The following is a 144179-nucleotide window of genomic DNA, read 5'->3' as shown; positions in this document are numbered from 1 at the left end:
TATAGAAAGAAGGAACCATTTGTCCGGAGAGTTTGGTGCTCAGCAGGCCGGGCAGGAGAGAAAAAAGAACTTAAATGAATAAAAGAGGGAGTTAAAGAGCGCTTATGGGATTGGTCAACCTACAAATAATGCAGAGTGGTATAAAATTAAATGTATTCATTTTCGAAGTGGAAAGACCTGGACTTGAACCTTAGTCCTATAAGGTTTTTGTTGTTGTTGTTGTCGTTTTTTGGTGAAGAGGGTTAGTAGGGTTAGTAGCTTTATTGAGATATAACTCATGTACTATACAATTCATCCATTAAAAGTGTGCAATTCACAAATATTTGACCATAGCCATGATCAATTTTGCATTTCAAAAATTGAGATACAACCCACATAACATAAAACTCATGATTTAGAAGTGTACGAACCAGTGGTTTTTAGTATTTTCACAACACTGTTGTGGAACCCTTGCCACTATCCAATTCCAGACAACTTTTTTCATCAGCCAGAAGAAGCCTATATCCATTATCGCTCCCTATTTCCCTAGTCCCAGACGACTGCTAATTTATTTTCTGTCTCTATGGATTTTTCATTTTGGACATTTTCTATAAATGGACTCATATAATATGTAGACTTTTGTGTCTGTCATCTTTCACTATATATGATGTTTCCAAGGTACATCCTATTGTACAAAGTATCAGTACATCATTATTTCTTCTCCTTCTCCTATTCTTTCTTCTTTTCGTAGTACTGGGGATTGAACTCAGGGCCTCACACATGCTAGGCAAGCACTGTACCACCGAAAATTTTATTCTGAGACAAGGTCTTGCTACGTTGCCCAGGTTGGCCTCGAACTTGCAATACTCCTGCCTTAGCCTCCTGTGCACCTGGGATTACGATGTGTGCCATGGTACCATCATTTCTTTTTTTCTTTCTTCTTTTGGCAGTGCTGGGGATTGAATCCAGGGCCTTGTACATGCTAGGCAAGCACTCTACCAACTGAGCTATAGTCCCAGCCCCCCATCATTTCTTTTTATGGCTGAATAATATTGCATTGTATGGCTATACCACAGTTGTTTATCCACTCATCAGTTGATGGACATGTGGATGCTTTTCACTTTTTGACTTACATGAATAATGCTGCTATGAACATTCATGTACAGGTTTTTTGTGTGGTCATATGTTCTCATTTTCTCTGGGCATATATTTAAGGGTAGAATTGTTTGGTCAGACCCTATGCTTAACTTTTTGAGGAATTGCTAAATTGTTTCCCAAAGAGGTTGCATCATTTTACATTCTCACCAGCAATGGGTAAAGATTCTTCTTTTTTCACATCATTAGCAACATTTACTACTTCCATTAAAATAATTATAGCCATCCTACTGTGTATGAAATGGTATCTTATTGTGGCTTTGGTTTGCATTTTCCTAATGATATTGAACATCATTTCATGTGTTTGTGAGCCACTTGTGTATTTTTTTTTTTTTTGTAGATATCTTTATATCTTTATTCAAGTACTTCACCCAACTTTTTTTTTTTTTTTTCCCCAGAGCTGGGGATTGAACCCAGGGTCTTGCATATGCTAGGCAAGCACTCTTCCTATGAGCTTCATCACCATCCCCTTTTGGTCACTTTTGCACTAGGCTATTTGGGGTCTTTTAGTTGTAAGAGTTCTTAATATATTCTGTATACAAGACCCTTATCAGATATAAGATTTGAAAATATTTTCTGATATTCTGAGGGTTTCCTTTTTCCTTCTCTCATCCTCCTCCCCCCCCCTTCTTCCTTTTTTTTCTCTCTTCCTCTCTCTCCACCGCACCCCTCCCCCCAACTCCCTCCTGGGAATGAGAACCCAGAGTGTTGTGTAGGCAAAGCACATGATCCGCCACTAAGCTATGTTCCCAGCCATACTATTCACTGTCTTAATAGTGTTCTTTGAAGCACAAGTTAAAGTACAAGTTAAAAAAATAAAACTTTTTTTTTTGGCGGTACTGGGGAATCAAACCCAGGGCCTTGTGCTTGTAAGGCAAGCACTCTACCAACTGAGCTATCTCCCCAGCCCCTCCAAAATTTTTTTTGATGAAGTTCACTTTAGCAAATTTTTTTCTTTGGTTGCTTTTGCTTTAGGTGTCATATGTAAGAAACTAGATGATCATGAAGGTTTATATCGATGTTTTCTTTAAAGTCTTATGGTTTAGCTTTTACATTTAAATTTTTGATACCATTCTAATTTTTGTATATGGTGTGAGGTAGGGGCTCATCTTTATTCTTTTGTATGTAGATATTTAGCTGTCCTGGTACCATTTATTGAAGATACTATTCTTTTTCCATTGAATTGTCTTGCGTTCTTGTCTAAAAGCAATTGACCATAAGTATATTCCTACCATTCTTAGCTCTGTAATTTAAGCTTTAGTTTTCTCATATGTACAATGATGACAACAATATCTAGGACCGACACCAGCAGGCACAGGAGGCCCATCTAGGGGATTTGAGACTTCTAGGTGCTTGTGCGAGGTATCGATTTCAAAGAATAAAAAATTAACTTTTAGGTCAAAAAAATGTCTTCATATACAATATTAGGACAATCTTAATATTTTTATGCCAATGCAGTTGTGGAATAGAATTTTTAGTATTTTTAATGGAGGAAGGGACCCTTAAAGACATCAGTCCCTAGGGCCCACAAAAGTCCTATTGTGGCCTTGATAACATCTATCTCATAGGGTTATGGTGAGGATTCAATGTGGTAATCTTATCAGATACCATGTGCTTTGCTGGCCCATAGTAGGTCAAGAGAAAATGGTTGCTAAATAACAGGAGAGAGTTTTTCCACTCCATTAGTGCCTTTTGCAGGCTGGTAATTATTGACTGTTCAAACACAAGAAGGAAGCACTTAGTGAGATCAAGGGAAGGTCAGTACTAAGGAGTTGCCCCTCAGCCCCGATTTCCTGCTCTGACACCTCAGAGGGCTCTAAGGATGCCTCTGGCCTCACTAGGCAGAGTGAGAGAGTTGCTGAGGTGGAAAAGAGGAATGTGATGAAGGAATCCTCTATCTCAGTGACTGGTGGTTTGGTGAAGGTATCTAGCTGTGACTCTCTGACTATGGTAGACAGAGACCTGGTGTCCTCCTTAGTGGAGAAGGCAGCGAACATGCAGTGTGACTTAAATGACTCTGATAACCAAGTCCTTTTTGGTTTTTGTTTTTTAAAATTAAGGTAAAGCAGGGTTGTTGATGTGGCTCAGTGGTAGAGCACTTGCCTAGCTTGTGGAAGGCCCTGGGTTTGATTTCCAGCCCTGAAAAAAAAAAATTAGGTAAAATTCACACAACATAAAGTTAACCATTTTGAGCCATATAAATTCTGTGGCATTTAGTATTTGTATATTATTAGACCATCACCTCTATCTAGTTCTAAAACATTTATATCACCTTAAAAAGATGCCCTCTACCCATTAAACAGTTACTCTCCATTCTTCGCTTACCCCAGTCCCTGGAAAATGCTGATCTGTTTTCTTTATGGATTTACCTATCCTGAATATTTCATATACACAGACTCATACAACATAGGACCGTTTGTGTTTGGATTCTTTTACTCAGCATGTTTTGAGGTCATTCATGCTGTAGTGTGTATCAGTACTTCATTCCTTTTTATAGTTAAATACTATTCCATTGTATAAATAAGGCCATATTTAGTTGTTGGAATTTGGGTTGTTTCATCTTTTGGTGATTGTGAATAGTGCCACTATGAACATTTGTGTGCAAAGTTTTATTGTACACCTGTTTTCAATTCTTTGGGGTATATGACTAGAAGTAGAATTGCTGAGTCATATGGTAATTCTGTTTAACTTTTTGAGGACCAACATTTTATATTCCCACCAACAGTGTATGAGGTTTCTAATTTTTCCACATCCTCATCAACACTTATCTTTGTCTTTTATGGTTAAACCATCTGAGGGATTCAAAGTGGTTTCTCATTAAAATTTAGGTTTTCTTCCTTTTTTTTTTTTTTTTTAGTACTGGGGATTGAACCCAGCTGCGGTTTTGATTTTTATTTCTCTAGTGATTAATGACATTAAGCTTCTTTTCATATGCTCTTTGCCATTTATTTTTCTTTTGACTAGAATTAAGTTCTGTCTGTAGGCCCGGTTGGATAGAACTGTGTCAAACAGAGGAGTTTCATAGATGTATTTGTGGCATAGTCTGAGATTCCTTTTTTTAAAAAAAGCAAGTCATGGCAAGTTTTATTTAAAGAAAAAATTCACATGCTTTACATTTTACTTTCAGACTGCTTCTAAGGCTATCAGAATCATTTACATCAATGATAGCCAGGGTGTCTACTTTGTTGTATTTTTTACACACTGTGTTCAAATTCAATATTACTGCCACTGTAGTGATGGACACCAGTTTCAGTCAACATGGAGTAGCAATTTCTTTTGGATTTCCTCAAAGGTGGGCAATTTTTAAGGACGACTGATTTCTCTTCCAGAGCCAGGGTCTTCCAGAGACCTCCCCACTCTTCCTGGTGAAAACTGAATTATGAATCATCTGCCACCCCAAACTCCTTCACATCAGGGAAGGTAAACAATAAGAAATCTATCAGGACAAATGCAAAGAGCTCCTGATGACACAATTGTTACCCCTTGGGAACAGTAAGGCCAGTGGGAAAGTCCCAAAAGCTAAGGCAAGGCCTGGAATGAGGTCAGGTAGAGACCTTGTCTGATCACCTTAAGAGCCTGCCTGTACCTCAGCAGGCACTTTATATTTTTCACTAGTAGTTTAAGTCGAGAGTTGATCAGCTCCAGCAACTTTTTCATCTCCTTTGCAGACACTGTTTTCCTGCCTTAGGTGTGTGGGCACCCCCAACCACTAGCAGATGCCTAGATAACTAGGGAGTGAGATTCTTTTGAGCTAGGCCTAGCAAATTATCTCACAGGTCCTTTAAGACAACACTGCTGTGTGGGAGCTCCTTAAGGACTGTGGGGAAGCAGCTAGATTTACATGTTAAATATGCAGACTAAGTGCAACACGTGTCCCTGGTGGCACTTCTCTACCTGGCCTCATTCCGGGTCTTACCTTAGCTTTTGGGCCTTTCCCCCTGGGTCATACTCTTCCTGCAGGGTAATAATTGTGTCATTCAGAGCTCCTCACATTTGTCTTGACAGATTCTTTATTGTTCATTTATCTGGGGCTTGCGCACCATAGCCTCTGTCCACTTTGGTCACACTGAATTCTTCTCTTCACCTCCTACTCATTCCCAGTTATCTTAGATTCCTTGCCCTGCATGGTTGCCTAGGCTCTCTCTAGGTCCTGGGTTGATGTGGTTGGCAAACTTTCCATTCTGCAGGTTGTTCCTGTTCTGTTACAGTGAGAAAGGACAGAGGACTAGCTGGTTAGCCTCCCTGAGGTGAAGGGTTTGGGATGGCAGATGATTCATAATTCAGTTCTCACCCGGAATGGTGGGGAGGTCTCTGGAGGACTCTGGCAAAAGGAGATGATGCCATGCCAACCACTGTGGTAGGAGCACAATGGTGGTAACAACTTGCGTGTCATTTGTAAGATAACTAACCCCTGGTATGGTATGGGTTCAGGGGTTCCTCCTTTTGGCAAGGTGACTCTCACTTTCTCCAATCTCCTTCTTACTCACTCACTGACTAACTCACAGTATGCATTTGCTGAGTGCTGACTGCAAGGCACCAGGCTAGGCTCAAAGACTGAACAGCCCAGCATTTGAGGATCTCATAGCCTAGGAGCTAGGCAACCAAACACAGCAATGTAGTTTGAAGTGTGTTGTGATTGAGGTATTTATGAAAGACATCAGGAGCTCAACTGAAGGAGAAATGATTCTGCCTTGAGAGAAAGAATGGGAGCATAGGCTGTAGGGACAAGGCAACATTTGAGCAGATATGGACGGAAGAGTGCGTGACATGGAGGAGAAAAGATTTCTACATTAGGGACTCAGGTTCTTCCATGGACTCAGAGCAATAGCGATTTTGGGGGAAGCTCAGAAGCCTACTGCTTTCATTTTCATTTGTCTCCTGTACTACGTTGGAAATGCCTTAATGTTGAGAGACCCTGTCTTCTGAGAAGTGAACTGGTTCTAGACTGTCTGTTTTCTTCACATGAAAATTCACAGCTGACCAATGTGATAAACTCCCTCATGCTGTGTGTTATTGGGAATGGATAAGTTAATTAATTTATTAAAGAATTTGCTAGCATTTATTTAGACTTACTATATGCAAGGCAAAGGAAAGATCATAGAGCAGCATTTAAGAAGACAGGCCTAAAATCAGAATGACCTTGGTTTGAATTTTATTCATTAACTGGGAAGTCTCATTCAAAGTACTTAATCCCTTACTTTTTTCCTCTATAAATTAGAGATACTAATGCTCTATGGTATAGTGGAGATTAAGTGAGAGTGCATGTATGAATTTTGAACATGGTGCCTGTTATAGTAAATATTAATTACCTGGTGGCATATAAAGTACCTTTAGCACAGATATATAATATAGATAAATGTATACATGTAAAATATATATGTATGATATTGATACATAAATATATAAAGTACATTTTATACATTTATATATAAACATAGTACACCTATGTACATAGTAAAGTATTTTATATTTATCTATCTTTCATTTATCCCTGTTTCTAGGGATTTTAAAATGGGAAGAAAGAGCACTTAAATTATCAAGGAATAATGGTTTCCCCCAAGGCTATTATTAGCATTTTCAACAGGGACCTTCTAGAGACATTAATGAAAGGACAGTTATTCCCAGGGATATTTAATTTCTTTGAGAAAGTAGAATCAATGAATGGAAGGATTCAGTATAAAGCAGAAACTTTTATGAGAGCATCTTGAAGGTAGTAAGTTACTCATTCTGGGAAATGACCAAGTGCGGGCTGACTGGCTATTGGTGGAGGGTATTCCTGGACCCTTTAGGAAGTTGTGGAGGGGATGCAGGGCCCCAGGGAGCAATTTGCAAATGAAATGTCTTTTCCACTCATGTTCCCAGAAGCCCTTGTTCTCTTCCTGTTAGGGTGGCTCCCTCCTTTGGTATACCTGGAACCCTGTAAGGTATTATAGTGCCAGAGGTGGCTGCTAAGGCAAGTGCCTCCTGCAGGTGACCTGACACCTTATCTCCCCTGCCCCCATCTGTCTCCCGCCTTTTCTGGCTGACCTCTTAAAGCAGAAATAACCCAAGGCGAAACATTAACTGTGAAGCCATAAAACCACGTGAAGCTCAGGCGGCTCCCAGTGGCCTGGACTCTGGGTACCCTGTTATCGGGAAATGCCTCACCACCCTATGGGTGGGGAGGGCAGAGTGGCTAGGACCCAGCATTCCAGGCTTCCACCATAATAGAGCAGTGGACAGAGGATGCCTCTGTAAACTTAGACTTCCAGGAAGCTGTTTGAATCTGATCTTTGGGGTTGTGGAAAGAACCCACAGCATGACTTTTTAGTTTGACCGGAGATATATCCCTACTTATGCAATCAGGAACTCTCCTAGCTTGATGTGGGCTCTGATGTACACATACCTATACGCAGAGATTTCAGAGACACCTACACAGTACTGAAAAACATGTCTGACCTTCATGTATTTTGGAGTGCACCATTCACACACAGTGTTTTATTTATTCCTAGAATTTGTATAGTGCCTGCAGTGCAAATACATCTTTGTTAAACTGATGAGTGAATGATGAAGGAGGACATATTTATGGCCACCCATGTAGTCATTCACATGTACACATTTGCAGGAGAGTACCTGCAAATACACATGCATGTTCACATTATATCTACACAACACACACACACACACACACACACACTCAAACCAAACATGATGGCATAAATGCATTTGTTCATACATACCTGCACCTAATAGTCATGTGCCTATGAATAAGTATGTAAATGCATTGATTCCTGCATGATCCTACTAAATGGCCTCAGTGGTGGCTATGATGAGATAATATGGTTTCTTGAATGCTGTACAGGGGGAAAGCAATATATCTACTGGGAAGACCACATCTCATTGTGTGTTGGGATGCTTGCTAAAATTCATATGTTGAATTCACAACACTCACTATGTTAGAACATAACTGCATTTGAAAATGGGGCCTTTAAAGAGATAATTAAGGTTAAGTGAGATATGTGGATGGGACTGAATCTAATCTGACTGATGTCCTTATAGGAAGATTAGAAGATTAGGGATTCAGAAAGACAGAATGATATCAAGGATACAATCACACAGAGGAAAGATCATATGAGGACAAGTGAGGAGGTGGCCAAGGAGAGAGGATGGAGACTCCAATCCTGACAACGCCTTGATCTTGGACTTCTAGCCTCCAGAGCTATGCAAAAATAAATCTGTTGTTTAAAGTACGCAGCCTGTGGTATTTTGTCGAGGTCGTCCTAGTAAACTAATACATACGCCAGAGCTTTCTTCTTTCTTTTCTCCTCACTAAGTAAGTTGTTGCAAAGGGAGAAGAGGGAAGGGTCTGAGGGGAGCTCTTCAGAGCACATAGGGCCAAGGGCAGCATTTCCTGGCTCCTTGCAAGATCTTTGAGAAAATGCATTGTGAGCTCACTGGAAATGGTCCTGGTTTGTTGTTCCCAAGAAGGGAGATCAGTGGAGTAGAGGAAGGGAATTGAGGGGGAGGGAGGAGGGACAGGAATAGGGAGGATCTGTGGAATGAAACTGACCAAATTATGCTATATACATATATGAATATACCACAGTGAATTCCACATTTGTGTATATCAAAAAAAGCACCAATGAAAAAAATAAATAAACAGAAGTAAGACCAGTAAAGTAGAGTAAGGGGAACAGGAGTAGGGAAAGAGGAAGTACTGGAGACTAAAATGGAACAAATTATATTTCATGCATGCATGATTATGTCAAAATGAATCCCACCATTATGTATAACTATAATATATTAATAAAATATTTTTTTAAAAGAATGATGCTAATAGGGAGAGAAAAATAGCCTTAGATTCTAAAAGGGCGAAGCCTCAAGAGACTGGAGCCAGTGTAAAGATATATATGAATTGTGTGTGTGTGTGTGTATGTGTGTGTGTGTGTGCATGTGTGTATGTGAGTGCATGTGTGTTTGCTTTCATATGTTTGCGTGGAGGCAGACCTAAGTTGCAGTTTCTTAAAAGGAGGGTGAGGTTATGATTTCACCACATGCTGCACACTCTGGTACCCTGGAATGGAAGGGAAGAACTCTGGAATACGTTTCAGGTTCTACTGTCAACTTGCCAATCCAGCTTTAAGCAAATGGCTTCACCTCCATGGGCTCTGGATTCTTGTTTGTTAAGCTGTCAGCCTGTCTCACAGGGATTCTAGGAGAATCCAAAGAGCTAAGAAAGCAACAGGTGCTTTGAAGAGTTAAGAACATTTCCTAGTATCCAGGGTTTATTTATTTATTTTTTTCAGTTTAGTGAAAAGCATTTCAAATGTTCAGGTATCCTCAGCAATAAACCTGTGTCAGGCCCAGGTCCTGAGGACAAAAGATTGAACACAGAATGGTTTCAGATCCCAAGGAGAGCCAAACAGAAGACATGGACAGGAGATGGTCTCTCTCCTAAGAAGTCCAGCTACATAATGGGATACAGTCCAGTATACTAAGGTGATCAGAGGAAGTTGTGATTACAAGGTGTTGGGGAGTCAGAGAGGATTTCATGGAGGAAGTGAGGATGGTAGAATCTAATGGGGGGAAGGGGAAGTTCTGGGGAGTGGGGAATGTAGCACTCTTTGTGGGAGGGTGGCTGGATGGCACGTGGACCCTGGAGACGGGAGAGGAACGATGCCTCACCAGAGTTGCACGTGGTTAAGATTAATAAAAGAACAAACAAGAGTAACCAGGTTAATTTTTGAATCCTTTCTGGAACTCACCCAACCCAATGGTTAATCTGTTTGACCCCTTTAGGAATTGTTTGGACCCCATCCCAAGTGTACGCAACACAACCTGAGAATCCATAGCAGTCCAGAGCAGAGTGAGGGAGGACCTGGGAGGTCACCCTGACCAAGACTGACCTGTTCCAGAGGCAACATGGAGACCAGGAAAGGACAAATAGAGTGACCGAGGTACCACAGAGAGTTAGTTGGCAAAGCAAGAACTTGAACTCAGATATCTGGAGACCAGAATCTCGGACCTTTTCTAGATCATCATCTGGGTTTGGAAAATGGATTGAGTTTGGGGGACTTTTACCTGGTGTTGTAAAGGTTAAAATTTGAGTCCTTTCTTGTTAATGTAGTTATGAGTATTGTCTATTGTTTTGGGGTACAGAGCTGAGGTTTGTATTTATGCTAGGTTTCTGCAAGTAACCAAGTAGGCAGTTCCTTGACCCAGGTGTTTCAGGGGTTATAAGAAAGCCCTTTGGGGCTGGGGAGATAGCTCAGCTGGTAGAGTGCTTGCCTTGCAAGCACAAGGCCCTGAGTTCGATCCCCAGTACCGCAAAAAAAAAAAAAAAGAAAAAGAAAACCCTTTGTATTCCCACCTGGCTAATGGATAGCTATGATCCCAGAAGACTTTCATACTTAGAGTTATAGGCCTTGTCTTTATCCTAAAGCTGTTCTGACCTGGAAGGAGAAGCATTCATAGTAAACCGTGAATTAGTTGATGAAAATTCAGTGTAAATGGGGTGAGTAGATCCTTTCCCGAGAGCCAGTTTTAAAAGGGAAAGAAAACCTGAAGTTATTTAATCCTACAAAAAGATAAGAGTGCCCAGGGAGACACAACCTTTACGATCTGGTGTGGGGGTTTGAAGCTTAGTTTTAAAATCTGGCAGAGTTCTTTCTTTTTCTTTTTTTCTGAAAAGTACTGGGGATTGAGCTCAGGGCTTTGCACATGCTAGGCACGTGCTCTACCACTGAGAACACACCCAACTCCCCCTTTATTTCCTTGTGAAGAAAGCAGTAGGAAGCAGGGCATCTAACTCAGTGGTAACTTGCCTAGCAGGTGCGAGGTCTTATTTGTCTAACAAATGCCAATGCTGCTGGTCCAGGCACCACACTTTGAGAACAACTACACTAGAGAGTTTACATTAGTTTTCTAGGGTTATGATAACAAAATCCCACAAACTGGGTGTTTCAAACAATAGAAAATTATTGTCTCCCAGTTCTGGAAGCTACCTTCTGAGGGCTGTGAGGGAAGGCTCTGTTCTCTAGGCTTGGTATTCTCCCTGTGTATCTCCATACCCAAATTTCTTCTTTTTATAAAGACACCATCCAGACTGGGTGTCCTCATTTTAACTACCCTAATGACCTTATTTTAACATGGTTACCACTGTAAAGACTGTAGGTCCAAATGTCACATTCTGAGCAACTGGGGGTTAGAATTTCAATGTATTATTTTTTATGAGGTGTACAGTGGGAGACACAACCCAGTGTATAACAGAGACTGCTATGCACTTGGTGACTTGGGACTAGGGGCACCTTCTTTGTGCCCGTGTACAAGATGACCTTGCTTCTCTTGCTTGTGAACTTTGGATGAATGTTGGTCTTGATGAAAGTTTCTAGAACCAGGAGGCAGGAGTCTTAGCTTTCATTCCCGGTCTGTTGACACCGTTCAGGGGACCTTGGACAAATCATTTGTCTCAAGGCCTTAGTATCTCCCTGGTGTTTGGTTAGCTCTGACAATCTGGGATTCCCATGGGGCAAGACAAGTTTAGCTTTCGGTTAGTTCTTGGCATCCATGCTGCCTTGTACACCCTAAATTTGTGTCGATGAGACTAAGGCTGATCTTTTGCTGAATCAGTCTTGGGTCCTTGTTGGACGCATTGATACTTTTCTGTGCTTGCTTTATCAATTTTCATTCATGCATCCATTCATTCAACAAATAATTACCGAGCACTTGTGTAGCAGGCATTGTGCTCAACAGGATGGGATCTCAAATCTGAGCAGTCTGTTGGAGACATAAACATGTAAGCAAACAAACAGAATCACATTTGATGAGAGGTTTAGCTGCTGTTAATTTTTTTGAGAGGTTGAGAGAACTCTAGCACTTTATGTTCTTTTGTTATTTTTGTATAGTTTTGCAGTCTGGGGGATTGAACCAAGGGGTTCTCTACCACTGAGCCACAAATGAATTCCAAGTAGAAGAAATAGCTTGTACTATTCCTATTGCTGGTGAGTAGGAACGAATAATCAGGTATGGCTGATGCTCTGAGGCACGTGGATGACTAGTGTGAGAGATGAGGTTGAAAATGTCACTTCAGACTTTACTATGAGGTTACACGCCAGGGCAAAGATTTTAGATGTCATTCTGAGATAAAATGAATCATGAGGGTTTTCACACCAGGGAATTATATGTTCATGTGTTAATTTTGAGAGTATCTGGCAGCAGGTGAAGGGACTGGAATCAGGGAAAGAGTTAGAGGGTCAGCCAGATGTGCATGCACATCGGCTCATGTGACCGAGGATACAGTTTGAACCAAGGCAGAAGTCAAGACCGGTAGAGAAGAGAGGACAAATTCAAGAAGATGTTTACCAGACTTTTATCTTGGGCAGATATTTGGTTGTGCAGCAGCTGATCAGGGAAGAGGAGGGAGTTTACTTAGAGAAAATAATATGTCTTGATTTGAACATATTATATTCATGGGGTCTGGGAGTCAGCTTGTGAATTATAGATCTGAGTTCCAGTGAGGGAAGGGGTCATCTGATGACATCCTTCTTCCTTATCTCTGTTCCAGCCATTCTGCCCTTCTGTCCCTTCAATTCATGACCACCGTAGGCCCCCTGTTGCCACTCTTCTTGCTTTTTGCATGACTGGTTCTTCTTATTCTTCAGGTCTCAGCAATGTGAAGGGAAGGACCTTCCTTAATCCAGGCCAACCACAGAACCTGGCACAAAGTAGCTGCTCAGTGAATGTCTGTCAAATCAATAAATGAACAGTGTCTAAGATTGAGGAGTCAATCTGGAGGAAATGAGGTACATTTTCACTAGAGGGATCTGAAGAGAATCAGAGGACAGAGCAGTTCACTCCACAGTTGGAGGGAGGCACTCTTGTGATTTTTCTTGATTGTAGTGTTATTAATAATATATTGTAAGAGTCAGAGTGTCTGGGCTCAAATTCTCCCCTTACTAGCTATGTGACCCTGGGTAAATGCTTCAGTTTCCTTATCTATAAAGAGGGCCAATAATAGTGTCTACCACTCTGTGTTGCTGTGAGAATTAAATGAGATGATGCCTGCAGAGATTGGCACAGAATAAGTGTTCAATAAATATTAGCTATTATTATTAATTAAATATTACTTTATTGAAAACCCATGCAAAGGGCTTTCAGTGCAAGTCCTTGAGTAATCTTTACAATAAACAATCTGGTAAAATAGGAATTTTATTTTCCTAAAACTCACATTTCATAGCTAAGGAAACAGAGACTTAGAATAAAGTCATAGAATCATACATGTACCCAATGGGAGGTGGAAGCACTAGGAATTAAGCACACATTTGCCAGACTTTAATGCCTATGCTCTTAGGATTCCACCACACTGCACCTACTCCATGCCTTGGAGTCCTAGCAAGATAAAGAAAACTGATGTCAGAGGCTGGTAAGAACCCAGGGGTCCTGCCTCCTAGCATCTAATTTAGCTTCCCTGAGTCTGCAGAGGGACTTCCTAAAAGGGCAGTAGAAATGGTATCTCAAGATGAAGAGCACCCAAGGTTAAATCTCTGTATCTCTGACTGGGAAGATGGAGCGGGGGATCTGGGAGACCTTATGACCTTATAAGAACTTGGTGATCCACACCAACCTATAGACCAGAATTTTTATAACCAGTCATCACATTTTTTCTCTGATATCTACAACCTTTGAGTGGGATAAGAGACTTCAATTAGAACACAAATTATCCCTGTGGACAATTAATCTTTAATTATCTTCCCAGGAGGTAACCTTGGTTGATACTACGATAAGTAAGAGGAAATGACTTTTGACTTAATTGGTTGACAGTGAAGTCTTCTATGGAAACGGTATTTTGTACATACAGAGATACACTTGCACACTCCCTCTCAGCTGCAAACACGTGCCTCCCATGGCACCTGGCTACGTACTCTTGGGGAACATAATGACCTTACAAGGAATTGGCTACATGTGCAAGGGCTCTTGTCTACCCAACTAGGCCCACACAGAAAAACAAACAAACAAAAACCCAACCACACACACAGAAAAACAACAAAAAATTAAAAAACAAAAGCTGCCAGACCCCCAGGTGACTCTTAAGTTTGGAAAGACAGAGACTAAGCAAAAAGCAATAATAGTTTCCATTCATGGAATGCTCACCAAATGCTCAGAATTGTGTTAAGCACTTTACATACAACTGTCTCACTCTTCATAACAACCCTATGAAACACAGATACTAGCACCCCTATTGTTTCCCACAGCAAGCATGGTAAAACCCTGGTGGCCCAAGGACATGTATAAGTAGGAGTTTGGAAGTCTTTTGCTGGAGTTTGCTCAAGGTCACACAACTGGTAAATCACAGAAGCAGACATTGAGTGCAGCATGTTCTGATCCTAAACACTAATATCTTTTCCATCTGCATTTTGTTAAGATAAAACATTATTCAATGATACTTTTAAAAGCCAGGTAAGGATCAGCATGATAGATACAGGGAACAGAGGAGTTTTGCAGCAGAAGATTGGACTCAACTTGAATACAGCATGGGTAAGTGGGAACTTATAGCCAACAAACAGGGTAGGGTTCAATGGAAGGAAAATTACTAAGAAGAAATGTCAGGGCTAAAGTGGGTACTGGCTAATCTAATCTAATGGATTATTTTTTTTGGGGTGCTGGGGATCGAACCCAGGGCCTTGTGCTTACAAGGCAAGCACTCTACCGACTGAGCTATCTCCCCAGCCCCCTAATGGATTCTTGTTGAAAATAGGCCTGATGATCAGACATTATCTAGGAAGTGATGGAGGATAAGGAACCTGATCACAGCAGAAAATGATCAGATATAGCAAGGGTGAGGAATTCTTGTTAAACTGACTTAGCAGAATTCTTTGCTAAAACTGGATTTTATAAGGAAGTACACAGATGGACTTAGAAAAGATCTCTGGAACCTGAATAAAGTTTATGCACGTGAAGAATCTTTGTCAATTTCCATGGCAGAGACAGAGGGATGAAACATGAATTTATTTTTTACTGAACAGCAGCATGAGACATCTTCTATAATTATCATCCTAATCTTAGAAGAAGAAGCTATTTTAAAAATATTGTGGTAAAATAAACACAAATAAAAATTTAAATATTTTTTATATTAAATTTTTTTTTTTTTTAAACAGGACTCCAATAGGATATATTGGGAGTTCGGTACTGAATCTTCCTGAGACAATAGGTATTTTCCTCTGCAAAATTGCAGCTCAGTGCCTTGATGGAGAAAAGACAATCTGCACTTTAAAATGTAAACGTTGTGCTGTCTCCAACATGCTACAATATCTACAAATCTTCTGACCCATTGGGAGACAAGTGACATTCTTCTCTCCATCCCAGACAGCTGGGAGGCCCAGGTTTGATCAACTGCTGATTTTACTCCTTTATACAGAGAGTTATTGAGCGAATCACTTACATTCAGGATAAAATATGGTATATAATAACTATGGGGTTAATTCATGCATTATAACAGTAAATTTCTTCCAACTTTACTGATACACAAAGTAATGAATGATAAATACTATTATGATGGTTTGTTTTTTGGTTTTTAGTATTTTTTTCTCCTTTGTCTTTTTTTATTTTTTCTTTTTAGTTATACATGACAGTAGAACATATTTCGATATGGATACATTGAGTATAACTTATTCTAATTAGGATCCTATTCTTGTGGTTGTACATGATGTGGAGTTACCCTGGTTGTGTATTCAAATACATGGATAGGAAAGTTATGTCTGATTAATTCTACTCTCCATCCTCTTCCCCTCCTTGCTCCCTTCCCTTCTTTTCCCTTTGTCTAATCCAATGAACCTCTATTCTTCCCTTCCCACCCTCCCTTGTTGAGGGTTACCATCCACATATCAGAGAAAACATTTGGCCTTTGGTTTTTTGGGATTGGCTTATTTTACTCAGCATGATAGTCTTTAGTTCCATCCATTTACCAGCAAATGCCATAATTTCTTTCTTCTTTAAGGCTGTGTAATATTCCATTATGCATATATACCACATTTTCTTTAACCATTCATCTGTTGAAGGACACCTAGGCTGGTTCCATAGTTTAGCTATTGTGAGTTGAGCTTCTGTAAATATTGGGGTGGCTGTGTCACTGTAGTATGCTGATTTTAAGTCCTTTGGGTATAGACTGAGTAGTGAGCTAACTGAATTAAATGGTGGTTCCATTCCAAGTTTTCTGAGGAATCTTCATACTGCTTTTTATAATGGTTGTACCAATTTGCAATTATTTATTCTTTTTTTTTTCATTTATTATTAGTGCATTATAGTTATATATAGTGGAGTTCATTTTCACATAATCATGCAAACATGTAATATAATTTGCTCTATTTCAGCCCCTAGTTCTTCCCCTTTTCATTCCCTCCTCACTACCCCTGCTCTCCTTCCTTTTCTCTACTGGTCTTCCTTCCATTTATTTATAGTTTCTGTTTGTGTGTTTGGTTTTTGTTTGTTACTGGGGGATTCAACCCAGAGGTACTTTACCACTGAGCCATATCCCAAGTTCATTTTATTTTTTTATTTTGAGTCAGGGTCTCACTAAGTTACTTAGGGCATCACTAAATTGCCTAGGCTGGCTTTGAACTTGTGATTCACCTGGCTTAGCCTCCTGAGTCACCAGGATTACAGGAGTGTGCCACCTTGCACAGCTATTTTTAGTTTTTTAAATAAGTGCCTTCACCCAAACGTTTTAATTTACAAATAGACCTGACTAGATCTTTGTTGTTGTGTTTTTGTGGTGCTGGGGATTGAACCCATGCATACTAAGCAACTGTTCTATCATTGAGCTATATCCTCAGCTCTAGCCCAAACCATTTTAAGTATATTGATCAGTAGCATTAAGTACATTCACAATGTTGTGCAGCTATCACTACTATTTCCAGAATGTTTTCATGATCCCAAAGAGAAACTCAGTGTCCATGAAACAATTCAACTCCACATTACTTGCCTTTTTTCTGGCACCTATCAACTATGACTCTACTTTCTATCTCTGTGAATTTGCCTGTCTTAGATTATTCACATAATGTTGAGTGTTTTCAAGATTCAACTGCATTGTGGCATGTATCAGAATCAGGAAGAACAGACTTAAGATAAAAAGTGGGAAAGCCATCTCTTTTATCAAGCAAAGAGTTCACACAGAAAATACCCCAAAGTGGCTCTCTAATCAGAAAATCAAACAGGTTCAGTGCAGGTTTTGACATAGCCTAGATGAGAATTCTTGATTTTTTAAGTTTTTTTTTTAATTAAAATTTTTAAAATAATTCTTGAAAAGGTTAGAAATAGGAATTCAGGAGATTTGTGGAAGATGTTCACAAATAAGAAGGACAGCCAAGATTTTCCCTAGTCCTTGACTCAGAGTCCTTACCTCAGACAACCTTAATCAGATGCTGTTCATTGCTCTAACCCTGATAGGCTTCTTTTAGGAGTTGGGAGGCTCTGGTCAAGAATTTGTCTTATCTCAGATTGCCTCAAGGCTCCAAAAGAGGTCAACAGGATGTAATGGAAACAACCTCAGAAAGGGAGAGCTTTAGGCTGATTCTCTTGTTCCTCACTGTGAGATTTTTATAAGACACTTCCTGTCTTTGAACCCTGCTTTCTGCATCTACAGAGAACACAACCACAGAGTGTTGTTGGGAGGATCAAGGTAAAGACAGAGATGTGAAAGGCGCTTTCTCTGTACACATGGAATTTACTGTGTTTCTGCAGGGTCTGAGTCTTCCGATTAAGTAGTAGAGACTTTTACTCCTACCTTCTGGCAGAATTCCACTCATCATTCATTCTCTGAGGGTAACCAAACTCAGGCACCAGGTTCCAAATTTTCCAATAAACTCTATAAGATGGTAAGTTACCCCTCTTACGTTAGACTTGTTTGTAGATTGGAGAAGTGGGTTCCAGAGAGGAGGCTGTGAGATCCTTTCTCCAAACTACCCAAGAGTCTGAGAAGGTGGTTCAAGTAAGAGAGAAGCAGAGATGCTTGAACTAAGGAAGGATTGAGCTTTAATGTCCTCATCCGTAATGGGTGATAATGTCTTCATCATTTTTTATTTGTATGTACAAGAGAATTAAAGAGATAATGAAAATGCAGTGCCCCATTGTAGAAAAAGGCACCAAGTTAAGTGTTTCGGGCTTGTTGATTAACTAAGCAAACGGAATAGGAGGTTGGGGGAGAAATGGTCCATCATGTCAGCTGGAGGTACTCTTCTGGAAGTTTTTCTGGGAAAGGAAATATAGTTGTCTTGCCCTCACCATCCCCAACAGTGTCTGAAACATAGAAGATTCTCAATAAAAACATGTCAAATCAAAGAATGAACTAAGGGCTGGGGATTTAGCTCAGTGCTTGCCTCACAGAATTATAGTAAAGGCAAGTTTTTTTTTTTTTCCTGATACTTTTCCCTGTGCCTGTGATGTCCCCTTATCTTTCCCACCTCTGCTTTTCCAGGAAAACATTCTGAGGATACCCTTAAAGAGAAACAGTAGCGAGCAATAGAAAGAGTCCTTGATCAGTTATTAGAAGACCAGATACTATGGTTTAGGTTTTCAATGTCCCCTAAATGCCCGCAGACAAAAGGCTCTGTCGGTAGCCTGTAGCGTTGTTGGGAGACAGTGGAAACTTTAGGAGGTGGGGTCTAGTGGAAGGAAGTTGGATCACTGGGGACATGCCCTTGAAAGAGACACTGGGATCCCAAATCCCTTTCCCCTCTCTCTTTTTGCTTCCCACCTGCTGTGAGATGAACAGTTTTCTTCTGCCCTGTGCTTCTGTCATGAGGTACTGCCTCTCCACAGGTCCTAAAGCAATAGGGCAAGTGACTCTGGACTGAAACCTATGAAACATGATGCAAGATAAATTTTTTCTCATTGTAAGTTGTTTATCTTAGGTATTTTGTCACAGCAATGGAAAACTCACTAACACAACAGGGTTGGTTTTACCCTGGCTTCGACATTTGATAATCATGGCCCTGTCCCTTCTCTCTGGACTCACACTTCTCATTATTAATGTGGATAAACTCTAAGTTTTGATTTTGTTCTGATTTTCCAGATTTTAGGCAACACGTGGACTAAGGTGACAATGTTACCTTAGTAACAAAGGTATTTGCATTTAAACAGGGCAGTTTTAGGTAACAGGAAAGAAGAGCTAATGGTGAAACTCTAGGTATCCTCAGTGACTGGATGAGATATATATATGTCATTACAAACTCTAGGAAAGTACAGACACATGAGTTCTAAACTCAGTCATTGAAACTTGACAGCTATTAAATTCAGCCCTGACTCATGTTCAAGGAAGTAGCAGAGGATGCTGTGGAGCAATTCCTGGGAACAGGACCTCTTGCCAGATTGTCTGAATCCATGGAGTAGCTGTTATGAAGAGGCTTGAATTCCTGGACATTCCCTGGGACCACTTGGGATGAGTATGCCTTCTGTATAAAAGGAAAGGGTTTCAGGGAAGAGTTGGTCATTGGAGAGACTGGAAGATTGAAGTATTGTCCTGAGTCTACCATTTGTTAATTGTGTGACTTGAGTAAGTCTCTTCTCTGGGCACAAGTTTCCCCATCTGTTATGTAAGGGAGTTGAATCTTATGGCCTCTCTGCACACTTTGGCCACTTGAACCTTCCAGTTGCTCAGATATGTCATAATTTCTCTCTGTACTGGACATTTGTTTAACTGGGACACTCTGTCACCCGACTTACCAGACTCACTCCTTCATGACATGTCCTTCAGGGTCCAGGTTACCTACTTAGGAGAGAATACTGAGTAGAATACAATATGGTGGGAATTATGAAAAATTGGAGAATGAAAAAGTACTTGAAGCTATTCAAGTACTTTTAAAAGTTTATTTTTTTTATTGTGGAAAATATGTATAACAAAAAATTACCATCTCAACTATTTTTATAGTTTAGTCAACGTATTATAACTCATTCAAAATATTATGCAAATATCACCATCATCTGTTTCCATAACTATTTTTTTTTAAATTTCGAAATGACATTTTATTTTGTTAACCATGTGTAATTTGAGGTGGGAGGTTGTCCCATCCTTTTCCAGTCACTGTTGAATGATAAAACAAAGGCCAGAAGCTGAGGTTTAGATAAAACTGTATTATGCCAGCATGATTCTTAACACGAGCTTTTCCAAAAAGCTCTTCTAGCAAATGAATTCTTTCATCATCCAGAAAATGTCATGTAAACACTCTATAACTATTTTTTATCTTGTAAAACTGAAGCTCTGTACCCATTAAGCACTAACTCCCTTTTTCCCCATCTCCTCAGCCTATGGCAACCACCATCCTCTGTTTCTATGATTTTGACCACTCTAACTACTTCATTTAAGTGGAATCAAAGAGTATTTTTCTTATTGTGACCAGCTTATTTCACTTAGCATAATGTCTTTAAGGTGTTATAAAGTATGTCAGAATTTCTTTTCTTTTTAAGGCCAAATAGTGTTCCATTGTATGCATATACCACATTTTGCATACCCATTCATCTGTTGATGTACACTTGGGTTGCCTCTACATTTTAGCTATTGTGAATATTATTGTTAAGAACGCAGGGTACATACGTCTTTGAGATCCTACTTTCAGTCCTTTCAAGTGTATACCCATGTCTTAGTCTATTTTCTGTTGCTATAACTGAGTGCCACAGACTGAGTAATTTGTAAAGAATAAAGGTTTATTTGGCTCACAGTTCTGGAGGTTGAGAAATTCAAGGCTAGGCAATTGTGTCTGGTGAGATCCTTCTTGTGGATGAGGACTCTCTATAGTGTTTAGGCAGTGCAGCATATTGCATGGAAAGATAGAATGTCTAAGCTCAGGTTTCTCCTCCTCTTACAAATCCACAGTCCATTGAATTAGGGTTTCATACTTGCAGCTTCATTTAACCTTAATTACTTCCCAAAGGTTCCACCTCCAAATAACATATTTGGATTAAGTTTCTACCTTCCTAATACCTCACCATGGAGAGATTAAATTTCAACATGAATTTTTGTGGGTACACCAAAATTTTGATTTGTTGCATCAAATGATCATTTTATTTTAGTTTTTTGGGGGACCACCATACTGTTTTTGACAGTGACTGCACAATTTTATATTCCCCCAAATGTGCATAGGTGTTGCAATTTCTCTACATCTTTGTTATTTTCTGCTATTTTGATAATAGCAATCCTAACAGGTGTGATATCTCATCATATTTTTTATTTCCATTTGTCTAAGTGATTCATGCATCTTTTCATGTGATTATTGGCTATTTGTATTGTTATTTCAAGGCAAAGGACTTGAAATGTATATTCCAGTTCTTTTATTTTGGTATCGGGGATTGAACTCAGGGGCACTTGACCACTGAGTCACATCCTCAGACCTATTTTGTATTTTATTTAGAGACAGGGTCTCACTGAGTTGCTTAGTGTCTTGCTGTTGCTGAGGCTGGCTTTGAACTTGCAGTCCTCCTGCCTCAGCCTCCCAAGTGGTTGGGATTATAGGCATGTGCCACCACCCCCAACTCAAGTTCTTTGCCCCATTTTTTAGTTGGATTTTTTTTGTTGTTGTTTTCATGAAATTCAGTTTGTCTGATTTTTCTTTTGTTGCCTGTGCCTTTGGTGTACCATTCAAGAAATTAGTGCCAAATCCAATGTTGTGAAATTTTACTCTATATTTTCTTCTAAGAAGTCAATAGTTTTAGGTTCTACATTTAGGTTTTTTATGAATTTTAAGTTAAATCTATCTTGGCTATAATATAGAATTCTGTTAATATGCCACTGAATTCAGTTTTCTAGTATTTTGTTGAAGATTTTTGCTTCATTGTTTGTAAGGATATTGGTTGATAGTGCAAGTATTTTCAAAGTCTGGATATTGTTAAAAAAAAAAAGTTTATGGCTAAATGTGTTCCAGGCATCATGAATTAATAACCTCTGACAGACAAACATTTAAATCTCATTCCACAGGCTCCGCTGACCCTCTAATTTCCCCCTTTCATAACTTTCACCATTTTAATGATAATTTTTGTCTATTGTTCATCTTTCTCACTTGGCTACAAACTCTATTAGGATAGGTATCTAACTGTCTTATCCTTGACTCTTCCTAGCCCTTGCATGGAACTAGCACATAGTAGGTGCTCAATAAATATCTGTTAAATCAGTAAATAAGAGAATGCTTAATAAGTAATTATTGAGTGAATTAATCTAAGGGCCCTCTAATGATGCTTTTTGGTTCCATTGTATTTCATCTCTGGCTCTGAAAAAATTGGAGCACTGAACCAGGAATTCCAATTTCACAACTGATGATTTAACCTCTTTAGAAGTCACATTACCTAATGTGTTTGACTTGGTGTTATGATGCAATTTTTAAAAACAATGACCTTCAGTGGGGTTTAGGTTGGGAAAGGTACTCAGCAACAGGAGTCATCAGATCTCTTTTTCATCCAGGGGTCCATGGAAATACTTGCACCATCTCATACTTATATATCCTTTTTCTTTTTGTGGTGCTAGGGATCAAACCCAGGGCCTATCACATGCCAGGCAAGCACTCTATCACTGAGCCACATTCTCTTACACTAGGGTATTCTTAGTTTTCAAGACTCTTCAATTCTGTGATCATCATCTCCTCCCCATCATCCTTCTCCCCTTCCCCTCCTTTCTTTTTCCCTCCCCCTCCCCCACCTCCTCCTCCTCCTTTTCTTTTTGGCACTGGGGATTGAACCAGGGACACTTTACCACTGAGGTAAATTCCAAGCCCTATTAATTTTTTATTTTGAGACACGGTCTCTATGAGTAGCTGAGGATCTCACTAAATTGCTGAGACTGGCCTTAGATTTGCAATCCTCTTGCCTCAGCCTCCCAAGGTGCTGGAATTGCTGTGTGCACCACTGTGCCCTGTCCATGATCTTCTTTTTGTGAGGTAGAGCTGGAATAAAAAATTATCTTCATTTTATAACTGAGAAAAACAAAACTTCAGAGAAGTTAGAGCTAGAGAGAGTTCAAAATCTATAGAACCTTCCCTAAGAAAGGTGCCTTATTACTTATTTCTCCCATAGCTGTGACAGATATTGTGATCATTAATATACTTCTTTCCCATGAACTAAAACTCTGCCTCTGAATCGTACTTAACAGAATGTTCTAGTTAGCTACTACCAATTAAAGTTGACACTTGTGAAAACTATTTGCCATATATGGATGATGATCCCTGCTTCTGCTATTGGACAGTTTTATATTTTAAAAAAGGTTAATTTATTTTTCAGGAAGGTCTGAACTTCATCAATAACCAATACTAGGGCTGGGGATATAGCTCAGTTGGTAGAGTGCTTGCCTCAAAAGCAAGCACAAGGCCCTGGGTTCAATCCCCAGCACCACACACACAAAAAAAGAATAACCAATACAACTTTATTTCTGTCACATGTGCACATCATTGTTAATTATATTCATCTTCCTATAGTCCCTCATTTAACTTACCTTTCATGCTTTTTGATCTTGGCTATCCCAGTCTTGCCTTAAGTATGTTAGGAAGAAGGGAGGCTTCTAGAACTTCAAGGGAGCCCGCAGAACAACTGCCTGCTGTTTAGCTTTTAGCTTGGCTTCTGCTGACCACTCCCCATTCAGTGTCCTCGGACCCAGGCAAGGCAGAGTGTGACTGAAGTGCATCTCAGTGCTGTGCTGGGTCTCACCACAAGGGGGGCTGTAGTTTCCTTTGCTTTTAGTTTTTATCTTGAAAATTTTTAAATTTGTATATTGTCACTCAACAAATAGAACTGTGACTAACATGTGACTCTACAATTTAAATATCCTGTTTTCAAGTTCCATCAGGGTTTTAGGCAGTTACAACTAATTCTGTTTCCTTGCTGTGCTTTTGTGATAATCGGCAGTGTGTTACACTAGAAAGGATGGGGACTCTAAACCCTGACATTAAACCCATATATATGAACTTTCCAGAACTTTTTCCCATACCCTGGATTCCTTATGTGTTTTATGAAAAAGAAAAAAATGGAGGTAAATCATCTGGTCTTTCCTTTTTTCTAAACTCTAGGAGCTTTAGATTTCTCTTTCTTTTTAGCTTGTATCCTGTTTTTTATGACTACGGTTTGGAATATGCAAGGTTCTATCATATGTGCAGGGGGACATGAAAGATAGGGCTTGGACTTCAGTCATTCCTACAGGCTTTTGGAGGGCATTCTATCAAAAGAGTATAACACTCCTCTACCCACTAGCGGGATCTGTCACTCCTTCTATAAAACTGCCCAATAGCCCTGGGGTGAGCTGGTTTCCTAGTTGTCTCTAAGTTCTCGTCTCTCTGACTTTGCTTATCTGTCTCTTATCCTGTCTCAACCTGTGGAAAACCTTCCTACCATTCAAGGACCAGCGCCCAGGTTTTCCCTCTAAGAAGTCTCCCTGGAGCTTCCCACACCCATCGATCCCTCTCTTTGTCTATTTTTTTTTTTTTTTTTTGCCCTTTGCGTGTTCTGATGTTATCATATACTCTCTTTATATAATACTTATTTGTGTGTGTGATTTTGGGTTTGGGTCTCTTTGTTCTTTCATAATTCAACTGTACGGCTTTAGCTAATGTTCTGCTGGCCAACCTTTCTTTCTCCCGCTCCAGAGGTAACAATTAGCTTTAAAGTTGCCATGCATCATTCCTGTGGTTATGTTATGCCTTTATTCCTACATGTGTACGTACACATAAACTTTCTCTCTTTGTTTCTATCTTTCTATAAAACACACAAAGGCTTAGTTTTTGGTACTTTAAAAATCCTCTAGTGAGCAGAAGCAGAAGTTGTAAAATTCTTTTGCAGCTTGTTTGCCATTTTTTTACTCAACATTATGGTTTTATTTATCCATTTAACCTATTATGGCTATATGATATTCCCTTCTAAGAATAAGTTATTTGACACATAGTTATGTTATTCCTTGTCCTTTTTTGTTATTACAAACCAGGACTGCAATAAATATTATTATATCTTTCCTTTTGTGCATATATAAAAGTTTCTTTAGGATAGGTACCCAGAAGTCGAAGTGCTTATGGCTGTTTGAATGTTTCTGTCTTTATTAAGTATGGCCAAAGTTTGTCCAAAGTATTTGTACTAATTTATACTGCCACCAGTAATTCACATTAGAATTAGAATTCACATTTCATCAAATTCTCTGCAATACCTGCAGTTTTCGATCTTTAAAATATATTGGTAAATCTGATAGATATAAAATGGAAACTTTAACATATGTATTTCCCTTATTACTATTAAGGGGGATTTCCTTTTTACATGATTGCTGACCATTTAGTCCTTTTTGAATTTCCAGTTCATGTCATTTGACATGTCCCCCATAGTTGGGTCATTTTTTTCTTCTTGAATTATAAGAACTCTTTATACAATCTTGAATAATTTTTGGACACATGCTTATTTACTTTCTGGTTGACTATTTTGTGTTTATGCTTATCTATGCAAATAGATTATGGAGTCCAAGTCTTCAGGGAAAACATGTTTTTTTCATTCAGTAAACTTTGAGTACCTACTGTATATATACCATGCTAGGCAGAGGGGAACAATGGTAAATACTACTCTTTTTCGTAAACTTCATAGTCAATGCAAAGAACAGGCAATGGCGTATGGTGGATGCCATGAGAGGTACACCTACATTACATTTTGGGAGGGGAAGAAGTTTTCCAAGAAGTGATATTTAATCTGAGATTCTGGGGATGAGATAAATGGAAAATCAAATCTGTCTTTTTTATTTTAATCTTCCAGCAATACTTTTTCTGCACAGTTTTTCCTGACTATTGAGCATTACTGAGAGTGTGTGGAAATGAAATGGAATTTCAGGTAGTGGAGAGATTTGGGGCAGAGTGTCTTACAGTATCTCCCAAGTTTTACTCATCTGAATAATCTACAGGAATTTACTTTCCTCTGTATATCACTTGGGACTTCATGTATTTTTTTTTTTTTAAGATTTGGCATAGAACAAAAAGATCATTAAATCTAATCTTTCACCCAGTACAGGAATGCCCTGTATAAAATTATACATAGATGGTTACCTGCTTCTGTTCTTCAGTCCCCTGAGGCTGGGAAATTCATTCCTTCATAAGGCATTCCATTGTATTTGTAGATTAACTCTGGCTGCTAGAAATCTCTTTCTTCCTCAGGTTCTATGCCTGTCTGCCCACTAGAAACATTATAGAAATGTTAGCTCTATCTGATCACCTTTAAAATATCTAGACAACAACTTAGTATCTTTTTTTTTTTTTTTTTCTTGGTGGTGCTGGGAATTGAACCCAGGGCCTTGTGCTTGTAAGGCAAGCACTCTACCAACTGAGCTATTTCCCCAACTTAGTATCTTTCAAACTGCTTTTTTTCCAAGAGAAATATTCCTGGGCCACTCAACCTCCACTTTCATCCTGAGGTATTCATGAATCAATCATGGTTTCCAACTTGAGTAGTCTTTGTTACTGACGATTGGGGTAGGAGAGACTTGGTGTCTTCTCTAGAGGAGTTTGGGAAGAAAAGGGAGCTCTAGGGGTCTATCTATCATCTACCTATCTATCATCTTTTTCTCTATCATCTCCACATGTGGGAATGTAACTCTCTTGGTTATGGTTCTTAACTTTCATTGAATGCTAAAATCACCTGGGAGTTTCTCTTTTAATAAGCTGTAAGGAAATGGTAGTTTATTAATTCATACTTTATTACAAACCACAGATCCTTCACTAAAGTTTAAAAAGTTATTTTTAATTTACATACAGTAAATTGCACTGCTTTTTAGTGTTTAGTTCTGAGTTTTGACAAATGCAGAGTCATGAAACCACCACCACAATCAACATACAGAAAGTCTCCCTCTTTTCCCAAATCCCCTCATGCTGCCATTTAGAGTACCCTTCCACCCTCCCACCCTCCCACCACCCAGCCTCTGGCAACCTCTGCTCTGTTCTCCAATGCTAGAGTTTTATGTTTTTTTGAATGTCATATAAATGAAATAGTACAATGGTTAACCTTTTAACTCTGATTTTTTTTTTACTTATCATAATGCATGAGATCCATCTGTGTTATTGCATGTATCTGCAATCTGTTACTTTTTATTGATAAATAATAATCCATTTTATGAATGCACTACTCTTTTTAAAATTCTATTCTCCAGTTGAGCAACATTGAACTGCCAAACAGTTCTTCAGTGTGACCGTATCATTTTATATTCTCACCAGCAACGCATGAGATTTGCTTCACATCCTCTCCAACACTCCAACACTTGGTTCTGTCAATATATATATTTTTTATCATTCTAAAGTTTTGTAGCTGTGACTCATTATGGTTTGGTTTTGCATCTTTTTACTGACTAGAGATGTTGAACATTTTTTCATGTGTATAAGTATTATCCACATAACTTCTTTGGTGAAATATATATTTAAATCCTTCACTTTCTTTTTTTTTTAATTGACTTGTTTATTGTTTTCTTGAATTTAGAGAGTTATATAGTCTGTAAATAATTTTGTCAGATAATGTGATTTTCTCCTAAGTTCTGTCTCATCTTCTCATGCTCATAACAGTGTCTTTAGAGAGCAAAAATCTAAATTTTAATCAATTCTATCATTTTTTGTTTTGCAGATCATACTTTTGGTGTCATATCTATGAAGTCTTTGCCTAACATAAGATCACAAAATTTTTCTCTTATATTTTCTTTTAAAGGTTGTGTAGTTTTAAATTTTTTATTTAGTTTTATGATCCATTTAGAACTATTTTTTGTGTAAGTTATGTGGTAAAAGTAGAAATCCATTGTTTTGCATATGAATGGCCAAATGTTCCAGCACCATTTATTGAAAATACTGTTCTTTTTCCAATGAATTGTCTTTGCATCTTTGTGTTGTATATACATAATAGAATATTATACAAAAATAAAAAGCATGAAATCCTGTCATTTATGACAATGTGGATAGACTTGAGGACATTTTGTTAAGTGAAGTAAATCAGGCACAGAAAGACAAACACTGCACGTATGATTTCACTCAAAGTATACTTTTTAAAAGTTGATCTTATAGAAGTTGAAAGTAGAGCAGTGGTTACCACAGACTGGGGAGAATAGAAGGGTGGGGTTGGGAGAGGTTGGTCTACAGGTACAATTGTTTTGATAGGAGGCATATATTCTAGTGTTCTATGGCACAGGAAGGTGAATACAAGGAGTATTAATGCAATGTAAATCTCAAAATAGCTTCAAAAGAGGAATTTGAATGTACTCATAAGGAAGTGATAGAAGTTTAAGACAACAGATATGCTAATTATCCTGAGTTTACCACTCCCCAATGTATACATGAATCAAAACATCACATGGTACCTCATAAATATGAACAAATGTGTGACTCAAAAAATTAAAAATCCAAAAAAATTTAAAAATCAAAAAAATCATGTGGATACTGATAATATCAAGTGCTACTGAGGAGGAGGAGCAACAAGGAACTCTTATGCCTTGCTGGTGGGAATGCAAAATGGAGCAACCACTTTGGAGACACTTTAACAGTTTCTGACAAAACTAAACATAATCTTAACATAAGATCCAGCAATTGTGTTCCTAGATAGTTACCTAAACAAGTTGAAAAACCTGATATGAATATCTATAGCAACTTGATTCATAATTGCCAAAATTGTAACCTACAAAGATGTGTTCTTTAATAGGTAAATGGTTAAACGCATTGTAGTGCATCCATACAACAGAGTATTATCCAGTGATAAAAAGAAATAAGCTATCAAACTAAGAAAAGACATGGAGGAAATTTAAATCATATTGCTAAGTGAAAGAAAGTGAATCTGAAAAAACTACATAGTCTTTGATTTCAACTACATGGTATTCTGGAAAAGGCATAACTTTTACTGTCCCTATAAAAAGGTGAGTGATTACCAAGGATTGGAGGTTGAAGGGATAAATAGGTAAAACATAGGTTATTTCTAGGGTAGTGAAACTATTTGGTCTGATACTGTTGTGGTGGATGCATGACACTATAATTTGGCAAAACCCATAAAATGATTTGACACAGAAGAATGAGCTCATCTTACAGTGACAAGCTATAAAATAGGAAGTTAAAATGAATAGACTTTACATCCAATAACTTTCCTATGAAGTGTGCCTTTCCTTTAAGCAATACAAAGACACTTGATTCCTAATTTCTTTCTATTGCAGAGAAAGCAAGCTATGTCTTTAACCTGAAGTTAAAGGTCTGAGGTAAGAATAAGGTGCAGATAAATGGTGTCCAAGTCTTAGAAGGCATCAGAAAGTGGACTTGCAGATTCTTTGATGTACAACCTAGCTGTTCAAGTTAGCACATAATCATTTACATCTTCCTAATAAAACTCTTCCTTAACCTTAAAAAGAAAGAATGAGCCCTAACGTAAACCATGTACTTCAATAGTAATGTATTCGATGTTAGTTCACCAATTGTAACAAACATCACAATAACACAAGATGCTAATAATAAGGGAAGGTACAAGGAGTGTATGGGAACTCTGTAGTTTGTTCAATTGCTTTGTAAACTGTTCTGAGAAATAAAGTACTCATTAAAAATAAGTTTGTTACATTTATGTGTATTTATCCTTTCACCAATATCCTATTGTCTTGATTACTTTAGATTTATGACGTCCTGAAATCAGATAGTGTGAGTTCTCCAACTTTAGTATTCTATCCTATAATTGTTTTAGCTATTTTAGTTCCTTTACCTTTCTAAATTTTAAATAATCTTGTCAATATCTGAAAAATATTGCTGAGATTTTGATTGGGATTTGGTTAAATCAATAGATCAATTTAGAGAGAATTGATTTTGTAGTATTTGATTGTCCCAATCAACAAGCATGATGTCCTTATCCATTTATTTAGGCCTTTGATTTCTTTCTCTCCTTTTGTTTTATAGTTTTCAGCATTAATATCCTGCACTATGTTGTCAGATTTTTACCTCAACATTTCAGTTTTAGGAGGATACTTTGTGTTAGCTGTCTGTCACTCTGACAAAATACTTGAGAAAAACAACTTAAAGGAGAAAATATTTGTTTTGGCTTATGGTTTCAGTCCATGGCCAGCTGACCCCATTGTTTCTGGGTTTGTGGTGAGACAGTACATCAAGGTGGATCAGCAAAACTGATCACCTTGTGGCAGCTGAGAAGGCAAGAGCAAGAGGGAGAGAGGGAAGAAAAGAGGGAGAGAGAGAGAGAGAGAGAAGGAGAGAAAGAGAGAGAGAAGAAAGGGCCAGGGACAAGATATACACTTGAAAGACGTGCTCCAACTGGGTTCCACTTTCTAATAGCTCATTCAGATATGAACTTATCAGTGGATTAGTCCATTGATAAAGTGAGTACCCTAATGATCCAATCACTTTCCGAAAGCCTTGCCTCTGATTATTGCTGTATTGTGGACCATAATTATACAATACAGTCCCTAGTAGTTCCACTTTCTCTCTCCTCTTCCTTCCCCCTATTTCCTTTCCTCTACTCTACTGGTCTCCCTTTTATTTATTTATAGTTTCTTATTTTTAATTGTTGCTTTATAGATATACATAAAGGTAAAATTCACTATGATTTGTACATAGCATAGTTTGGTCAATTTCATTCCACTGTTCCTCCTTTTCCCCTTCCTTCCTCTTCCCCCTCAATCCCCTTCTAATCTTTCTTCTATTTTCATGAGATTCCCACCCCCGCTTTTTCTTTCCTTATTTGGTCTAGCTTCCACATACAAGAGAAAACATTCAACCCTGGACTTTTTAGGTCTGGCTTAGTGTAGATAGCTTTTTCTGTATCTGTTGAAATGATCATGTGATTTTTGTCCTTAATTCTAATTATGTGGTGAGTTACATTTATTGATTTATGTATGTTGAGTCAATCTTGCACCCTTGGGATGAATTCAGTTTAGTCATTGTGCACAATTTTCTTAAGGTGTTTTTGAATGTGGATTGCTAATATTAAAGATTTTTGCTTCTATGTTCTTCAGGAGTATTGGCCTATAGTTTTATTTATAAACTGAGTTTCTGTCACATGAGTCAACTCTGTATGTTATTTTAAGTCATTGAGTCTGTGGTAATTTGATGCAGTAGCATAGGAAAGTAATACACCTGCACTTCCCACATCTTGACTTCATTTCCTTCTTGGAGAAGCTGAATGTTTGAGATGCTGCCCTCACATTTGTGGATCACTGCAGTTGAGAACTGGTATATTACATCCTCTCTAAGACTATACATAATCCTAGGACAATTAAAAAATGCAAAGGATGAACTAGATTTTTTTGATTATAAGATTTCAGTTTACATGATGCATATAATTCAAGTGGATTTTTTCCATCAGTTACAGAATGATTTTTTTTTCCTTAAAACTAGGTAGCTAACTTAAGACTGAATCAACAAAGTTGGTTAGTTTATACAATGTGCATTTTCCCCTTTTAAATGATTATTTCTAAATGTAAGTTATCTGTTTGTCATCAGATGAATCAAATGTATACTCAGTGAAAAAAAAATTGTACTCACTGAAGTTGCTTACTTTTTCTCTGAATTACCCATGTTCTATCCCAGTGGTCTTGTGGATAGAATACAAGGCCAGGTAACTCCCTAGAGTTTCTGGGCTGCCCCCAACCCCCAAGCTGTGAAAAGGGGACACATCTCTAGATTTCCCAGGAAGAGGGTGTGACAATTCTCATAAGGCAATTAGTGTTTCTTGCTCCATAGATAGGTGTGACCCAAAGAGGGTGATGCCAGTTTCTGCAGGCCAAACTCCTCCCAAATTGAGCAGGTAAAAACATGCCCCTCCATGACTGAGCCAAAGGAATGAAGGAGGGACAACCCAAAGATTCAGTGTTACTTTCTGTATCTCAGAATCCTGGGGTCCAATCCCATGGATCATCTAATGACATAGCTCAGTGCTGGGGTGGCACTTACTCCAGGTCATACACCACGATTGTGGCAAAAAATTCCAGCACTTTCTTCTCTACCCTCAGCTGACTCTCATTCAACAAACGCTCATTGAGCACTAGCCTTTTGCAGATTCAGAGATGCTCCAACTTGACTCTGTACTCTTTGTCCTATGTAGTGCCTCTGTCAGCTGTCCTAGTTTGCCTCTTCCCACTAGATCATTATCATTGGTCTTTCCAAATGCTGCTCATGTTGCTATTCTGGGGAGCTCTATCTCTCTGATCTCCTTCTTTTCAAGCAACTGTCCCCATTTGATTCCATTTCTGGAAGCTCCAGAGGAACGTGTGGATCTCTTTGTCATAGTACTTATCACTTTGTGTGGATATGGGGGTCAACTGTTTCCATGTTATTTGTCTCTCCTACTAGTCCAGAGTCTTCAAAGATATAAGCCTAGTTTTATTTATTTCTGTATATCAATCATTCTTCACAATTCCAGGCATGTAATATGAGCTATGTTTATCATTATGAATGATATTGAATTAAATGAGCACTCAAGGCTTTGTGCTGAATATCTACCATATATTATTAATTAGGGATTACTAATAGGTGTTATTTTACAAAGAAGAAAAACTAAGTCTCAGAATGACTAAGTAATTTGCTCAAGATCATAATACAGGCATGTGGTAGAGTGTGGATACATACTAAGATCTGCTGGACTCCCAATCTCTGTTTAATAAATTATTAATGAATGCATGAAAGAATGAATCAATGCAAAAGGCACTGTACTGGGTGTGTAGGACACAAACAGACCATTATGCATTCTGTTTTTGACAAGTCATGTATCCTGCTAGGAGAGAAACAGGTACATAAATACTTAGACCTAAGGTAGATCCACCCATCACAGGATCACAGAAAAGTGGGAGGTGGGTCCAGAGGAGGGAACAATTACTTCCATTGGGAATGGAGTATGAGGACTTTCTCAGGGTCAGAGGGCATTGCAAGATAGTAGAATTCAGACAGGTGGAGATGTTCGATGGGGCAGTAAATAGGCAGGTCCTACAAACGTGGTGGAAGAAACAGTACTGATTCATTGCAGAAGTAGAAAGGAGATGCTAGGAACAGCAAACAAACCAGTTGGGCTACACTTAGAATGTATGAGGAAAAGAGGCAGAAAGAGAAGGGAGACTGGAAACAAGTTGGCACCAGATGGTGGAGGAGGTACCAGATGGTGGAGGATCTTAAACTCTAGGTTGAAGTCTTTGGGTTTTCTTTGGAAATGTTTGAGGAGTGAGTGCCTGTCAACTCTCTGGATCAAAGAGTAGTATGGCACATCAAGTAGGATGAATTGGAGGAAGGGTAGTCTTGAAGGTAAGAGACCACAAGAGTCTGTTCTAATAATCCAGGGATAAATGAGTTGGCCTGATCTCGCGACAGCTGCTGTGGGTAGCGATGAGGAAAATGCTGGGAGGGATATTTTAAAGTAAAACTCTATTGGGTTCAGAAACTGAAGGGGCGAAATGGAGGTAAATGTGAAGAAGCAACTTTGAGTCAGAGGCCTAGAGTTCTGGTTCCAGCTGAGTAATGAGACTACTTAACATCAGTGTCTGATTTATAAAAGGTAGGGGGTGAGTTGTTCAATATATAGTGGAGTTTCCAGGATTCAGGTTCAAGCTACTTTTTAGTTTATATCTTCACAAAAGCTGAAAGAGTTGCAATTGAAGTGAGTAGATTTGAAATTGCAGATCAATTGGCTTCTTCAGAGGTACTGAGATTTCAGCTCTGGGTTCTTCTGTGAAGTAGCTAAGAAGCTATGATTATAGTTTCAATGTGTATACTAAGTATTAAATATCCTGTTCCCTTTAACAATTTTTTTACAGGAGGAATATCTTGGCATGATTTATGTTATCTCCTAAATTGTGTACCTGAGAGGGGAGTGTATGTTTTCTTGACTTCTGAAAGTACCATGCTTATTATGCAATAAGGCTCATGTTAAGGGCCTTGCTAAAGATCACGTAGAAAGAGCCAAGGAGCCTGAACTGAGCAGAGCTTCCTGGAATGTCCTCTCAGTCCTTCCACCCATGGGGACTTTGGGCTCAGATCAGAACTTCAATCTGTCACAGCTGGAAATGTGAGAAAACGGGCCAGTTGTATGACGCTAGAATCACAGAAAGGATGATGGAAGCCAATGGACCAACGAATCAGGAAGATGCAAGTGGAGGTGAGTTGCTGGGAAGCACATGGTTCCACAAAAAGCAGTAGATAGAGAGGAGAGGGGACTCGTCAGTGTGATACAGTGAGTTGGGGTGAAGCAGAAGCCAGGGTCTTAAGTTTCTCTTTTTCCTCCATTGTGATGTGCTCTCTCTGGACCCGTATTTTAAATGTGTGGTTAAGAGCAATGAGTTCAAATTCTAGTTCTGCCTTCATTAGCTGTATGTAACCTGGGGATTACTTTATCTCTCTGTTTCCCTATCTATAAACTGTAAATAATAGCACTCCTGTGTCATAGGAGTGCTTTGAGGATTAGAGAGATATTTGTCAGGCACTTATTGCAGTGTTCAATAAATCACAACAAATGATAAGTGGAAATTCTTTTAGTGTTCTTCCAATAGTGGCCTCAGAGAACCATTGCCTTGGTCTCTGAGGGAGGGCAGGTATGGTGCAAGTTCCTGAACTTCACCCTCTTGAACCTTCTCCACTCCTCTGTAAACTTTCTCTTCTGGCCCCAGTGCTTTAGACTTACGTGGCAGAGTCCGTCCCTTAACACACACACACACACACACACACACACACACACACACACACACTTCTGTCCAAAATATAAAGGGCTTCAAGCCACCTCCAGGTCATGTGGACATTTTTTAGGGAGTTTCTAAAGACAATTGTTGTACATTCTGGTTTCTGCAACTGGGTCTTCAAAGTGATTTTAAGGGTACTCAAGTCACCTCTTGTGTTGCCTATTTTGGGGACAACAGATTCCTTGTTTAATACCTTCTTTTAGAGTGTTTCTTTCCAAATAATGACCTCTGAAAGTATCAAACTCACTATTATTCACAATAACCAAGAAGTGGAAAACCCAAATGCCCATTGACAGATGAATGGATAAACAAAATGTGGTAAAGACAGTCCCCAACTTACAGTGTTCCACTTACCATTTCTCAACTTTATCATGGTACAAAAGTGATTCACAGTCAGTAGAAAGTATCCTTCTAATTTTGAATTTATCTTTCCCCAGGCATTTCTATATGGTGTGATGCTGTCTTGTGATGTTGGGCTGCAGCTGTAAGCTACAGCTCCCATCAGCTCTGTGATCACAAGTGTAAACAACTGGTCCTCACAGTGTACTGTATTGCCAGCATTTTTGGATACAAGTATTCAATAAATTACATGATATTTTTGATACTTATTATAAAGCAGGGTTTGCATTATTATTTTGCCCAACCCTAGGCTAATATAGGTGTTCTGAGTACCTTTAAGGTAGGATAGGCTAAGCTATGATACTTGGCAGATTAAGTATATCAAATACATTTTCAGTTTGTAATATTTTCAAGGTACAACGCATGTATCAAAATTTAAACAATTGTTAGTTGAGAAACATCTATATATACACACAATAGAATGCTATCCAGCCTTAAAAAGGAAGGAAGTTCTTTTACGTGGTATAATATGTTTGAAATTTGTGGGCATAATACTAAGTGAAATAATCCAGACACAAAAGAACAAATATTGTATGATTATACTTATGTGGGAGGGGATTGGGGAGTTATTGTTTAATGAGTGAAGAGTTTTAGTTTGGAGAAATGAAAGTTCAGGAGTTGGATAGTGGTTGGTGATGATTGCATAATAATGAGAATGCACTAATGCCACAGAACTATAAAAACAGTAAATTTAATGTTGTACATAATTTACTATTATAAAAAAGAGAAGTTTTATCACAGTGAATTCTAAATCCCATTGTGGTGAGGATATGGGTGAACTCACAGTTTTATACAGTGTTAAAGGGAGTGTCATCTGAGATAGTCAGTCTGCAGGGCAGCTTGGTGACACATATCAAAGTCTTAAAAATACTCCAGGCCTTTGAGTAGCAGGGCTTACATTAGGAATTTACCCAATAAAATAAACAGATAAGTATTATCTCAGTAATGCCTACAACGAGTGTCCAAAGATAAGGATTTGTTAAATAAACATAAATGTATTAAAATACTGGCATAATTTGTGGTCATTAAAAAGAATATTGTAGATCTACAAAATGTTGTGCATAGTTCAACTCACTTTTATAAGTATGTAATGCTTGTTTATAGATAACATAAATATATGTAGCATTTTATAATATAACTACATTATATTTAAAGTCTGAAAGAATATATATGCCAAATGTTAACAGCATCAATTTATAGAATGTGATTTAAGAATAATTATTTTTATTTTAGCCTATTTGTATTGCCTTCCTTTCCCCAAATAAAATAGTGCATTTTATGAATAATTAGAAAAAATGAATATGGGCGGGACTCACATCTAACCTGTGAATGTCAAAGTGGCTGTTTTCAAAACAGTAAGTGACTCTACTGGCAAATCTTTTTTGCAATCAACAAAAGCATAACCTGAAACCTTGGCTTTTGTATCCAAGGTTGTAGTTTTTAAATTTTATTCCATATAGAAAGATGTACATAAATATAAACCTAATGGAAGCTATTTTGAGGACATGTTTGTTAGAATGCTACAGTCCTTGAGAACAAGCTGAGAGAGGGCCTGAGGAGCTCACCCAGAGTTTACATGGGGAAGGAAGAGCACAGAACTGGGATTCGTGGTTTCGCTTCAGGAAGTCAGTTTTGGAGCTCCCAGGAGGGATCTGAGAGCATCCCAGAGCAGCAGAAATAGGACCTAGGCTAAGAAAAGAAAGAGGGAGGAAGGCACAGTGGGAAGACTCAGGAGCCCTGTGCATAGGAGGAGCACATAGGACAAGAGGGCCTGGGTCCAGGGCCCTGGTCCCAATCCTGCCACTGATTCACTGTGTGATTCACAAGCCCCTGCTACTCTGAGCCAGTGTGTCTGTCTGACAAATAGAGGAGGGGGGACTTCATGCCCTCCAGGTCCAAGGGCCACAGAGGCATTCCCAGTACCTGTCCTAGATAGTTGAGGTTGTTGCTGGTGAGCCTCAGTTTCCCCCTGTAAAATGAATATAGTATGCTCTGACTCACTGATTTAACAGGGCTGTTGCCAAATGGTTGTTATATGTGAAGGGATTAAGGAGAAGTTAACAAAAATATGTCCAGTTGGTATATTGATTCTTTCAAGTTGAAAACTTTGAAGAAACTAGTTGCAGGGAGGATTACCTGTCCTGTCTTTTCCTACATATAACAAGTCATGATAAAGATTGCTTTGGGAGGGATGCCTTCCCCGTCCTATGACGAAAACGTGCTTATCACTAAAGACTTGGAATTGGTACTGCAATGGACCTGCATAAATGAACTCACTAAAGTAAGCCTTATCTATCTGTAGCTTTACACTCCACCCTTCATATATCTCCTAGTGACTTCCCTAGAATTAATTACGTGTAGCCCAGAGATCCTTTCTGTGATTTTTTTCATAAATTTGTTCTTTGTCTAAAAAGCATAAAAGAAACGTGTGTGCTTCTTTCTTATTAATCTGTCTTGTATTAATTTGACTCCTAGATCCCTCGTTTTGTTCCTAGATTCAAAAAGCCCACATAAAAACTAGGAGGAAAAGGAATTGTCTCCTCTCCATAACAGATGAAAGGTAAGAAAGTACAAAAAAGAGCGATGCAAAAATAAAGGCTTATCTTTTGTGTGTGTGTGTGTGTTTGTGGTACTAGGGATTGAACTAGGATCACTCTACCACTAAGCTACTTCTTCAATCCTTTTTACTTTTGAGACAAAATAGGGGCTCACTAAGTTACCTAGGCTGGCTTTGAACTTGCAATCCTCCTGCCTTAGCCTTCCAAGTATCCAATTATAGGTGTGTGCCACTGTGCCTGTGGGTTTCCCTTTTTTTTAATCAGCCTTTTTAAGGTATAATTTATATACATATGTATTTTATTATACATCGATTTAATGTGTATAGTTTAATGAGTTTTGACGAATATTTACCCCCCAAATTTTTCCACACCCCCTTTCAGTAAATTATCCCTCTCCTGCCCCACACAATTATCTTCTATTTCTTTTCTCTTTCTAGGACTTTTATTTCTTTAAAATAATTCTTACAAATGGTTACAGTCACAAACAAGATTTTAACCAAAATATTCCTAGCCTAACACATTAGCAGGACGGGCGACCGCCTCCCCCGGGACAGAAGTCAGTTTCAAGGAGCTCGCGGGCGCCCCCTCCTCTGAACTGCTTCGAGATGCCATCTCCATTTTGAACAAAGGAGTTCATGCCCAAACCAGGAAAACAGCCTCTGTTGTTTTTCTAAATTATTCTAAAAATAAGAGAATCGGGTAGAAAGAACAATGCGCTACGTGGCATGAAGGAAAGCGGGAAGGACCCATCGTTCTGGGAAGGGGTCCGCCTGGCTGGTGTCCAGCAGAGGGGGAGCTCAGACCACGGCTGTAGGCTCCCGGGCTTGCTTTTGTTGACAGCCAAGCAAACGAATCCTCCTGAAGACTGAACACAGAGGCGAACATCCATGATAGAATTAACTACTAACTTCTTTTGCTCAATGAGGAACGCAAAGGACACTGGCCCACCCACCCCATGCCCCTTCTCCTGGCCAAATTGTCAAGCCCGAGGCGGTTAGAGACCACAGATCAGTTGTAGCCCGCGGGGAGCTCTCCAGCCTCGGCGTTTGGGGAGGGCTTGGTGCACCTCAGCCGGGAGTGTGCGCAGAGGCGCCCGGGAGGTGGCGGACCTGGAGCCCCGGAGACTGGCTGGCCCAGGCGTGTGCAGCGCGAGAGGCAGCGCGGCTTCCCGTGTCGACTGTGGTTGTCTGGTTCCCTGGGCTGGCTCACTATCTTCTATTTTTAATCTCCATAGACGAATTACTTTTGCCTGTGGTAGTGTCACATATAAATGTTATAATACAGTGTATGTTCTTTTATGTTTATTCTCTCTTCTCAATTCAGTGTCTACGAGAGTCATCCCTGTTGTATGTCTCAGGAGTTCATTTGTTTCCATTGACCTGTAGTATTCCATTGAGTGAATAGACCACAATTTGTTTATTCATTTACCTGGCAATGGACATGTGGGTGGTATCTAGTTTCCGGCTATTATAAACAAAGCTGCTATGAACATTTGTGTATTCTTTTTGTGTGTATATGAAGATATGTTTTCATTTCTCTTGAATATGCACTTCTGAGTGGAATTGCTAGGACATAGGGTAGATGTAGATTAAACTTTACAAGACATTCCAAGAGTTTGTTCTGAACAGTATATTTGAAGGTGAAAGAGCATTGGATTAGTTTCTCAGAGATCAGTGCATGACTTTGGACTAGTCTTTCCCTACTCTTTGGGTCTCAATTTCCTCACCACAGAATGAGGAGTGGAGTAGGTTGGTTGAATGTTTTTGACCATTTTCTATCATTCTTAGAGGTTTTGGAAATCCCACACCTGTCACATGCTTTATCCAGACTTTGAAGAAATTGTCCCCCAAGTCATTCACCTGTACCTCCCTGTGCTCAAGAGGGCACAAGCAGCCCTTCTGTATCAAGGCCATGTTGTGGGTAATCACAATGGTAGTAACAGCTGTAGTTTAAAGAGGCCTTTGCCCCAAAGAGATCACAACTCTTTCACATGGAACAATGACTTTGGAGTATACTTTGCACTCTTCCAGACCAGGTGCTTTCTCAAGAAATGAAGTGAGAAGCAAGCAGTGAGTTACTTAGGATGATTCAAAATAAGGAATTAAACTGGGACCTGGAATAACTGTTGGTTGGAGAACAAAGTATATGTACCTTGCAGTGGTCTTCCATGAAAAACAAGGCCCTATGGTTGGTATAAGCCCATATTAAAAATTGACTTTGCTTTTTTCCAAGCACAACCTTGAACCACTTGTTCTCTCCAGTCAGCATTCCTATCTCAGCAGGAGAAACTCCTTGTTCTGCACATCTATGAGAACCAAAGTAAAGCTGGAGAGTCAATCATCAGGCCCTTCTCCAATAATAAAATTACTCCAAAGTCAGAGATTTTAGGGTTTTGCATTTTGAATCATCATGGTGGGTCACATTATCTAAGTAAAGTCAGTTTAGAATTGATTGTTTTTCAATTTAGACTTTGATTCTGTGCTTTCAGGTTGATATTTGTGTATTTGTCTCTGTGGATGAATATTTATGAGGATATTTATCTATTTGGGTGTACATGATCACATTTTTTGTTATATAATGTTTTGATCAACATTAACATTAGGCTAAATCTCAGGTTCTTAATTATTGCACCTTTGTTAAGGTGATGAGAAAAATCTCACAATCATTCAAATTTTCTCCCTAAAGGTAATCAATTTAATCAGTTTCTTGTATATTCAAGAGATTTAATATATAAATGAGCACATACGTACCTATATCCTTCCCTCACCCCTAATATTTTAAGCTAGTGTTAACAAACTATACATTGTTCTACATGCTTTGCTTTTTGAATCTAACAAAATATCTTTGAGATCAATCTATATCAACATAAAAACATTTTTGTTTTAAAAATAGTTGCATAGTATTACTCCATTAAAGGTATATACCATAATATATTTAACCATATACTTGAATGGATGGACATTTACATTGCTTTTAATCTTTTTCAATTACAAAAAATGCTGCAATAAGGAAAATTTTACATTGGTTATTTTGCTATTATGTGAGTTATTTATAGCATAAATTATTAGAAGTAAATTTTGGGTTCAAAGGGTATAAGCATATATAATTTTAAAAAGTGGACTTTATTTTTTTTTAGAGTAGTTTTAGGTTCATAGCAAAATGAAGTAGGAAGTACAGAAAGTTCCCATATTCTCCTGACCCACACACCACTATCAACATCCCACACTAGAGTAGAACATTTGTTATAATCTATAATCCTACACTCTCACTTTATTATCCACCAAAGTACATAGTTCAGACTGGGGTTCACTCTTGGTGGTGTACATTCTGTGGGTTTTGACTAATGTCTAATGATAAAAATCCATTATAGTATTATACACAACAGTTTAACTGCCCTAAAAATCCTCTGTATTCTATCTATTTATTCCTTCCTTTGAAATACAAATCTGCAACTACAGATCTTTGTACTATTCCCATAGTTGTACCTTTATCAGAATGTCATATAGTTTGAAACATACAGTATGTGGTCTTTTTAGATTGGTTTCTTTCATTTAGTTATATACTTTTCAGTCTCCTGCATGTTTTACCATGGCTTGATAGCTGACTTTCACTTCTGAATAATACTCCACTGTATGGGTGACTACAGTTTGTTTAAGTTTTCACCTATTAAAGGATGACATTTTGGTTGCTTCCACTTTTTGGCAATTATGATTAAAACTGCTATAAACATCTGTGTGCAAGTTGTCGTGTGGACATGTTTTCAACTTATTTGAGTGGGGTACCAAGGAGGGTGAATGATAGAATTTATGATAAAACTATGTTTAGATACTGAAGGAAAAACCGAATTAGGAAATCATCATTTTGCAACCTCAAATGAAATAACAGAGTTAATGAATGATCATAGCACTGGAAATAGAAGTTCCAGCCAACAGGAAAAGGGAAAAACTGAGGAAATGACACCATGAGGAAGACACTGGGCTATAGGTCTGACTTAGTGGTCCAGCACATGACTAGCATGTGCTAGGCCCAAGTTTTCATATCTAGCACTGCAGGACCGAGGGAAGTAAGACATTGACTGCATTATGTGGGATCTTTTGCTGAATAACCGATGGGAATTCTTCAAGTTAATGCCCAGAAAAGGAGAGAAGGAAAAAAGAATTCGATTTGGGCAAATCTATTATAAAAAACCCATTTGAAGATACTTACAGAAATATGAAAATAGACTCTGTATTCAGTGACATTAAGAAATTAATACTTACATGTGTGAGGTGTGGTAATTGTTAGAGGTTAAAAATATTATTGATATTTTTGTAAATGCATATTGAAATTCATGTAGGTAAAACTCAATGATTCTTCAGTTTCAAAATATGGGAAATCAATCTATTAAAACCACAGCAAATTATTGGTGGTTTTGAAGATAAGTGATGGACATAGAGAAACCCCTAACATTACTAGGTTGACTTTGAAATTTTTCATCATAAAACATTTTTTGTGAAGGGTTATGGGGTTAGGAAGGCTATTGAGTGAAACAGACATTATTACCTAATGTACATATATGACTGCATGACTGATGTGATCCTACAATAGGTACACTCAGAAAAATGTGAAATTACACTTCATTTATGTATGATTTATCAAAGTGTATAAATGCACTTTACTGTCATGTACATCTAATTAGAACACATTTTAAAAATTAATTTTAAAAGTTTTTTTGTAAAAAAAAAAATGACTATGTTTACCTTTGTAAGAAACTGTCTCAGTTTTATCCAAAGCACTTGTACTATTTTGCATTCCTACTAACCATGAATGAATTGCTATTTTTCCCCATGCTCACCAGCATTTGGTATTTTCAGTAGTTGGGACACCTACTGGTTGTTGCAATAGTTGCATAGTGATATCTCATTTCTGTTTTAATTTGCAATTTTTTAATGGCATGATATTGCATTTATTTTTATATGCTTATTTGCCATCTGTTTATCTTCTTTAGTAAGATGTCTGTTCAGCTCTTTTGTCAATATTATTATTATTATTATTATTATTATTATTATTGCTTTGGTGGTAGGGTTAAACCCTGGTCCTAGCTCGTGCCAGGCAAGCACTCTATCACCAAACTACACCTTCAATCTTTTATGCATTTAATACATAACATACAAACAGAATCATAAAAATCTTCAAAAGCTGTCTTTAAAATGCTAAAGTCTTTCTTCCCGACATGAGAACAGACTCATCAACATATAGATGATGGACATGCATGTAAACCCAGGTACTATGAAGGCTGAGGAAGGAGGAAAAGAAGTTTGAGAACGTCCTCAAAAACTTAGTGAGAACCTCTCTCCAAAATAAATAAATAAATACAATAAAATGTGGCTGGGGTTAGAGCTCAGTATTAGAGTACTCCCTGGTTTTAATTCCTTTCATGGCTATGGACATATACATACCTATATGATAAAAATAATATAATTTTCATAACTTTTCATGTGCACCTAGACAGAACCAATTGAGGCAAACTATACAAGTTATAAGGAAACGAGGGGTGATATTTGTAAGAGCAAGTAAGGGCAAATATAATTTTATTGTCAGTAGACACTGGATTGTTAATATTTTAATTTCAACTTACATTGTCCTAATATATGAAGTAATAGCAGTTGCTCTCCAATCATAACATGTAGGTAAAAATATAAAAACATTGTTAAATGATATGAGTGAAGCTACTCTACAACATAAAACCTACAGCATAAATGAAACACAGAAAAGGAATCAAGAAAAACTTTAACTTACAAAACCTGTAATAACCATGGATGTATTACTTTTAAAATCCTTCTCTATAACTATAATTCTCGTCTGTGACTATATACCTACAAAGAGTTGTCATTGTGAATCATTGACATTCATTATATAGCTGAAAAATTTCACAGAAAATTCATGAAAAGTATTCATAAATAGCTCTGATGAGAAAAAATACTCAATAAATATTAGAGAAACTTTTTTTTATGATATTAATATATAATAGTTATTTAACCTAGAGGTCTCCAGGAAATATGCACGGATTTTCTAGAGACCACCTAAAGAAATGGAAGAGCTGTCAGATAATGCAGACCCTCACAGGCAAAGGGGAGTATTTTTGCTGTTACTTTGAATGTACTCAGAGATCACTAGAGGGGAAAGAGAAAACTTTAAAGAATTTGAAAGAATGATAAACATAAGGCAGGAAATGTCCTTCTATGATATCAAGAGAAATAAATCTAGGTTTCTGAAAAGTCATTTCTAATGGATCATAAATTTTCAACCAACATTCTGAAGTCTGGCTTCCTCCTTGGCTTTTGGGCCTCTTATCTGTGTCTTTTGTTTTACTCATTTGTACACATCTGATGATATGGCTACTGTTTCTTTTCTCTCCAGGGCTCTTTCATTTGCTCCAGAAAGATGGCTTAAACTTGCTTATAGGAAAATGGAACTACACTTCACTGGGATCCTCCCTGTAACTACTTGATGTTTCTAGCCTAGTACTGTGCTGATTAGAAATAAAGAAATAATCTAAGGAAATTAAATATTAATAGCAAATTAGGAAGTCTGAAGGGAAGTTATCCTCACCCAGGAATACCAGGTTTTGGTAGTTCTCTAAAATCACGTCTCTATATAAATTCTGCTGAGCAGGCTCCAGGCATTCCCACTCCCTTTCAATCAATGGCCACATTTCTGAATGTCAGCAGTTACATTTTCTGACTTTCAGGATGTCTTGCTCTCTCCCTATAGGTTTTTCCAACACTTGCACAGAAGAGCAAAGTGGGCCTTCTGAGCACAGGAAAGGGAGTCTAGAGATGGATCCCAAGAGTGGCTTTAATGTTATTTTTAAGACAGGGTCTTATTAAGTTGCCAAGGCAGTACTTGAACTTGTGACCATTCTGCCTCAGCCTCCGGAGTACTTGGGATTATAGGCACATGCTACAGCACCACGCCTGGCTTCTTTTGCCTATTTTTTATTACCTTTCTTTTTGAGTTTTAAAGTTCTGTGTATATTGATATAGTACTTTTGCAAATATTTTTTTCCCAGTTTGTGGCTTATCTTCTTAAAATTATTCATGATATAATTTTCATATAGATTACTGCTACAAATTACTGCTAGAGTGACACAAATTTATGTCCCCTATCAGCAATGTGTGAGAGTACATACTTCCTCTCACACCATTGTCCATTTATTTATAATCTTTTCCAGTCTGGTAAACATAATATCTCATGTAGTTTTAATTTGCATTTATGTTATTATAGATATTTTGATAGCTTTTAATATGTGTCATTTATATTTCCATTTATATGAACTATGGACTATGGATCAGCAAATCCCATGGGCCAGAGCAGGGCTCAATATCCTCAAAATTCTCTCCCTCAGCACTTTTCATTTACATATGTTTCCTTGGCATTTGAACCCATTCACTGCCAGCATCCTCTGTGGCTCATGTTCCTGAGTTTTCATTGATCCTGCTTTTGCTATTTTTGACTGATGTTCTGGTTGTTTCATATTTGATACTGAGTGCAGTTTCACTTAACTTGAGTTACTTCCTTCTTTCCCAAGGGTAACATTCTGGGAAACTCCATTGTCCCTAGTCAGCAACACCTTAAGTTCTAGTACACAATTCTTTCATTGACTAATGCTGATTGTGATCATGGACAAGCACAGAGTTACTCATCTTTATAAATGTTTTGAAACTCCCTTTAATTCAACACTACTGCCATTGTTACTATGGAATCACTGTTACCTCACAGTATCTCTGATACCTGTTGTGTCAGCTGGAAAGTGTCATACTAAGATAAGGAACAGCTCTCCTAATGTGTAATTCAGAGTACTTTCATCTATCTATCCTTTCATTATTTATCCGTTCCTCCATCCATAAATTGTATACTCATTAATCACTCCTCTATCTATCTAAAAATTTATCCATGCATCCATTCATTCACCCACCTATTGGGTGACTGTGCTTGTTTGTTTGGGTGCCTGGGATTGAACCCAGAGCCTCATGCTAATGATGTGCTCTACCACTGACTGAGCAACATGCCCAGCCCCTTTGCTTACTCTTTATTTCAAAAAAGATAAAAAATACCTACATACCCATGTTCATATAGCATTATTTCCAATCATCAAAAGATGGAAGCAAACCAAATGTCCATAAATGAATGAAAAAATAAACAAAATGTGGCATATGAATTATATATATATATATATATATATATATATGTTATTCAATCTTAAAAATGAAGAAAATTTTGACAGATGTTACAATAGGGATGAACCTTCATCATACTAAATGAAATAAGCCAGTATGATTCTATTTATATGATTCTATTTATGTGAGGTACCTAGAGTAGAGATGGAAAGTAGAATGAAATTCAGAGATAGAAGGTGGAAAGTGGTTGTCAGGAGCAACTAGGCCTGGATGAGGGTTATTGTTTTAATGGATTTTAATACTAATTGTTTGATAGGTAAAGAGTGTCAGTTTTGTAAGATAAAAGGGATTCTGTAGGTGGATGGTGGTGATGGTAGCACAACAATATGAATTTATTTAATGCCACTGATGTATAAACTTAAAATTAAGATTGTAAATTTTAAATTACATTTATTTTACCACAGTGAAAAATACCTATGGTAATACTTATTTAGTCAAGAAGTGTTTATTGAAGTCATGTGTGTTAGACACTAGAGAATGAGCAGTGAATAGGAAAGACAAAGTCCCTGCCCTCAGAGTTTGCCTTCTTGTGGAGAAGACAAGTAATAAGCAAAGAGACAAGATGTTTATATTTTGTTATGAGTACTCTAATAGTCACTGAGGTGGGAATGGGATTGTTTTAGTTTGGGTGGTTAAAGTAGGTGGTAGTTCTTAACCAGAAGGACCACTGGGGGTCACCGATCTTTCTGGGAATCTTATAAAAATTGTGGGCTCTCTTCCCAAGGAAATACAGATCTGCATACAATTTTAGGGAGTTAATGGATATCTGAAACCCACCACTGAGGTCCGTAAGTCTAAAGATAGGAATCCCTGCTTTACATGTTTCCCACTATTCTATGGAATGAATTCCAGTAGGCTTGGCATACTGCATGAGCTCTTCTATGGTCCAATCCCTGTCCACATCTCTTACATTATCGTCCGTCTGCTGTTTCTTCCCAGTCATGCAGTCCACAAGCGCTTCTAGTTCCTTGAATATGCACACCAGGTCCTCTAACATCTCTTTACCTTTCTCCAGTTGTGCTGCATCAGGAGTTCCTACTTGTTCCTTAAGACTCAGTACAACTATTCCCTCTTCATGATTGTTTCTTTTGCCACTCTTTCCCTTGGAAAGACAAAGTCAGATAGGTCCTGCCTCACTATCAGAACATCTATCACATTGTAATTGCTTATCTTTATTATTTTTATTCATCCAATTAATATGTATTCAGCATCTACTAATGCTAGTCCCAGTCTTAGGCACAGAGAAGGCTGAGAGACCCTGGTGCTACCTTCATGAAGATTATAGCTTAGTGGGGGAATGTAGACATTAAACATATATTTATACAAATACATGTAATAAAAAATTGAGACAACTGTAAGAAGAATAAGGATTTCTGAGGCTGCCTTTAGGTAGGGGTGGGGTGCAGGTCAGGAAACCTCTTGGAATAAGTTTAAATTGAGTATAAATGTTGGTGAGAGTTAGCATGGTGAAGAGGAGAGGGAAAATCTTCCTTGCACAGGAAACACCAAGTGCATATCATATGCACACTTTCCTTGATGAACCAGGAGGGCCTGAGGCACAGATATGTGTTATTCAAATCTGTAACACAAGTGTTAGATATAGAGTAGATATTATGAGTGAATGAATAAATGAGTTTCTAAGTATAGAATTATCAAGATGGACCACTAGATGACATGGAGAATCATGTTTTTTTTTTTTTTTTTTTTCGGGGCTGGGGATTGAACCCAGGGCCTTCTGCTTGCAAGGCAAGCACTCTACCAACTGAGCTATATCCCCAGCATTAGAGTCATGTTTTTGATGGTGAAATAAACTCCTCTTTTCATTCATTCTCATCAAATATTGTGCTGGACAAAAGAATAAGATACATGAAAACTTTAGAACCAGTCAATAAATCAAAGAAAAATCATCTGGGTGGGGAATTTGATTTTTATTATCTCCAGGCCAGGTACCTTGTTTATTATTTGATTTGTTCATTCAAATAAAGTGAAATTCACATGACATAAAATTAACCATTGTAAAGTGAACAATTCAGTGGTGTTTGGCACATTTACAGAGTTGTGCAATTACCATCTCTATCTAATTCCAAAACATTTTTATCTTCTCAAAATGTCTCCCTCTCTTCAGTGCTCATTAAGTCCTGGAAGGCAGGGACTATCTGTCTTCTTCACTTTGCACCTAGTGTTTAGACCAATGCTCAACCAGTATTTATTGAATACACAAATAACTTCCCAGTTCCACTGTTATCTTCACAGGTCTTTTAGTCGTTCAAAGATTTTTTTTTTCCTCTCTCTCTCTTTTTTTTTTTTGGTACTAGGATTAAGCCCAGGCCTTCATGAATGCCAGGCTAGGCAAGCCATCGACCATTAAGCTGTATCTGCAGACCTCAGATTTTTTTCTTAATCATGTTATTTATAACATATTTACACATCACTAGAAATTTATTAATTTAATGTGGAATAATACATATAACATTAAATTTACCATTCTAGCTATTTAAAACTATACATTCATAGTGTTGTACAACCATTAGCACCATTTACCTACACAAATTTTTGTCTTGTAAAACTGAAAATCAGTATTTATTAAACAATAACTCCCATGCTAGGAGTGTAGCTCAGTGGTAAAGTATTTGCTTTGTATGTGCAAGGTCCTGGGTTGAATTTCTAGCACAGAAAAAAGAAAGTATTAATAACTCCCCATTTTTTCCCTGTCTATGACTGTATTTTCTGTCTCTATGATTTTGACTCCTTGAACTACCCCATGTAAATGAAATTTCCCAGTGAGTTTTGAGCCTGAGTTTTGTGTTCATAGAATCTCATCTCAGTGGCAAGTTGATTGATGGGTGGTGAATTGGCAGGGTCCGGTAAGACTCACAGATGAGAGCTTTGGTGAGTTCCTCAGTCAGGGCCTGCAGGTCTCAGAGCCACCTCCTTCCAGGAGCTTTTTATCTTGTCTCATAGAGGTAATTGAAACACATGGGGTGCCAGTAATACTGAAGCTTTGCTCTCAGAGAGCTGATTTCTTCAGGATCCAAGAGGCAGTTAACACTTCTACTCTACCTCCTAGCTTATACTTAGGCTCTGAGTTTTCAGCAAACCAAGATATTTGGTAGAAGATGGTGCCTAGATTTGCCTGAATTTGTTATAATTAATGACTCATTGAAATGCCTCTGACTATGGGCAACTGGGGCAAGTGCCAAATAAGAGGGAGGGATGGAAGGTGGCTGGCCAAGAGCAGCCTCAGAATCAGAACTAAGGCTTCACTTCTCCTTGCTTCATCTCCTCCTCTCTGTACTACTGGGTACATGGGGCTGAGTGACAGCTTGGCCATCTACCAGCTAATGGACCTTGGGGCAAGTTATTTAACCCTTTTCACTCTGGGTGCTCTTGCCCATAAAATGGGGAAAACAATAGGATCATTGAGAAAATTGAAGTTGTACAACTTGTCACAACCTGTAGGTCTTGTATTTTTTTTCATATCTGTTCTGTGAGGGCAGGGGCCTGATGAGGACCCTTTATCTCTGAGTCCAGATAAGGTAGCCAGGAATAAGAGGATGAAAGTTAACGCCGCCATTTTTTTTTTTTTTTAATTTGCCTTGCTTAGGATTGAACCCAGGACCTTGAGCATGGAAGGCAAGTATCCTATCATTCAGTTACGTCCTTAACCTCAAAGTTAGCTATTTTATTGAACAATAAATATGTGTGTGGTATTATACTGAAGTGTTTCCCATATGTTCTTTCATATATCTTAAATATTATTATTCCCATTGCAAGTGAGGAAAACAAGCCCCCCAAAACCAAAGTTGGATAACTTGTTCTAAGGTTTTCTCACTAATGAGAGAAGGAGCCAGAATTCCAACCAGATTAATCGGACTACACAGCCACTCCTGAGTTCAATGGGTGAGGAACATCCAGGGAGGAGCTTGATGCTTTATAAATCATGGTCATGTTCCCCACTTCTACGTTTAGAAATGCTGGTGAGCAATAAAAAAAATCTAATCTCTGGAGCTGGCAGATGTAGCAGGGGATAAAACTCTGAAAGAAGTGAGGGTGACACACCTCTCTCATGTACCTATCCAGGGCTTGTTCCCACTGAATAGAGAAGAATTGGAGGCCCAGGGAGCTTCAGGAGCCTGACTAGAGTTACAATGGGCATCAGGATCCTTCTTAAGAGACCAACTGGCCAAATTCTTCCAATAAGATAGGATAGGAAACAGTCTCAGAGGGGGAAGTGATTTGTGTAATGCTACTTGGCAGAGGAACTGGTGTCTGAACTCAGGTTCTGACTCCCAGCCATGTACCCTTCCTGCTATGGTAGGCTGAGAACAGAGTTGAGGCAACTGTCCTCTGAAGAGCTCTGTGGAAGGCAGGCTGGGTGTCTTCTTTGTTCTATAGTCCTCTCTGAAGCCAGTCCAATGTTTAGTATCTAGAAGAAAGAGGTATAGCCCACTATCAAGCAACCTGCGTTCTGGTCTCAGTGTGAAGCTGGCATAGATGTTGGGTACTCAGCAAACCTCTGTTAAATCAAATTGGGTCTTGTCTCTAGACCATTATATTAAGTGAAATACGCCAAATTCAGAAGGTCAAAGGGTCATATGTTTTTCTTATATGTGAGAGTGAGAGAGAAAAAAGGAAAAGAAATGGGGGGGGCAGGAATCTCATGAAAAGCAAAGGGAGATCAGTAGAATAGAGGAAAGGGACTAAGGGATGAGAGGAGGGGAGGATGGCAGGAAATGCTGGGGAGGGATATTGGTTAAATTATATTGTTATATTCTGTGTATGTACTAATATGTAACAACAAATCCTACCATGATATACAATTATAATGCACCAATAAAAGATTTTAGTACAAAAATTGGGTCTGTACTTTAGAGGGGATATTCAAAACATTTAGAGGACTTGCTCAAGCTAACCCAGCAAGCCAGGGGCTGAACTGATGCTTGGATCCTTGGATGAAGTGCACAAGGGGTCAATCTGTTGCTGATTACAGTTTTAGAGGAAAGGTCAGGGACACTTTGTCTTTCTTGCTTTTCATCTTCCCTTCTACTTCTCCCCCTCTTCATTCATAGTCTGGGGATAACCTGAGGTGAGCTCAATAGTTTTCTTTCCAGACCCTTCTCACTCTTCTTCACCTCCTCTTTTCCTGGCAATATTTTGGTTTTTATCCTTAAGCCTGGACTCATCTTCAGCAGCACCTTCTCTCTACCCCACCCTCTCAAATCATCTCCAATCCTGCTTCCTCTGACAGATCCTTCCATATTCAGACTGCAATATTATCAATGATTATAGTGACCTGAATAATGGTCACTCAAATATATCAGGTAGAAAAAAATGAAAGAAAGAGGAAGAAGAGGAGAGGAGAAGAGAAGAGAAAACAAGAGAAAAGAAGAGAAGAGAAGAGGGAAAAAGAGACAGAAAAAGAAAGGGGAAGGGGAAAGGATGAGTAGCGAGGGAAGGGGAAGGGGAAGGGAAGGGAGGGAGATGGATAGTAAGTCCCAATTCCTGGAACCAGTAAATAATATTTTATTTGCAAAAAGGGTCTTTGTGGATGTGATTATATTAAAAATTTGAGGGGGATTTAGATCGTCCTGGATTATCTAGGTGGGTTCTACAATCCATCCCAACTGACCTTATAAAGGAGAGGCAGAGAGACAAAGGAGGGGATGTGAAGACTGAGGCGGATTATGTAATTCATTCACATGAAGTACCTAGAATACTTCATAGAGACAGAAAACAGAATGGTGGTTTTCAGGGTCTTGGAGAGGGGAAATGGGGAGTAATTGTTTAATGAATACATAGTTTCATTTTGGGACTGTGAAAAAGTTGTGTAATTGGATGGTGGTGAAGGTTGCCCAACAATGTGAATGTATTTAATGCTTCCAATCTGCACACTTAAACATGGTTATGAGGTAAATTTTATGCTATGGATATTTTAATACACACACACACGCACACACACACAAACACATACACACTACACCTGTGAATTGGAGCAATGTGACACAAGTAAGGAATGCCATGTCCATTAGGAGCTGGAGGAGGAAAAGAAGAATTCCTCCTAGAATCTCAGGTGTGTGGTTTTGCTGCCTCCTTGATTTTTAGCTCAGTGAAACAGCTTTTGGACTTCTGCTTTCCAGAACTGTGAATGAAACAATTTCTGTCATTTCCAGCTATTGAATTTGTGGTAATGTGTTACAAGCAGTCACAGGAAAAGAATATGCTGATCAACAGCCTGCTTTCCTGGACTTCCTATACCTGAACTCAGAAGGAGGAAAAGGAAAGGGATGGAAAAAATTATGTTATTTTTCTACACCGCTCACATTTGATGATGTCTCGCTGTCAGTAAACCCATTGTTTGAGACAGTTATTACTTTCTATGCTATAGTATAGATATTCTAATGGAGGATCACAGATGTTGAGTGAGCTGTCCATGGTCTACTAGTTGGTGGCTGAGCTCAGATTCAAACTAACCATGTAAGTCCCTCCTCCACCCCACTTCCCTGAATCCACTGCCTCTGCTCTTATGCTATTGATTTTTTTTGTGTGCCATAAAAGTTCAGTGTTTCATGGTCATTCTACTGTTGGGTGCCTTGCGCAGAAGCACAGTTTAGAATGAAAGGTATACAGTGCATACTTGAGGACTGCTAAGGAAGAGCTCCTGGGCTGTCAGGAGAGGGCAGGGACTTTGCCTGGCACAGAGCCAAGTGTAAAAGCTTTGCTAAATGCATGAATGAATTAACAAAGGAACATGGCTGAAAGGAGAGTTGCTTCATGCTGTGACTGACAGCTAAGCTCTAAGTATTGGAGGCAACCACGCGGAAAGCCTTTACTTCCAAATTTCTTAGAAGAGGAATTCCTGCTCTTTCTGAACAGGCACTGTGCTGGGCCCTGGACATAACCTTATGCAGTTTAAAGTTCTGGGGAAAATGAGATGAGCTACATAGATGTTGTCTAAATTATGATTTTCTTATTGCAACCTCAGTGGGAAGAACAAGCGCTGATGATGAGAGGGACGGGAAGCAGACCTTGGAGACAGCAAGGTGCAAAGGAACAGTCTGTTCACATTTGGGCAGTGGATGGTTATTAGTGGGGGACTTGGAGGACCCAAGGCAGAACAAAGTCCTGGTAGGGTTTATGTGGTTCTTTCCCCTCCCTGTACTTTCTCATCAGGGCAAGGCTCTGCTCTCCCAGAGCAGCCGCTTTTGGTTGCTCTGTGGCCTTCAAGGACAGCCCTTGAGATTATCTTCCCAAGCATCCCTCTGAAAGATTCCTTGGCCTGACCTGGGTTGCAGGGCCAGCTCTGCCACTCCCTTACTATGTGACCTTGGGTAAGTCTTTCTTTTCTCAACCATCTCTTTTCTGAGCCCAGGGTTGTGGCTCAGACATGTGTCTTCTAATGAGCAGTTTCACATATATTAAATACTATATTACTTATTTAATACCTAATACAATGTAAGTTCTATGTAAATAGTTGTTATAGTGTATTGTTTAGGGAATAATGGCAAAAAAAAAAAAAAAATTCTGTTGTAGTTTGGATGCCAAACCCTGGGATATGCAGGGCTGACTGTATTTGGTGAGACACAAAGTAAGGAAATGCTTCCTTCTTCCAGTCTCAGTTTCTTCCTCCTATATTAGGGTAACAGTGCCCTTGGGGGCCATGGAGGTGGAACCAGGAATGTGAGTGACTGGCTATGCCTGTGACTAGGAATTATGACTGCGCATTCAGCAAATCCCATTTTCCCAGAATGTTCTCCACCAAGACCAAGGACTTGACTGATTACTTAGAAGAACTCTGCACCCATTTTACACATGGAAAAATCAGGTCCATAGAGGTTCCCGGACTTGTCCAAGAACAGCAGGTGGCAGGTGATCAACAGTCTCTAGGTCCCTGGCCCCAGGCGCAGGGATCCCTCTCTGGAGCCACTCCTGCTCTGTCCCAGGTGGAATCCCAAAGCAGGCCAGGCGTGGCAGCCTGGTGGTTTCCCGTTGCTAGAGAACCTCGGCCTTTGTGCCACGCGGGCACCACCTTCTGGTCAGCCCCTCCCTGCTCATGGGACAGCCTTTACCTGTCCTGGACGACACCGCCCCGCTAACAGCTTGGCTGACTCCTCATTCAGCACTCCAAATCCGGCACAGCTCGCCGACAGCGCAGCACACCTGCAACAGCAGCAGCAGCAACAGTAGCGCAGGAGCTTTGAGTCAGGGGCCCGCTGCCCCACCATCGCGGGTCCCCTCCCCCGGGGCTGATAATTAACTCGGAGGTTGAATAAGAAGTGAGCAGCCGGGCGAGTAGGAAGGATTTGCGGCCACCGCCATGGACAGTAACACCTGGACCTCGGCGCCCGCAGCCACTGCTGCACCAGTAGAATCCTATGAGCGCATCCGAAATGCTGCGGACATCTCGGTCATCGTCATCTACTTTGTGGTAGTGATGGCCGTCGGGTTATGGGTAAGTAGGGGTCCTGAGACGGGAGCTGAAGGGGGCGGGACCAGAGGGTGCACGGTGTCGCTGAGCTGCCAGGGGGTGGATGGGCTTGCAGGCGAGTGGAAAAGCGTTGGAAATCCTTGAGAGGTATTGAGGGGCACAATGTGTGGCGGGCAAGCAAGCATGAACAGAAATTAGAGGGATGCCAAGGGAAGAGTCAGGAAAGCCAAGGGAGATTCCCGGGCCTGTGAGCAAAGAAGGAAGGCAGGGCATTGCTGAAATTAGGAGAGAGTGTAAAGGGCAGGAAAGGGCCAGGCTGAAGAAAGGGTCCCCTGGCAGGTGACTACTGTCCTACCTTAGTTAACCAATTTCACATGGAAAAGAAACCGTGTAGAGCCAGGAAGTCATAGACTCTGTCAGGCTTAGGTGCTTGGGGCTGTCTGTCCGGGTGGATGAGCAGTGTCACTACTCCTGGGGAAGGTTAAACAAGAGGTCTTTGGGAGGGAATCCCAGGGGCTGGAGCTAATTAGGGATGGGGAAGTTAGGTGGAGCAGGAGGCGGAAAACCAGAGAGTGACTGGGTACAGTGGAGAGGGAAGTGCATGTGTCTCCCCTTGGGACTCTGGGGACACACCAAACCAGAGAAACTTGTTCTCTGCTTCCTGGAACTTGGAAAGTTCATTTATGACAGACTCTGGCAACACCTAACAACTAAGAGAGAAGGTGTTTTAAAAGTGTGCAAATATCCCAATCACTTTTAAGGGTTGTCTTGGTTGGGGGTGACAGATAGTGGGAGGCTACTGTACCAGCAGGACCTGGTTGTGTTGAATTCTTTGGACTTAGAGGGAAGAGTGGGCACTAACCCTTCTATGGGCACTGAACCTTTCAGGAGTAAAAGGAAATGTGGATTTTTAAAAAAGGAATTATGAAAGCCACACATAACAGAAAGACTCCTTAACTGTCACATGGGGTTGGTGTGATTTACTCTTCCTCGATATTCTCAGCTTTCCCCATACGGTGGAAAATGTTCAAGTAGGAGCCAGAATACTCAAATTTTGTACTGGCTTTCACATGTTTGGAACCAAATGACCAGGTAGGATATCTTCCTGCAGCCTCAGTTTACCCAAGTATAAAATAGGTACAGTTGCATCTTATGACTTCCCAAAGATATTGTGAGGATCTGCAGAGACGAATCTGAAAACTCTTTATAGACTTTAGAATTTTTTTAATACAATTGTCATTTACCCTTCAGGGTGTCACCCTGACTGAAAATTTTGTCCTGTTAAGTAAAATGGGCAAAATGGTCAGCTGGGTAGAACATTTTTACAAAAAGTCACAAGACAGGGGAAGACAGGAATGCTAATCCCCAATTTACAAAAGAGGAAGTTGAAACCCCATGTGGTTGTGATTTGCCTAAGATTTTGTAATACAAGGGCTTGTTCCTGGAACTCAGGTATCATGACTCCTTGTTTCTCAAGGTACTAGGCACCCTGTCACTGTGCTTGCTTTAAGACCTCCCACCCCTCCCCAGTTGATATACATTGGAGCCAAGATGTGAATCCACAATTTGGTAGCCATGCTATATTGCCCATTTTCCTGACAATCCCGATAATCTCAGTTCTCTAAACCAATCTCATTTTAGCCCTGCCAGTAATGCAGATGTTTACATTTTTTATGGTGTTTGCACTTTTGAAATATCTGTGAATCAGTACCACTTGTCCTTTTAAATGCTAGTTAATGAGCCTGCTGGTATTTGTCTACATTTACTCTTTCCCCATTAGCAGTGTCCCTGTACCCTGATCATTTAACATGCTGAATTTCTTCCAGTTAAGACTCCTCTTTTTGCCATTAAAGTGTTAAGATTGGCTCGACTTTGGGATAGGCATTCTGACTCACGCATAATCCCTGGGCTGCACCGATACAAGGGTCCAGGCCCATTGCACTAACACCCCTCCGACCCCATCCCTGTCACTTCTAACATTCTTTGATTGTCTCATATTCCTCCATCTGTGCCTCATTCAATCATATTTGAGCTTTGACTTATTACTTCTTTGGTATTTATCTTCATTTTTCTTTCACCACCTCTTAGTTGGTTTCTTGGGGGTCTTTATATCCTCTGAAAATGAATTTTTATGTTTGTTATGCTGGAACATTTCAACTAGCCTATCAAGTCACAGGTTGTTAAAAATTATGGTCCATGGGCTAAATCTGACCTACACCTTGCTTTTGTATGAAACACAAACTAAAAAGTCTTTTCACACTTTTATTTATTTATTTATTTAGGTTCCAGGGATTGAACCCATGGGCGCTTAACCACTGAGTCACATCCCCGGCCTTTTTATTTATTTTTTTATTTTGAGACAGGATCTCACTAGGTTGCTTACAGGCTCTCTAAGTTTCTGAGGCTGGCTTTGAACCTGTGATCCTCCTGCCTCAGCCTCTGGAGCCACTGGGATTACAGGCATGTGCCACCACACCCAACTGCTTTTCACACTTTTGAAGTGTCATAAAAATAAAACAACACACACGAAAAATAATGGGGCAGCATGTAGCCCACAAAATATTAATTATTTGCTACCAGACTCTTTTCTCTTACAGAATAAATTTACTGACCCCTGTCTTATGTGCTGATTTGAACCAACATCATCATTGAATGCCTAAGCTAGAATGGTGTCTGGGGAACCCTACGTTTCCATTTTACAGACTAGAATCAGAGAGGGTATCTGGAAGTCAGTCAGACGAATCAATATACAACTGGGATTAGAACCTAGGTCAGATGATACCAAATCCAGTGCTTTCTCCAATATTCCTTCTTGCTTCCTCTAAGGCAATGTTCTTTTTTGGAAAACCCTCTCCTTTGGTCTTTCACCCACTGCATTGCAGTGACAGTATCCATGTTGTGCTGGATTCCTTTTTTTTCTATTTATATCTTCATAAAGATGAAGTTTATTGACTTCAACCCTCTACATTTTATGCTCACATCTCTTCTTTAAGCCGTTTGCCAAAATCATTTTGACTAGTTGTCAACAGCTTTGACTTGAATACTTCCAGCAGAAAATCTCCCCATTGCCATCTCTGAACAGCTCTGACAAGAAGGAGCTGGTACCCAGCTTCAACCTGACATCCTACTGCTTCTCCCATTTTGTTTGTTATTCTCTATGCTCTATGCAGGGTGTATTGAATATGACTGTCCCATTTTACATATCAGAAGGTAACAAGCACACCTGAGTCTTTTCTCCAGACCCAGCATCTCCAGTTTCTTAATCTGTTCCTCATTTAAACGGAGGTCTAAAGCTCCTTCCTCTGGCTCAATGATGTTTTTATTTCATTGAGAAAAAAACAAAAAACATTGTAATTGTTCTTCTTTTGACCTTACAGTTTGCCATTGTGAGTTCATTCTCTTCTAGTTGTAGGATAGATGGGTGAATTTAACACTATGGTTTACAAAGTGAACCCTGGGACCTTGAAGTTTCCTTTGTGCCTATCTTGATCACGAGACAGTGCCTTTCCATGCGTAAGGCATTTACTACATTCTATAGGGATTAAAAATTTGTAATATGGTAACACAAAGTAAAAAAAAATGTAAGGACTTTGAACAAGATAAAAGTGGAATTCTCTAGGTGTTCAGAGGATAGAGAGATTATTTTTGCTTGGGGAAGAGAAGAATTCATAGAAGAAGCTTCCATGGGGAAGTGTCAGGTAAGGTTACACAGGGAAGGTGGCATTTGAAGGGCCTTGAGGGATGGGTAGGCAGAGGTAAGAAGGGGATAAGCACACTGGTGCAGAAAGGCCTTTGGAGGTGTACCTCTCTTTACCTTTGGTACATCCCCAATATCTTTCCTGAATTACTACAGCACCTCACTCTAAACCCTACTCTCACATTCTTCCTTTAAGCCCTTCATTTCTGAGACCACCTGGGAAATCCTTGTGTCTGGACCCTAACTCCTGTGTCCCTAACCAGGCCTGGGAAATACCACCTTCTTTGATTTCAGAAATGACCTTCAGAATGATCTTTTCCCAGCCCACTGCTGGAGGCTGAGTTCTTGGGATTTATCTCTATTTCAACCCTAGTGACCTTCTTATGTATTTTTTAGATCTGTTGGTTCTCTTGTTATTCTCAAAAAATCCACTACAGAGTCTTTAGAGTATGTCCAAATGCAGTGGAGGACCCTGCTAGGAGTCCAGAAAGCCTGATGATGCTCTTCCTGGTACTTCCTAGCACCCAGGGATGCTCAACAAATCTGTTATTTGATTAGATGCATAAATGACCCTGCTTCTTAAAGAACTATGTCCAGTACTTCTTTGTAGTATGAGCACCTAGCAATGTGTCATTCACTTCAGACTTGTTTGCTGAATGAGTGGCAAGTTTCCAAATGCCTGAAATGTCACCATCAGAGATCAATTTCTCCAGTGATACTTTTTAGCCTCATGATCAACTGTGAAAACACAAATACCTTTGGTGGGGCTAAGTCACTATTGGCCATTAACATCTTCAGAGAGATTAACAAGTGCCTGCTGAGAGAAAGCCAATGACAGAGAAAGAGGAAGGGGGAAGAGGGCCGGGAACAAGAGCAGAAACACTGCCCCATTTTGTGCTGGAGGCCTGGACCTGGGCCCAGGCCTGAGCTCAAACAGAAATAAACTACAGTCTCAGAAACAATATTCCAAAGAAGGACTGAGAAGAGCTGGTCATCATGCATTAAACATATAAGTCACATTTCTCCTCCCAAGCCTTCATTGGCTATCTACTGCTTATGAATACAGCCTGTACTTTTTAACCTGTCATTTGTTCTGATCTTCCATTCCATCTCCCTCTCACCGTTCATATGCCTAGTCAGGTTCAACAGCTAACACTATTAGCCATTCCTTCCCTCCCCAGGCTGGGTGCAGTTCCACCCATAGATCACTGACCTGCTCTTTCTATAGCCCGAAATCTCCCTCCCTTTTTCTCCCCTTTAATATAACTTCACTTTTCCTCTAAGATTTGCTGAAATTCTGTCTGCTCTGTGAAGTCTTTCCTCTTGTCCTCTTTTTAGAAGAATTGCCCCTTTCCTCTGTATTTACTATCAGTCAAAATATATCGCCAAAATAATGATTCTGGCAAGCTCCTACTTACATCTTCAGGGAGGAAAAATTTGTATTGAGTTCAAATGTCTGTCTTTTAATGTAATATTCAGTATCAACGCCTTGCAATCTTACAATATCTTTTCTTTTTTTGATAATAGATTTATTGAGATATAAGTCACATATCATTCATATAGTACTTTTCAAAAGTATGATATTTCATTAGGTACTATGATATTCTTGTAGGGAGGACTTAAAAAGTTCCATTTCCAAAAGGGATTGGGGAGAGGAGGGAAGAAAGCTACTGGGGAACAAAACTGACCAAATTATAGTTATATTTTGTGCATGTATGTATATATTACAGTAAATCTATTATGTACAATTGTAAAGCACCATTAAAAATTTAAAAAGAGTTCCATTTCCTCCTATTTAACACAAAAGATGGAGGGACTTGTTCAAAGCCATGCTGTAAGCCAATTTCAGAGTGAGATAGTGTTATTGACCTAGAGATCCTGCCTGGATCCTGACTGAATGGATCTGGCCACCCACCCACATAATAGGCAAAAGATGGAAAAGGAAAAATGAATTTTTTTTGCAGTTTGACCAAACTAGGGATAAGTGGCTAGATTGTTTATCTGCAGTACCCACAGAAGTGGTTGTAATTTGTAGAACAAAAGCCAGTTGGCATACATAAGTATATTTAATTAGTCTGTAATAGATAGACTGGGGCAGGGGGCTTCCTTGGCATTCCCACAGAAGCTTTACTCTCAGTATGAGGAAATACACAATGCAGAAAAACAATTACCAGGAAGTTGTCCTTATTTTCAGTTTGTTTCACTGGCAGTAGGGGTAATTATTTAAGCCTCAGAGGCTCAGTTTCCTTGTCTGTCAACTGTAGGTCCCTGCCTCCTTCATCTGAGTATTTTGAGGATCCAGGGGAATAGGAATGTGAAAGAATATCAAAAAATGGAGTGGCTAAAGGAAGTACCAGTGTGGGGAGGTATGTCCTTTGGCTGATAAGGTCATTCTTCTAGTTTTCTATTAAATTTTGGACCCTTTCTTCTTTAGGCCATGTTTTCCACCAATCGTGGGACAGTTGGAGGCTTTTTCCTGGCAGGTCGAAGTATGGTATGGTGGCCGGTAAGTTTTCTCTGAAATACTATTTGTTTGGGATAATTCCTTTAGGAACCCATTTTCTTGGCTTTGGTTGGTGGTGATTCTTCATTCTCACCTAAAATTTGGGGCGGAGGGGGGGTACAGGGGATTGAACTCAGGGTCATTTGACCACTAAGCCACATCCCCAGCCCTATTTTGTATTTTATTTAGAGACAGGGTCTCAGTGAGTTGCTTAGCACCTCACTTTTGCTTAGGCTGGCTTTGAACTCACGATACTCCTGCCTCAGCATCCCTAGCCACTGGGATTACAGGCATGTGCCACCGTGCCCAGCCTAAATTCTTAATTATGGGTATCATGCCCACCAGGTCTCCTAAGCATTTATAATCTCTTGTTTTAATGAAATAGCCTTTAAATAAGCAATGCTTGGAATTCTTCAAGGGATAGAGGAAAAGACTTCATAAGGTAGGCAACATGGAGAGACAAGAACACACAGATTAAAATAGTCTTGGACAAATCTGAGCTTTCATTTCTCTATTTATAAAATGGAATTGATCATATTTACTTTCCAGAAGTGTTATGAGAAATGGGGACCTCTTACAAGGTGGAAAAATCAGTGAATAGAAGTTCTTTTGCTACCTCATTCTTACTTTCTCTCATTTAAGAGAAATTTTTATCTGTCCTACCTTTCCTGGAGTTTTATGTGGTGCCTGATACATAGGAGACATTCAATAAATATTCACAGAATAAATGGAAGAGGAGCCTTCTACTGTTTTCAGCTGCAGTTCTTAACCATTGGTGGATTTTATATTTTGTATATTTAAGTGTTTTTTTCTCTGATGCTTTCACATGGGCAGAACTCTTTCAATCAAAGGACAGGTGTGTGGGGGGGAGAGAAACTAAGACATTCCTCCCATCATATCAGCATAGGAATCTGCCTGGGTTATCAATTAAGCACACTAGCCATTTTGATCCAGAGTTCTCACTGAAGCAACTTGTTGAACAATTTGTCCAAATGTTGCAATTCCTTGGGATTAAGATACAAGTGAGATTGACCTGGTGAAAGATGGGAGTAATGACACATATATACAATGAGAAGATGATGACAGCTGTAAGTTGATTGAAGAAAGAAAAGCAAGAAAGTAAAGACCGTCACTGTTGACAGGACATCATTACATCCTGAAGTTGGCCTTTAGCCAACTATTTTAGGATGGAGTTTAATAACTGAAATTTTTACAGTTGCTTAGGTTACTCCTGAAGTCATTTCTATTAAAAAAATTTTTTGACAAGTAGAAGTTGTATACTTTTACAGTATACAATGTGATGCTTTATATATATATCATGAAAAATGAGGAACTCTTATAAGGTGGAAAATATATATATAATATACATATATATATATATATATATATATATAAACACATAGTGAGACGATTAAATCAAACTTTTTAATAGATCCATCAGCTCAAAATTTTTGCAACAAGTCTATCTAAGATCTAAGTTCCTAGAAATTTTTAAGTGTACAATCCATTATTATTAACTATGGTTACTGTGCTATATAATAGATCTCTGGAATTCATTCAACTCAACTGAAATTTTGTAACCTTTAACCAACATCTTCCCATTCATTTCCAAATCCTTATGCATTAGCTCCTGGTAACTAACATCCTATTTTCTGTTTCTGTTAGTTCAACCCTTTTAGATTCTGCATGTAAGTGGAACTGTGAAGTAATTTATATTTTATCCTTATGCTGGACAGAAGCAGTAGGCAGATGCTAACTTTGTGATACGTACCTCATGATGGTCTTTCTCTTACTCCTTAGTGGGTAGAGGCACACATATCTAATACTTCCTTTCAGTTATGTGTCAATGCTTTTTGTCTTCTCATTTTTGGAATTTGGTACTTTCCTAAAAGCAGGCATTAAAGAGGCAGCTCTGATCCCAAAGTTCAAGACAAGGTTTGAGTATCCTTTCTAGACCTGTCCTGTCCTATGTGATTTAGTCACGATCTATTTAAAATAAAATTAGCATCCCTTGGTCACTTAACCACATTTCAAGTACTTGATTTCCATTTGCGGATAAAGGGTGTCATATAGGACAGTGTAGATCTAGAACATTTCCAACATCAGAAATTTCTATTGGACAGTGCCACCCTATGGATTTCATATGCAAATTGGCATGAAAAATTAGTGGATTTGAGATTTTTCATATTAGAGAATTGAACAGCTCCTAGAAGTTTGTTTAATTATTTCAAAAACAGTGCATTCCCTATACTATGTAATGCCTCAATGCCCCCTATAGTAAGCCTGCCAAATGCTCATCCAGTCTGTTTGTACCCAGTCCCCCTTTCTTTTCCACATCCCTCAGGATAGGAAACTCGCCACTTAACAGTGGTGATAAATCAATGCATTTTTTAGATAGCTATTTTCTCTTCTATTGATTGTAATTCAGATGCATTTTTGTCCCTTAGGGCTGATTTATTGGGGGTGATATCTCAGTTTCCAATTTCTGAGACTTGGAGAAGCCAATGAGAGGGAATGCCAGGGGCAGAATCACCATTAGGAGATTTGCATTTTGGTCTGATCTGGGTCTGGGAATACCTCATACCTTGACCAGCAATGATTTCTTACTTCCTGATATTTTCTGTAGTCTAGCTCTGGGCTATGGTTGATTGATGAGAGGAATTATCCCCACCCTAAGCAGGAGGACTCAGTGGTTTATATGGGGTTTTCCGTGGGTGTTGTTTCCCTTGTGCATACCTCAGGATTGGATTATTCTAACCAATTCTTTTGTGCAGAATCCACTGCTTCTGTGATGAGGCACTTGAATCTTCTTTCCCCAATCATAGTTTCCATCTAAGATAGATTATGTAAATCCAGATTTCTAAATCTGCCTGTGTATCAGAATAACATGAAGTAATGCAGGTGTTACACTCAACACTGTGCATTGCCAGTGATCAATCAAGGAGAATGTTAGCTGGGTGTCATGGTATACACTTGTAGTTGCAGCTACTCAGGAGATTGAGGCAGGAGAATTGCAAATTTGAGGCCAGCCTGAGCGAGACCTTGTCTCAAAACAAAAAATAAAATGGGCTGTGGATGCAGCTCAGTGGTAGAGTGCCCCTGGATTCAATCTTCAGAACTGGAAACAACAACAACAACAACAACAACAAACAAACAAAACAAACAAACAAAAAAAGATGAAGAAGGGAACATTAAGAAATGGAAGTAAGGTCTGGAGTGCTGAGGCATCTCCCTCAGTTGGCATCTATCTGGTGCACGGTACTTAGCAGTGCTCAGTAAAAGGAAGTTTAGTGTTTACCCGAAACTATTGCTGCTAACTTCTTAAATTTGACTTTTAGGTTCAATGTGTGAATAAATTAAGATGACTTATATGCATATTTACTTATACTCCTGAAAATTATCAATTCCAGATACACATTGGCTGCATTTTAAGGATTTGCAGGAATATAAATAAAATTAAATACATACATACATATGTATCATGTTATTTTGAGTTGGACTGTATCTCAAAGCCAACCAGTGGCATACCATAGGTTAAGTGCCAACATTTGTTTTCACTGTTTCTATTACATGATACATTTTATGATAGTTGGTGTCTTGGATGCATTAAAATATGGTGTTATGATTTGGATCTAAAATGTTCCCCAAAGGTTCATGTGTTGAAGACTTGATTCCCAATATAGCAATGTTCAGAGATGGTGGCTTTGGGACGTGTATAGATCATGATGACTGGGACTCACCAGTGGATTAATCCACTGATAACCGAAAGAACTTCTGGAAGATGGTGGAAACTGTAGACTGTGGGCATGGTTGCAGGTGTGCCCTTGAAGGGTATTTCTTGTTCCTCTCTCTCTGCTTCCTGGTTGCCATTAACTGAACAGTTTTCCTCCACCATACTCTTCTGCCATGATGTTCTGCCTCACCTCAAAGCAATGGAGCCAGCTGAACATCAACTGAAATCTCTGAAATCATGAACCAAAATACATCCTTCATCCTCTAAGTTGTTTTTCTTAGGTATTAGCAATGCAAAGCTGACTAACATAAATATATAAGATGTACTCCATGTTTGTATAAATATGTCAAAATATATTTTACTGTCATGTATAACTAAAGAGAACCAATTAAAAAACCAAATATGGTTTCATTCCAAAGAAGTGTTTTTATACTATGTTCACTACCACACTTGGGCTCTGCAGAATTGCTTCAGGGACTGCTTTTCTCCTTTTCTCTACTTTCCAACAACTAGGTTTTAATTTATTTTATAAAAGGGGAATCCACTAAAATTTTGTTTAAGAACAACATTCTGTTGATCTAGCAAAGTTTAAAACCTGCTACTTTAGAAAAAACTAAGCACAATGATTTTCACTCTAGAATTTTAAAGAAATTTTTTAAACACATAGCAATATGCACCTATAAGAAGGGATTAAAGGAAAACATGGGATGCAAGAAAATACGAATTTAAGAACCTTCCTTCCAAAACTGAAGAATTTCAAACATCATCAAAACTATACTCAATTTCTCTTTGAAATTTAAGTCAGTTCAAGCCCACCATTGGTCAATAAGTCCATAACCAGAATATCAATTCTCAAATGTGCTGGCCCAAAGACATCATTACAGAATCAAAGGTTCTCCAGAACTGATACTTCTCTTGACCTGCTGGTTGTGGCAAAAGCTTTCAATGGGGCCCTGTGCCCCTTCCATCTGCCTTTTGCCCCAGTTGTTTTATGCTGTAGGAAGAGAAGACAGCCAAGATGAGTTTCTGAAAGGCAGTCCAGGGAGATTTTAGGCAGGGAGGAGTTGTGTTGACCCTGGGTTGATACCTGAGGCATGGAGGGCTGAAGTGTCACCCACAAGAAAAGTCGGAGGAAATCAGCTCATAAAATCTGAAAGGAGATTGGATAGAGAAGAGGCTGGTTCTGTGCATTCCTGGGATTTCAGGGAGCCTTGGAAAGGGTGGTTACGATGTACATACCACAGGTGAAAATCTAGGAGCTTTGAAAACAGGCCTCATTCCTAAAAAGTTAGTGAGTCCCAGAGAGGAAACAAGTTTGCACCTTGGTCTAAGGACAGAAGTGAGGGACTGTTAAAGGGGAAACAGCAAGGACTCCAGGGCTGAAATTACAAGAGTCAGCTTACACAGAGAGTCAGGCAGGGAGGCCTGCAGGAGCCTGAATCACTCTTAAAACAAGTCAAGCCAACTCAACTGAGTAACATGAAACCATAAAGCTGTTCTTATGTAATTGTAGACTGGTTGGTAGCTCAGGATTCCTTTTTTTGGTGGCACCTTGTCTTAGCACTTTTAACTAGCAGCTGCCTATGTGCTGTATTGTGATGATTATTTGAGGGGCATGGAAGATATGAAAGCAGGAAGGCCAGGAAACTCGTGGGCTGAGTTTTGAAAGGGAATTTCCTACTTCTTAACTAGAAGCAGCAGAAATTATTCAGAGAGGTAGGCCCCCAGACACACCCAGGGAGAACTCTTTTTTTTTTTTTTTTAATAGATTTTTTAGTTGTAGAGGGACACAACGCCTTTATTTTATTTATTTATTATTATGTGTTGCTGAGGATCGAACCCAGTGCCTCACACATGCAAGGCAAGCACTCTACCACTGAGCCACAATCCCAGCCCCAGAACTCTTGTTTTTGAGAGGGGTTTGATCATAACGATACATTGGCAGAGTGGACTCCATGGGAGCACTGGGTACAAGGCTGGGCCAACCCCTTGGGAACTCTTTCTACTCAGAAGTAAGCATTCCAGAGGGCAGGGAGTGAGAACTGCACAAGGAACCAAAGGACCTGACTTAACCAAACTTTGTGACATTGGGCAATTCATTAACTTCTCTGAGTCTCAGGGAGTTTCCTCTGTAATGTTAGGGGTCAGATGAGGCGTCTCAAATGTCAGTTCTCAAATGTGCTGGCCCAAAGGCATCATTATAGAAGCCAGAGGCTTTCCAGAGCTGGTATCTCTCTTGGCCTACTGGCCATGGCAAAAACTTTCAGTGGGGTCTCAAATGCTCTTCCAGGACTAAAATTCTAAGATAGAATGCCAAAGAGGAGGGGGAAGTATAGGAAGTGGGTGGTCATGCTAGTTAGTCCATTACCAGCAAAAACCCTGGAGATTTATAGTGTCTCTCAACAGCTAGACTTCCTTTCCTTCTTTTATTGTTAGAGAATTATATCCCAGTGCCTTAGTGAAAGAGTTAACAAACTTTTTCTGTAAAAGGCTAGATGGTAAATACTTTCATCTTTTTAGCTGTGATCTGTCATGACCACTCAACTCTGCTTTGTAGCACAAAAGCATCCATGAAAAGTGCATGAATGAATGGGTATGGCTGTGTTCCAATAAAACTTTATTTACAAAAACAGGCAGGGGACCAGATCTATTGTTTTAAGAACATATATACAGTTTCAGAGTTGTATCTGGCAGTAAAGCCTCAATATTAACTCTTTTTCTTCTTTTTTTTTCAACTAGAAACTTTTCAAAGATTGTCATATCACTTATCTGATTGACTTTTCAGTGATTTAGTTTGCAAGTATAATAAGGATGATGATTAACTCCATGGCCCAAGTTCACACAAAGATAAGGACAGAGCTAGACCTCCCTCTGTTCTTCTGGTTATTCAGGTCTCTTTCTCTTTGTCCTTTGAGGACATTTATGAGGCCAATAGGTGTGGTCTAAAGGTTAATCTGAAAACCAAGAAATTCTTTCATTTAGTGTTGACCAGAGACCCTTATGGAAATTACCCCTGGAGAAAGAAGACAGCTTCTCAAACTTTTAAAACCCTCTGGAGAAAAATATACCAGATTTGATTTTAAGTCTCTAAAATCTAATGATCAAATCAAAGTTTGGTCACTTATACTGCCACTAGAGGACCTAAAGTGTGCCTTGTAAAAACCTGGCAGGCCCGAGACAGATGGGACCTCATGAATCAAAGAGAAAAGAGAGGGAACTAGGCAAATGGACACAGGAGAGATAGAAAGCCCGCCGAGGGAGAAATCCTCAAGGCAAAAAGAAAAGAAATGGCAAAGAGTTTACCCTTCAAAAGTCTAAGAGAAGTGATTTCTGTTTCCTTTGATGCTCCAAGTCCATTCGACCCTGTCTTCTTATTGTGATTGCTTTCTACCAACATGAAGCTGTCTATATTCTTTTTTTATTGAATACCCTGTGATGAGGGCTAATCCTATACTTTTCATAATTTTTCTTTATCCCTTACAATGACTACTCCAAGAGCTTACACTGAAAGCAAGCACTTGAGAAACAGGAGCTGAATTTGAGAAAAGAGAGTGAGGGAAATGTCTGCAGATCCTCATGCTGGCCCTCTTAGTGCTATCACCTGGGAGCTCAGTTTGTATTCTGTTCTGTAGTGTAGCTACCACATAGTTTAGGCAAGTGTAAGAATTCAGGAGATTAGGAGGGTGCAGGATTCAAGTCAAAGCCCTTCTCCAGCAGTGCTCCAAATTTTTGTCCCTGTGCATAGGGAAAATATTTTTGCTGCTCTCTTTTTTCTCTTTTAAGGCTCATAATAGTAAAACTGGAAAAACAAGCCTGTCTCTATTTAGAGTATCCAATTTCAGTCCACACTGGACCTCTTGGTTAAGTCTGGTGTGACCATGCTTCCTCACTATCTCAAGACATTGGATTTTTTTGAGTTGAGTCAAGTTTTGTAAAAGTTGAAAGTTCTCATATATCTCCTTTTCATTGAAAAATTTTGCTAGCTCCTGCTTTGCTCTTAAACAACCTGGTTCTTTTGTTCTCTTCCTCCTTCTCTTCTTCCTTTCTTCCTCTTTAGGCTGCTTCTCACTTTCATCTTGCTCTACCACCTTCTCATCCTTTCTTCTCTTCCTCTTTTTCCTGCTTGTCTCCACTTTTTCCTCTTATCTTACTTCTTTCCCTCCTTTGCATTTTTTTTTTTTGGTAGAGCAATTTGCCTCCCATTCTTCTTATCTGAGTGTCCTCTGAGGAGCTTCTTTGACAAATGTATTGCCATTCACCTCCCCATGTACTATTTGTGTTCCTAGGCATCAGTCCACTGGTGTGTAGCCAAATTGCTGTCACCTAGTTAGTATGTAAGCTCCCAGATTCTCCTTTCCCACTGGCTACCTTCCCAGTATTTTCTAAGAGATTAACACTTCTGTAAACGGAAAGGACAAGCTAAATTTCAATCAGTGTTTCTAGTTGGTCAAAGTCAGAAGAGTGCTAAAACTATCGACTAAGATGAAGTCTTTGGATTTTGCATTAAGAAATACATCTGGGCCTTCCTTGTCGTATCTTGGCATATGGCAAAGTGAGTTCACTATATCAATCTTTATGGGTGAACTTTATATTCAGAAGGTGATTTAGAGTTATAGTTAAGAGCACAAACTTGGAGTTAGAATGCCTTGGTTAAAATCCCAGCTCCATGCATTCCTACCTACATGACTCTGGGTGAGTTACTCTCTCTGTGCCCCAGTTTCCTCAACTGCAAAATAAAGATAATTGCTCCTATCTTGTAGAGCTGTTTTGAGGATTGAATCAGTTAACACATGTGAATATCTTAGAACAGGATGCACTTAGTACTGATCAAGGGTTGGCTATCATCATTATCATCATTTTATCTCATTTGCAGATACTCCCTCTTAAGCTTTGAATTCAGTCATTTATTCATTTATCTATTTATGCTTTGCTATTCTGTTTTTCCACAACTACATGTGATTACTATATGCCAGATTCTGTGATCGGTGCCCATATATATGCATATGTATATATGTATACATGTGTATGTCACTCACATTTCTACAAGATATATATATAAAATTACAAGTAATTGTTTTTACAAAAGAAAAGCATTTGAGTCGAGGGTAGGTGAGAAGGAGAAGGGTCTTCTTTGCCTACATAGGGGGGACCTCTCTGAATATTGGGCATTTAGGCTAAGACCTAAAGAATCAGAAGAAGTCATCCAGAAATGAGAAATGGTTGAGATGATTACTCTGATTTGATCATTACACATTGTATACATGTATTGAAATACCACATTTTACCACATAAGTTTGTGTAATTTTTATGTATCAATTAAATTATTAAAAAATATAAAAGAAGGAAAATCGTGGATGAGCAATCTAAGCAAAAGAAACAGATGGTCAAAGGCACTGAGGTAGGAAGGAATGTGGGGGGTATATAAAGGACTGAAAGGGCCAGCATGGGAGAGATACAATACATTTAAATCGGGCCTTTGGAGTTGTTGATGATTTCAAAGATGGGCCCATCTGTTGGTGGGTGGGTTGCTCTCCAGTCTCCTAAACCTCTAAATGCAGCCAGAAGACCTCACCTGCCAAAAACTGGTGGGAAAATACCAGTTTGGCAGTGGCTTCCTGACTGCCCATCACTTTGATTGATTGGTCAGGGGAGAAATGTGTGTGCATGGAATGAATGAAAGACAATCATTGTCTGTGGGGATGTGAACTGATGTAGAGTAAACAGAGATTATGATGATTCTGGAGCAAAGCTGTGTCTAAATATTTACCAGAGACTCAGAAATAAAATATTCGGAATGTACAAACCCCACCTTATTTTTTGTTCTAATCCAGGAAGTTTGATCCCTGAGAAATGGCCAGTGTCAAAGGTTAAATCCTTTCAAATTTCCCTTATTGAAAAGAGAGTTCCTAAAGGGAAAGAGATATTAACATTAAAGACCACCAGTTCCTGAGAAGGTGAAGGAAGAATCTGAAATAAAACATGATGCAGTGGAGCACATGCAGCTCCTGAGTGTACAGTGAGGTGGTCGGTAGGAGGTCTCATTGCACTGTGCCCCTTCATGGAAGTTCAGAAGAAAATATCAGAAAGAGAGGACGTCAGTGGAGGGCTGTGGCTTCTCCTATGCCTCCTGGACTTCAAGAACCTTTGGCTATGGGAACTTGGGCAGGTACTTCACTCCTCTGATCCTTCATCTCCTCTGTAAAATAAAAATGTGAATAAAACCAACCTGGCAGAACTTTCTGGGCATTAAATAAGAAAAAGTGAATTGAGTTCATGGCTGAACACTTGGAGGCACTGTAAAAGTCAGCGTTCCTTTTTCCTTTTCTTATTTTCCCAGGGTAGAGCTCTCTAAGTGAGGTACCCAGACCTCGTTCGTTTTCTAGCCCTAACCTAGACCTACTGAATCAGAAACTCTAGAGAATGGGACCCAGCAATCTGTTTTAATAAAGCTTCCGGGAGATTTTAATTAGGATTGCCAAACTTAGCAAATAAATGTATAGGATATTCTGTTAAATGTGAATTTTGTACAAACAATGAACACATTTGTAGGATACACTATCCCAAATATTTCATGGGACATACTTATACTTAAAAAATATATTCATTACTTTTCTGAAATGCAGACTTAATTGAGTATCTTATGTGGTGATGTGTGCTAAAGTTTGAGAATCACTGTTGGGAGGACATCCCAATGGATGCTCTAGCACAGCCCAGAGAAAGGTTGGAGAGGAGATTCTGGTATCTCCTTATGTCCCTTAAAGAGGAGGGCAGAGCAGGGGGACAACTCCAGTGTTCTGGATATTTTTGGAATTACATGCTTCATTAACAAAGAAAGCAGTTTCTTGAAATTTGTTGAGTGCATTTCCATTTGAGTTATGATCTTTCTCCCTCCAAGAGGAACTAACAACTCTCACTCTGATGAAACTCAGGCACGCCATAAAAACACAGGTCATTATTAGTATTTTTCATGAATAGTATGACTTTGTGGGGCAAAATTTCTTAGTGGTCTCTTACACCTGTCACCTCATTTAAGCCCAACAATACCCTTGTGGATTAGAATAAGGAGGATTCTTATCCTTGGTTTATAATGGACAAAATTAAAGTTCAAAGCAGAAAAGTCACATAGTTTGGGACAGAAGAGCCAGGATTAGAACCAGGTTGAAATGTTCCCAGTGTGCTTAGAAGGAGGGGAAAGAAGGGGATGTAAGCCTTTACTGCATTCAAACATGATTTTTGATACAGGATAGTTTAAAAAATATACATTTTTATAATTTTTAGTTGACATGGATTAATTGTGCATATTTATGGGGTAAAATGTGACATTTCGATACATATATAAAATGTGTAATGATAAGAACATTTATCATTTCTTTGTGCGGGAACATTCAAAATTCTTTCTACTAGCTATTTTGAAACATTTAGCATACTTTCTCAAATCCATTGACTGCTCCTAATTTTTAAGTAGGAAGACAAATGTGATTTTTTCCATTTCCTTGGGTAATTCTTGGCCCCTAGGTTAGTGGTCTTGAGATGTGCTTGGGCTTATTTTCCCTAGGATATGGAAGTAAAGATAACATTAATATGTAAACCAAACCACCTTCTTTCTCTGGGCTATAATTTTATTTTCATTTGAAAATAACAATGTTGACCAATGTTTCCCAAGGTAATTCCAGCTTTAACATCAGATGAAGTGGATTAAGATGTCCATCTTCTATTTCCTGTCACACAAAACACTATTGCAGTTAGTATTTAGTGACATTTTCATATCTTTTTCTATGTACCCCCAAACAAATACATAACTTTGTTCTTAGTTTTCAGGCTTTGCCAGTGAGTCTAAGAGAGGAGCCTTGGAATTGTTGTCTTTCATTGTCAAAGATTTTAAAGACTTGTGTTGATTATAAAATTACAGAAACTCATTATGAAAAAATTGAAAAAGTATAAAGAAGTAAAACAATGTATTTATTATTTTCTCTTTCAAAGAGTCTGTTAAATTTGGATATTTCCATAAATTTATGTACAAATCTGCACACATGCATATCTTTAAACATTTTTGGGATGACATGGTGTGTAGGTTGCATGGTAATGAACATATTAATGAAATCCTTCTAAATAAATCTTTGTGTCTCAGATAATTTGCTTAAGATAGAGTCCCTCCCATAGTATATAAGTCCTCACATAGTATAAGAAAATCAATTTTTTATTCTTAATTAAAATACCAGAAATATAGGGAAGAGAAAATTTACTTGCCAATACCAAGTATTAGCATTGAAAAAAAACTTGTCTGTTTGATAGAATATAACCCATAAGATCAGATCTCCCCTACCCCACTTGTGGTATTGTTCTTACTAATGCTGAACTTAACAGGTTGCCAAACTGACATAGAGACATTTCTCTAGAATGCTCTGCTGTCCCTATGGGCTCTCTGTAGGCCGGGCAGGCCAAGTTCATTGCCTCCTCTTTAGGACAGAGAGAACCTTGGCATATTCCTGTGAAGAGTGCCAATTTCAGGCAGCCAGTAGGAAGAAGTGCAACTGCAAGGTATTTGGTTGCCACAATGCTTCCTGTTGTTTTCCCAACATTCAAACTTTTGATATCAGTGACACCATGAATAAGGGAGCACTACAGTGCCAACATAGGGTGTGAAATTCACCAGGAGAGTGGAACAGACAACATGTGGGAAAAGAGATCAGAGGGGGAAGAGATTAGCTCTGGATGATGTCAGTGGTGAGATACCTCATGATGACTAGCACAGTGTTTTGGTAGGCAGAGTTCAACAAAGAGGGAGTTTCAAGAAGGAGAAACACATAAAAACAGGAGGCAGGAAAGCACAGAGCAGGTCTAGCAGACTGAGCTGTTGTGATTTTGCCAAAAGGTAGAGGATGTGACAGAACATGGCAGGGCTGCTGGGGTTGGAGAAAGTAGAACTGTTCTGATTGTGAAGAGCTTTCAGTATCTATTACTCCTCTTGTGAATTCCATGCCATGTCAGAAAGCAGATGAGTTTTCCAGTAGACCATCTTTGTTGTCTACGATGGTTGGTATAACCATCTGGAAACTCCTTATAATCCTGTTTCTTGCACTAAATTGTTTGTGGAAGTATTTCTCACAGTCTTTGACTTTGGTAGATTTCCATTTGGATATCTCAATAACTTTACTGTGATATGAGGATATCCTGGGAGTCTTAATTTGAGCCTATCAACTCTAGGATTTTAGAGGTGAAATGGCTAAAATTTTGTTCAGTCTTCAGGATGTATGTTGACATGTGGTTTGAGTAACAGTGTCTCCCATTGGGCAGGATGAATGCCCTGTTAACAGACCTTTAAAATTCTGGCAGTAAAGCAGGGGACTTTGGAGACAGCCTCTTTTACCCCAAACTTTTTGTCCTCCAGAGCTTAGCATTTATATAGCTAGGGTCTGCACTTCTACTTCCCAAGAGAGGTCAAAACAACATTAAGGAGAGAATGATGACTTCTAATATAGTTTAGGACAGGCTCCTTAAACTTAATTGTGCATAAGGATCACGTGAAGAGCTTATTACTCTCATTCAGTAGGTCTCTGGGAGGCAACTGAAGATTTGCATTTCTCACAAGGTCCAAAGTGAAGCTGATTTTCCTGATTTGCAGAATACTGTGAATAACACAAGTTCCAGGAATACATCTCTAGGACTGAGTTAAGCACTGAAGGAATTATCATTAAATAGAGTAATGTCTGTCTGGTTCAAAAGATAGATACAATCCCCACTAGTTTCCAATGTTGGTGGGGAGAAATTATTTGCCTGGATATTTTCCTTTGTAATTTAATTAGTTTTCCCTTTAGAGTAGGCTTACAGGAAGTCATCTAATATGTGCCAAACCCTGGAAGGATTGGAGTGAAAAAAATTTAAGTGACTGTATTAAGGCAAACCAAATTGGTCTTATCAGGAATCTAAATTGCAAGGAGAAGAAAACCGGTCTTGTTAAAAATTCCAAATAATTTAGAGCTCATCCTCCAATAGTGATGGGAATTAGAGGAACTGGCTCAATCTTCATGGCTGCCAAGAATCGTAAAGGTTTAACACAGAATTTGGAGCTAGAGGACGTTAAAGCCAAATGGGAAGGCAAGAAGGGCATCCTTTTTCGTTCCAGACAGCTTGTGTCTAGATTAATCTATTTGGTTTTGAGGCCCACTAGGGAAGAGAGAAGGGGCTGAAGGAAACAGAGAGAAAGGGTGATGACATACAAGTCCATGACTAGTGAGAGGCAGACATACAAAGAGAGGAAACTTGGATTGGAGAATAAGAGGGGAGTGCACTACCTCTATCTTTAGATATAATAAGAGCTTGTGGAAGAGAGATTTGACTTGTTCTGGACCAGTAGAGTAGAAGTAGGACATGGGTCAGTTTCAGCTCAAGGTAAAGAGGGTCTTAATAAAAAAAAAATGATACACCATAGATTCGGATGCCTTGAAAGGTGGGAGTTCTTGTCATCAGAGGTGTGAATGCAGCTGACCATCACTTGGGAGGTGTTGCAAGAGGGACTCAAACTGATATCTGTGCATCCATCAAATTCTGGAAGATTCTCTAATTTCTCTATCTTCTCTTTTGCCAAACTTGTTGGATAGGAAATGTAGGCAGTCAAATGTGGTCATTAATTGCCTAAAGTCAAAAGAAAACATAGTTTTTTTTGCCTTTTGTGGTATGAGATTATGTTATTTTCCCAATTACTATTCCATCAAAACTGCTGGATTTAGAAACTGTGGCATATGTATACAATGGAATATTACTCCGCCATAAAGAATGAAAAAATTATGGCATTTGCAGGCAAATGGATGAAATTGGAGAATATCATGCTAAGTGAGATAAGTCAATCTCAAAAAACCAAAGGACGAATGATCTCACTGATAAGCGGATGATGACATATAATGGGGGGTGGGAGGGGTTAGTGTTAGGGTTAGGGTTAGGTTTAGGGTTAGGGTTAAGGAGGGTGACAAGAATGGAGGAAGGAAGGACTGTATAGAGGGAAAAGAGGGGTGGAAGGGGTGGGGGGGAAGGAAAAAATAACAGAATGAATCAGACAACATTACCCTATGTAAATTTATGATTACACAAATGGTATGTCTTTACTCCATGTACAAACAGAGAAACAACATGTGTACCATTTGTTTACAATAAAAAAAAAAGAAAAAAGAAAAAAAAAACTGCTGGATTTGGTCTGATGTAGATCCTCAAGCACAGTGGCAAGTGGCAGTAAAACTATGTGAATGTTTATAATAGCCTTTTGCACCCCATCAGGGGATGAGGAGGACTTATTAGTCAGAATCAAGGTTAAGCTGAGAAATTTTAGATAAAGTCTATAATACCGGATTCAGGAGGAATGTGGGAGGAAATTACAGAGAACATGATTCATGTCACTGGGTTACTCTCTAAATTGGGCATGATTCCCAAATCAGCATGAGCATGGGTGAGGAGTGGACAGATAGTGTTTGGGAAGTCAGAATGATAAAGTTATTAAATTAATAAGTTCCTGTGAGCAGAGGAACATTATGACAATCTGGCAGAGGAGGGTACAAGATAAAGCAATGGTGTCTGTCTTAGTCTTCTCAGGCAGCTATAACAAAACATCACAGGCTGTGTGTCTTAAACAGAGAAATTTATTTTCTAACACTCTAAGGGATAACACTTCAAGGAGCTGTCAGGGTTGGCTTCTGGCAAGGTCTCTCTTCTTGGCTTTCCATCTGTGTTCTCATGGCCTTTTGTTTTTCTGTGTGCATGCAAGGAAATAGAGATTTCTGGCATTTTTTCCTCTTTTTATAGGGACACCAATCCTATAATATCATAAGGCCCTACACTTATGACTTCATTTAACCTTATTATATTCATTATGACCCTGTCTACAGATGTAGTCATATTGGGGTTTAGGGATTCAATATATGAATTTTGTGGGAAGAACACAGTTCAGTTCATAACGGTGTCCATTGTAGCTCTTGTGAATTTCCTTTAGGGTGACATCATTGTCTTCTTGGCAGGACATAGGAGAGAAGGGACATGCTTCTTAGAACCAGTTGAGTGCCAGTCATTACTGATTCCTCATCTCATTTGACTCTTGCATGGCCAGTCATGAGAGAATGTGGGAGACTCACAGATCTTGTGAGCACCCAGATGGTAAGGGTTCAAGAAAGCATTCCAATTGGACTTTTTAAGTCCATGCTGCCTTTGCACTGGATGGAACTTTGCCTTGAAATCTTGCTGAATTCTTAGGACTATGTCGTTAAACCCAAAACTGTCAGGGAGTCTGCTTCTCAAGTCTCTGGGAGAAGTAGTATCTGGGAGAATCTCAGAATGGGATCCTAATTAGAATAAGTTATACTCCATGCATTTATAACATGTCAGAATACACTCTATTGCCATGTATATCTAAAAAGAACAACAACAAAGAATAGGGAAGTGATGTGATCAAAGTTCTGCTTCGGGAGGTAACTGTCCATGTGGGTGGGTGGGGTGACTAATAGGAGGAGGGAGAGACTTGAGATCACCTGAAAGAATGCTTGGTAGTCATGTTGTGGGGAATAGTAAGCAGCCAAGGGTGATATAGCAAGTGCCAAGTGGCAATGACATTGTGAAGGTAGAGTCAGCATTTTTGTAAATGATTGAGTCTGAGTCACGGGGTAAAAGGAAGGAGAGCAGAATGAGACTGAGATGGTACCTCTGACAGAAGTGAAACTAACCTGGTCCCACAACATTCTAGCACCCCCAAACACTCCTATCTCCATGTTGTCCCCTCTCTGATGGTAAGGGGAGCACAGGACAGCTGGAGATGTCTTAAAGTCCAACATCTCCCTTCAAGGGAGGGATATTATAGAGGACCTCTTGAATTTAAGATTAATCTAATTTGGTTAATCATTTCTGATAATTATGTCCTTAATAGTAGAGCATTAGGCTTAATAATTTATCAAGTGAGAGATGATAAATGAAAAGATAATGCATCAGGATTGGGGCTGGAATAGTAAGGACAGTTTCTCAGAGTAATCTGTCTTATGGGAAATATATATTTTGTTCTAGATTTGGGCCATTTTAGGAACACTAGGAGAAGGAATGTTTTTATTAAACGTAGACTTTTATCCCCATCAAGCTTTGATCAGACACAGGTGGATGTCTCTGAACAAATTACTTTCTCAGCTTCCCCTTCTAAATGAATGGCATTCACTCGGTTATTCAAATCCCAAATCATGGAGATACTCTTTCCCTCATCAAATCCCTCAACAAAGCTTGTCGACTTTGTTTATAAAACAGAGCCCCACTCTCTCTGCATGTCTTTGTCTCACTCCTACCAACCTAGACCAACCCACCATCTATGCTTACCTAAATATAGAGATAGCCTCACACCTGGTTTCTCTGCTCTCCTCTCCCCTCAACCCTATACTTCCCACACAATGTAGAGAAATCCTTAAAACAAATCAGATCTTGTCCACGCTCTACTTAAAACCCTCTACTGGCTTCCCATCACAATTAGAAAATAAAATCCACTTTTCCTATCCTGGCTCACTAGCATCTCCATGACCCAGGCCCTCCTGACTATTCGGCCTCATCTCAAACCACCTTCTTCCTGGTCTATCTTACTCCACTCTACTCTGATCTTTATGCTTCGCAACCATGCATGCTTTTCCCAGCTGGGGGTCTTTGCTTTGTTGGAATGATTTTTTCCCTGAACTCTACACAGGTGGCTTGTATCATTTAGATCTCAATTTAAAGATCACCTCTACCAAGGGACTTTCTCTCTTTAACCACTCTCTCATACCCTCTCTACTTTATTCTCTTTGCAACACTTAACCACTCTCTGACCTTTCTGTTTTCTTTATTTACTGTGCTTCTTGTGAATATTTATGTCTGTGTTATTTGCAGCTCAATCTCCAATGTCTAGGCCAGCACTGGACACATTAAATAGCTGCTAAGTTAATATTGGTTGGGGCAATGAATGAATGCATTTACACCACTGTTTCCTCCTCATCATTCTGAGACCTCCGTTTGCCTGAGCCTTCAGAGATCTCCCTCTCCTATGACTTAGCATTTGGCACTAAGCACCAGCTGCCTTATATTGGGGACAAGGGCTGGTATAGTTAGGACAATTTCTTGGAGTAATCTGTCTTTGGGGAAATACGTTATTTTCTTCCAGATTTGGACGGTTTTAGGGACAATAAACAAACAACTACAAGCATCCTTTTATCTGTTTAGTAAAGATAAGGGAAATTACACAGATGGTCCCTAACTTATGATCATTTAACTTAATAATGTTTTCAATTTTATGATGGTGCAAAATTGTGCCAATTCAACCATTCTGTTTTTCATTTTCAATATGGTTTTCAATAAGATATAAGAGATATTCAACACTTTACTATAAAATAGGTTTTGTGTTAGATATCCACCTGTAGGCTAATGTAAGTGTTCTGAACATATTTGAGGTAGGACAGACTGAGTTGTGATGTTTAGTAGGTCAGGTTCATTAAACAAATGCATTCTGGACTTTTAATATTTCAATTTATGATGGATTTATTGGGATATAACCATATTTTTAGTTGAAGAGCATCTGTACTTATTTGGTACTTATCAAATGCTTTTGTTCCTTATCCTCCTGCATATAGAAAGACTCTAGAACTCTCTGGAGTTCTTTTGCACCTCAGAGGCAACTGAGTTGGTGACATAGTGTTATCATTGTCAGTTTAAGAACCCTCTTCTTTCATTTGATATTTTCTTCTTGGACTCCCATTCACAGTCCCACTCACCTTTCTCCTTTTAGGTTTCCACTCTTGGGCATTTAAATATGTCCTTCCAATCTGTCTTCTAACCTATGTCTTTAGATATGTGTATCCTTGCAGTGTTTTGTGCATTTTCTGTGCAATCTCTAGGCCCTTTTTTAAAAATAAAAATACTATACGGATTTAGAAAATTATTGTTACTATTAATATTATCTCTTGCTACTTGGTACCACATAGAATCACAATAGTTTAGAAGCTAGGAATCACTCAGAAACCCTCAGCTCCATGCCCCTTTTCCTTCAAAAAGGTGACCCAGACCCAGAGGCTTCTTTTAAATGATTCATTTTAAGAGCATTATCTATATTTACTGAAAGTCAATGTTGGACAAGGCCCTAAGCCACCAGGCATGCTGAGAACACAGACATGATTGGTACAGTCCCTGTCCCTGAGCAGACAACCTGGAAGGAGACTTTTAGAGGAATCCTGATGTATGTCCCATCTTCTTCATTATTGGACATTAGGCTCACAAAAGACAGATGTTCTGATTTGGGGATCATCTGCTTCTTCACCAATTCTTTCCTTCCCATCTTCACTATTTCCCAAGTCCCCACATCTACCTTGTGAACTAGTGGTATCAACAAATTCCAGCACAGTCAAATTTTCAGTTGTCCTCTTTGGGCTGGCATGTCTCTTCTTTCGTAGCCTACCCCGAGTGTCCTAGTCAGGTATAGAGCACTACCTGACTTTATCTTTGTGTTTCCAGATTGGAGCCTCTCTCTTCGCCAGTAACATTGGAAGTGGCCACTTTGTGGGGCTGGCTGGGACTGGAGCAGCTTCAGGGATCGCCACTGGGGGTTTTGAATGGAATGTGAGTACCATCAGTGCCACTGTGCTATACTAGTCTGTTTTGTGTTACTATATGAAACACTCAGAAGTCAGCTAATTTTATGAAGATGTGATTTATTTAGCTCATAGTTTTGCAGGCCAAAAGTTCAAGCAGCATGATGCAGGCACTTATGAGGGACCCTCTTGACTGCAGCATCTCCTGGTGGAAGGCGATAGCAGCACTGTGTGTGAGAGATAATACCGCCCAAAATAAGAATACATCCAACGAGGATGGGTGGGGCCAGGCTCAGACATTTATCACACTTTCTCTCTACAGCTACCAGGGGATTACTCCAGATGTACCTTAATCCTTTCCATGAGCAGCACTCTCAGTGACCTAAGAACCTCCCACTCTGCCCTACCTCTTAAAGGTTCCACCACCTCCCACTAAACTGTATCCAAACTGTACCAGAACCTTAGAACTTAGCTGGATCAATCTATGTTCAGAGGAGCTTGAGACAGTGGGGGACCTCTCAGAGCCATCCTGGGATGCAGATGGAGGAGCATGGCTTTAGGAGCCCAGGGGTTCTGTTTTCCTTCCACCAGAGTAGCATGAGGGTGGTAAGAGTATTTTTTCTTTTTCCCTTTGGTGTTAAAAAAAATGAGGCCCCAGTACCCTTCTAGCCAAGTTTGGAAATGCTTATCATCAGATTTATTACTATTATTTTTTATTATTACCATTATTCTCTAAATGGTATTTTATCCCTTGTAGTATAGGGAAGAGGCAAAGGAGATCTCAGTGCTCTGGTTGGGGCCCCAGGGCTGTGATGTTAGTGGTATTTTCTGTTTCTTTAGGCCAATTGGGCAACAAAACATCCGGTCTCTAAGGGCCACCCAGGAGCTGTTCTTAGATCCAAAAGAGAAAATGCCGGGTGATTTTTCTTCAGAAGTTGAGGGGCCCTTCAGGTAAGCAGGGATGAGTTAAGGTTTCTCCTAATTTGAATCTACCTCTTGTTTTGGTTTCAGGCCCTGGTTTTAGTGGTTGTGCTGGGCTGGGTGTTTGTTCCCATTTACATTAAGGCTGGAGTAAGTATTCACTCTGTTATTCCATTCCCTGCTGACAAATGTATGTGTGATTTTGATCCTTCTGGAGGACAGAGAAAACTTTATGGAATAAATGGCAGAGAAAACCTGTGTTTGTTTTTAGTTCCAGGTTGTAAAATAGTTCCTGACTGTCTTTAGGGTCATTAAACAGATCCACTGGCTCTTTTCAGTCAAGACTCATGACTCTTCCTTCTGAGAAGGTTTCCTAAGAAACCTCATACTATTCAAACACCTCTGAAACATCCTGTCCCCTCACTCTGGGTATGTCCATGCACTACATTGCCATACATTTGCTCTTGATATACAACCATGTCTAGTCTCTGCCTCTAGAAAGGAAGCAGATTGAGAAAAAGAATGTGTTTCCCCTTTACGTACATCAGTAGCTCTTATTTGCTGAGCATGCAGCTGGTACTCAACTATTAAATGCATGGTTGGTCTCCTGACTATGTCTCTCTGACATTTTAGAGAGGGCAGCTTTAGTATCATCTGTTTGGTGAGATATACTGAGCACATCCTATGTGTAGGTTTATATATTAGGAGCTAAAAGCAATATGGGAGAAACAGGGAAGGTGCTACATCTTCTGGAGACTCGCAGATTGAAGGTGACACATATTTGGTCCCAGAGGCTCAGGGACAACAGGCTCAGGACAGAGGAAGTAATATCAGAAGTGTGGTTAGAATTCGCAGGAAGGAACTGGGAGAACATTTGGGCAGCCATACAGCTATAGTCCATGGCACTGCCTATGTGAAGAGCGTGGAAAAGGTCACATCCAGCCTGGTCAACTTGTTTGGTACGCTGGCAAGATGCCACCATTGTTATGATTGTTTTTCAGTAGGCATTCTGTATGGGAATAAATCTCTCTATATAGAGATATATCTATTTCTATTTATATATACATTTTTCCTCCTCTCCAGGACAAGGTTCTGCCTCCTTAGTTAAGTCCAGTCATGTAGTCATTCAAAAACAGGTGTTTTTTGGGCACTCTTTGTGTGCTGGGATAACACCTAGCTACTCCTATAATGATAAGACAGGTGAGATTGAAATGAGCAAATGGCTGAATGCTATGTTCATCTGGTCACTTTGCAGACTTCCCAGACCAACAAGGATAATGAATCCTTGACCATATAATTGTGGCTCTAGCACCAGGATGGATCTCATTTTTCTGTGTTCTCTGGACTCTCTGGTCACTCTAGCTAGTGGTGACCTCTCTTCCATTCCATGCAGGTGGTAACAATGCCAGAGTACCTACGGAAGAGGTTTGGAGGCAAGAGGATTCAGATCTACCTTTCTGTTCTGTCCCTGCTGCTCTACATTTTTACTAAGATCTCGGTGAGTACACTGCACCAGGGACTGGGCCCTGGCTGTCTCAGAAGCTGCCAGCTCTCATTCACCAAGAGGCAGCTCTGTATGTTTCTATGAACTTGGTCCTTTAAGCTTTTTTGCCGCTTAGGGTAAAGTCCTGTTTCATGCATGAAGAAACCAGTGGAGTTTAGCAGAACTTCTTGTTCCCCACTGTGGTAAAGTTTGGGAACATAACAGGTTTACAAAGTTACAGTGAAAGCTGTTCTTAACAGAAGATTAAGAGGGAGTTAAGGAATCAGGATACCATATGATCCAACAATCCCAATTCTGGGGATATATTCAAAGGATATGAAATGAACATGTCAAGAAAATTCCTGTACTCTCACATTTATTGCAGCATGATTCATAATAGTGAAGACATGGAATCAACCTTAGTGTCCATCAACAAATGAATCGATACAGAAAATGTGGTGTATATACATACAATATAGTACTATTTAGCTTTTCAAAGAAAGAAGGAAATATTGTTCCTGTGACAACATGGATGAACCTGGAGGATACTATGAGAAGTAAAATAAGCTGAACAAATAAAAGCAAATACCCCCCTGATCTCATTAATATATGGGATTAAAAATATTGATTTTATATAAGTAGAGAATAGAATGGTGGTTACCAGAAGCTGGGGGTGGGGAGGGGAGGTCAAAGAATGCAAATGTTCACATAAATAGAAGAAATAAGTTCAAGAGATCTATTGTACAACATGGTGACTATAGTCAATGACAATGTATTGTATATACTTGAAAATTGCCAAGAAAGCAGATTTTAAGTGTTCTCACATATGTGTGGTAATAATATGTTAATTGGCTCTATTGAACCATTACATAATGTGTACTCATTTCAAAACATTATGGTTTACAGGATAAATGTGTTAAATATTTATTCATCAATTTAAAAAAGGAATTAAGGACATCTAAGGACTGACCTCAACCTGGAGGCAGCCATGGGTCTTTGTGTCCTGTCAGGTAAAAATCTGATTCCATGTGATATTTCTGAGACCCTTCAACATAGAAAGTCAATACCAATTTTGAAAGGGACCAGTGACTTTTCTTTTTAATTGACAGGTTCATTTTCTGTACTATAACTGAATACCACAGACTTGGTTAATTATAAAAATAGAAGTTTACTTGGCTTATGGATACTGGGAAGCTTAATATCAAAAGACCTTCCTGACATGACAGGAGGCATTACATGGCAAGATAGCGCAAGCATATCAGCTCAGATTTCCCTTCCTTCATCATAGGGGCTGGCCCCATGACCTTATGTAATCCCAATTGCCTCCCAAAGCTTTACCTCCAAATACTATCAATACACGGATTTGAGGACTAAGTTTCAATGTGAGTTTTGAAGAGGAGACATACAATCCTTGGCAGCAGGGAAATGAAAAACCTGGGGATGTAAATAAAGTACTTCTCAGAATCCTAAATCAGGAGTAGAAACCAGATCTGTGTCTCTTAGTTCACTGTCCTTTTCACTGAAGGAGGCTCTTCATATTCACTTGGAATTGGTTCCACGGGCCTTTCATTGCTGACCCTCTGAGGGATTTTTATTCTCTCTAAACCCAACCCCTGGGATGTTCCCCTACCATTTAGCCTTCCCTCCTTGCCAACCTGGAACTGCAGGCTCAGTTTGCAGGCTGAGATTTCTCAGGGATTGGCTAGTTACTGGATACCTTTGAAAGCTGGGAAGAGCTCTTGACCTACAGGAACAAGCCTCCTATTCCTTCTTCACTTTTCCTTTCTTGAAACTGTTCAAATCCATTCTTCATGATGGCAAAACAAAACCAAGCAAAAATCCAAAAATAAAACAAAGCAACCCTTTCCCACCAACCTCAGAAAACTCTGATTTCTAAGATATGCTCTTGATAGTCAGAAAAAGATAGGAAAAGAAAACTTGCTTATAGGATTTGGTGGGCATTTTTCTATCTCCAAAGCAAATCCCTGATAAAGGTTAAAGCAACGGTGGAAGAAAGAAAAAAAGAAAAGAAAAGAAAAGAAAGAAAGAAAAAGAAAGAAAGAAAGAAAGAAAGAAGGAGAGAGAGAGAGGGAAAAAACAAAAAGATGGAAGGAAGGAAGGGAGGGTGGGAAGATGAATGATAAAGAATAAGAGAACAAACATAGGACAAGTAGAACCTTGGTGACAAAACCATCTAGGAGAATAATTGGAGGAAGCGGACTCCTGGTCTGTTCGTTTCTCACTAACAAGTGATCAGGGAGCAAATAGCATAAACTCTTTAGAGCTTCCTTCATCATGAGTAAATTGGGCATAATAATTCTTGCCTTGTCTACCTCATTGAGTGGTGGGTGGTGAGGATTTAGTGAATTTATTTGAAAACATAAAGTTACTGAAATGTAAATGATAATAAACCTAACTGATTGAGAGAGAGCCTTCAGCACTCAGTGAGAAACTCTCTGGGTTACAGCAGGGCAGAGAGAGAAGTAGCATTTCTGATAGCACCTAGGAATGGTTCTGACTTTTCCCCTTTTCAGCAATTACAAAGTGCTTATTGCTCTATCAAAAAATTATTGGCTATAGCAAAATCTTATTGACTATAGCAAGTTTTCTCCTTTTTCTTATCCTCCCCCATCCAGCACCAAAGGAGAGATTAGCACAATCTCAGCATTTTGCAAAAGATCTGCCCTGGCTAAGATCTGAGGTAGGGTCGATTTGAAGTAGAGCCTTCTACTCTAGCTACGGTGCTGAAAAAAACAGTTGCCAGTGCTTTTATTTTTCTGATTACTTAAAGCTGAGACAAAAACATAATTAAGTAACATTTGCAATTTTTTATTATGGAAGATTTCAAACATACACAAACAGAAATGTAAGAGTATAATGAGTACTCATATATACTATGCTAATCGTTTGGCTTTAATAATTATCAATATTTTGCCATTTTTCAGCAATATTTTACATCAGATCCTAGAGATCATGTCATTTCATTGTAAATTCTTCAGGATGTACCTTTGACTTTTTAAAACCATAACAGTTGTGCTGTAATAATGTCTACCAAAATTTATATTGATTTCTTAATTTAGGTTGTTTAATAGCTGTAGTTTAACCCAAACTTCCTGATTATCTAAAATACTCTCTCTTACAGTTAGTTTATTTGAATCCAGACCCAGATGAGGTCTACACATTGCATTTGGTTATTCTTTCTTTAAAGGAAATGTACTTGTACAAATCTTCTAAGTACCAGAATTATTTTTCCTTTTTGTATTATTATTTTCCTGTCCTGGCCTACACATACTTTTTTTTTTTTTTTTAATTTAGATTACCTGTTTTTTTGTTGTTCAGTTGTAAAAGATCTTTGTATGTTCTGGATTCCAGATCCTTATCAGATATGTAACTTGAAAATGCATTCTACTATTCTGTAGATTGTTTTTCACTTTATTAATAATATCCTTTGATGCTCAGAGATTTTAAATCTTGGTGAGGGCTGGGGTTGTTGCTCAGTGGTAGAGCACTTGCCTGGAACACAGGAGGCACTGGGTTTGATCCTCAGCACCACATAAACATAAAATAAAGGTATTGTGTCCTCCTACAACTAATATATATTTTAAAAAACTCTTGGTGAAGTTCCATTTATCTATTGTACCTTTTTTTATACTTTTGGTATAACGTCTAAGAGTCCATTGCCAAGTTCAAGGTTTTGGAGCTTTGTCTCCATGTTTCCTCCTGAGTTTCATAACTTTAGCTCTTACCTTCAGGTTTCATCTATATTGAGTAAATTTTTGTGTTTGGTGTGAGGCAGGGGTACAACTTCATCCTTTTGTCTGTGGATATCCAGTTCTCCCAGCACCATTTGTTGAAGATACTGTTGTTTTCCCATGAAAGATTTTGAACATGTTCTCATTGATGAAGCCGATAGGGTTTTGTCTCAGGAGTTGGGACTGACAACTAGAACATATTCTCCCTCCTTCCTGGCTTACTCTGCTATTGTCCTTGACCTATGTCAACTTTCTGACTAGTGCTTTCGTGCTTTCTCCACTAATAGGATGATTCTCTCTCCTTCTTGTTCTTCTCTTCTTCAGGATTAGTTTTTAGTTACAAGGTGAAAACTCTGACCTTTTAAATCTTATTTCACTGGAGACTCTATTGGACTAGACTGGGATGTGCTGGGAGGGCTGAAGATATCAGACCCCTGCTTCATAAGGGAGGGGAGGGCACCAATCTAAGAAGAAAAAAAGGAAGATAAGCAGGAGGGTGGGGAAGTCACTCTGAAAGTAGCAGGAAGCTGGTGAGGGGACTGCCCCTCAGTTCAGCGTGTGAGGTGGTACCCAGCTCATGAGCACATAGAGAAGGATAGTGGGTTTCCCTTTTTCAGAGGCAAGCATTCTCCAAGTCCACAGTTCAAGCTGGCGAAAGTCTGTTGATGGCAGTTGCCATGGAAAGGGCATTCTTTGCCCTCGGAGCTGGTGTAGGGGTAGTCATATAAATAAATGCCCAACCTCTCTTCCTGCCTTCCGTATCACCCCTCCTATTTTTCAGGTTACTGATTAAACCTCCCTGACTTGAGAGTCCCCAGGTAGGTGAGGGGCAGCCTCTTTCTGCTCAGATCTTAATGAGGAATGTTTCCTCGCATTGGCTTTTCCAAAATTTTGCATCATGATTTCTGGTGTTTCTTATTGGAGGCCCTAAGAAACATCATACTTCTTCCATCTGTTGCCCAAACAAAATTCCATGACAAATGCACAAGGATGACAGTTACTCTTTGGTCAGTATTGTCATTTAGTCTCCTGTAGGGACTGTACTTCCACTATCTCTTGTTCTCATAAGTGTACTGTATGGGTAGGGATTTCTAGTTTTAGTTTTCACTTCATGGAAGAAAAAAAATAAACCTCAGAGAAGTTAGATAATCTTCCCCAAATCACATAGCTAGTATATGGCAAAGTTTAGTCTCAAAGTCTGTGGTTACACACTTCTGCCCTGTGCTTAGGTAGGATGAAGGCGTAAAATGAAGGAATGGGATAGACCATTTAGTCCTATTTCCTAAGGTCTCATTTTATAGATGGGCAAACTGAAGTCTAGAGAGGGAAAAGGACTTTTGGGGGGTTAAAGAGGAGAAGAACTAGGATGAAAAGCAGGTTTCCTGACACCAATCTAAATCTTTTGGCCTTATATGTTTTCTACTTTCCAAGTCTTTGGTTAAAACTTAAGACTGCATGAAAAATTAAGGGAAGCAGTTAAATGAATCTCATAATGTTAACCAGTTGGTGAGAGAAGGATTGAAAGGACTGTGTTGAGAGAACCTCAATTGCACACTGGGTGTGTAAGGTCCTGAAGGAGGGCCATGTATGCAGAAAGACAAGGCTTTGACGGTACATTTTTCTGGTTTCAGGTTCTCCATGGGTCATAGGATTTGAAATTTTTAAAAGAAATACATACATATAATTCAGACATGAAAACAAAAGAAATACATTGATGTAAATTGTACCTGCTGGGAGCCCAGTATACAGGAGTACAGGGATCATGGATAAAAGAAAAGAACTGTTAGTTAATAAAGTTTAGTAGTGAGTATAGTGTGTATTACACACTGACAAAGATTAACCAGTTTGGGTGTGTGTGTGTGTGTGTGCACAGATGGTTTGTGATACATGAGAAGAGAAAAGAGAAGGCCTTGTGAGATCCATGTACAGAAAGGGAACAACCAGGAATTTGCCAGGAAGTGGGGAAGACATAGGGTTCCAACATGCATGTAATTGGTGGGAGAAAGCAAAGGGCATTGCAGGTACAGGTCCAGAATGTGGCACCAGCCACTGGGAAGTAGAGGCTTCGAGCCTTGGCTGTGGCTGCCATCTTGAGGTTATATTCTTTCCAGCTCAGAGATTCAGAACTGATTGTCTCTCCATGAACTCCTGAATTTTATTGATTCCCTTGAGCACCTGCTTTATCAAGCTCTGAGAAGCATTTTGTTCTGTAAGGTTTCCTGGCGTGGTACATCTTATTTGAATGTGCGCAATCACTTGAGATAAAGCCTCAGATTTTATGAATTACATATGATAACTGAATGTCCTTGTTTGTATTTCCCGGGGCTATTATCACATATCATGACTGCAATAAAGTTTTACAGCGACTCTGCTGTCCATTTGGAATCCTTGGGTAAAAATAAAAGGTTTGACTTTGGCTTAAGGTTTGAATGCTTATTACCTGGGATGTTCACTTTCACAAATGGAAAGAGAAATTTGATGGTGATTCTCCATCTGAACCCTCATTGCCAGGTATGATTTATTGGGTACTCAGATACATTTTAGGACCAGAACGGGCAGCAAACACACATAGCAAATCACAGCATCTTAAAAACATCTGCATTGAAACCAAACAACCTACACAAGGCTCACCAAAATCAGAGTCTCAGTTACTCCCAGAGATTTTCTAGCTGGGATCTGTATTTTTATTGATCCCTAAGAGTTCCATGGACACTGATCAACTAAGCTTTTGAAGCGCTTGGGAAAAACCAACCTATTATTTGTGTAAATATGTTTTATTGGAACTCAGCCAAGCCCATTTATTTATGTTGTCTATGATGCTTTCATGTTTCACCTGCAGAGCTGGAATGATGGTATGGCTTGCAAAACTGAAAACATTTCCAACCTGACCCTTTATGGGAAAAAAAAAAAATTACCAATTCCTGAACCTAGAGGACCATACTTTTCTATTTCACTTTGAGTTGATTTTGCTTAGCATCATCAGGGAAATTTCCATCTCTCTCTCCCTCTTTTCTTTTCTCCCCTTCTTTTTTTCTTTCCTTGCTTCCCTCCTTCCTGTCTTTCTTCCTTCCATCCTTCTTTCCTCCTTCCCTTCCTTCTTTCTCTTTTTCTCTGTATCTCTTTTTCTTAAGGCATGTAACAGTAGTTTAGGAAAGGAGCAATCTGGGATGACCTGTGAAACAAATTACCTCAGAGGATTATAGAATACTTCTTTTATATCAAAGCTATATGTTATTCAGAGATGCATGATCCCTTGAAATAAAGCCTTTTTAATGAATTATACATGATACATGAATATCCTTGTTTGTATTTCCTGGGGCTATTATCATCATTGTTCTCAGGGCTATTACCATACCACTATTACCACCATTATGGTGTATTTCCTATTCAGGCCCTGCTTTTATATATAAAAATAATTTAATGAAATATTTCAAACATTTGAAAGCACAAAGAAAAATAATATGGTGAACACCTTTATTATCTACCCACTCAAATTTTATAAATCTAAACTATTTATTATTAATTTATTGTGGTACTGGGGATTGAATGGGAGGGAGATTTACCACTGAGCTACATCTTCTCTCCTGCTCTTAGCTCTTCTTTTGATTTTGGGACAAGTTCTCATTAATTTGCTGAAGCTGGTTTTGAATTTGCAATTCTCCCAAGTCACTGAGATTTTAAGTGTGTGCCACCACACCTGACCCAATTTATCATAACTTATCTGTACTCCTTTCTCTGTACTTCTTCTTGATCCTATTTCCCTCCTTTCTTTAAAAAGTAAATGCTAACTTGAACTTCATATGTATTCTTCCCATCTATATATTTTTTATTTTCACTACACCCCACATCCATTTATCCTTAAAGATTATTTTTTAAAATTTCTGCTCCACTTTTGAAACTGCAAGATATTTAAGAAAATTTTAGGGTGGGAAAGCACCCATAATCCTATAACGAATACAAACTTTTCATTTCCATATTTCAATCTTGTCTATATTTTGTGTTTTCTTTTATAAAGTTACAATCAGAAGGTACTCACTGGCTGGGATTTAACTCAGAGGCAAAGCACTTATTAACTAGTACAAGGTTCAGGGTTTGATCCCCAGCAAACCCCCACTACACACACACACACACACAAAAGAATACCCACAACATTTTGTTATGTTTCCCCCTGCTCTTAGCACAAATTTTAAACATTTTCCAATTTCTGTCAGCGTTGTTACTTTTAGGAGATAGAGAACATAACTGTTGATATCTTAATTTCAGCAAACTATTTTAAAACAACTGGTAGACAAAAAACTCTCAACAGTGTTCACCGTTGGGCAGAGTGATGATTTTTTTAGCGTTTAACACTTTACTTTTCGATATGTAACTTCCCATGCTGTTTGTTTCAAACCACATGTTATTTTATTTAAAACTTTGCTTTATTTTAAAAGTAAGTTTTTAAAAATAGGTTAAAAAGGACTTTACAGAAAATATTACAGAAAAGTGATGCCTTACTTTTCAATGTTGTTTTGAAAATTAAAATAACACATGCATCTGAAAGTCCTTGGTAAACTATAAGATTTCCTGGAAAAGAAAGAGGAAAAAAAACACAGTAGTGAAGCAGGAAAAATTGGGGCATCTAGAGATAGTCAAAGACTAATGCCAGAAACCCCAGGCTAAAGCAGGTTCTTTCAGATACAGTCACTTCCATGAACTCAGCTATCATTCCAAGGCATTTCTTCTGGCCTTTGGGGTTCCAAGGGCAGAATTTATCTTGGAGTTAGGAATGACTCATGGGAGGAGGAATTTGTTCATCATGGAGGTTTTCTTAGAATTCTTTATCTGTACTAGATGGAAAGAGAATGTCATAAAACAAGATTTCTATGAGTTCAACACTTCAAGAAGTCTTTATACACTTCATTTATAGAATTATCTTGGGATTGTGTAATACTTATTTGAGACTAATGAAGGCAAGGCAAGTATTAATGGGAGAATCACAGTTTACCATGACATGTTATAAAGCACTAAAAGTTACCTTCCATGGAAAACAAGCCAACTGTGGGCATTTTTAAGGCCATAGTAGCAGCTTTAGAATCTTTTTATAGCTCATTTGTGTTTGTTAGCTAATCCACCAAATCAAAAGTGTGAATTTGACAGAATCATGCTGTAACCAGTGAATGAGGTCCCTTTAACTTACATAACTTCATGTGACTATTGGGAGGCATGGGATGAGAGAAGCCAGCATTGTGAGTATTCATTGCAATTTCAAGTGGCTTAGTGTGCAGTCAGAAAGAAGTGGTCATTTTACATTTAGTGAGTAGAGTCCAGCAGGGAGTCTTTCCTTCCTGGGCTGTTGCAGAGGGCAGCATGGAATTTATCCTGGACCTGGTTGGGGAATGATGCAGGCTTTTCCCATTTCCAACCAGAGACAAGCAGCTGGAGTCAGGACTTCCTGCTTTAAAGATGAGAACACTGAGAAGCAGAGAGGTAAAATATTTTGCCTAAGGTTGCTCAATGACGGTGCCTAAAACTCAGGTCCTTTGACCACCAGCTTCTAGTGATGGTTTTTTTTTGTTGTTTTATTTTTTTTCTAAGTCACCCTCTCTCTTTCCACCTCCTAGTTCTGCCTATTTTCCTTCACCAGGAATGATGATGGCATTAACTCTCCGGAGTGAGAGAATCTTCAGGGAAAGTCTGGGAGGACTGGTGCTAATGCATGGGGTCCTCAGAAGGCCCATCTTGGGAGAGGGAGTTGACTCACACTTCAGGGCTCAAACATTAGCACATAGAATTGACATTAGACCAAAGAATAGAGGTAAAGAATAGATGCAGTAGAGAGGAGATTCCATTGGGAGGGTGTCTTAGTACGTTTTACATTGCTCTAACAGGATGCCTGAGATTGAATAATTTATAAAGATCAATTCATTATAGTTTTGGAAACTAGGAAGTCCAAATGCACAGCACTGCCATCTGCTGAGGGCTTCCTTGCTGCGTCTGACATATGGATCACATGGTGATAAGGAGCTTGGAAACTGGGGTTTCTCTTCTTCTTAAAAGTCAACAATCCCATTATGGACCTCCTGCCCTTATGGTGTTATCTAATCCTAATTACCTCTCAAATAGAGCATCTTTAAACATCACCAACATATGAATTTGGGGATTGAGTTTTCAACACGTGAAAATTTGGAGGACACATTCAAACCTAGCAGAGGGACAGGAGGGTGTTGTGGGGCATCTCAGCTGCTAGGGGGAACTAAGAAGCTGCAGTAAAGGGGAAGAGAGGAGATGAGACTAGAAAGAAGATGAAAGAGAGCTGAGTCCAACTCTATTGACCTGTTGTTCCCCAGGACTCTGAGCAAGTTTTGCATGTCCTGAAATGACTTTGCACAATAAACAGCTCACTCATCTCATCTAGGGGAAGTCAAGCTTATTCTTTATCTAAATATTTGAAAAGATTCACCATGATCATTCCTTAATACTAATCTTTGCTGGAGAGTCTTGAAAATTGATTTTGGTTGATCCTCACGCCCTCTGCTGGTTTATATTAGCAACTACATCATCCAGTCAGGTAGAGGTTAATTATGAGGCTCCTGAGAGAGACAAGGAGAAAGAGGCCATGGAAAAACTGCACCAAGAACATACCGAGTTCTGGAGCAAAAAAGGAACAATTTCCCTGACAGTTTGAGTCAAGATGAACTCATTCTCGGTCAGGAAGATAAAATTATAATCTTTCTGAAGTTCTTCGGTTGGGGTTGGGGTTGGGGTCCCCACTCATGGATTCTTTGGCACTAAAACTTGCTTTTGGGAATAGATCTGATAGACTTGTGTACATGGAGGTGTAAATTATGGATAATAGCTAAGAGCAGCAGTCTACAGGTGGGTTGACTGTAAATTATGGATAATAGCTAAGAGCAGCAGTCTACAGGAACCTCAAAGTGTTACTAGTTACTCCTTGGTTAAAAAAAGTTTCACTCAAAACATTTCAAGTGTTAATGATGTATGATTATTATATTGTAAATTTTGTATGATTATTCCTTCATCTTAGGTTTGATGAATAGCTTGGTGAAGTCTTCTCAACTGATAGATAAATAGTTACCCGGTAATGAAAACAGAGAAAAACTATCAGGTTATCAATTTTCCTTATGAAAAGATGTGGAAAATAGACCTAGTTTTGGGGTTATTATACCTTAAATAAGGCAATTAATTTGCTTACTCTTTTTGCCTTTAGATTTGGAAACTTAGTTTTGGAAACTAGGAAATCCACATCCTTTCTATACATTAGAGAAGTAATTTCTTTCCCTTTGGAAAGTCCATGATTTTCATTTCACAGTTTAATGTTTAAAATATAAATATATGAATAATTAGTGAAAACCACCATTTATCCATTGAAATATATTTTAAGAAACTTGTTTATTAACCCCCTTAATGTGGTAGAATACTAATACCATTAATACTCATAGGAAATGTGAAATTTCAAATAATTGACTTGCTTTATGTGTGAACTGAAAATGCCAGTTACTCACTTTAACTCTATTCCCTTGTCTAGAAATTTGTAAAAAACATGCTTACATGGCAAGTTGGACATCAAAATAGAATGTGTGTGTATTTGTAAGTACTTAGTAATTCCAAAGAGCTATTTCCCTTAAGTATGAAGTTAAAGTAATATATTGAGAACTTAAATATAGAAATTTGCACTTAAAAAAAAAGTCTCAAAGTTAAATAAGTTGGTGAAGCTCTGTATACAGTGCTCATGTTCCCCTTATAGGGATTCACAGAAGATGGTGTATGTTGAAGGCTCATAGAAGTTGTATGGTAAAGAAACGGCCTCAACTTTTTTATTTCAGCCTTTCGCAGACCTTTTTGATCGTGGAATTCTTTTTCGGGAATACAAATTATCATCAATAAAGCTAGTTTGGAAACTCAGGAATACAGTATGCACCCTGTGGCCAGCTGACTTCTGTCACTTCTAATTCTACCTTTCCTCTTCTTCTAGGCAGACATCTTCTCTGGGGCCATATTCATCAATCTGGCTTTAGGTCTGGATATATACTTGGCCATCTTTCTCTTATTAGCAATCACTGGACTTTACACAATCACAGGTGAGTCTGTTCGAACAAACCAGCATCTCAAGTTCAGCTCAGTATTAAGCACTACTTGAAGAAGAGAGATATACCCAGGAAACAGTTTGAGAACGGGCATTTGCTTGGTATCTACTCCTAGTTACATGAGTGGTCTCAGAAATCTCTAGTAGTGGCTGGGATAGGGCAACTTCTTATAAGACCTCAGGGAGAACTTGGCCCTGCTGGTTGTAAAAACAATGTGGCTGCGTTGGGAAGATCGGAGGAGTGTCAGGTACAAGAATGTGGGAGCTGGGAGTGAGGTAGGAATGGCATGCCGTGGGTTAGAGGCAAGGGTAGCAAGCAGATGCACTTCGCTGAAGGACAGTGGCCCTGAGAAGTAATGGGGGCAAGTGTGGGCCATAGGTTTGATGATTCAAATGAGGTACAGAGGCCTTGAAAGACAGACTGGGACCTTGGATTTTATATGACGGGGACTGGGAGCTACTATAGTGAGGGAGAAAGGGATGCAGAGGTGTCACTTTGCCTAGTTTGGTAAGGACAGGATCATCAATGAAGCTTGCAGCTGAATTGGGGTTCCATATCTTTAAGGACAAGAAGTTACTTAGATAGTCCAAGAAGATAGCAAATAGACATAGAAGTGACCCTCTGAAATGTGCCAATTTGATAATGGCCCCAGGCATCTCCCTATTCTCCTCTTTGCTCTCTCCTGCCTTCATTTGGAAGCTGCTTTCTCTTACCATAGAGCAGCCATCTCCTTTGAACCATCCCTTGGCTTAAAAGGGTCACATCAGGTTCTTCAGGAACATTCCCTTTTCCTAAGGCCTTGATAGCATTTCTGTGAAAAGCGGGAGTTGAGAACACACTGAATAACAGAATATTGTAACAGGATAAGGAAGGGAAAGGAGGAAAGGCAGGCTGGTGACTGGGGGCGGGGTTGGTTCTCAAATTGTGTACAAGAGGTAGGGGTTGGGATTGGGATAGGAGGAGGAAGCAGGCAGACAGGTGATCTTCCACATGAGGTCAGCTATGTTGTTGTTTGAGTTAACTTTTTTGCTGCTGTGACTGAAAGATCTGACCAAAATGATTGTAGAGGAGGAAAAGTTTATTTGGGGGCTCACAGCTTCAGAGTTCCATCCATAGACAGCTGACTCCATTCCTCAGGACTTGAGGTGAGGCAGGAACAACATGGAGGAAGTGTGTGGCACAGGGAAGCAGCTCACATGATGATCAGAAAGCAGAGAGTCTCCACTTACCAGATATGAAGTATACACCCCATAGCCACTTCCCCAATGAAACACTTCCCCCAACCACATTCCACCTGCCTCTGATTACCACTCAATCCCATCAGGAATTAATTCACTGATTATGTTAAGGGCATAACCCAATCATTTCTCCTCCAAACCTTCTTGCATTGTCTCATACATGAACTTTTGGGGGACACCACATCCAAACCATAACAGTTGTCTTCTTGCCTGCTTAGGGGGCCTGGCAGCTGTGATCTACACGGACACCTTGCAGACAGCAATTATGCTGGTGGGGTCTTTTATCCTGACTGGGTTTGGTAAGTGGGGTGACAGCAGGCTGAGGAGGTAGGGGAAGATGTACAGAGCTCCAGGAAGAGAAAGTCTGACCTTTCTATTTGCTGCCTGCCAGTCAGTGAGCTTGAGCATGCTCTGTCCTCTTAAGGGCAGTGGTCCAACCCATATTGGCCATCACCATGGGTGTGCAGAGGTAGCTTTCTCATCCCTGGAGGACTCAGTTTGAGGCTGCTATTCTCCCTTGATAGCCTCAGTCACTTATCCCCAGTATGGGCCTCTAATAACATAATGTTCTGTCTGCAGAGAAACTGGGTAGGGGAAGAGAAGGTTAAATATTCATCAAGCTAAATATATCCAAATTTTGTGTTTTTAGTTTTAGAAGTTAAATGTCCACTCTCATGAATTGTTGACAGTATGCGATAATTTTCCTTTCAATGCACTTATTTGAAAAAAAATTAAATTGGTCACTCAGTGTAGCCCTCTGCCTTTTTTGACATTTTGCTTGCCTAGAAAATCCTAAAGACAACATTGGGGAAACCTATGTCCAGGGATACTTGTTAAGAGAGGATGTAAATGCATTTTATTTTTAGGTGCACAAGGTCTTCTGTGTGTCCTGCAAAGACTCTTATGTTCTCTGTAGTGTTCAGTTTTCCAAGAACTTTCATTTGGCATGAAGTTCCCCCATAGGTCCTGTGGGTCAGCAAGGTAGGGGCTTGGAATGACTTGTCAAGGACACATAGCTGAGAGGTGGCAGGGTTCCAGACTCCTCATCTTCTTGGTTTGTCTCATTACACTGCTGGAACCAGGGGTGGTAGGTCTTTGTCCAGGTTCCTAATGGTCACTGAAGGTCTCTAGGCCTGTGACCTGAGTTCCAAGAACCATGACTGATAACAGGAAATGAGGGAAGAAGTCTTTGCATGTGATCCCACACTGAGAACTTCCTTTAATTCATTGAAATACCTTCCATTTTGTAAAGAAGTTTGTGGTTGGAATACTTTTACAAGTTATTGCTTTGGATCCTCGTAGTAGCCCCCAAGGGGGCTGGGCAGGGTTAATAATCCCATTCTAAAGATGAGAAAACTGAGGCACAGAATGGGAAAATAACTTGCCCAAGACCACCACAGTAAGGGCTGTCTCTGGTGGTGGGGTCTTCTCAATTTCTCAGGCCCCAAAGAAGAAATCTCTACGAAGAGTTGAAAATTTCAGACTGTTTTTGTACCAATGTTTTTCAGCTTTCCACGAAGTGGGAGGGTATGAAGCCTTCATGGAAAAGTACATGAAAGCTATTCCAACGGCAATTTCTGATGGAAACACCACCATCAAGGAAGAATGCTACACCCCGAGGGAGGACTCCTTCCATATCTTCCGAGACCCCCTCAAGGGAGACCTCCCATGGCCTGGGCTCATCTTTGGGCTGGGCATCCTTGCCTTGTGGTACTGGTGCACAGATCAGGTACTCAAGCAGGATGTGCAGGGTGAACAATCTCCCCAGGGCACTGCAGGAATTCCTGGCTATCTCTGGCTTGTGGGGTTGGTGGAGGCCTCACATGGTCTTGAGTGACTGAACCCTGGTGACATGGGAGTCTCAGGCCAAGGACCAGGATGGGGAAGCTGGGATAACAGTAGGGTGTCATGGGCTCTCTGGGCTGCACCCCTCTCTCACTGGGCTTTCCACTGCAGGTGATTGTACAGCGCTGCCTCTCAGCCAAGAACATGTCTCACGTGAAGGCCGGCTGTACCCTGTGTGGGTACCTGAAGCTGCTGCCCATGTTCCTCATGGTAATGCCAGGAATGATCAGCCGCATTCTGTACACAGGTAATGCCTTCTGTTAGACTAACAGACCACACTCATTTCTCTACCTCTGAATCACTTCTAAAGTCCTTTAGCTTCTGGCTCCCTTTTTTCTGCCCTCTTCTTGCCATGATTACCAAACATAATTTTTTTCCCTTTGATGAACAATAAGCAACTTGAGAGGCAAAGACTTTTGGGGTTGTCTTCCCTGGTTTCTTCCACTGGCAATTGTTTTCTCATTTTTTCCCCAATCTTCTAAAGTCACAACATGCATCCAACTTGCCTCTTCCATTTAATAATAACATGTGCTCACCCACCCCAGGCTTTTCTGTCATGAAAAAAAATGCAGTCAGTCTTTTGTATTCATGACTTGCATGTCCATGGATTCAATCAATTATGGATTGAAAATATTCAGAAAAAATTTCAACTATCCTGAACATATATAGCCTTTTTTGCCTTGTTATTGTTCAACATGGTATAATAAATGTTTACATAGCATTTATATCATATTACGTATTATAAGTAATCTAGAGATGATTTAAAGTAGGAAGATAAGCATAGGTTATGCAAATTCTATACCATGTTATATAAGGAACTTGAGCATCTGCAGAGTTTTGTATCAAGGGGTGTAGGGGTGGTGTCCTTGGAACCAGTCCCCTCAATGGATACTGAAGAATGACTATATAACTAACTCAATGGTTTATATTCTAATGGATTTCATGCATACTTGTTTACAAAATAGTGCTATAGTGAATCAGTGCTATATAGGGAAGCACTAAATGAGATATACTTGTAGCAAATGTTGAGTGAATGTTTGTTGATCTGAATTCTATACACATTTCTAGAATTCTCTCTAAAACTCTAGATCATCTTCCTTCCCCTCCAAGGCTATTTACTTTTTATCTCTAACCCAGATTCCCTGTGTCTTGGAAGTAGTATCCAACAATCTTGTCACTGGGGAAATTTCCTCAGTTATTTAGACATTTGACTCTACTTCTAAGAGCTGCTTAAAATAAACCTAGAAATTAGGAACCACAAATCACTGTACTTTTTCAGGAGAAAACAAGATAATTATCACTGCTGAGATGAAGAGTAGTTAGTGAAAGTCTAAAGAGCGTGTTTTCTCCCATTTCATCCTAAGCATTTCTTTTTTTCCTTTCTTCCTCTACTTAGGAACCATCCTTCCTCCACAGTCAGAGGTTGGGGATGTATCAAGACCAGAAGGGCAGGGGCATAGGATAGAGGTGCTCAGGGGAAGCTGTACTCTGTGGAACTATTTCAGGGCCCTGGGCAGAAATGCCATGTTTGACGCCTTATTTTAAGAAGGTGAATCCTAGAAGTATTTCCCCAATGTGTGCTTGCTGACATGATTCTCTATCTCTCCCCAGAAAAAATTGCCTGTGTCCTTCCCTCAGAATGTATAAAATATTGTGGCACCCCAGTTGGCTGCACCAACATCGCCTACCCAACCTTGGTGGTGGAGCTCATGCCTAATGGTGAGTGTTTCTTGGGAGGCTGATTGGGTTTAGGCTCCTTCTAGATTCCTGGGTTCCTTCTGAGACTAAGCAGTTTCTGAATCTAGGGGGTCAGTAGGGGAAGTTTCATTCTAAGTGTTTTCAGGTTTTGTACATGTCTCTAAGACATGTGGCTTAGCTAGAGTCTATGAGTCCTGGGACTTCTCCATCAGTCAGGCTTGGAAAAGAGATGATCTGAAAACTTATTAGGGAAAACTAATAACGACAACCATCCATGACCATCTAGACAATCTTTCAAAGATCTTCAACACAGGCAATACAAATTAGTATAATCATTGTGGAAAATAGGATGGAGGTTCCTCAAAAAAAAAAAAAAATAGAACTACACTATGACTTAACAATCCCACTACTGGGTATATATATCTGAAGAAAATGAAATCAGTATGTTGAAGAGATATCGGCACCCCTGTGTTCATTCCAACATGGTTCATAACAGTGAAGATATGAAATCAATCCATGTGCTCATCAGCATTTGAATGGATAAAGGTGGTATATATACACAATGGAATACTGTTTTGCCTTAAAAGAGAAGAAAATTCTTTAATTTATGAAAACATGGATGAACTTGGAGGATATTATGTTAAGTGAAATAAGCCTGGCTCAGAAAGATGAATACTGTATGTTCTCACTTAAACACAGAACCTAAAAAGTCAAAATTGTAGAAACAGACAGAATGGTAGTTACCGGGGACTGAGACAAAGGGTGGCATGAATTAGAGAAATCTTGGTAAAAGAATACAAAATTTCATTTAGGGGGAATAAGTTCAAAAAATCTATTGTACAATGTGGTGACTATGGTCATAAACAATATAGTGTATGTGCTTGAAAATTGCCGAGGGATTACCACAAAAAATGATAACTATGTGATATGCTAATTATCTAGATTTAGCCATTCCACAATCTATACATATTTCAAGATGTCATGGTATAAATGATAAATATAAACAGTTTTCCTATCCATTAAAAACAAATAAAACTCTCAAACAGATTAATATGAAAGCTTGAACTAAGCCTGCCAGGTATAAGGGAATTTTACCTGGAGAATGAATTGACTTTTAGATTGTTTCAAGGGCATATGTGAAGAAAAAGTTCAGATTTTTAGTTCTTCTAGAAGGAAGGAGTTTGAAGTTGTAGATAAGTTGTAGATGGATGGAATTCGGTGGGGCTTGTTGTCATACAGGATATGTTATCCTAAATTTCTGGAATTACAGGTGAGCCCTACCCTGCTGGGCATGGTGGTGACACATGTGTGTAATCCCAGCGACTGGTGAGGTGGGAAGAGCGGAGGTGAGGGAGGCTGAGGCAGAAGGATCTCAAGTTCATGGCCAGCCTTAGCAATTTAGCAAGGTTCTAAGCAACTTAACTAGAGCCTGTCTCAATATAATAAAAAAAGATTGGTGATGTGGCTAAGTAGTTAGGCATTCCTGAAAGTTCAATCTTCAGTACCAAAAAAGAAAAAAAAAATAACATGTTATCCTAGAAGATCACCTCCCGGGTTTAGAATAGCTAGAGTTTGGGGATTGACCTGTGAGGTTGTAGTTCATGTTTCTCATTGGAGAAAAAAAAAATCTCTTAATTATAGCTCAAGGGCTAAAAATCTGGTTAGGTTAGGAGGGTCTCAGGAAATCAAAAATCCATAAATATTAATATCTTGATTTAGAATAAAATTAAAAATTTTATCATTGAAAAGAAACTTAGAGGCCATTTGGTCAACCTCTTCATTTTACAAATAGGAAAACTGAGGCCTTCTGTAAGAAAGTGACCTTTTCAAGGCCATATAAGCAACTCTTGTCTGCTACCTGGCTTGCTTAACTCTGCTCAAGGGTGGAATTGAGGAATTTGGGAGGGTTCTTTTTTCTTTTAAAAGACTTCATGCACAGACTTCATGCATGACCTTGGGCAAAAAATTTGCATTCAAATGCCATAAATACGGGAGTAATAGTTAACTACCCCACTGAGCCAGGTTGCTTATTAAGGTTGTAATGAGCAAGAGTCACAATGACTTTTCTAGAGTTTTGGCTTGGATTACATGGGTCTCTGTGGGGACATTTGTGCTATTTCTTTAGATTGGTACAGTTACCCTCACCCACTCTCCTGTTTCTCCCTTTCCATGTTCTTAGGTAGCTTCTTTTTGTCTCATTTGCTGATTCATCCTCCTTTCCTCAACCACTAAGTTGTTTTCCCACCAATCCACATCAAATGGTATCATTTTGTCTCCTAAATGTCTCTTATCTTCCTCTCTCCAATTTTAAAATTTTGGTCTGATGTACCATTAGTTATCTGGGCTGCTCTAAAATTATATTCAACAAATATGAATAAATGAATGAGAGTTTGAAATGACTGTGGAACAGAGGGCAGAGTTCTGTCCCAGTTTAGCAATTACCTGACGAAGTAACCTTGAGCAAATGGCTGAAGGCCCTACCACATAACTCCTTGAAATAGAACTTTATTTTATCAACTGAAAAATGAGAAAGTTGCACTAAATGGTCTTTATAACTCCTATAGCTCCAGTAGTCTGTGATCTATATTATATAAACTTAGGAGGACACATTTTTTAAAAATCTCCTACAAAATGAAAAGATTGGAATGGGCAGACTTTATAATCTATACTGCAAGGCTATTTATATGAGACCATAAAATTGTTTATAGATACCAAACCCAGAGGAATAACAGAATCATGTTCCTAAAAGATCTCAAGAGGCACTGTTGTTACTGAAAGCTTTGTCTTTGTCCGTAGTGATAATCCAATAAAGAAGACAAGGTTTTGAAAAGAAGGAAAAAGAAGTTTTATTACTTGGCTAGTGTTAGCACAAAAAGACCAGGCAGGACACAAACCTCAAGAGTCATCTCAGCGGTTTATTCAGGAATAGTTTCACACTGGAACAGGGGATGCAGGGATGAAAATGTTGCCAGTGGACCTACTGTCCTGGTGGAAAATGAACCACTGAACAAAGAAAAGGACGGGGTTTATATAGGCTATTTTGAGGGGTGGTCTGGTGTACATATCAATTTCCTTGGGCACTCAGAAATTCAAACTTTTTTTTGGTTGAAGGTTTGTGGGCAGTGTCTGGAGAGGATTTATTGTGAAGGAGATTAACACCTCCTAGAGACTGTTTCTTTTAAGGGTGATAAAACACCTCCTCCCTGTCTGCACTTGGCACCTGGAAAACATTTGTCTCGGGAGAGATGAAGGCTGTCAGTGCATGGCCTTCTTTTTCACTCCCTTTTCTCAGACCTCTATCTTGGGGATTTCTCATTCTCCATATCTATTAGGTAGCAAAAGAGAAACACAGGGACTCCCATCCCAGGGGTTGTCATTCTGCCCATCCGGAAGAACAGAGAACTTTTAAAGAGGTGGTTCAAAGGCTGCATTCCAGGCATGTCCTGATGGAAGTCATGATTCATTTGCTCATTTGGAAGATTTCTTAGATCTGGCACCATCCCTGAAATCTGAATTATTTCATTCCTGTGGTGAGTGTGTGCTCATGGACAACTCGGCTTAGTATGGGGAAGAGGGTAATCCTCTTTCCCCCAAGATGAGAGAAGGGGAGAGATCAGGGAGGGGGAGGAGGAGAAGAGAAAAAACATGTACATTTTAAAAATAAGTCACAGGCTGGGGATATAGCTCAGTTGGTAGAGTGCTTTCCTTGCAAGCATGAGGCCCTGGGTTCAATCCCCAGCACCACCAAAAAAAATTAAAAAATAAATAAATAAATAAAAATAAGTCACAATTGCAGAGCAGCAAGGGTTATATTTGAAGCATGAAGTGGACCACTTTACATTGTGTTTATCAACTTTGTGTCTCTGTGACAAAATGCCTGAGAAAACCAACCTGAGGGAGAAAAGATTTGTTTCAAAGGTTTCAGTCACTAGAGGTTTCACTCTGTTGATTACAGGCCATGGTGAGGCAGAATGTCATGATGTGGAAGGTGTGGCAGGGGAAAATTAATCACCTCATACAGCCAGAAGGAGAGAGAAAGGGAAAGAGTACATAGGGCCTGGGATAAGATAAATCCTAAGGGCATGACCCCAAGGACCTACTCCCTTTAGGTCTCACCTCCCCTAGTTTCTACCAGTTCCCAACAGAGTCATCAGATTATGCATCCTTCAGTGGATGGATGGATCCTCTGATGAGGTTATGATCCAATCACTTCCCCAAAGCCGCACATCTGAACATTGCTGTATTAAAGACCAAGCCTTGAACACATGAGCCTTATGGGGACATTCCAAATCTAAATCATAACAGGCATAAATGCTGACTCGAATAAAGAAACTGAAGTTAACAGAAATATGAGTCAAGTGTTATATGTTTGGGTTCCTAAATTATGTAGAAATATTGAAAGAAACTGAAGATATTTAGCTTAGAGCATAGAGAGAGTTCAAGGGGACATGAGTTATCCTTAAATATATGAAAGAGGTAAAGTGGGTGAAAGGTAAGATCTCTCCCTGAGTTGCATAAGGACAGAAGCTATAGAGAGGCATATTTCAGCCTGGTCAGAACTATCCAAGAGGGAGTAGGCTTCCTGTGGTGTAGGAGATTTCCTATTACTGAGGATTTGGCAATCCTCAGTTGTAGAAGGTACCCGTGTAGCTGGCGGATGATAAGCCTAAGTGATCCCTAAGGTCACTTCACTTCTGAGACCGTAATTCTATGCTGTGTTGGTTGGCCTTCAGTTGGTGCAATTGTGTGCCCTCCTTGGTACAGAAAGAATAACAAAGGTTATAGTCAACCATACCTGCTGTGATTGGGAAAATCTTTAAAACGACACTTCTTATTCTGATGTGGGTGGATGTCATATTATCCTGATTTAACACATCAAGAAATGAAGCCTATAGTTTTATGAAACTTGTTTAAGGTCAGAGTTGGAAACAGAGTTTTGCCTTCTTTCAGTTAAGACTTCATTGAGTTATAATTGATATACCATGAGATTTGCCCATTCAAGGTGTCCAACTCAGTGGTTTTTAGTGTGTTCATAGAGTAGTGCTAATTGCCCCAGTCCATTTTAGAAAATTTTCATCACCCCACAAAGAAATCCTGAACCTGTTAAAGAAATTAGCAGTCCTTCCTTATTTCAACCTAAACTCCTAGTCCTAAATAACCAGAGATATACTTTCTGTCTCTATAGATTTGCCTGTTCTAGACCTTTCATACAAAAGGAGTCATGTAATAATATATGGTGCTTTGTGCTGACTTCTTTAACATAGCATGATGTTTTCAAAGTTGTTTTGTGTTATAGCATGTATTTGTACTTTATTTCTTTTTATTTTATTTATTTATTTATTTATTTATTTATTTATTTATGTGGTGCTGGGGATTGAACCCAGCGTCTTGTGCATGCAAGACAAGCACTCTACCAACTGAGCTATATCCCCAACCCTATTTCTTTTTATTAATGAATAATATTCCATTGCATGACAATTTATCAATTGTTTATTTTGTTTAACCATTGATCAGTTAATGGACATTTGAGTTATTTCTGCTTTTTTGGGTGTTATAAATAATGGTGCCATGAACATTCATGTGCATGTGTCTGTGTGGATATTTGTTTTTATTTCTCTTGGGTAGACAACTATGAGTGGAATTGATGAATCATATGGTAACTCTATGTTTAACTGTATGCTGAATTGCCAATTTTCTACAGTAACTTTGCCATTTTACATTTCCACCAGCAAGAGAAGGTCCCTGTTTCTCTACTTACACTCGCTATCTTTTAAAAATTATACCATTGTAGTTGGTGTGAAATAGTAATCATTGTGGCTTTGATTTGAATTTCCTTGATGTCAAGCATCTTTTCATGTCATTACTGACCATTATGTATACTTGGAGAAATGGCTATTCAGATCTTGTGCCATTTTTAACTGGATTATTTGTATTTTTATTATTGCGATATAATAGTTCATATATGATCTGTATAGGAGATCCTTGCCAGATATATGATTTGTACATGTTTATTCCCATTCTGTGGCTGTCTTTTCATTTTCTTGAGAATCTTATCTTTTGAATCCTCACTTAAATGTCTTTGAGCTCTATCATCAATCTTTTGGGTGAGAGATCATACAAAAGCCAGTGGAAACATCACCACCACCATCACCAGGATTTTTATCCAATTGCAAAGTATTTACCTCATACATTTTTTTTCTCTAGAGCTCTGTTGGTTGTTGTGGGCTTATAATTTAAAACCATAGCCTATTTCTTAAAACACTTATTCTTTTTGTGTGTGTGTTTGTTTTCAGTATCAAAGATTTAATCCAGGTGTTTTTAACCAATGAGCCACATCCCCACCCTTTCAAAAAATATTTTATTTAGAGACAGGGTCTAACCAAGTAACTTAGGGCCTTGCTAAGTTGCAGAGGTTGACTTTGAATTTGCAATGCTCCTGACTCGGCCTCCTGAGCCACTGGGATTACAGGTGTGCACCACCACACCCAGCTTAAAACATTTATTCTTTTTTTTTTTTTTTTTTTTTGGGGTGCTGGGGATTGAACCCAGGGCCTTGTGCTTACAAGGCAAGCACTCTACCGACTGAGCTATCTCCCCAGCCCCAAAACATTTATTCTTTCTGGAGAGATACACTGGGGAAGATGGCATGGTTTCAGAAACAAACAAGACTTGAGTCCTGCTGAAGTACTGGATGTGCCATTCAGAACTTCCTTTACTTCCAGGATTGCGAGGCCTGATGCTGTCGGTCATGATGGCTTCTCTCATGAGCTCCCTAACTTCCATCTTCAACAGTGCCAGCACCCTCTTCACCATGGACATCTACACGAAGATCCGGAAGCAAGCATCTGAGAAAGAGCTGATGATTGCAGGAAGGTAAATGCAGCTTTCTGCATCTAGTATCACAAAAGCTTGAATGATCAGAGAATAAGTTAGGCAATATTGGATGGTGCTGGTTGTGTGACATCTGTGGCTATTTTTATTTGCCCTTCAGTGGTATTTAACTTCACACTGGAAAATTGGAGGTCATCAAACAATGCTCTACATCTTTAATTGTCAAATGAGTAAATCAACCCAACTGGACTCTGAAAATATCAAAACACTGTCAAGTGGATCAGGTGTGCTCATTATCATGATTAGCCATTGAGCAGATGCTCTGGATAGAGGATTCCTAGAAGTGCTTGTGTGTCTCTTCTCTCTTTCTCTACCCACTCTCTCTCCCCCTGATCTCCTGGTACTGGGAATGTGACCAAGAGGTGCTCTACCAATGACCTACAATCCCAACACTTTAAACTTTTTAAAACTTGAGACAGGGTCATGCTATTGTCCAGGCTGGCCTCACGTGTGATGATTCTCCTACCACAACCTCTTGAGTCACTGGGATTATGGTGTGTGACTGACTGCTGATAAGTCTCTTCATGGGGCAAAAGCACTCTCCTCAGGGCAGGTGGAACAAAACCCTGGGATGTTATTTCAAGAAAAGATTCCCAGTGAGTTCAGGAGGGATATGGGCTGTCACTTCCCAGTCCCATTAGTAATACTGTGGTAAAGAAAGGAAAAGTTACCTGGCAGCCAAGGGAGATCTGACCAGCCCAGAATCTACTACTCTGCATCATAGGAAATAGCACTGCTACCTTGACTGACTTTCTCTTAAAAAGGCACTTATTAACTCTCCTTTGTATTTATAAGGTTCAAGTGCAAAATGGGAAAGAAGACCACTCCATTGCTTTGGACAGGTCTGGATCCCCTAGTCCTAATATATGATGGGTCTCATACTTTCATCCATCCCATAACTAACTATCTTGTGGCTTATCTCAGTCTCCTGTACAAACTCACAGTACCATGAAACAATTTCAGACTCTGCTGTGTGGACTGTAAGAGCAATCAGGGACTCAGATAAAGGAGAGATGAGCATAGATGGCACAGTAGGGAAAAGCTAGAGGAGGAAGAACCTGAACTGGGTTCAGAGTGGTAGGTCAAATTTGAGTAAATAAGTGGCAGTGGAAGGGGAATTCCCCAAAGAGAAATATGTAAAAACACAACTTTGTGAAGGTGAGTATAAGACTTTTGCCATAAATTCATGTGAGGTAACTGAATCAGAGCCTTCTTTTTTAATGCTTTCATTAGTGCATTATAGTTTTACATAATAGTGGTACATATTCTTAGAGGTATATAGCATAATTTGTTCCACTTCAATCCCCAGTTCTGCCCCTTTCCTCCTCTCCTCCCTCTTCCTGATCCCCTTCCTCTGCTATACTGGTCATCCTTCCATTTATTTATTGTTTTTAAAATTGATGCATTATAGTTATACACAAAATGAAATTCATTGTGATCTATCTATCTATCTATCTAAAATTTGGTAAATTTCATTCTGCAGTCCTTTCCCTTCTGATCCCTCCCCCCTCTCCCCAATCCCCTTCCTGTATTCTGCTGTTAAGATTCCCTTAATTTATAATTAAATCAAGAAGCCAAGTAATAAGAGCTTGTAAGAGAATCTCCAATCTTTTAGGACATGGCAAATGTCAAGAGGGAGAGAGCTGGAAATACCTAACTGTGTCCCTTCCTATCTGGACTGTTCCTTTATAAACTTTCTTTAGCTTGTATTAAATTATATCACGAGGAAGGAAGAGAAGATAATAACACTATATATATATTTTACTATTTATTGAGTGCATACTATTTGCGAGGCATTTTACTCTCACTAATGCTTATTCCAACCTTGCATGGTCAGCCACATTATTCTCAGTTTAGAGTTGGAGAATTTGAGATTCAGAGAGAGGCTAAGCATTGCATTCTATATCACACGAAGATAGTAAGAACTGTCTTGCTCCAAAGTATACCCTTGTCCCTGAATTCTACTGCCTCCCAAAGTGGGATTTTTGTATGGGAATGATTTGGTCTAGATGACTATTGAAAACCAAGTGTGTTTCACTTACTTGTAGTCACAGGTGATGTTCCTAAAGGCAGAAAAGGGAGGAAAAAAGACTCAGGAATGAATTTGCTTATTATTTTTCCATGCTGTGGTCATGTTATGTATTTATGTATTTGGACATATACATATGTGCATATATGTTGGCTAGTGATATATGTATGTATATGTGGGACACAGTGATATATATTTATTTATGTACGATTATTTATTGACATCCTGCTGTGGGGAATTTGATTTCAGGTTGTTCATTCTCTTACTGATTGGCATCAGCATTGCCTGGGTGCCCATTGTGCAGTCAGCACAGAGTGGGCAGCTCTTTGATTACATCCAGTCCATCACCAGTTACCTGGGACCACCCATCGCAGCTGTCTTCCTGCTTGCTATTTTCTGGAAGAGAACCACTGAGCCTGTAGGTATTGTTCTGACATGTTCAGAAAAACCATTCCACCACAGAATTCTCTATGGGGTTGTGCATATTCTCTGTGGAAGGGATTCTGTTTCCCAGAGATCTTAAGCAGAAATGGATGTGCTACTAAAGGTTTATATGGGAAAGTCTCTATGGAACACAGGGACCCTTTAAGAGTAGAAATAAATTCCTCAGGAGTTGGTACTAGGTCCCCTTTGTCTCTAACTCCCCTGTTCCTCTTGGCACAGGGTCCCAACTAATTTTGTGCATTTTCTATCCAGTCATGGTGATTCTCACCTGACCACATGGCATCTCCTGTGAATTTTGTAGTCTCTGGGTGAGCAGTTCTACAGGAAATCCTAGTACAAGTTACCTTTAGTGGCTGTGCTGTGAACTTAGCTTTCCTGCCAGCACTCTTCAGGGCCCAGTGAAGGACACAGTCTTGTTGCTCAAACATTTTATCTGAAAAACAATGAAAGATAGATAAGAATTGAGGCATATTTCAAATGTGGTTCAAAAATGTAAGTAGGAAGGGATTCAGGAAAGGCTGCATCAATCAACATGTGCTGAAATGATCAGAGAAGGTGCCTTGGAAAAGGTGGGTCTTAAAATTGGAAAAGAAAGAGAGGGAATTTAAGCCAGGGAGAAAAGCCTTGCCCAAATATAGAAATGGAAGGATAAGGGGAAGGCAAGGGACTGGCAAGGAATTGCATCTGGCTAGAGAGTTTGTGTGTGAATAATGGAAGTTGCAGCTGGAAAAGCAGGTCAAGTTTAGAATAGGAATGGTCACTTTGAAAGCCAGGTTAAAGAATTTAGGTCAAAAGTACAGTGCATTGCTGTTTTCAAAGCACAATGAGAATGATGCATTTGGATATGCTGTACAACTGGAGTGTTGCTTAGCTGTCTCTGTTTCCAACCATCTATCTGCTGGGAAGGGCTGGGAAAGAGAAGCAGTGCTGACCATGTGGCTTACAGTCTAAAAGAATAAATTTGATAACATAGTTTTGATTGGAGACATTTCCTCTCTCCCAAAAGGATAGAAACAGATATATACTGCATGAGGGAAATACCTCAGTGAAGTAACCCAGATTTGAGGTGCACAAAACACAGCAGGTATATCTCTTCTTTCCACATTTGCTAAGAGGAAAATAATCCAGATTTTCTAGTTATACAAAACTGGGCACACAGACACCTTGGAGAGATCAGAATTAAACCAGAAAGTAATCTCAACAGGTTAGAGACAAAGATGTGGATCTTTGGACAGGTCTCAGTAGGGATTGGCAGAAAGCTGGTTCCCTGAAATATTTTTACAATACAGATTCTCAACTGTGTCTAAAAGCCCAGATTGGAATTGCAGCAGGCCACAAGAATATTCAATTTATCAATGGATCAGCACTTTCAAAAATAAAGCCAAGAATTGAGATAGAACATTGTTCATTGGAGGTATTTTTTCACCCCCTTCAAGGAGGGCATTTGCAATGTCTGGAAACATTTTTGATAGTTCTGCCTCAGAGAACCCTGCATATACCCAGTGGTTAGAGGTCAGGGATATGCTAAATATCCTAAAATGCACAAGAAAATGTCAAAGGCTATCAAATTTTTAAAGAGCCACATGAGAATAAAGATAAAAAAAATAAAGTTAATTGCCAAAAAAGAAGAAATTCTTGGTAAGCTTATCAGTATTGTTCATACTAACTAAAATAAAAAATGTTTTTTGAAGGAATATATTATGGGGGATGAATGGTGAACCTTTTTTCTTACTCATTTATTAATTTAATAGACAATTTCAGATGCCAGGTGTGGGCCAGGCCCTAGCTACATTAAGTGAATGAAACTTTGTTCCTTCTCTGGGCAAGCTTCCAGTTCAAATGGGGAAGGAGAGAAATGGAAGTGTGATTGCACAGTGGTAGAATTGGGCTGGCATGGAGGTGTGTTCACAGTGCTGTGGCCACAGCAAGGAGGGCGACCCCTCCCCCCAGCTCTCTCTAGCTTGTTCTATTTAAGAAAGAACAAATTTACCAGGAAGAGAACTATCCACACTCTCCCAGATGGAGAGAATGACCTGAACAAGATCCTGGGACACAAACATACATGGCATACTTAAAGAATACCTGGTAATTTAGTACACTTGGAATGTAAAGTATAGGAATATCTGTGGCTAGTGAAGGGACTGAACAACCCTTGACAAAATCCTGAAGATTCATTTTGGGCACACTTGTAAGAGCACACTCTGATTTGGTTCACTTAATATGTAGCTTTCAGAAGTAGATGTGGACCTTAGGTGAGTGCAGACCAAAAGGGAAAAAAAAAAAAAAAAAAGGCAAAGGAAGAGGCAAAGAAAGGAAGGTGAAGGAAAGGAAAGAAAGAAAGCAAAGAAAAGAAAGAGGGAAGAAGGGAAGGAAGAAGAAAGAAGTCAAAGAAAGATCCCTGAAAAATAGTCCCCTAATTCTTTTAGTCTCTTGTGCATCTCATATAAAAACTTCAAATTTGATATCAAAACACATCATATAACATTGTTATTAAAATAAAATAGCAACTTTGGATTTATAAAGGGGATTAAAGAAGGAAGAATTATTTTTATATGGAAAACTTACTTTCTCCACCCCGCAAATACCTAATTTCTTTTTCAGTGTCTTCAAAGAAGACAAAATGCTCTACATGTAGTTACTTTATATCTGAATGGGCCTGAAATCTGGAGGCAGGTGGTGACAATAGTTGCAGGTAGAGAAGTTCAAATGTTTTTTAAGTTAAAATGATTTTTTAGGGCTGGGGAGATAGCTCTGTCGGTAGGGTGCTTGCCTTGTAAGCACAAGGCCCTGAGTTCAATCCCCAGCACCACAAAAAAAAAAAAAAAAGAAGAATTTTTAGAATTAAGACTTGAGATTAAAATTCTATATGTGTTATTAGGCACTTTACCCCATTATATTATGAGTCCTTGTTTAATGATGCAGGTGAAATTGTGCTGCTGAATCAAGATAGGCAGACCCCCTGGAAGCCCGACTTAACAGTCCCAGCCCACCATGTTCTGGCTTCAGACGCTCCAGAGCTACCATTTCTCTCATCTTTATTCCTTTGCCTCTGTCCACCTCTAGGAACGTTAGAATGCCCACCTATTTTGTGTGTTCAGCGCTCATTAACTCAGGGTTTTCCTTCACAGGGAGCCTTCTGGGGACTCATCCTAGGATTTCTGATTGGGGTTTCCCGTATGATTACTGAGTTTGCCTATGGAACTGGGAGCTGCATGGAGCCCAGCAACTGTCCCACCATTATATGTGGGGTACACTACTTGTATTTTGCCATTCTCCTCTTTGTCATTTCTGTCATCACCATCGTGGTCATCTCCCTCTTCACCAAGCCCATTCCAGACGTGCATGTGAGTACCCATTCAGAAGACCTCTTCTGTCCTTGCTTCCCATTCATGTTGCAGCACTCTTGGTTGACCTCAACTCAACTAGACATCTCCCACCTGCATGAATAAAATAGTTTGTATTTGCCATTGGTTTTGGGTAGTAGGGCACAGGAGAGGAATCTTGGTATGCCAGCTGGGCAGTTTCAAGAGTACATTTTCAATGGGAGTCCTGATAGTCCACAATTCAGTCCAGGGGGTATCCTCTGGATCCTGCTCCCTGAGTAACAGTTTATGTGCAAGGGAAGCGAGATCACATGAGCAGGTGCAGGGCTACCTTGACTTAGAAACCCGTGTTCAAAATAGGAACTAGTGTTTCTTGTAACAGTTCCATAGTTGAAGCTTCTGAGTCCTGGTTATAAAAATCTCTACACTTAAGAAAATTTGTAGTATGATTTATCCTTTGATATTTTCCGATTAAGCCAACAAAGTCACCATAAAATGAAAGACATTTCTAACAATATGTCTTAGTCTGTTTACTGTGGCTCTAACAAAATGCCATTTACTGAGTAGGTTTTAAGTAATAAGAATTTATTTGGTTCTCTGTTCTTGAGGCTGGTAAGTCTAAGGTTGAGGGGTGCATCTGGTGAGGACCTTCTTGCCACAACATAACCTTGTAGAAGGCATTATATGGCAAGAATGGATCGGGGGGAAGAGAGAGAGGAGAGAGAGATAGATAGAAATATGAATAGAAGTCAAACATTTATTTTTTCACAAAAGTGCTCCCACAATAGTGAATTCTAATGCCCTTATAAGGAGAGAGCCCTCAAGATCTAATTATCCCCCTTTAAAAATGTTTTTATTAGTGCATGATAGTTACAAATAATAGTGGGGTTCATTTTGACATATTCATATGTACATTGAATATAATTTGCTCCATTTCAATCCCCAGTAATTCCACTTTTCCTCCTCTCCTTCCTGCCCCTGTTTCCATCTCTACTCTACTGGTCTTACTTCTATTTATTCATTGTTTTTTTAAAATTTAATTTTTTATTTGTTCTAATTAGTTACATATGACATTAGAATGCATTTTGATAAATCATATATAAATGGAGGACAACTTCTTATTTTTCTGATTGTACATATTGTAGGATCATATTGGTCATGCAGTCATACATGTACATGAGGTAATAATGTCTGTTTCATTCTACTATCATTCCTTCCCCTATACCTCTTCCCCTCCCTTCACTCCTCTCTACCTAATCTACTTATTGTGAATTAGTATCCACATATCAGAGAAAACATTCAGCCTTTGGATTTTTGGGTTTGGCTTATTTTGCTTAGCATGATATTCTCCAACTTCATTCATTTACCAGCAAATGCCATAATTTCATTCTTCTTTAAGGCTGAGTAATATACCACCTTTTCTTTATCCATTAATATGTTGAAGGGCACCAAGGTTGGTTCCATAGTTTAGCTATTGTGAGTTGAGCTGCTATAAACATTGATGTGCCTGCGTCACTGTAGTATGCTGATTTTAAATCCTTTGAGTATAAACCAAGGAGTGGGATAGCTGGGTCAAATGGTGGTTCCATTCCAAGTTTTCTGTGGAATCTATATACTGCTTCCTATAATGGTTGCACTAATTTGCATTCCCACCCACAATGTATGAGTGTACCTTTTCTCCCTCGTCCTCACCAGCATCTATTGTTGCTTGTATTCTTAAAAATTGCCATTTTGATTGGAGTGAGATGAAATCTTAGAGTAGTTTTGATTGCATTTCTCTAATTGCTAGAGATGTTGAACATTTTTCCATATAGTTGTTGATCGATTGTATGTCTTCTTCTGTGAAGAGTCTGCTCAGTTCCTTAGCCCATTTATTGATTGGGTTATTTGTTTTTTTTTTTTTTTGGTGTTAAGTTTTTTGAGTTCTTTATATATCTCAGAGATTAATGCCTTATCTGAGATGCATGTGGGAAAGATTTTCTACCAATCTGTAGGCTCTCTCTTCGCCTTATTGATTGTTTCTTTTGCTGAGAAGAAATTGTTTAATTTGAATCCATCCTAATTATTGATTCTTGATTTTACTTCTTGTACTTTAGGGGTCTTGTTAAGGAAGTCAGATCCTAGGTCAATATGGTGAAGATTTGGACCTACTTTTTCTTCTAGTAGTCACAGGGTCTCTGTACCTCAGTGCCTAAGTCTTTGACCCACTTTGAGTTGAGTTTTGTGCAGGGTGAGAGATAAAGGCTTAATTTTATTTTGTTACATGTGGCTTTTATCCTGATACCAAAATCAGACAAAGACACATCAAGGAAAGAAAACCTCAGACCAATATCCCTGATGAACATAGATGCAAAAATTCTCAATAAAATTCTGGTAAATCACATACAAAAATATATTAAAAAGTTAGTGCACCATGATCAAGTGGTGCTCATCCCAGGGATGCAAGGTTGGTTCAACATATGGAAATCAATAAACGTAATTCATCATATCAATAGACTTAACAAAAATCATATGATCATCTCAATAGATGCAGAAAAAGCATTTGACAAAATACAGCACCCCTTCATGTACAAAACACTAGAAAATCTAGGGAGAGTAGGAACATTCATCAACATCATAAAAGTCATATATGATAAACCAAAGGTCAACATAATTCTAAATGGAGAAAAATTGAAAGCATTCCCTCTAAAAACTGAAACAAAACAAGGATGCCCTCTTTCACCACTTCTATTCAACATTGTCCTTGAAACTCTAGCCAGAGCAATTAGAAGAAAGAAATTAAATGTATAAAAATAGGTAAAGAAGAATTCAAACTATCACTATTTGCCAATGACATAATTCCATATTTAGAAGATCCAGAAAAGTCCACCAAAAATCTTCTAGAACTAGTAAGTGAATTCAGAAAAGTAGCAGGATATAAAATCAATACCCATAAATCAAATGCATTCTTAGACATCAGTAATGAATTCACTGAAAGAGAGTAAAAAACTACCCTATTCACAGTAGCCTAAAAAAAAAAACAAAACTTGGGAAGCAATCTAATGAAAGAGGTGAAAGACCTATACAATGAAAATTATAGGACATTAAAAAAAGGAATTGAAGAAGACCTTAGAAGATGGAAAGACCTCCCACGCTCCTGGATAGGCAAAATTAATACTGTCAAAATGTCCATACTACCAAAAGTTTTATACAAATTTAATGCAATTCCTATTAAAATCCCCATGACATTCTTCATAGAACTAGAAAAAGCAATCATGAAATTCATTTTGGAAAAATAAAAGACCCAGAATAGCCAAAGCAATCCTTACAAAGAAAAGTGAAGAAGGAGGCATCACAATACCAGACTTCAAACTGTACTACGGAACTATAGCAGTAAAAACAGTGTGGTATTGGCACCAAAACAGACACGTAGACCAAGGGTACGTAATAGACAAACCCACATAAATACATTTATCTCATACTAGACAAGGGTGCCAAAAGCATTCACTGGAGAAAAGATGGCCTATTCATTGTTTTTAATTGGTGTTTTATAGATATTCAGGTAGGTGGCATTCACTGTGGTACACTCATATATGTACATGACATAACTTGATCACTTTCATGCTGTGGTTCCTCCTTTTTCTCATCCCTCCTCTGTCACCCTAATCTCTTTCTTCTACTTCACTGATTTCCCTTTTATTTTCATGGGATTCCCCAACTCTGTTTTCCCCTCGTTTCTAACTTCTGCTTGTGGGAGAAAACAGTTGACCTTTGACTTTTTCAATCTGGCTTATTTCACTTAGTATGATGTTCTCCAGTTACATCCATTCACCAGCAAGTGACTTTATTTCCTTCTCCTTTATTGCTGAGTATAAATCCACTGTGTATACATGCCACATTTTCTTTATCCATTCATCTGTCAATGGGCACCAGGGGTTGTTCCATGACTTGATTCTTATGAATTGTGCTGCCATTAACAGTGATGTGCCTGTATCACTGAAGTATGCTGACATCTGTTAATACTGTCACAGTGGAGTTAAATTTCAACATAAGTTCTGGATGGGACATTCAAACTGTAGCACGATGTCAAGGTCCAGTTGATTTAAGACTTCATAAATTAAAAGGACTCTTCTTTAAATCTAGGTGCTTCCATTGGTTTAGGTTTTTTTTTTTTTTTTCCATATCCCTCCCAATCTAGAAAAATGAGTAATTATGGGACTATAAGCAATCTAAGTCTGCAAAACCAATCCAGATGGCATTCCACCTTTTTCAGGTTTCCAAGGGAACAGAAGTAGAAAGTTAACCGAAGGTCATATATACCCATAGAAAAAGACCAAATGTTTCATTGGTACTTTACTCATGGATGCTGGAATACAAGGACCTATAGAACCATTAAGAGACCCTACAATTGCATTGCCAAATTTTTGAAAGCTGTGACAAACATATATGTCAAATAAAAACTAATTTTATAACTGCAGAATCACCACAATGTTTATTTACTGTATCCGTCACAGACTTTCTTTGATGGAGCTATCACTTTCCCAAGCCTCAGTCTTGCAGCCCCAAACACATTTAACACTACACTTTTTAAAGTAAAGAAAGCAAATAGTCACCAATGAGCACGAGAAAACATGCCATACTTGTTCTTTTCTTGGCTGATTTCACTTAACATAATATCCTTCATGTCATATTTTCCTGAAAATGACATGATTTCATTATTCTTTATGACTGAATAATATCGATAGTGTATATATACCATTTTTAAAATCTATTCATCTGTTGACAAGCACCTAGACTGATTCAATATCTTTAGAATTATGAATATGAATTATAATTATGAATTATAATAACATGAGTATGCAGGTATCTCTTTGGTATGCTGACTTATTTCCTTTGGATATATATCCAGGAGTGATATAGCTGGATTGTATGGGAGTTCTATTTTTAGTTTTTTTAAGAAACTGCATACTGATTTCTATAGTGACAACTAATTTACATTCCCACCAAGATTGTATAAGGGTTCCTTTTTCTCCACATCTTTGCCTGTATTGGTTATTTATTTATTCATTTTTACAATAGCCATTCTGACTACATCACAGTCAGGTGGAATCTCAGTATAGTTTTGATTTGCACTTGTCTGACGAATAAAGATATTTATCATTTTAAAATAAATTTATTGGCCATTCATACTCTTCTTTTGAGAAGTGTCTGTTCACATCATTTGCTCATTTCTTGATTGGATTGCTTGTTCCTTTGTTGTTAACTTTTAAAAATTATTTATGCATTATGGATATTAATCCTTTGTCAAAGGATTTTTTTTCTCCTATATTGTAGGTTGTCTCTTCACTTTTATGATTGTTTCTCTTGCTGTGCAGAAGCCTTTTAATTTGATGTGATCCTGTTTGTCGATTATTTCTTGTTTCTTGGGCTTTTGGAATTCTATTTAGGAAATTGTTGCCTGTGGCTATATCTATGCTTTCTTCTAGTCATTTCAAAGCTTCAGGTCTTACCTTAATATCTTTGATTCACTTTGAGTTTATTTATCTATTTATTGGAGTTGATTTTTGTACAGGGGGAGGCATAGGGGCCTAGTTTCAGTCTTCTGCATGTGGGTATCCAGTTTTCCCAACACCATTTGTTGAAGAAGCTGTCTTTTCTCTTTTGTTGGGAATCAGTTGGCTATAGAGGCATGGGTTTATTTCTGGGTCCTCTATTCTATTTAATCAAATCACTGGTCTATTTTTATGCCAATGCCATTCTGTTTTATTATTATTATTAATATTGCTCTATAGTATATTTTGAAACCAGGATTAACATCCCCCCAGTGTTGTTCTTTTTGCCCAGGATTGCTTTGGATGTTCTGGGTCTTTATGCTTTCATATGAATTTTGAGGATTGTTTTTCCTAGTTCTGTAAAGAATGTCATTGGAATTTTTATGAGGATTGTATTGTATCTCATTTGCTTAACAACTCTTTTAGTGAGATTTATTCTTTCCTGTGCTCTCATAATTATGATTATCATTTTTCCTCTTCTAGGTATAGAATTCCCTTAAGTACCTTCTGTGGTGCTGGGTTGGTGGTCATAAATTCTCTTTGTTTATGATAATCATGGGAGATCATTATTTATCATTCAAATGTGAAGAATAACTTTGCTGGGTATAGTAATGTAGATTGGCATTTACTTTCTTTCAGTATTTGAAAAAAGTCTTCCATACTCTCCTGGTGCTCATATTTTCCACTGAGAAATCTGCTTTTGTTCTAATAGGTTTGCCTCTCTATGTGAGGGCAGTGACAACTCACATTTAAAATTAAAAGTCTTTTTTCTGTGAGTTTTAAACTCACATTGAAATTTAAGATTTGTTATTCTTTTTTTTTTTGGTCGTTGGAACCAAACAATTTGCCAACATCTATCCTCATGATTTCAGACTGGAGACTGCTGGTGACACTTCAAGTAACAGAAGGGAGAATTGCTGAACTACTGTCCCCTACATTCTCCTATATATTGCAGTCTATGCTCCCTGCATAAGTTAATCATAAATAAATAAATTATAAATAACCCCCTGCATAAATCTCGAAGCAAACTTTTGCCCAGGACACTTCCCCAAGTCATAGTGGCTTATTTGGTCACTACCTACCCAGTCAGTGCACAAGAATGTTCACTGGGACACTGAAATTTTACTGGGTTTTCTGACCCCATACCAGTTTAGTTCCTAACAATAGGAGCCTACTCAAGATGGATCCTGGCCATAGTACTCTGAGGGTTTGCTGGTAGGCTCAACAAGTTCCTTCTCTAAAGCTAGCTTGCTATGCAGAGTCCAGGTCATCTATTTCTTTAAGCCGTTAGTCTGCAGGGTGCAACCTTCTGTACCATGCCATGACTCTTTCTTTGTAGACTTTACCTCCTTGGAGGATCAGTACTTTCCCCTGACCAAGGTGTCAGGCACTAGGAGCTGAGGTATTCCTACCTCTTTTGTTGTGCTATCCTCCCTTGTCTCTAGAATTCACCAGTTTTAATTTTCTATGCTATCAGTTTCCAGTGTTCATTCATAGCCCCTCAATTCCATAAGCAGTTACACACTGGTTTTCTTTGTTTCCATCCCATGGAGGAGCAAACTAGCACTAGCTGACTCTATTCTGCCAACTGCTGTATTCCTTGGCAGATTCTTATCCCCATAGTATGACATAATATAAAATTATGATCTCACACTACTGGTCTGGAAAAATGGCTGTTTAGTCTAGTTTTGCTTCCTAGTACCAGTGCTAAAAGGAACAAATTCAACTATTATGTGTAAAAGAAAATCACTGGACAAACATTTCTTTATCTGAGGCAGTCTTTTAACTTCTGAATCTCCATATAACATGTATACATGTGTGTGATTTACATCTAAGATTCCAATATGTATAGAGATAATGCTGTGGGTGGTAACTGTTATCTATGTTCTTTGTTGGTACTGAGAGTCCCCATTCCTTTTCCTTTTTTGATGGTTACCTCTTGGCTCTCCTACAACTTGGCTGAGGACACTGGATTTTTATATTAACCTTTTCTCCTTTTCCCACAGCTCTATCGTCTGTGTTGGACCCTGCGCAACAGTAAAGAGGAGCGTATTGACCTGGATGCAGAAGAGGAGGACCTCCAAGAATCCCCAAAGGATACCATTGAAATAGGTGATTTATGAGTCAGAGTTTATTTCCAAGCCATAAAAAGTTACTCTTGCTGGGCACAGTGGTGCATGCTTATAATCCCGGTGACTTGGGAGGCTAAGGCAGGAAGATTTCAAGTCCAAAGGAAACTTCAGCAAAAGTGAGGTGCTAAGCAACTCAGTGACACCCTGTCTCTAAATAAAATACAAAATAGGGCTTGGTATGTGTCTCAATGGTCGATTGCCCCTGAGTTCAATTCATGGTAACCACCCCACAACCCCACTAAAGTTACTCTTCTAACAGGAAGACTGTCTAAAGCTTTCATCAAAGTTCAGAGCTCTTCCCTAGGAGTAATGAGGAGGGATGAGATGGATAAGTGGATTTTGGAAAGTTCTCTCCTGTTTGAGGTCAGGGAAGGAGGCCCAGGGCCATTTCAGCTGCCTCACTGCTCAAATTTACAGTGATCAGTGAATCAGTGTATGAGAAATTTGCACCCTGACTTGACCATGCTTTGGGGCATGGCCATGGGTAAGAGAAGAGTCAGGGCTCTTCTGACATAACTTGGAAACAGAACAGATGGAATAAAAGCTTTGTTCAATTCTAGTAACATTAGGAGAATGAAATGGAGGCTCTTGGGATCTTATGTCTTACCATACTAGATTTAGAAAATCATATTTCTCTAGAAGCCTGAGATGATGCTTAGTGCCTAGAGGCTTTTGCCCTTTAAATTAATGTGTTCTTTGGCTTCAGTGCTGGAACCTTTCATCCCTATATGGGTGAGGTACACACATGGAGAATGGATGTGTGTGGTGTACAGAAGTAGGAGAACTCTAGATCATATGCTATTGCTGATACTGGATTGGAGAGCTCATGACTTCTTCTGAAGTAGAACACCAGATGAAGCAGAACAAGTTTTGAATCTCGCCATCAGGAATGTCATAGAATTCTAGTTCTGGAAAGGGCCGTAAAGGTCATTTGATCTTATTATCTCACATTACAGACACAAATTGAGGCACCGCAAGGGAAAAACTGTTAATGGTCTGGAGGAACATGGAGCCACAGACAGCTGACCATGATGCTGACAACAGGCAGCTCCCTCCTGCTTTCCTGGAGCAGGCAGGCATGACCATGGCCCCATTTTCTTTTTCTTTTCCTTTTTGTGGTGCTGGGAATTAAAACAAAGACTTGCACCTACCAGACCAGTACTCTACCACAAAACTGCACCTTAGGCCTGTGAACATGCACCCTTCCTCTTCTACTTTAAAAAAAGTTCCCACACCGAGAGAGAGTATCAGATTCTAGAAGGACATGGATGAGGAGTCTTGAGTATCAAGAATGTTAATATGGAAGAAGAGATTATTTTTGCAACAGAGAAAAAATTTAAAATGGATGAACCAAAGGATCCATCCAACTTGAACTCAGAGTAAGAAAGTAGAATAGTGAACAGCTAGGTTATAAAGCTGGGTGTGGTGATGCATCAATGTAATCACAGTGATTCAAGAAGCTGAGGCAGGAGGGTTGCAAGTATGAGACCAGCCTGGGCAATTTAATGAGATTCTGTCTCAAAATAGAAAAGATAAGGACTGTGTGTATGACTGAGTTATAGAATGCCCCTGGATTCAATCCCTAGTGAGTGAGAGGGTAGGGGCAGGTTTTGGAATGAGGTGGAACTGAGATTGAATCCTAAATTCTTTTTTCACTACTTTGGGCAAGTGAATTCGTTTTTGTAAAGCTCATATTTCTCATCTTTGAGTATTCTAAGTGATACCCCATGCCTCAGTGTTATTGGCAGCATTGGACACTTTATAAGAATTGGCTATAATTATCACCATCATGATTGATTTTAAAGAAGAGTTTTCTAATTGAGTTGATCTGGAAAGGGATGAGTTTCAGATATTTGTCTATCAGGGATATTACAGAGGGGATTGTTTTAATGAGAGAAGAATTAGCTTGGTGACCTCTGAGGTTCATGGCAGTGCTTGAATTGTTTTTCTTTCATGAACTTATGGTGAAACAATACCACTCTACCATACTAAAGCACGATAAGTTAAGCTCTGTTGATGGACCACAGGTGTCACCAGCACCATTCATGAGAAACAACACTATGAGGAAGCCTAGTGATTGCATCAACTTCCCCTTATTATCATCATCACCACCACCACCATCATCATCATATGACAGATAATGACGTGATCATAAATAACATCTTTCTTTTTTTGGGGGGGGGTGCTGGGGATCGAACTCAGGGCCTTGTGCTTGCAAGGCAAGCACTCTACTGACTGAGCTATCTCCCCAGCCCCATAACATCTTAATTATAAATAACTTACTCATTTAATGATTCATTTTGTACCACATCATAATTTAAGGCAGATAATGCAAATATAATTCTTCCAATTTTATAGAGGAGAGAAATGAAAAGTAGAGACTTTCCTAAGACCATTCGACTTTATATTGACTCAGATAACCATGTATTTATTTGTCATGTGAGCTAGTCAATAAGTCCATCTCACTGGCATGAAGCAGATGGGAGAGGCACAAAAAGGCATGTCTCATGCATATGAGAGAAAGGAGAGAGAGTGGAAGAAGGTCTTTACTTATTAATATGTACTATATGCTGTTCTCTCTATGTTGAGATATTAAATATCTCAATAAATTTTCATGAATACAATAAAGAAGACGGTATTTATCCATTTTCACAGATACCCAAAAGATAAGAGAAATGAATTACAAGGTCACAAGGCCAGACTTGGTACCAATCCTGATGTATGCCCTGGATCACTAAGGATTTTTCTAGTTCTAAAATTTGACTCTTTTTTTTCTTTTTGTGGTCCTGGGGATTTGAACCCAGGGCTTTGTGCTTGCGAGTCAAGCACTCTACCAACTGAGCTATATCCCCAACCCCTATGACTCTTTTTAAAAAGCCTGTGACTTGTAAAAATGGGAAAGTGCAGAAGCGTGTTCTCTGAAGATGGTGCCAAAAATATAGTGTGTTTGATTGCATATCTAGTGAGTGGAAGGGATGGATTGTAAACTGGGTCTGTCTACCTCTAGTGCCATACCTGAGCTCAGAGGAGGGAACTAGTTCTCTTGGTAGCCATCCACTTTGAATGTAAGGGCCAGCTGGGTGATTTGGTTCAGCAGTATTGATATGCAACATCAGATCTTAAGGCCAAGAAGTGTCGATCCTGCTACTTTGCATCAGGAACAGTTCAGACGTTTCCTCGCCAACTTGATGAATCTGATGTGGAGGCTTAGAATTCACAGATGTAGCCAATTCACTCCTGTCATTCCAGCCCTGTTGCTTTCCAATAATGTAGCAAACAGCTATGAGTTTATGTATTTCAGAGGCAAGTTTTCCCTGTCCTTCATGTCACAGTTTCTCTGTGACATTTCTCTCTCATAAACTATTACTTACTATAAATTTTCTAAATCAAAATACATTCCATTGGTCCTGATAGAAATGACACTCAGGTTAGTTGATCATGAGGATGTAAAATCCATCTAGTAACATTGTCTTGTACATAAGTTCATTTGAAAATTCTATACTATTCCCATTCCTGAAAACACGAAAATTGGGAAATTTCTTTGGAATGCAGATGCTTCATGGTATAGCATCTTCCTAGAAGCCTCTTCTCATCTCTCCTGCTTCTGCATCCAATAATTCTTTTATGCCTTTTCCTAGACACAGAAGTGCCTGAGGAGAGAAAAGGGTGCTTCAGGCGGGCCTATGACCTGTTTTGTGGGCTGGACCAGAAGGGACCCAAGATGACCAAGGAGGAGGAGGCAGCTATGAAGATGAAGCTGACAGACACCTCGGAGAAGCCTTTGTGGAGGACAGTAGTGAACATCAACGGCATCATCCTGCTAGCTGTGGCTGTTTTTTGCCATGCATACTTTGCCTGAGCCCTACCTTCTGCTGTAGACTCCACAAGGCTGGAATCTTCATCTCCCTTCAGTCCCATTCTGTGGCATTGAAGGGAAACCAGATAGTTGTAAATTTTTCCTAGTTGGATAAATATGTATATGTGTAATTATAGACTAGCTGAAGGAAAATCATTATTTTGCCATTAACTTATGTATTGAAACCAGTGTAATACATTCATCTGTACAAAGTAGAGTCACAGAGGGAAAGTTTGTTCAGTCATATCCAGAAAAATCAGACTAAGAAACAGAAGTCCTGTGGTGTCTATTGCAAGTCTGTCTCAGGTAGATTCAGTGTGTCTACATTGTAATCCTTGAATATTATTTTTAGAGTTTTGCTCTGTTTCTAACCATATCTGAACACCTTTTTTTTTTAAGAAAATTTTATCCCACCATCATATAACTCTCAATTTTTTTATAGTGCAAGAAATATCAATCTGACAAACCAATGGATACACAGAAGCTGGGGATGGGAACTTGATAAAGTCCCTGTCCTGGGCATTTGCTCTTTAAAGCAAAGGCCTCAGAAAAGGGAAGGACCCAGGCCCAAGGCTCAAGCCAGTGGGGAAATTAGATAATCTTGAGTCCAGGGAATTTTTTGTATTTTTAAAGATTCCCCTTGTGTGCTCCTCATGTTTGGGATTCTACTCATTTTGACATTCAATGTTCCTAGAATGTTTTAGCCACTTGGAAATTTTTATTTATTTATTTTTGTCTAAATGAATGATAGCAGCCTTTATTTACAGACACTTTTCTGGTCCTTGGTTAACCATTTTTGTGTGTGTGTGTGTGACTGTAGAAACTATACCCTCTGGTGATTATAATGAACTTGAATGCATTTGACAGAGGCAGCTTTGCTTCATGGTGCTGATGTGGACATATACGGGCTTAGAAGCTGGCACTGTCACTTGACAGAGAAAATGCACCTGTCAGGGTATCTGTCATCTCAATACCACTGTATTCTCAAAAAAACATTGAAATCATTAGCCTGGGATCCTTCATGAGTTCATGTGACCACAGCTGTTCTTTATCAGGCATCTTGATTGCAAATCATCTATTGACAAAGGTTAAAGTGCATGGTCTCTGTTCCAGGTGGAGGTGCTCAATGCTTCTAGGTGAAAACAATGTACTTTTCATTGAATTGATTTGCTAGCGGGAAATCATTTTTATTTAATTTTAATTTAATTAATTTTTAAAATTCTACCTGTGAAATCTTATTGATAATATGTTCCTATTGAAGTTCAATTCAACTTGTTAGTATTGACTGATTTCAGGGTAGCTTGGAAAAGAGCTGAGGGTGGGTCTTGAGAATAGAAGAAGTAGCTTGACACTAACAGATGGCTTACTCTTGTGGAAGAGAAGAAACCCAGTGAGCACTCTTAAAGTGCATTCTTAATCTGAGCAAAGAAGAGGGGAAAGTGGAGACTTTTACATGGCTAGCATTACTCAGAGGATTGTCTTGTGTGGAGTTTGTGGTAAGTTTTGAGCTTGGATAGGGTAAAAGGAGAGGATTGAAAGCTAGCGGATGAAATGGAAAGTGCCTTGGATTTTGTTTCTGGTTTAACCAACGATTTATTGTATATATCATGGTAAATTATTTTGTCTCAACTGTGTATTTTTCTCTTTGAAAGATGGACAACTTCGTGTTTATAGCATCTCCCTGCCTCCTTTGGTATAAAGAAGGCACTTTGAAAAGGGGATGGGAGATCATACATGAAAGATGCCATACAGATGCTATATTAAGCTGTATTACAGTCTCATCAGTTAAATGTGTTCAGCAATAATAAAAACATTGAAACCTCTAACATCCAGAGAGTATAGATAAATACATAACTGGGTAGCACAAGGTATGGATTAGGAGCAGGAGGCCAAGATAGTTAAGGATAAAATCTGGCAAATTAAACAATTTCTTTTAAATGTAACTCAAGCTGGGCATGGTGTTGCACTCATGTAGTCCCAGTTACTAGAGAGCCAAAGGAAGGAGCATCATTCGAGCCCAGGAGTTTGAGAACAACCTGGGAAACATAGTGAGACCCCATCTAAAAATGTAGCTAAGAATGAAAATGATTTTCAAATGCAAGCCTCTAGTACACATGAGGTGAGTAGCTCTGCCTACATAATGTCCTGCTAAAGTAAACTGCTACTTGGGTAACCACAGACTGGTAACTGATAATTTATACTTGAATTATTTCAAGATAGTATGAAGAGCTATTCTTTTTCTCAAATTAAAGATTTTGTTATATATGGGACAGAATGACTGCTTATTAATGCTCACTTTATAAAACTGAAAAATCACAGTTTACTGGGCCAAAAAGCTTCTTTAAATACAGATGATAATGAAAGGCAGATCTCCTTCCCTGAAGAATGAAGTGGATCCTGAACCTACCTAGGAGCACTGTTTACTTCTCTGTAGCTGAGTCAGACACTAATGTTCACTTAGGGACTGTTTTACCTTTGGGACCCACAGGAATCCACTCTTTGATGATACTGAAATCACCATCTCCTTAATGATATATGGTTGCTTCACAAAAGCAAACCTGGAGAGAAAATCATATGTGTGTGTGGTTGGTTGGAGGAGAGGAGTCTATTAACATTTCCTCTCATCCCACTCCAAGATAATCACACCTAACCTCCAGATTGTGATTTGGTGCATGAAGTTGTTTGAGTGAGGTATCATTCACTGTTTTACTATGTTGGTGGGAATGGAATTAGGGAGGTGTGGATGAAGTCAACAGGGCTGGCATGGTTTGGCTCTTTATGAGGGTTGCTGGTGAGTGTCCTTTTTGTCCCAGAGCCTCGCATTGCCTCCCTAACCCCAATATTTTAGTCCTAAGGGCAACTCGTACTAAAAAACTACGTTCATATATGAATACATGACCAGTGAAATTCCACATCATGGCTCTAAGAATGGGATCTTAATTAAAGTTATACTCCATGTATATATAATATGTCAAAATGCATCCTGCAATCATGTGTATCTAAAAAGAACAAATATAAAAACAAGTTATTTAATACAATTCATCTCTTGCTTGGAAATCCGTTAGCAAATACTCATCTGTTAAAGGGGTCTTCTCTACACAAGTGCTTGCAGCACTTACACATGAATTTCAGAATCGACGAGCTTAGAGAGTCATGGTTCTCAAACTAGATTGCATCAGAATTCCCTGGAGGACTTGTGTAAACATGGATTGCTGGGACCTACCCCAGAATTTATGCTTCAGTGGTTCTGGGAATAGAGCCTGAAGAGCATTTCTCACAAGTTTCTAAATGTTTTTGATGCTGATCATCTGAAGAAATCACCCTGAAAGTCTCTATTTAGGGTTAACTTCCAAAGTGGTCTCATTGCAATACCAAGGCAGGCAGATCTAGTGGAAAATTTCCCCCAAGTTCTCCTTTGATATTTTTAGTGATATCTTAGGACCAAAAGTCTTTTCTGAAACCAAGGTGTAAGTATGTCTGAGGCACATTATAATGCCAAGGTACATTAACTTTGAGGGATCCTCTAATTCTGGCCTCCCCTTTAGATGAATAGGGACTGACACTATTTTTAAAAGTTCTTCATGAGTTTTTTAATTGACCAATAAATAGTATATATTTATGGTGTACAACATGATGTGTTGACATATGTATATATAATGGGACAATTAAATCAAGCCACTTAATATATCCATTACCTCACATACTTATTTGTGGTGATGAGAACATTTATAATCTACTATCATCAACTTTAAGTGTATAATATATTGCTCTTAGGTAGAATCAACATATTGTACAATAGATCTCCTAAACTAATTCCACCTAGACAGCTGAAAATTTCCATTCTTTGACCAAACATCTCCCAAATCCCTTTCTCTACTAGCTCCTGGTAACTACCATTCTACTCTTTGCTTCTGTGAGTTTGAGAACAGAAAGTACAGCATTTATTGAGCATCTTTTATGAGCCCCACTCTTTAAACAATATCAAATGACCTCTGCTAATCTGTATAATTCTGTGAAGTCTGCATTATACTTGGAGTAAACTGGGGTTCAGAAAGATTCAAAGACTTGCCAAAAGTGAGGATTTTAGTTGTCATGGTCAAGAGGTTGACAGTCTCTTCTCCCTGAAGCAGAATTTCCTAGTGCAGTCTTCCAACAATGATACATCTCTTTTTCACTTCCAACGACCCTAGAATGAGTGTGGGGTGTGGATAAGTGAGGAGACCCAAATCTATTGAGCACTATTTATTTATATTAATAAATAATATGAATAAGTGCTGTCAACTTATTTAAATTGGTGAAACGGGCCCTCCTATCCCTGTTTTCAGATGAAAAATGGAGATGCATGGGAGATGATTTCTTGGTTCCAAGTGAGTCTCTATTTAGAGATTGTACTCCTAGTATTAGTCTTGGTGGCTATCCCTTTCTGACCAAACAGGCAGAGGAAGTCATCTTCTTTGCTAAAGTAGCTTCTGCTCTTTCATGAAGGCTCTTTCAAGATTCTTGGGATGTGGATGGTGATGCATTTGGGTTTCACTTCACCCGCAGCATCAGGGAAGATGGTCCTTGAATGGACCTGCGCTACTGCATCAGACTCAAACTAAACTCCAGATGTGTCAGATCAGTAAAAATGCAAATCACAGTGCTGGGTCTCTGCAACTTTCTGTTATGCTCTAGCTTGGAGTCAAGGTGCCTGGTTACTGGCTACAACAAATTATTTTCCATTGATTGGTTGTTATAAAGCCCTGTGGTTCAGCCCACCCTAAGGCCTTGCCACATCCACAGACTTATAGGTTCACCTTGCAATTCTCTTTCCTTCTGCTGCATAGCACCCACTTTAGATTATCTTTTCCACAGAACTCTGGTTTGGGAATGCACAGGGTTCAACTCTACATTGTGGGCTTCATTGGACTCAAAATTCATTAACTTCAGCACTTCAGAATGTGACTGGATTGGAAGATAGGGTTTTTAGAGGTGATTAAGATAAACGAGGTCATAGGGTTTGTCCTAATCTAATATTACTGGTGTCCTTATAAGAAGAGGAGATTTAGGACACAGACAGAAGGAAAATCATGTGAAGACTCAAGGACAGATGGACATCTACAAGAGAAGTGGAGAGTCTTAAGGAGGACCCGGCCCTCCCTGTGGACTCCTTGATCTCAAACTTTTTCTTGTAGAACAGTGAATAGATAATTGTTATTTTTTAAGCCTACCAGTACTTGTGCTTTGTTATAGCAGCTCTAGAAAGTAGATACAGTCTATAAGGGAGCTGTTAGACCCTCTTCCATGTTTTCTTAGATTCTGTATTTGTCTACTTGGTATCCATTCATCACAGGGCCAATCATAATATTTCTTATTTTCTGATTCTTGTGTGTGTGTGTGCGTGTGTGTGTGTGTGTGTGTGTGTGTGTGTGTGTTGCTGGTGAAGGAACCCAGGATCTTATGCATGCTAAGTAAGTGCTCTACCACTGAGATATGCCCCAGATTATTTTATGTATTCTTAATGCTCTTGTATTTGGGGGTTCTTAAAGACTTGGGGAAAGGTTGCACGTCCAAGGGTTAGCTCTTTCTTAAAGACAATAAAGGGATTGACTGGGAGTATGTCTTTCATATACAAATAAACTACTTCCATGCCTGTAGGCACAGTCACCACTTTATCTAACTTTCATACATCAAGACAATATTTACCCTTCTCTAAATCATCCTAGGGCCAGGTTCCAGGCAACTGGAGACCACTATGATAGCCCACAGCTCATGAGTATTATTCAAACTAGTCAGTCCTAATCCATGTTGTCTGCTCTGCCATCGTTTCCTATGGAAACCTCAATAAACACTGTGGACTATGCCTTCCCCTCACTCTTTTCTGCATCCTGACCAACACTGGTGATTCCCTTATGACTCTGTATGACATGTGATGACTCCCTCTCTAGAACCTGTAAGTGTAATAAACGTCATCCTTTCAAGACCATTCTTTCCTCTTGTGGATACCCTGAATTTACCATACCTTAGCCAACATTTACATTCTTAGATAAAAATCCCTTCCACTTCACGTAGGTCTACAGAATACCATCAGACAGACAGCTGAACCAGAATTGCACTATCACTTCCTTAAAAGACTACCTATCTCTTTCTCAACCTTTCTTCTGGACACTTTGTGCTCTCTTTTCATTTTGTGCTATTCTTCTCTCCTCTTTACTCATTTTCAGGATCCAGTTATCTTATGGACCACAGTGAACCTATATCACCAGTCTCTACCTTCACTTTTCACCCCTTTCTAATTCTTTTGAAATCCACCATCAACTAGACCCCACCAGGAACACACCTAGGGTTACACAAAGCTAGGTTGATTCAATTGCTACTGTGGGTGAGAAATTCAAACAGAATTCCAGTCTCTCACCAAACAAAAGAAGAGACAGAATTATTATGTGATTTTTAAGAAAGGTAGAGTTTAGGGAAATTTTACATGAAGCCATGTAATTTTAGGCTCAAAGCAAAGCAGAGACTGTATGTAAAGAGTTCAATAATCAGCCTTGTCTGATTAATCTAAGATAAATCTAAGAATCAGACTCAGGAGTCCTATTATCTTAGGAATTCAAGATTGAAATCAACATGAGTGTATTATATTTGAGCATCTTATATCTGAAGCTTTGAATCTGAGTCAGAAGTTGAGGCTGTTTTTCTATCAGTGACCTATGTGATTCAGACCTTTTGGGAAACAGAGATTTTTCATTCTCACAGATAAAATTTCAAAATAGAGAAGATTCTCAGTTGATGATTTCAGAGAACATATTTTCTGCATCATATCCTTGACATTAATTCACATAAGCTATTCTTACAGGTTCTTGCCTTTTTGTCTCAGACTCCAATTCTGACTCCTTTAAGGCTAGAATCTGGGTCTAGCCCTGGAAGAGAGGTCCAACCTCATTTAATTTGATGGTCCCTATGCTCAGCTTTGAGTTATGCTCCATCTGCCTGAAATTATATATTACCTCAGAACTTATATGAATGGGCCATATATGAGATCAAGAAGCACTGTCTGTAGCCAAGGCCAGCACTTGAAGCCCCAGCACAATGGTGAGGCTCCTGGATTCAGGGATTTCTTCCCAGAAGATTGAGAAATGGTCTGGTTGCCAGGTACTGTGTCGGAGTTTTTCCCTTTCCTTCCTCTCCTTCCCTTTCTTCCTCTGTCTCACTTTATCTGTCTTTGAAAAAAAGTCCTGTTTAGGGTTGGGGATATAGCTCAGTGGGTGGAGTGCTTGCCTTGCATACACAAGGCCCTGGGTTAATGCCCAGCACACACACACACACACACACACACACACACACACACAAAAGTCCTGTTTAGGGCTGAGTCTCTTTCAAAATTATTCTTTGGGTCAAGGCCATACCAAGTATATTTGAGGCTATCTATACACAGTTCAAGTTGAGAGAAGAAAGTGTTTCTGTCCAGAAATAATTCTCCACCTGCTTCTTGCTTATGAAAAATCCCACTGTGATTTTTGACTATCTGGTAGAACATTGGCATGCCCCAAATCATTGTGCCTTATCTCTTTCCCCATTATCGAATATTCCCTCTACTCCTTTCCATTTTTATTAAGATCATTAAAGGCCTGCATACTGGCTAAGAGCTTGTAATTTTGAGTCTGAAAGAATAGGTTGAAATCTTGTCTCCTTATCTATTAGCTGTATATTCTTGGGAATGTACTTTGGTTCCTTTAATTGAATTTTTCTCATCTGGAAAGTGTGAATAATAAGAACTACACTATTGTATTATTTTGAGGCTTTACTGCAATAGTGGTTTGCATATAGTCTGACATATTATCTGCCCCCAAAGTGGTTGTCTCTTTTAAAAATAGCTATTCACCACTTTCTCATTTAAAATTAGCTACTATATTGTGAATAAACTAAGGCAGGAAGTTCCCTGTGTGTAGAAAACTAGTAGTACAAATCTACTTAGTGTGACTTGTAAGGAACAGTGGATAATAAAATAATAAATTGTGTAAGTTATGTAAAGTACTTTCAGATATTTTTATTTAACCATTACCTTGATTCTATAAAGGCAGGTATTTTTCAGAACAGGAAACAAGGATAGAGAAGCTAAGTCACTACCTTCAGCAGGGGACTAATGCTGATCATTGATCGGCTTCTAGGTATGAGGCAGTGAGCACATATTTTCTCAGTACACCAATTTTGTGATAAATTTTATCTTGAATTTACAGATTAAGAAAACTGAGGTTCTAGGAGATTAAAGAATTAGTCTAAGGTCATGCAATTGAGTGGAGGTTCAAGATATGGTTTTAGATCCATATTTAATGAGGGGAGAGGTGGCTATAATATTTCAATTGGTCAACGTCCATGATTCCTGCAACTAAGTAAAAGTTACATTTTTCTTTGAAGTGGGTGAAACTCAGAGAGGCAAATAGTCCTATGAGAGGTAACAATAACCTAATCTGCACTGAAGTATTGTGGATTGGTATCAGGTTGAAAGTTTCCAAGAAACCTCACTTAGGTCTTTCAAATTTTGACTTCTGTCTCTTCTTCTCTTGAATTCCAGATGAGTGTATCTTTTTTCCAGTAATATTGACAGCAGTGACTATGGGGCTGGCTGAACCCAGCTCTGTCAGAATTTTTTTTTATTAAACCAGGTGTACCAAACAATACAGCCCCAACATACTTGAAGCAAGGATTGATAGACTCAATGAGAAAGACAGATAATTCTACAAAAATAGTTGGAGACTTCAATACACCACTTTCCATAATGGATAGAACAACTTGACAGAAGATCAGTAAAGAGGGGAATCCTAACAACACTATGACTAAACGAGACAAACAAACTAGAACAGTCTACCCAACAACAGCCAAATATATAATATTCTCAAGTACACATGTGACATTTTCCAGGATTGAATATGTGTTAGGCCTAAAAACAAGTCTCAATAAATTTAGAAAGATTGAAATTATATTGGGTATTTGTTCCAACCACAATGGAATGAAACTATGGATCAATGATAGAAGAAAACCTGAAAAATTCATAAATAGGTGCAAATGAAGCAACATGCTCTTAAGCAACCACAAGGGAAAATGGAAAATAAGTAGAAATGAGAAAAAATAAAAGTGAAACATCAAATATTTTTGGATAAAGTTCAAGCAATACTCAGTGGGATATTTATGATTATAAGTACCTGTTCAAACTTATGTGAAATAAAGAAATTTTTACAAAATAAAGAATTTGAGACTTTTTAAAAATAAAACTGACATGGGATAGAGAAGATGGCAGAAGTAATCTAGGCTGTGATGCCCTGTCTACTCACAACACAGAAAGGAGGCAGCAAAGGAAAAGCAGATGAGAGAGAACTTTAGAGGAACTATGATTAGAGGAACTATGGAGAAGAATATCAACAAGTTTTTGGTTCCTGTAGATTGAGTAGTATGAGGTTTGGTTCTGAAGTGATTATATTAAATAGGGCTCAGTGGCATCTTTCAAATTGATGCTGATATTGGAATCAGCAGAGGTCACATTGACTTATTATATCATTATCTGAATATCTGTCCAATGCAGGGCTTGTAAGAGAAATAAGCTCATAAAGTAGTTCTTTGCTTAAAGGAAGTGATAACTGTCCCATTAGATGGTAGACATACAAACAATATGGAAAAGCAAGGGAACATCCCATAATACTTCAGCAACTGACTTCATTGACAACACAGTAAAGAAAATGTCAGAGAAAAAAATTAGGAAGTTCATAGTTAAAATGTTCTATGAGATAAAAGAAGATGGAAGGAGAGGAATTAGAAAAAAAATACAGGGCATGAAAGATCACCTTAATAAAGAGAGAGATTCTGAAAAAGAACCCAAATGGAAACCCTCAAAATAAAAGGATCAAAAAACCAAATTAAAAATCCAATAGAAAGAATCACCAATGAATTAGATCACTTTTTTGGTCTTCTTTTTTTATTATTTTTTTTATTTTTACAGACTGTATTTTGATTCATTGTACACAAATGGGGTACAACTTTTTGTTTCCATGGTTGTGCATTATGTAGATTCATACCATTCGTGTAATGATACATGTACATAGGGTAATGATGTCTGTCTCATTCCACCATTTTTCATACCCCCACTCACCCTCCCTTTTATTCTCCTCTACATAATCTAAGGTTCCTCAATTCTTCTCTCACCCACACCTCCCAACCCCATTATCATCATCCACTTATCAGGGAAAACATTTTTTCTTTGTTCTTTTGGGATTGGCTTTTTTCATTTAGCATAATATTCTCAAATTCCATCCATTTATCTGCAAATGCCATAATATTATTTTTCTTTTTGACTGAAAATATTCCATTGTGCATATATACCACAGTTTCTTTATCCATTTATCTGTTGAAGGGCATCTAGTTTGTTCCACAATCTAGCTATTGTAAATTGAGTTGCCACAAACATTGATGTGGCTGTGTTACCATAGTATGCTAATTTTAAGTCCTTTGGGTATAAACTGAGGAGTGGAATACCTGGGTCAAAATGTTGGTCCATTCCAACTTTTCTGAGGAATCGCCATACTATTCTCTGAAGATAGAGTTTCAGGTCTTGAAGGCAAAGTACATAATCTTGAAAATAAAGTTGACCATAATAAAAGATGTTAAGAGACCATGAACAGAATACTTGAGAAATCTGAGATTTCATCAAGAGACCAAATATAAAAATCACTGATTTCTGATGAAGGATCAGAAATACAAGCTAAAGGTATGCATAATGTTTTCAATGAAATAATATCAGAAAAATTTCCAAACCTTAAGAATGACATGAAAATTCAAACACAAGAGGCATATATTACACCAAATATACAAAATCACAACAGATTCAATCCAAGACACATTATAATGAAATTACCTAACATACAGAATAAGTATAGAATTTTTAAAGCTGCAAGAGAAAAATGACTGGTCACATTTATAGGTAAACAAATCTGAATTTCAACTGATTTCTCAACCCAGACCCTAAAAACCAAGAGGACTTGGAATACCATATATCAAGATGTGAAGGAAAATGGATGTCAGCCAAGAGTAGTAGACCCAGCAAAATTAAGCTTCAGAATTGAAGATTAAATAAAAACCTTTCATGACAAACAGAAGCTGAACTAGTTCATAAACAGAAAGCCTACACTACAAAACCTACTCATGAGATATTTAATAAAGAAGAAATGAAAAATAAAATGAAACCCTGCACAGGAATTAAAAGACAATGAAATCTAGTGTAAACATTAGAAATAAATCAAAATGGCAGGAAATAAAAGCCATCTCTCTGTAGCAGCGTTGAATTAAATGGTATAAACTCTTCAATCAAAAGACATAGTTTAGCACATTGTATTAAAAAATAAGACCCCAAAATATGCTGTCTATAGACACCTTACAAGCAGACATCCACAGACTTAAGGTGAAAGAATGGGGAAAGATATACCATTCGGATGGAACTTGTCAACAACCAGAGGTAGGTATTCCAATATCCCATAAAGTGAACTTTGAGCCAAGATTAATTAGAAGAGACAAAGAAAGTTACTTCATACTTATTAGGAGAATGATCCAATGACAAGATGTAATCCCTTTAGCTTGTATTTCTTACATCTTGGATGAATTAGAAGAGACAAAGAAGGTCACTTCATACTGGTTAGTAGGATGATCCAATTGCAAGATTGTAAGTATTTTTGTCACAAACAATGGTGCACCTATGTACCTAAATCAAACCCTTCTCAAAATTAAAGATCAAGTGGACCATAAGATAATAATACTGGGTGACATTAACACAACTCTCTTACCACGAGATGGATCATCCAGATAAACTAAGAAAAGATTCTACAGACCTAAAAAATATGTTTAATTATATGGACCTAACAGACATCTATAGAATATTTTATGCATCAAACATCGAATTTACTTTCTTCTCAGAAGTATGCAGAACATTTTCTAAAATAGGGCATATTTAGATTACAAAGTAACTCTTAGCAAATACAAAAAAATAGAGATAATCCCTTGCATTCTATCAGATCATAATGGAGTGAAATTAGAAATCAATGACTGACAAGATAAAAAGCAGAAATCACTCCAACACCTGGAGATTAAATAATATGCTTTTGAATGGTGAATGACTAACAGAAGAAATCAGGGTGGATATAAAAAATTCACAGAAGTAAATGAGAAGAGTGATATAATATATTAAATTCTCTGGATAATATGAAGGCAGTTCTAAGAGAAAACTTTATAGCATGGAGTTCACACAGCACAGGAATAGAAAGACCACCAAATAATTAATCTAACATTACATCTCAATACCCTAGGAAAAGAAAAAAAAAAAGCACCAAAAATCAGTAGAATACAGAAAGTAATTAAAATCAGAACTGAAGTCAATAAAATTGAGAGTAAGAAAGTGCAAAGTGCCAATGAAATAAAGTGTTGGGTTTTTTTGAAAGAATAAAGAATATTGATAAACACTTAGCAAAACTAACCAAAAGAAAAACAGAAAAAACTCAAATTAACAAAATTCAAAAAGTAAAAGGACATATCCCCACACAGAATACTGAAATCCAGAGGGTCACTAGAAAATATTTTGAAAACTTACACTCCAAAATGATAGAAAATCTTGACGATATTGAAAAATTTATAGAGATACAGACTTACCCAAATAGAACCATGAAGGTATAGAAAATTTAAACAGATTCATATCAAGTAATTAATTGAAGAACCTATCAAAAATTTTCAACAAAACAAAACAACAACAACAAAAATACACCAGGACTGGATGAACTCTCAACCAAATTCTACCAGTCCTTTAAAGAAGAAATTATTCCATACAATTGAAAATGAGGGAATATTGCCAAACTTATTCCACAAAGCCAGCATCACCCTGATACCCAAACCAGACAAAGACACATTAAGGGAAGAAAATTTCAGGCCAAGATCCTTGAAGAACATAAGTGCAACAATTCCTAATGAAATGCTGACAAATCACACATAAAAACACATCTAAAAGATAGTGCATGATGATCAAACGGGTTTCATTCCAGGGGTGCAGGGTTGGCTCCATATATGGAAATCAAGAAATGTAATTTGGTATATCATGGACTTAATGACAAAAATCAGATGATTATGTCCATAGTTGCAGAAAAAGCATTTGACGAAATATAGCATCCATTCAAATTTAAAACAGCAGAAAATTAGAGATAAAGGGAATATACCTCAGTATTGTAAAAGCTACATTCAACAAACCCAAGGCCAAAATTATTCTAAAGAGAGAAACACTGAAAGCATTCCCTCTAAAAACAGGGATAAGACAGGAATGTTCCCTTTCACCACTCCTATTCAGCATAGTCCTTGAATCTCCTCTATTCACCACTCCTATTCAGCATAGTCCTTGAATCTCTAATCAGAGCAATTAGTCAAGAGAAGGAAATTAAAGGGATATGAATAAGATAAGAAAGAGGTCAAAATATTTCTCTTTGTTGATGACATGATCCTTTATTTAGAAGATCCAAAAAACTCAAAATGGAAAACTTGTAAGACTCATAAATGAGTTTAGCAAAGTAGCAGGATACAAAATTAATAACCATAAATCAACCACATTCCTATATTATAATGATGAATCTGCTAAAAAAGAAATTAGGAAAACTATTCCTTCAAAATACCCTCAAAAAATGAAATATTTGGGAATCAATCTAACAAAAGCAGAGAAGAACCTCTACAATATGATATTATGGCATTTGCTGGTAAATGGATGGAGTATGATAATATCATGCTCAGCAAAATAAGTCAATCCCAAAAAACCAACAGCTGAATGTTTTCTCTGATATGTGGATGATATTTCACAATAAGGCAGGGGGAGTGGTTAGGAAAGAAAAGAATTACTTTAGATTAGGTAGAGGGAAATGAAGGGAGGAGAAAGGGCATAGGGGTAGAAAGGATAGTAGAATGAGACAGACATTATTACCTCATGTACATATATGACTGCATGACCCATGTGATCCTACAGCATGTACAATCAAAAAAATGAGAAATTATACTCCATCTATGTATGATTTCTCAAATGCATAAATGCATTCTACTGTCATGAATAACTGATTAGAACAAATTAAAAAACTAAAAATCCATAGAACTCTAAAGAAAGAAATTGAGGAAGACCTTAGAAGAATGAAAGACCTCCCATGTTCTTGAGTAGGCAGAATCAATATCGTCAAAGTGGCCTTATTACCAAAAGTGCTATACAGATTCAAGGCAATTCCCATCAAAATTTCAATTACATTTTCCACAGAAATAGAAAAAGCAGTTATGAAATTCATTGGGACAAATAAGAAGCCCAGGATAGCCAAAGCAATTCTTAGGGAGAATAGAAATTTTGACACAACATTTCGACAAGGCTCAGATAAACATAGTTATTATATGATGCATATCTCTGGTCATATATAGAGTGCTGACTATATTGTAATAACCTAGAATAACAGTTGTTTATTTAACCAGTTACAAAGTCATCATATAAAAGTCATTAAAACAGGAACAAGCCCTAATTCTTTTAAGACTGAGTTTCCCTAAGTAATGAAACCTAACAGACACAATAAATTATCTTGATAAGTAAGAGAAGATCAATGTTTTAGACTTTGTTGCATTTCAGTATGTTGAGATTCCACCATAGAAATACCCTCAAATAACTTTAACTGTGTTAGTTATAGCCAACTTAATCACATTCACAAACCTTTTCAGGTTCACCTTCTGCATATCTTCTGAAACTTACTTAGACGTTCTACAACTTGTTTATGTCCTCATCTCTGTTCTTTCTTTCATTTTTGAGTTTAGCACAAGAACATTGCTTTACCATACAAAAGACTTTCTCATCTGGAAACATGTCTTTTTCCTTCTAGTTTTTCATACTAAAATATATTTCCATAGCTGTAACTTTTTAATATATTTTCTACTTTCAGATCCTTTCTTAAATTCATATTCTGAAATAATCCTTATGAATGTTATCTGTGCATTTAATTTGCACATTTCAGAAGAGGAATTGAAAAATCTGACATATACAAAAAACTGTACCTTAATATCTTTTTTCCAGGTTGCATTCAAGGGGTTGAAGCACAGGACACTGTTGAGTTTGACCTGGCTCCCTTATTACAATGCCATTAATTCTAGGTGAGTTCCTCACTGTTTTTTTGTTTTTTTTTTTAATTTGTATTTCTTTTTTTTTTCATTTTTAAATTATTTTTATTTAGCTTTTATTTTTTTACAGACTGCATTTTGATTCATTGTACACAAATGGGGTACATAATTTCATTTCTATGGTTGTACACAATGTAGATTCATACCATTCGTGTAATCATACACGTACATAGGGAATGATGTCTGTCTCATTCCACCATTTTTCATATCCCCCCTCCCTCTCATTTTCTTCTACATATTCTAAAGTTCCCCCATTATTCTCTCATTCCCCACTCCCACCCCCATTATACATCATCCTCCATTTATCAGGGAAAACATTCGGACTTTGGTTTTTTGTGCTTGTCTTATTTCACTTAGCATGATATTCTCCAATTCCATCCTTTTATTTGCAAATGCCATAATATTATTCTTCTGTATGGCTGAATAGTATTCCATTGTGTATATATACCAGATTTTCTTTATCCATTCATCTGCTGAAGGGCATCTAGGTTGGTTCCACAATCTAGCTATTGTGATCTGAGCTGCTATAAACATTGATGTGGCTGTGTTACTGTAGTTTGCTGATTTTAGGTCCTTTGGATATAAACCGAGGAGTGGGATAACTGGGTCAAAAGGTGGGTCCATTCCAAGTTTTCTTAGGATTCTCCATACTGCTTTCCAGAGTGGCTGCACCAATTTTCAACTCCACCAGCAATGTAAAAGTGTGCCTTTTTCCCTACATCCACGCCAACATCTATTATTGTTTGTGTTCTTGATAAAAACCATTCTAATTGGAGTAAGATGAAATCTTAGAGTTGTTTCAATTTGCATTTCTCTAATAACTAGAGATGGTTGTGTACCCCAAGGCCGGTTGGGGGCCTTTAGCTTAAAACAGGCTTGCTGATATTCAATGAAGGAGGTATTTTCCATCCTTTGGGTTTCCTTGAAGATTCCTTTGCATAGGCTGCCAACAAAACATGGGTTGGCTTTAGTTTTCTTTCTTTCTCTCTTTCTTTCTTTCTTTTTTCTTTCTTTCTTCTTTCTTTCTTCCTTTCTTCCTTCCTTCCTTTCTTTTTTTTTCTTTTCCTTTCTCTTTCTTTCTCTTTCTTTCTTTCTTTCTTTCTTTCTTTCTTTCTTCCTTCCTTCCTTCCTTCCTTCCTTCCTTTCTTTCTTTCTTTCTTTCTTTCTTTCTTTCTTTCTTTCTTTCTTTCTTTCTTTCTTTCTTTCTTTCTTTCTTTCTTTCTTTCTTTTTCTGAGGAGACCATTCCTGTCCCCAGGTTATAAACTAGCAGTGTGGGAATGTACTGCCACATCCTTTGTGGCCAGCAGCCTCCATCCCCCATGGGAGATAGGGGCTGGAAGGCAGGTCAGAGGCCAGGCTCTTCTTGTTCATTTCTCTACAGCCCAGGTAGCTTCACTAGGATTTTTTCCCAGACCAGAGCCAGTGTCCCTGACCCACAGAGAGGTTATCTGTGGCTTCCCAGGACCAAGCTAGCGCTAGAACTGCCGGCACTGGATTGAAAGAATTTAAATATTTTTTGAACTCTTTCTTATGGTGTTCTGCTACCCTTGTACAGCAGAGGCAGTGCCTTTTTGCACCCTCAACTTAGTTTCTGACTCTTCAGGCTCCTTATCATACAACTGCTGAAATGCCTGTACATACAGAATTGCTTCCACTTACTTTACCTCTGGAGACAAACTCCAATTGCAAGATTGGGTAATTCAGAAAAACATTCAAAGGCCAGATTGTGTTACAGTAAAACATCATTTTCTTAGGCTTATACCTATAGGTGACTCTTTGGTCAAGATATTCCCAAGAGACTGTATATAAGGTCAACGGAGTATTGCCCATGTCTTATAGGACCAGTAATAGATACAAATAAAAACACACAGAGTGACAGACAAGAGGGAATCCCTGAACCCAAGGGCAACAAAGAGATGATAACCTAAAATAGACCAGAGGGGAAAAAAATTTCTAGGTTCTAGATTCATGGTTAAGTAGACTCACTTAACCATGACTCTTAGACCAGCAGTGCCACAGATGTCCCCACAAAGAGGAAGCAGATGTGTGGAATCGAGGATCTTGGTGTGTACACCAGAGGACTCACCAGATGACCAAGGTGTTGTGATTTTACTGGGTTCCATTTCGTTTCTCTCAAACTGGATCAACATATAGCAAGCTGTACCATTCAGGGAGAGAAGTTCCCCAAAGCAAAAAGAGTTTCAGTAGCAGCTGGGAACGTCCCTCAGTCCCTTCATTTACACAAGAATATCTCCTCTGGTTTGGCCTTAATTCACTCATCTTCTAACTAGTTGGCTTTTAACTAGTTCATCAGTCACATTACATCCTTGGCATAGAAGTAGGATTGTTTAGAGTGCAAGGCCTTCACAAGAAATCCAGAGCAGGGGCTGCTCTTGCATCCTACCTGGGTCACCAATTCGTTACTGAAAAATTTGTCCTTGTCCCCAGTACCAACTCAATAATAAAAACAAGGTTTTGAGGAGAATAAAAAATAAGATTGATTGCTTTGTTAGAAAAAAAAGAAATGCAGGACTCCATCTCAGAGTCTATGAATATATTGTGTTTCTTCATTTTTAAATTTTAAATTTTTATTTATTCTAATTTGTTGTACATGACAGTAGAATGCATTTATACATTTTGATAGATCATACATAAATGGAGTATAATCTCTCATTTTTCTGATCATACATAATGCAGGATCACACTGGTCATCCAGTCATACATGTACATGAGGTAATAATGTCTGTTTCACTCTACTATCATTCCTTCCGCCATACCCCTTTCCCTTCCTTCACTCCCTTCTATTTCATATAAAGTAACTCTATTCTTCCCTACTCCTTCTCCCCCTTGTTGTGAATTAGCTTCTGCACATCAGAGAAAACATTTGGCCTTTGGTTCTTTGGGTTTGTCTTATTTCACTTAGCATGATATTTTCTAACTTCATCCATTTACCAGCAAATGCCAGAATTTTATTCTTCTTTAAAGCTGAGTAATATTCTATCATATATATATATATCCCATTTCCATTTTCTTCATCCAATCATCTATTGAACAGTCGAAGGGCATCTAGTTTGGCTCCATAGTTTAGCTATTGTGAATTGAGTTGCTATAAATATTTATGTGTCTGTGTCACTGTACTATGCTGATTTTAAGTCCTTTGGGTAGAAAACTTGAAATGGAACCATCATTGTGTTTCTTCTTTTGAGAAGTTTCTGTTTAGTTATTTTGGCTATTTATTGATTATGCTGATTTTCTTTTTTGCACTGATGTGTTTTTGAGTTCTTTATATATAGATATTAATTCCCTGTCAGAGGAGTATCTGGAAAATATTTTCTCCCATTCCATAGGTTCTTACTCTAGTATCTTGTTTTCTTTGCTGGGCAGAAGCATTTCAATTTGATGGCATCCCACTTATTGACTTACTTTTATTTCTTGAGTTTTACGGGTCTTGTTGAGGAAGTCAGCCCATGTGCTTGATAGGGTGTTGACCCTGCACTTTTTTCTAGCAGTTGCAAATTTTATGGCCTAATTTCTAAGTTCTTGATCCATTTTTATTTGACTTTTCTGAGGGTGAAAGATAGTGGTCTAATTTTATTCTTTTACATTTGTATATCCAATTTCCCCAGCACCATTTATCAAAAAGACTGTCTTTTCTCCAACATATTTTTTGTTTTTATTATATATTTTTAATTTGTTCTTATTAGTTATACATGATAGTAGAATTTATTTTGACATATTATACAAATATGGAGTATAACTTCTAATTCTTCTGATTATACAAGATGTAGAATTACATTGCTCATGTAATCTTATATGCACATAGGATAGTAATATCCAATTCATTCTTTTTTTTTTGTTCTATTTAGTTATACATGATAGCAGAATGCATTTCAATTAATTGTATACAAATGGAGTACAACTTTTCATTTCTCTGGTTATACATAATGTAGAGTCATACTATTTGTGCAGTCATACATGTACATAGGTAATGATGGCCATCTCATTCCACTATCTATTCCACCTTCCTCCCCTCTCCCTTCCCCTCATTCCCCACTGCCCAATCCAAAGTTCCTCCATTCTTCCCTCACCCCCTTTAATTATCAGCATCCACTTATCAGAGAAAACATTTAGCCTTTGGTTTTTTGGGATGGGCTTATCTTGCTTAACATGATATTCTCCAACTCCAACCACTTACCTGCAAGTGCCATAATTTTATTCTTTTTTTTTTTTTGTAAACAAATGGGATACATGTTGTTTCTCTGTACATGGTGTAAAGGCATTCCATTTGTGTAATCATAAATTTACGTAGGGTAATGTTGGTTGATTCATTCTGTTATTTTTCCCTTCCCCCCCACCCCTCCCACCCCTCTTTTCCCTCTATACAGTCCTTCCTTCCTCCATTCTTGCCCCCCCTCCCTAACCCTCACTCTAACCCTAAAACTAACCCCTCCCACGCCCCATTACGTATCATCATCCACTTATCAGCGAGATCATTCTTCCCTTGGTTTTTTGAGATTGGCTTATCTCACTTAGCATGATATTCTCCAATTTCATCCATTTGCCTGCAAATGCCATAATTTTATCATTCTTTATGGCTGAGTAATATTCCATTGTATATATATGCCACAGTTTCTTTATCCATTCATCAACTGAAGGGCATCTAGGTTGGTTCCACAATCTGGCTATGGTGAATTGAGCAGCTGTGAACATTGATGTGGCTGTATCTCTGTATATGCTGATTGTAAGTCCTTTGGGTATAGGCCAAGGAGTGGGATAGCTGGGTCAAATGGTAGTTCCATTCCAAGTTTTCTAAGGAATCTCCATAATGCTTTCCAGAGTGACTGCACTAATTTGCAGCCCCACCAGCAATGTATGAGTGTACCTTTTTCCTCACATCCTTGCCAACACCTGTTGTTGCTTGTATTCTTGATAATCACCATTCTAATTGGGGTGAGATGTAATCTTAGGGTGGTTTTGATTTGCATTTCTCTTATTACTAGAGATGTTGAACATTTTTCCATATGTTTGTTGATTGCTTGTAGGTCTTCTTCTGTGAAGTGTCTGTTCATTTCCTTAGACCATTTGTCAATTGGGTTATTTGTAGTCTTGGTGTAGAGTTTTTTGAGTTCTTTATAGATTCTGGAGATTAGTGCTCTATCTGAAGTATGATTGGCAAAGATTTTCTCCCATTCGGTAGGCTCTTTCTTCGCATTGCTGATAGTTTCCTTTGCTGAGAGAAAGCTTTTTAGTTTGAATCTATCCCAGTTGTTGATTCTTGCTTTTATTTCTTGTGCTATGGGAGTCCTGTTGAGGAAGTCTGGTCCTAAGCCGACATGTTGAAGATCTGTACCTACTTTTTCTTCTATAAGATGCAGGGTCTCTGGTCTGATTCCGAGGTCCTTAATCCATTTTGAGTTTAGTTTCGTGCATGGTGAGAGATATGGGATTTTATTCTTTTTTAAGGCTGAGTAATATTCCATCACATATATATATATCACAGCTTTTTTTATATATATATGTGATATATATATATCACAGCTTTTTTTATCTATTGAAGAGCATCTAGGTTGGTCCCACAATCTAGCTATTGTGAATTTAGCTGTTATAAATACTAATGTGACTGAATCATTGTAGTATCTTGATTTTAAATCCTTTGAGTATAGACCAAGCAGTGGGATAGCTGGATCAGATGGTGGGAACATTCCAAGTTTTCTGAAGATTCTCCACACTACTTACCTGAATGGTTGTCTAGTGTGAGATAACTGTATTTATGTGGGTTTGTCTCTGTGTCTTCTATTATGTACCATTAGTCTACCTGTCCATTTTAGTGAGAATACCTTTTTATTTTTATTACTAAAACGCTGTAGCATAACTTGAGGTCTGGAAGT

General features: G+C 38.7%; 1 protein-coding gene and 1 non-coding gene across 2 annotated transcripts; one reads left to right on the top strand and one right to left on the bottom strand.

The window, feature by feature from the left end:
- Positions 1 to 26363: 26363 nt before the first annotated feature.
- On the bottom strand, positions 26364 to 26436 carry Trnav-uac (transfer RNA valine (anticodon UAC)). Its single transcript has one exon. It is a non-coding gene; the product is annotated as a tRNA-Val (tRNA).
- A 27645-nt stretch (positions 26437 to 54081) lies between these two features.
- On the top strand, positions 54082 to 126283 carry LOC124990660 (sodium/glucose cotransporter 1). Its single transcript, XM_047560890.1, has 15 exons — positions 54082 to 54396; positions 60504 to 60575; positions 79795 to 79899; positions 80883 to 80942; positions 82186 to 82290; positions 94003 to 94108; positions 95571 to 95651; positions 96861 to 97081; positions 97309 to 97444; positions 98809 to 98916; positions 105618 to 105768; positions 108065 to 108233; positions 111388 to 111603; positions 119120 to 119225; positions 122884 to 126283. Exons 1-15 carry the CDS (start codon positions 54262 to 54264, stop codon positions 123102 to 123104), a joined length of 1992 nt encoding a protein of 663 aa, XP_047416846.1. The 5' UTR covers positions 54082 to 54261; the 3' UTR covers positions 123105 to 126283.
- Positions 126284 to 144179: the final 17896 nt, after the last annotated feature.

Source organism: Sciurus carolinensis, chromosome 8 (genome assembly GCF_902686445.1).
Source record: "Sciurus carolinensis chromosome 8, mSciCar1.2, whole genome shotgun sequence".
Taxonomy (NCBI): domain Eukaryota; kingdom Metazoa; phylum Chordata; class Mammalia; order Rodentia; family Sciuridae; genus Sciurus; species Sciurus carolinensis.
Note: the sequence above shows the minus strand (reverse complement) of the source record. Positions and strands in the feature narration are given on the sequence as shown.

Bases quoted from the DNA above. Each gene is read 5' to 3' on its own strand.
- LOC124990660 (XM_047560890.1), top strand. From the start codon at position 54,262: ATGGACAGTAACACCTGGACCTCGGCGCCCGCAGCCACTGCTGCACCA. The intron at 60,576-79,794 runs GTAAGTTTTCTC...TTGTGTTTCCAG, and splicing joins GAAGTATGGTATGGTGGCCG to ATTGGAGCCTCTCTCTTCGC. The intron at 105,769-108,064 runs GTAAATGCAGCT...ATTTGATTTCAG, and splicing joins GAGCTGATGATTGCAGGAAG to GTTGTTCATTCTCTTACTGA.